The sequence below is a fragment of the Gorilla gorilla genome, chromosome 17, assembly GCF_029281585.2.
Source record: "Gorilla gorilla gorilla isolate KB3781 chromosome 17, NHGRI_mGorGor1-v2.1_pri, whole genome shotgun sequence".
NCBI classification, from domain to species: Eukaryota; Metazoa; Chordata; class Mammalia; order Primates; family Hominidae; genus Gorilla; species Gorilla gorilla.
The window spans coordinates 31,027,978-31,172,156 of record NC_073241.2 but is presented as its reverse complement, the minus strand read 5'-3'; the positions used below and the strand labels follow the sequence as shown (position 1 = coordinate 31,172,156).

The 144,179-nt window shown below is 36.7% G+C and overlaps 2 protein-coding genes and 1 pseudogene across 3 annotated transcripts; all 3 read right to left on the bottom strand.

Annotated features, from left to right (window-relative positions):
• Positions 1 to 34,610: 34,610 nt before the first annotated feature.
• Positions 34,611 to 76,674, bottom strand: LOC129528465 (putative tyrosine-protein phosphatase TPTE). Its single transcript, XM_055368861.1, is given in 16 exon segments — positions 34,611 to 34,657; positions 36,778 to 36,866; positions 36,965 to 37,046; positions 37,863 to 37,923; positions 44,808 to 44,872; positions 45,606 to 45,669; positions 45,816 to 45,915; positions 47,564 to 47,600; positions 47,603 to 47,682; positions 54,177 to 54,338; positions 55,827 to 55,877; positions 62,684 to 62,743; positions 72,215 to 72,268; positions 72,819 to 72,872; positions 74,097 to 74,153; positions 76,532 to 76,674. Coding segments are annotated over 16 exon segments (1,206 nt in total).
• LOC129528479 (uncharacterized) lies at positions 47,135 to 47,246 on the bottom strand (annotated as a pseudogene).
• On the bottom strand, positions 76,527 to 119,836 carry LOC129528163 (histone-lysine N-methyltransferase 2C-like). Of its 2 annotated transcripts, none has more exons than XM_055367976.2 (10): positions 119,678 to 119,836; positions 119,258 to 119,422; positions 117,826 to 117,935; positions 117,257 to 117,322; positions 115,777 to 115,989; positions 102,435 to 102,563; positions 100,240 to 100,359; positions 90,568 to 90,676; positions 87,839 to 87,895; positions 76,527 to 76,585 (listed from the first exon to the last, which is right to left on the bottom strand). In XM_055367976.2, exons 3-8 carry the CDS (start codon positions 117,929 to 117,931, stop codon positions 90,630 to 90,632), a joined length of 681 nt encoding a protein of 226 aa, XP_055223951.1. In that variant the 5' UTR covers positions 117,932 to 117,935; positions 119,258 to 119,422; positions 119,678 to 119,836; the 3' UTR covers positions 76,527 to 76,585; positions 87,839 to 87,895; positions 90,568 to 90,629. The 2 variants fall into 2 exon arrangements, with proteins under 2 accessions (XP_055223951.1, XP_063555412.1); XM_063699342.1 differs by having other exon boundaries at positions 102,435 to 102,560.
• Between the last annotated feature and the right edge of the window lie 24,343 nt (positions 119,837 to 144,179).

Sequence of the window (144,179 nt, the reverse complement as noted above, 5' to 3'; positions counted from 1 at the left end):
ATATATATTTGATGTATTTTGCTATTTTTTGTACAGTACATGATATATATTTTGTGTACTTTGGTATTTTAAGCACAGTATATAATATATATTTGGTGTACTTTGATATTTTATGTACAGTGTATAATATTATGTACAGTAGGAAATATATATTTATAATACTTTGATATTTTATGTATGGGATATAATATACATTTGGAGTTCTTTGAAATTTTAAGTAGAGTATATTATGTATTGGGTGTACTGTTATATTTTATGTACAGTACATAGTACAAATTGTGTGTAATTTGATATTTCATGTACTGTACATATTATACATTTGGAGTACTTTTATATTTTAGGTAAATTATATAATATATATTTGGTGTACCTTGATATTTTATGTACAGTATATGATATATATTTGGTGTACTGTGATATTGTATGTACAGTATATAATATACATATGGTGTGTTTTGATATTTTATATAGAGCATATAATATATTTTTGGTGTACTTTGATATTTTATGTACAGTATAATATATATATTAGGTGTACTTTGATATTTTATAAACAGTATATAGTATTCATTTGGTGTACTGTGATATTTTATGTACAGTCTTTAATATGTATTTGTAGCACTTTGATATTTTTTGTAAGTATATAATATACATTTTGGTAATTTGATATTTTATCTACACTATATAATATATATTTGGTGTACTTTGATATTTTCTATGCAGTATATATTTGTTGTACTCTGATATTTTATGTACAGTGTATAATACATATTTGGTGTACTTTGATATTTTATATAAAGTATATAATATATATTAGGTGTACTTTGATATTTTGTGATCTGTATATAATATTCATTTGGTGAACTTTGATATTTTATGTACCGTTTTTAATACATATTTGGGGTACTTTGATGTTTTATGTAAGAATATAATATAAAATTTGTGTACTTTTACATTTTAATTGCAGTATGTAATATATGATAGTTGTCCTTTGACATTTTCTGGGCAGTATATAATATATATTTGGTGTACTGTGATATTTTATGTACAGTATATATGTTTGGTTAACTTTTATATTTTATGTAGAGTATATAATATTCATTTGGTGTAATTTGATATTTCATGTACAGTATATCATATATATTTGGTGTACTTTGATATTTTATGTACAGTATATAATATATATTTGGTATACTTTGATGTTTTATGTACAGTATAAAACTTTGGTGTACTTTGATATTTTATGTACACTATATAAGATATATTTGGTGTACTTTGATATTCTATGTGTAGTAGATAATATATATTTGGGGTACCTTGGTATTTTATGTGCAGTACGTAAAATATATTTTGTGTACTGTGATATTTTATGTACAGTATATAATATTTATTTGGAGTACTGTGATATTTTATGTACAATATATAATATACATTTGGTGTGCTTTTATATTTTATGTACAGTATGCAATATATATTTGGTGTACTTTGATATTTTAGGTACAGAAAATAATATACATATGGTGTACTTTTATATTTCATATACAGTATATGGTATATATTTTGTGTACTTTCATATTTTATCTACAGTATAAAGCATATTTGGTGTACTTTGATATTTTACGTACCATATATAATATATATTTGATGTACTTTGTATTTTATGTACAGTATATAACATATATTTGCTGTAGTATTTTTTATGCACAGTATATAATATGTATTTATTGCACTTTGCTATTTTATGTACAGTATATAATATATATTCGGTGTACATTGATATTTCATGTACTGTATATTATATATATTTGGTGTACTGTGATATTTTACGTACAGTGTATGATAAATATTTGTTGTACTTTGATATTTCATTTACAGTATATAATATACGTTTGGTGTACCTTTAAATTTTATGTACTGTATATAATATATATTTGGTATAGTTTCATATTTTATGTACAGTATATAATATATATTTGGTGTAATTTGATATTTTATATACATTATATAATATATATTTGGTGTACTTTGTTATTTCATGTACAGTATAAAATATATTGGGTGTATTTTGATATTTTATGTACAGTATATAATTTATACTTTGTGTAATTTGATATTTTATGTACAGTATATAATATATATTTCACAGACTTCTATATTTTATATACAGTATATAATATATATTTGGTGTACTTTGATAGTTTGTGTACAGTTTATAATATATATTTGGCATATATTGATATTTTATATACAGTATATATGTTTGGTGTACTTTGATATTTTTTGTACAGTATACAATACATATTCTGTGTACTTTGATGTTTTATGAACAGTATATAATATTCATTTGGTGTTTGATATTTTATGTACAGTCTTTAATATATATTTGGAGTACTTTCATATTTTATGTAAGTACATAATATACATTTGGTGTACTTTGATATTTTATCTACAGTATAAATTTGGTGTACTTTGGTATTTTATGTGCAGTATAAAAAATATATTTGGTGTACTGTGATATTTTATGTACAGTATATAATATATATTTGGTGAACTTTGATACTTTATGCATGGTATATATTAAATTGGTGTACTTTGATATTTTATGTACAGTAGATAATATATATTAGTTGTATTTTGATGTTTTATGTACATTATATGATATATATTCCGTGAAAATTGATATATGTTCACTATATAATATATATTTAGTGTACTTTGATATTTTAGGTGCAATATATATTTGTTGTAATTTGATATTTTATGTACAGTATATAATACATGTTTGTTGTACTTTAATATTTTATGCACCGTATATAATATATATTTATTGTAGTTTGATATTTTAAGTACAGAATACAATATATATTTGGTGTACTTTGATATTTTATGTACAGTATATTATATATATTTTGTGTACTGTGATATTTTCTGTACAGTATATATGTATTTGATGTACTTTTATATTTTATGTGCAGTATATAATATATATTTGGTGTACTTTGATATTTTATGTTCAGTATGAAATATATATTAATTGTAATTTGATATTTTATCTACTGTATACAATATATATTTGGTGTACTTTGATATTTTACGTACAGTATATTATATATATTTGGTGTACTTTGATATTTTATGTCCAGTATATTATATACATTTGTGGTACTTTCATATTTTAGGTACTGTATATAATATATATTTGGTATACCTTGATATTTTTTGTACAGTATATAATATATATTTGGTGTACTTTTATATTTTATGTAGAGTATAGAAAATATATTTGGTGAAATTTGCTATTTTATGTACAGCATATAATATTTATTTGGTGTACTTTGATATTGTATGTACAGTCTTTAATATATATTTGGAGTACTTTGATATTTTACGTACTGTATAAAATATTCATTTGGTGTAATTTGATATTTTATGTGCAGTATATAATATATATTTCATGTTCTTTGATATTTTATGTACAATATATAATATGTATTTGCTGTATTTTGATATTTTATTTAAAGCATATAACATATATTTGGTGAAATTTGATATTTTATGTGCAGTATATAATATATATTTAGTGTATTTTGATATTTTATGTACAGTATATAATATATTTGGTGTACTTTGTTATTTTTTGTACAGTATAAAATACATGTTTGGTGTACTTAGACATTTTATGTACATTAAATAATATATGTTTGGTGTACTTTGATATTTTATTTACAGTACATACTGTATATTTGCTGTTCTGTGATATATGTACAGTATATAATACATATTTGGTGTCCTTTGATATTTTATATAGAGTATGTAATATATATTTGGTGTACTTTGAAATTTTATGTACAGGATAAAATATATATTATGGGTACTTTGATATTTTATGAACATTAGATTGTATTCATTTGGTGTACTTTGAGATTTTATGTACAGTCTTTAATATATATTTGGAGTACTTTGATATTTTATGTAAGTATATACATTTGGTGTAATTTGATATTTTATCTACAGTATATAATACATATTTGGTGTACTTTGATATATGATGTGCAGTGTATATTATATATTTGGTGTACTGTGATATTATATGTTCAGTATATATCTTTGGTGTAGTCTGATATTTTATGTGCAGTATATTGTATACATTTGGTGTAATTTGATAATTTATGTAAAGTATATAATATATATTTGGTGTACTTTGATATTTTATGTACTGTATATAATATATATTTGGTGTACTTTGTTATTTTATGTACTGTATATTATATATATTTGGTGTACTTTGATATTTCATGTACAGTATATAATATACATTTGGGGTACTTTTTTTTAGGTACTCTATATAATATATATTTGGTATACTTAAATATTTTATGTACAGTATAATATATACATTTGGTGTAATTTGTTATTTTATATACAGTGTATAATATATATTTGGTGTTTGTTATTTTATGTACAGTATATAATATATATTAGTTGTACTTTGATATTTTACAAACAGTGTATAGTATTCATTTGGTGTGCTTTGATATTTCATGTACAGTCTTAAATATATATTTGGAGTACTTTGATATTTTATGTCAGTATATAATATTCATTTGGTGTACTTTGATATTTTATCTACAGTATTTAATATATATTTGGTGTACTGTGATATTTTATGTGCAGTATATAATATATATTTGGTGTACTTTGTTATTTTAAGTACAGTGTATAATACATGTTTTTTGTACTTTCATATTTTATGAACAGTATATAATATATATTTCGTATACTTTGATATTTTATGTACAGTATATAACACATATTTGGTGTACTTTGTTATAAGTTCAGTATATAATATATATTTGTTGTGCTCTCATATTTTATGTACAGTATTTAATATATATTTCGTGTATTTTGATATTTTATGTAGAGTATTTAATATTCATTTGGTGTACTATGACATTTTATGTACAGTATACCATATATATTTGGTGAAGTTTGATATTTTATGTGGAATATTTAATATATATCGTGTATTTTTATATTTTATGCAAAATATATAATATATATTTGTGTACTTTAATATTTTATGAACAATACATAAAATATAATTTGTGTATTTTTAAATTTTAAATACTATATGTAATATATATTTTGTGCAATTTCATATTTTATGTAAAATATATAATATATATTGTGTGTATTTTGATATTTTATGTACAATATATAATATTTTGTGAACTTTTTGATATTTTATGTAAAATACATAATATATATTTTGTGTACTTTGATAGTTTATGTACAATATATAATATATATTTTGGGTAATTTTTGATTCTTTATGTAAACTATATAATATATACTTTGTGTATTTTCATATTTTATGTTCAATATATAATATATATTTTGTGTACTTTCATATTTTATCTACAATATAAAACATAATTTGTGTTCTTTAATATTTTATGTACAATATATAATATATATTTTGTGTACTTTGATATTTTATGTGAAATATATTATACATTTTGTGTGCTTTGATATTTTATGTACAATATATAGTATACATTTTGTGTATTTGATATTTTATGTACAATATATAACATATATTTTTTGTTCTTTGATATTTTATATAGAATACATAATATATATTTTGTGTACTTTGATATTTTATGTATAATATTTAACAAGTATTTCGTGTACTTTGATATTTTATATACAATATACAATATCTCTTTTGTGTACTTTGATATTTTATGTAAAATATAAAATATATATTTTGTCTACTTCGACATTTTATGTACCATATATAATCTATATTTAGTGTACTTTGATATTTTGTGTACAGTATATAAAACATATTTTGTGTACTTTGATATTTTGTGTACAATATATAATATATATTTTGTGTACTTTGATATTTTATGAATATATGTTTTTTGTGTACATTCATATTTTATGTACAATATAAAATATACATATTGAGTAGTCTGATATTTTGTGTACAATATATAATATATATTTTGTGTACTTTGATATTTTATGTACAATATATATGTTTTCTGTACTTTTATATATTATGTACAATATATAAAAATATTGTGTATCTTGATATTTTATGTATGATATACTGTCATATATTACATAATAATATGTATCATATATTACATATATCATACATTTTATGTTATACATATTATATATTATGGGTTATATATCATAAATATATATTATATGTTATATATCATATATATCATATATAGTGTACTTTGATATTTTATGTACAATATATAAGATACATTTTGTGTAGTTTGATATTTTATGTACAATATTTAAGATATAATTTGTGTACTTTGGTATTTTAGGTAGAATATATAAGATATATATTGTGTACTTTGATATTTTATGTACAATATATAAGATGTATTTTGTGTACTTTTTTATTTTATGTACAATATATAAGATATATTTTGTGTACTTTTATATTTTATGTACAGTATATAAAATATAGTTTGTGTACTTTGATGTTTTATGTACAATACATTAGATATAGTTTGTGTACTTTGATATTTTATGTACAATATATAAGATATAGCTTGTGTACTTTGATATTTTATGTACAACTAATTAGATATAGCTTGTGTACTGTCATATTCTATGTACACTATACAAGATATAGTTTCTTTACTTTGATATTTTATGTACAATATAGAAGATATAATTTGTGTACTTTGATATTTTATTTACAATATATAAGATATGGTTTGTGTACTTTCATATTTTACGTACAATATATAAGAAATATTGTGTGTACTTCCGTATTTTATGTACTATATATGAGATATAGTTTGTGTACTTTGATATTTTATGTACAATATATAAGATATAGTTTGTGTACTTTGATATTTTATGTAAAATATTTAACCTATAGTTTGTGTACTTTCATATTTTATGCACAACATATAATATATATTTTTTATTTGATATTTTATGTACAATATAATACCTACTTTGTGTACTTTGATATTTTATGTACACTATATAACATATATTTTGTGTAATTTGATAAGTTATGTACAATATATAATATATGTTTTGTGCACATTGATATTTTATTTATGATATATAAATATCATGTTATATATAATATGTATCATATATTACATATATCTTACATTTTTTGTAATATCTATGATATACTATATATTATATATCATATATTATCAATAATATACATGATATGTTCAAGGTAATATATATCATACATTATATAATATATAACTTATGTTATAAAATATATAATATATAGCATATATTACATAATATATATCATATATCATATTATATACCACATATCATATAATAGACATCATATATTAAATTATATATATCTTATGTAATATATGTCATATATTATATTATAGCCAGTATATATTACCTATAATATATTATTTACTTATCATATAATGTATAATTTAAATATTATATATTATATATTTTGTTTAACATATAATATATAATGAGTATATTTTATTTTTTTATATGATATATTGAATATATCATATATACAATATATGATATATATGTGAAATATATATACTATATATCTTACATAAACAATATATATTATATCATATATAATATAATATATATAAAATATACATGTCATAAAACATATTTTATAGATCATTATATTATACACATTATATATTAGTTAAAATATATAACATATATTCTATATATTATATATAATATAAATAATATATATTATATGTGATATATAATGTCATACAATATATATTATACATTATATGTTATATATAGTATATATAATATATAATATAGATAATATCACATATTTTTTATGTATATTGTGACATATTATATATTATATATTACAGATATATTATATAATATATAATGCATATATATTATATATATTATATATATAACTGTTTTTATAGAGAGTCTTGTTCTGTTGTACAGACTGGGGTGCATTGGCACCATCTTGGCTGACTGCAACCTCTGCCTCATGGGTTCAAGCGATTGTCCTGCCTCAGCCTCCCAGGTAGCTGGGACTACACCATACTGGGACTACTCAAGCTGCCAGGCAGTCAGGAGTGCTTTTACATGTACAGGAAGGTCATTGAAGGCTCAGTGTTTTGTTTAAAAAGTGAATCCCAAGCCCACACATTACTAGGCTGTACTTCTTCAAATAAGTTATGAGGTGGGAAATAGGGCACCCCCAAATGTATATATATATGTGTGTGTATATATATACATTATATACATAATGTAATATATATAACTTATATAATATGTATAACATATATATAATTATATTTTACATCCTGCATCCTTATATATGTGTAATATAATATATAATGACATGTTATTATTATATACTATATAATGCATGTAATAGTACATAATTATTACATATAACATAAAACATAATTATATATAATTTTATAATTATATATATAATTATACATACCATAATAATATGTAATATATAATATATTATATAATGCAGAATATAATATGTATAACATATTATATAATATAAAATCTTTATAATATATATAATGTATTATATATTACATATAATATGTAATATATTATACATAATATATAATATATTATACATTATATAATATATAGTATACTATATATTAGATTTTATACATTATATAACATATTATATGTCATATATCACAGTATTATATATTATAATAATATATATGACATATATTAGATAAAATATTATATAATATAATACATTATGTTTAATAATATAATATAATATATAATACATTCTATGTTATATGTAATATATAATATATATCATTTATTAAGTTATTTTATATATAACATATAATATAATCTTATATAATAGAATATTATATATAATATATAACATATATATTTCATAAATCATATATAATATGTATCATGTATTATGTGTCATATATTATATATAAAAAGTATCATATATTACATATATCTTACATTTCATGTAATATATATCATATATTATGTTATATATCATATATTATATTTTACATATCATTTATTATCAATAATATATATCATATGTTCAATGTAATATATATCATACATTATATAGTATATAGCATATGTTATAAAATATATATAGTATATCATATAATATATTGCATATACTATATAATGTATATCATATATATTATATACCTTGTATCATACAATATACATCATGCATTATATTATATATATAATATGTTATATAATATATGTCATATATTATATTTATTAAAGATGGTATATATTACCTATAATACATTATTTACATATCATATATTTTATAATTTAAATATTATATGACATATCATATATTTTAACATATAATATATACTATGTATATACTGTATATTTTATATATGATAAATTTAATATAATATATATAATCTATTATATATAATATATAATATAGTATATATAATATATACATGTCATAAAATATAATATGTATTATAGATCATTATATAATTCACCTATTATATATTAGATTATATATAATACATATAATATATATCTTATATATAAAACATATATTATATATTATATATAATGTAAATAATATATGTTATGTGTTATATATAAGTCATATAATATATATTATACATTATATGTAATATATAATGTATATAATATATATTATAAATAATATGACATAATATTTTTTATGTATATTATGTGATATTATATATTATATACTATATATTACACTTATAACATATTATATAATATATAATGCATATATATAATACATATTATATATGTAATTGTTTTTAGACAGAGTCTTCTTCTGTTGCACAGACTGGGGTGCAATGGCAGCATGTTGGCTCACTGCAACCTCTGCCCCACGGGTTCAAGTGATTGTCCTGCCTCAGCCTCCAGGTAGCAGGGACTACACCATACTGGGACTTTTCCAGCTGTCACCATGCCTGGCTGAATTTTTTGAGTTTTAGTAGAGACAGGATTTCACTGTACTGGCCAGGAAGGTCTTGATCTCCTCACCTTGTGATCCTCTTGCCTTGGCCTCCCAAAGTGCTGGGATTAGAGGCCTGAGCCAAGATACATATTTTTTCAATGAAGAAAAATTTCAAAGCTACTCTGCTTGGTACGATAATCAAACATCTAAATTGAGGGATAAAACATAACCATGAAACATATTGATAACTGCATATGGAAAATACAGAGGATAATGTTTTAAATAACATATTTGGAAAGCACTAACTAATAATTTGAAGAGTTTGCATTTGACAGGCCAGTATGAACATACCTTGAATGCAGCAACACAGGTTCCACATGAGAAAAATCGAAATCAGGGAAAATGAAACCACAAAGGTTCAATCTGCTCTGAGCTTTGAAAAACTCAGCACAGACAGTGGCACTTAGGACCAAGGGCAGGAGATCCCTAATCCCATCACAATGGCGATAGGGCATAAACATTCCAGGGTGAAGGCACAATCCACATTGTGAGGTCCAACTGCTGCCAGGCAGTCAGGAGTGCTTTCACATGTACAGGACGGTCATTGAAGGCTCAGTGTTTTGTTTCAAAAACTGAATCCCAAGTCCACACATTACCATGCTGTACTTCTTAAAGTAAGTTATGAGATGGGAAATGGGGCACAACCAAATATATATATATGTGTGTATATATATATAATTATATATTATGTAATATATAAAAAATATACAATATGTATAACATATATATAATTTCCTTTTACATCCTGCACACTTATATTATTTATAATATATTATGTATAATATAATATATAATGATACATATTTATTATTCTCATTATAAAACATAAAAATATGTAATTTTTATACATAATATAATATATAATTATATATATTATATAATTATATGTATAAATATATTTAACATAATTATGTATATTATAAATATTATAATTATATGTAATATATATAATATATAATATCTATTATATAACATATTTTATAATGTAGAATATCATATGTATAACATGATAAATTATATGATATTTAATATATAATATAAGATGTATTATATATTACATATAATATGTAATATATTATACATAATATTTAATATATTAGATATTATAAATTATTCAATGTATTACATATTATATATTATGAATGGTATAACATATCATATTATATAATAATATAATATATATTATAATATATACGTGACATATTGGATTAAATATTATATATTACATTATGTACAGTAATCATATAATAAAATATATAATATATTATGATATATTACATATTATATATTAAGTTATATTACATATAATATACAATAAAATCATTTATGATAGAATATTATATAATTATATATAATATATAACATATGTAATATATATCATATATAATACATATTTTATTTACAGTATAGAATATATATTTTCTGTACATTGACATTTTAAGTACAGTATAGAATATGTATTTCCTGTACTTTGATATTTTATGTATAGTATAGAACATATATTTTGGGTACTTTGATATTTTCTGTGCAGTATAGAATATATATTTGGTGTACTTTGATATTTTATGTACAGTGTAGAATATATATTTGACATACATTGATATTTTAAGTACAGTGTAGAATATATATTTGGGGTACTTTGATATTTAATGTACAGAATAAAATATATATTTGGGGTACTGTGACATTTTAGGTACAGGACAGAATACATATTCTGTGAACTTTTATATTTTATGTCCAGTACAAAATATATATTTGGTGTACTTTCATATTTTATGTACAGTATACAATATATATTTGGTGTATTTTGATATATTATGAAGAGTATGGAATATATATTTGGAATACTTTGATATTTTATGTACAGTATAGAATATATATGTGGTGTACTTTGATATTTTATGTACAGTATACAATATATATTTGGTGTACTTTGATATTTTATGTACAGTATTGAATATATATTTGGTGTACTTTGATATTTTATGTACAGTATATTATATATATGGTGTTCTTTGATATTTTACGTACAGTATAGAATATATATTTTGTGTAGTTTGATATTTTATGTACACTGTGGAATGTATATTTGTTATACTATGATATTTTATGTATAGTATATAATATATATTTGGTGCGCTTTGATATTGTATGCACAGTAAAGAATATATATTTTGGGTACTTTGATATTTTATGCACAGTATAGATAACATAATTTGGGTACTTTGAAATTTTATGTCCAGTATAAAATACATATTTTGGGTATTTTGATATTTTCTGTAGAGTATAGAATATAGATTGTGTACTTTGATATTTTATGTACAGTACATAATATATAGTTTGGGTACTTTGATATTTTATGTACAGTATGGAATATATATTTTGGGTAGTTTGTTATTTTATGTACAGTATTGAATATATATTTTGGGTACTTTGATATTTTATTATTATATATATAATTGTTTTTAGACAGGGTCTTGTTCTGTTGCACAGACTGTTGTGCAATGGCACCGTCTTGACTCACTGCAATCTCTGCCTCACGGGTTCAAGCGATTGTCCTGCCTCAGCATCCCAGGCTGGGACTATTAGGACTACTGGGACATACTGGGACTACTCCAGCTGCCACCATGCCTGGCTAAGTTTTTTAGTGTTAGTAGAGACAGGATTTCACTGTATTGGCCAGGATGGTCTTGATCTCCTCACGTTGTGATCCTCTTGCCTTGGCCTTCCAAAGTGCTTGGATTAGAGGCCTGAGCCAAGATACATATTTTTTAAATGAAGAAAAATTTCAAAGCTACTCTGCTTGGTACAATAATCAAATATATAAATTGAGGAATAAAACATAACCATGAAACATATTGATAACTGCATATGGAAAATACAGAGGATAATGTTTTAAAAAACATGTTAGGAAAGCACTAACTAATAATTTGAAGAGTTTGCATTTGACAGGCCAGTATGAACGTACCTTGAATGCAGCAACACAGATTCCACATGAGAAAAATCAAAATCAGGGAAAATGAAACCACAAAGGTTCAATCTGCTCTGAGCTTTGAAAAACTCAGCACAGACAGTGGCACTTAGGACCAAGGGCGGGAGATCCCTAATCCCATCACCACGGCGATAGGGCATAAACATTCCAGGGTGAAGGCACAATCCACATTGTGAGGTCCAACTGCTGCCAGGCAGTCAGGAGTGCTTTTTATATATTATATACAGTATATATAATATATATCTAATATATCATGTTATATAATATAGCATATCATATGTATAACACAGTATATATTTATGATATGATATAGTATATAATGTATTATATATTACATATAATATGTAACTTATTATACATAATATGTAATATATAAGATATTATATAACATATAATGTATTATGTATTAGATGTTATATATTATATAACATATTATATATTATATCGTGGAAATAGGGAACAAATATATATATATGTGTGTGAATATATATAAATATATATAATGTTATATAACTTATATAATATGTATAACATATATATAATTTCTTTTACATCCTGCATCCTTATATTATATACAATATATTACGTATAATATAATCTATAATGAAACATTTTTATTATACACAATATAATTCATGTAAAATATATAATTATTATATAGAACATAATATGTAATTATATATTGCATATAATTATATATATAATTACATAACATATATTTATATATTATATAATGTACATTATATAATATATATTATATAATATACATTATATAATATATATTATATAACATATATAATATAGAATATCATATGTATAACATATGATATATTATGTAATATTGAATATATAATATAATATGTAATGTATTATATATTACATATAATATATAATGTATTATATATTACATATAATATATAATGTATTATATATTACATATAATATATAATATAATAGATACTATATTAGATATAAATTATACAGTATATTGTACATTATATATTATGTGTTATGTAACATATCATATATTATATAGGAATATATTATATATTATATACATGACATATATTACATAAAATATTATATAATATATTACATTATGTACAGTAATATAATAAAATATATAATATATTATGATATGTTATATATAATATATCATGATATATTATAAATATATTATATTATATATTATATATATAATGATATATATTATATATTAAGACATAATATATATAATATACAGTATAATCATATATAATAGAATATTATATAATTATATATAATATATAACATATGTAATATGTCATATAACATATAATATTTTATGTACAGTATAGAATATATATTTTCTCTATATTGATATTTTATGTACAGTGTAGAATATATATTTCGTGTACTTGGATATTTTGTGTACATTATAGAACATATATTTGGTGTACACTTGTATTTTATGTACAGTATAGAATATATATTTGGTGGACTTTGATATTTTCTGTACAGTATAGGATATATATTTGGTGTAATTTGATATTTTATGTACAGCATACAGAATATATTTGTTGTACGTTGATATTTTATATACAGTATAGAATATATATTTGGGGTATTTTAATATTTATTGTACAGTATAAAATACATATTTGGGGTACTGTGATATTTTATGTACAGGATAGAATATATACTTTGTGTGCTTTTATATTTTATGTATAGTATAGAATATATATTTGGTGTAATTTGATATTTTATGTACAGTATACAATATATATTTGGAGTACATTGATATTTTATGTACAGTATAGAATATATACGTGGTGTATATTGATATTTTATGTACAGTATAGAATATATATTTGTTGTACTTTGACATTTTATGTACAGTATAGAATACATATTTGGTGTACTTTGATATTTTATGTACAGTATAAAATATATATTTGGTGTACTTTGATACTTTATGTACAGTATAGAATATATATAAGGTATAGTTTGATATTTTATGTACAGTATAGAATATATATTTGGTGTACTTTGATATTTTATGTGCAGTATTTGATACACATTTGGTGTAGTTTGATATTTTATGTACAGTATATGATACATGTTTGCTGTACTTTGATATTTTATCTACAGTATATGATACATATGTGGTGTATTTTGATATTTTATCTACAGTATGTGATACATATTTGGTGTATTTTGATATTTTACGTACCGTATATAATACATATTTGGTGTAATTTGACATTTTAATTACAGTATATAATATATATTTGGTTTACTTTGATATTTTATATACAGTATATAATATATGCATTGTGTACTTTGATACTTTATGTTCTGTGTATAATATATATACAGTGTAGTTTGATATTTTATGTACGGTATATGGTGCGTGTTGGGTGAAATTTGGTATTTTATGTATAGTATATATGTTTGCTGTACTGTGATATTTTATGTACAGTATACGATACATATTTGGTGTAATTTAACATTTTAGGTACAATATATTGTACGTATTTTGTGTATTTTATTTTCTGTATGGTATATGATACATATTTGGTGTACTTTGATATTTTATGTACAGTATATGAAACATATTTGGCATACTTGGGTATTTTATGTACAGTATATGAAACATATTTTGGGTACTTTGATAGTTTATGTACAGTATATGATACATATTTGGTGTACTTTGACATTTTATGCGCACTCTATGATATTTGATGTACTTTGATATTTTATGTACAGAGTATAATATAAATATTGTGTAGTTTGATATTTTATGTACAGTATATATTAGGAGTACTTTGATATTTTCTGTACATTATATGATATATATTTGGTGTACATTGATATTTTATGTACAGAGTATAATATATATGTGGTGTACTTTGATATTTTATGTACAGTATATAATACATATTTTGTGTACTTTGATATTTTATGTACAGTATATGATACATATTTGGTGTACTTTGATATTTTATATACAATATATGATTCATGTTTGGTGTAGTTTGATATTTTATGTATAATATATGATACAAATTTCGTGTACTTTGATATTTTATGTACAGTATATAAAATATATTTGTTACACTTTGATATTTTATGTTCAGTATAAAATATATGTTTGCTGTTATTTGATATTTTATGTATAGCATATATGTTTGGTGTACTTTGATATTTTATGTACAGTCTATGATACATATTTGGTGTACTGTGATATTTTATGTACAGTATATAAAATGTATTTGGTGTATTTTGATATTTTATGTACAGTATATAACATATATTTTGTTTACTTTGATATTTTATGTACAGTATATAATATATATTTGGTGTTCTTTGATATTTCATGTAAAGTATATAATACATGTTTGTTGTGCTTTGATATTTTATGTATGGTATATTATATATATTTGGTGTGATTTGATATTTCATATACAGTATATAATCTATTTTTGGTGTGCTTTGATATTTTATATTCAGTATATAATATATATTTGCTGTGCTTTGATTTTTTCTACAGTTTATATGTTTGGTGTGCTTTGATATTTTATGTACAGTATATTATATATATTTGGTGTTCCTTGATATTTTAGGAACAGTATATGATAAACATTTGGTGTGCTTTGGTATTTTACATACAGTAAATGATTCATATATGCTGTGCATTGATATTTCATGTACAGAGTATGATACACATTTGGTGTACTTTTATATTTTACATACAGTATATGATACATATTTGGTGTAATTTGATATTCCATATGCAGTTTATAATACATATTTTGCATACTTTGATATTTTATGTACAGTACATGATACATATTTGGTGTAGGTTGATATTACCTGTAAAATATATGATACATATTTGGTGTACTTTGATATTTTATGTATAGTGTATAATATATATTGTGTACTTTTTTATTTTATGTACAGTATATGATACATATTTTGTGTACTTTGATATTTTATGTACATTATATAATATATATTTTATGTACTGTGATATGTGTACAGTATACAATTTATATTTCGTGTACTTTGATATTTTATGTACAGTATATAATATATGTTTGGTGTACTTTGACCTTTTATGTACAGTGTATAATATATATTTGGTGTACTTTGATATTTTATGTACAGTATATCATATATGTTTGGTGTACTTTGATATTTTATGTACAGTATATGATACATATTTGTTGTAATTTGATATTTTATGTACAGTATACGATACATGTTTGTTACACTTTGATATTTTATGTATAGTATATGATACATATTCGGTGTACTCTGATGTGTTTTGTACAGTGTATGATGCATATTTGGTGTACTTTGATATTTTATGTACAGTATGTGATACACATTTTGTGTAATTTGATATTTTATATACAGTGTATGATACATATTTAATGTACTTTGATAGTCTGTGTACAGTATATATCTTTTGTTACTTTGATATTTTATGTACAGTATATAATACATATTTGGAGTACTTTGAGATTTTATGTACACTGTAGAATATATGTTGGGTTTACTTTGTTATTTTATGTACAGTATATAATACATATTTGGTATACTTTGATATTTTATGTACCATATATTATATATGTGGGGTGAATTTTGATATTTTATATACAGTATAGAATACATATCTGGTGTACTTTGATATTTTATGTACAGTATATGATAAATATCTGGTGTAATTTGATATTTTGTGTACAGTGTGTGATACATATTTTGTGCACTTTGATATTTTATGTACAGTACATATTTTGTGTACTTAGATATTTTATGTACATCATATATATTTGGTGTACTATGATATTTTATGTACAGTATATCATATATATTTGGTGTGCTTTGATATTTTATGTGTTGTATATAACATGTATTTGGTGTAATTTGATATTTTATGTAAAGTATATGATACGTATTTGGTGTACTTTGATAATTTATGTACAGTATATGGTACATGTTTGGTGTACTTTGATATTTTATGTACACTATATGACACATATTTGGTGTACTTTGATATTTTATGTACAGTATATGATACATATTTGGTGTATTTTGATATTTTATGTTCAGTGTATGATACATATTTGGTGTACTTTTATAATTTATGTACAGTATATGATACATATTTGGTGTACTTTGTTATTTTATGTATAGTATATGATACATATTTGGTGTAATTTAATATTTTATGTACAGTATATATTTTTGGTGTATTTTAATATTTTATGTACAGCATATGATACAAATTTTGCATACTTTGATATTTTATGTACAATATACAATACATATCTGGTGTATTTTGATATTTTTTGTACAGTATAAGATACATATTTGCTGTAGTTTGATATTTTATATACAGCATATAAATTTGGTGTACTTTGATATTTCATGTACAGTATATAGTATATATTTGGTGTACTTTGATATTTTTGTACAGTATATAATATATATTTGGTGTACTTTGATATTTTATGTACAGTATATAATATATATTTGGTGTACTTTGATATTTTATGTACAGTTTTAATATATGTTTGGTATGCTTTGGTATTTAATGTACAGTATATATTATTGGTGTTATTTGATATTTTATGTACCGTATATGATACATATTTGGTGTACTTTGATGTTTTTCATACTGTATATTTATTTGGTGTAATTTGATATTTTATGTACCGTACATGATACATATTTGGTGTACTTTGACATTTTATGTACAGTATGTGACACATGTTTGTTGTACTTTGATATTTTATGTGCAGTATATGATACATATTTGGTGTGCTTTGATATTTTATGTGCAGTATATGATACATATTTGGTGTACTTTGATATTTTATCTACACTATATGACACATTAGGTGTAGTTTGATATTTTATCTACGGTATGTGATACATATTTGTTGTACTTTGATATATTATGTACAGTATATTTATTTGCTGTACTTTGATATTTTATGTACAGTATATAATACATATTTTGTGTATTTTCACATTTTATGTACAATATATAATATATATTTGGTGTGATTTTATATTTTATGTACAGTATATAATATATATTTGGTGTACTTTGAGATTTTATGTACAGTATATAATATATATGGTGTACTTTCATATTTTATGAACAGTATAAAATGTATATTTGGTGTTCTTTGATATTTTATGTACAGTATATTATACATGTTTTGTGTACTGTGATATCTTATGTACAGTATATTATATAGTTGGTGTAACTTGATATTTTATGTACAGGACATAATATATATTTGTTGTACTTTGATATTTTATGTACAGTATGAAAGATATATTTGTTGTATTTTGATATTTTATATGCGGTATATAATATATATTTCGTGTACTGTGATATTTTATGTACGGTATATAAAATATATTAGTTGTATTTTGATATTTTATGTACAGTTTATAATATTTATTTGTTGTACTTTGATATTTTTTGTACAGTGTATAATATAGATTTGTTGTAGTTTGATATTTTATGTACAGTTTATAATATCTATTATGTATACTTTGATATATTATGTAGAGTATATAATGTGTATTTGGTGTACTTTGATATTTTATGTACAGTATATAATATATATTTGGTGTACCAGATGTTTCATATACAGTGTATAATATGTATTTGGTGTACTTTGATATTTTATGTACATTATATACTATGTATTTGGTGTACCTTGATATTAAATGTAGAGTATATAATATGAATTTGGTGTACTTTGATATTTTATGTACAGTATATAATATATATTTGGTGTACCGGATGTTTCATATACAGTGTATAATATGTATTTGGTGTACTTTGATATTTTATGTACATTATATACTATGTATTTGGTGTACCTTGATATTAAATGTAGAGTATATAATATGAATTTGGTGTACTTTGATATTTTATGTACAGTATATAATATATATTTGGTGTACTTTGACATTTTACGTACAGTGTATAATATATATTTGTTGTACTTTGAAATTTTATGTACAGTATATATTTGCTATACTTTGATATTTTATGTACAATATATATTATATGTGGTGTACTTTGATATTTTATGTACAGTATATAATAGATGTTTGCTGTACTTTGATATTTTATGTACAGTGCATAATATATATTTGGTGTACTTTGATACTTTATGTACACTATATATTATAGATTTGTTGTACTTTGATATTTTATGTACAGTATATAATATATATTGTGTATACTTTGATATTTTATGGACAGTATATAATATATATTTGGTCTACTTTGATATCTTCTATGCAGTATAAAATATACATTATTTTGTATTTTGATATTTTCTGTACACTATATAAGATATATTTGGTGTACACAGACACACACACTCACTCCTTCATTCTGCTGGTTAGGAACTTAGTAGGGGTCTCTGGGAGCTGCAGGTTTCCTAATCATGTCTGCACCTAAGAACATAAGGTCTTGTCTGGCTCTTCTTATGAACGGTCCCCCAGCCCGGACTCCGTAAGATCCATGCTAGCCTCACCCATCTTCTCCCTCTTCCCTCTCAGAAACTCAGACTTAAGTGGAAGCTCCTCACCAGGGATCCGGAGCTACCATTCACCATCCCCTAGGGCTCCACCACACTCATCTCTGTCATCGCCCGTATCCCACAATCTCCCATTTCCCTGTCCTCTCCGTGATGGGCAATCAATGAAGCCATTGGGCTCTCCCGTGTCCTCCTCTGAGGATTCTTCAGAGTCACCACGTTCATCAGTAATATACCACATGTTCCTACTGCCATCACCCAGCAGCTCACCCCCAGCTCTCGGGAAGTCTCCTGGGTCTCCCAGCTACTCTCCAAACAACCCCAGATTTCAGCTGGAGTCAGCCCCCCACACCCAGGAGTCACCTACAAACTCACGAGCCTCACGGTGCTCCTCCCCTGTGTCTTTCATCTCTTCACCCCCAGGCCTCAGGGACTCTCCTGTGGCTCCCAGTTACTCTCAAGCCATCCCCAGGTTCCTGCGGGAATCAGCAACATGCACCCAGGAGTCCCCCAGAGACTCACAGGTTTCGGGAGCATATGAGCGGTCCCCCAGCCCTGACTCCTCAAGATTCATGCCTGCCTCACCCAGCATCTACCTCTCCCCTCCCAGGAACTCAGACCCAAGGGGCAGCTCCTCACAAGGGATGTGGAAGTACTCTACATCATCCCGCAGGGCTTCACCACTCTCACATCCGTCATCGACAGAATTCCACAACTTTACATTTCCCTTTCCTAACCAAGAAGGACAATCACTCATGTCATTGTGTTCTCCCGTGTCCTCCTCGGGAGATTCCTCACAGTCACCCCATTCATCAATAATATACCATATGTTCTTACTGCCATCATCCAGCAGCTCACCCCCAGCCACCAATGACTCTCCTGTCTGTCCCAGCTACTCTCCAACTACGCCCAGATTTCAGCGGGCGTCAGTATCCCACACCCCAGAAACACCTACAAACTCACAGACCTCAGTGAGATCCTCGCCAGTCTCTCTCACGTCTTCACCCCCAGCCCTTACGGACCCTCCAGTCTCTCCCAGCTACTCTCCAACCACCCCCACATTTCAGCTGGAGTCAGTTCCTGGCACCCCGGAGTCACCACCAAACTCACCAGTTTCACTGAGTTACTCCCCGGTCTGTCTCATGTCTTCACCTCCAACCCTCAGGGATTCTCCTGTCTGTCCCAGCTACTCTCCAACCACGCCCACATTTCAGCGGGAGTCCGTTGCAGGCACCCAGAAATCACCACCAAACTCACCAATTTCACTGCGTTACTCCCCAGTCTCTCTCATGTCTTCACCAGCCCTCAGGGACTCTCCTGTCTGTCCCAGCTACTCTCCAACAACGCCCAGATTTCAGCTGGAAGCAGTTCCTTGCACCCCGGAATCAACACCAAACTCACCAATTTCACTCAATTACTCTCCAGTCTCTCTCATGTCTTCACCAGCCCTCTGGGACTCTCCTGTCTGTCCCAGCTACTCTCCAACAACGCCCAGATTTCAGCTGGAAGCAGTTCCTTGCACCCCAGAATCAACACCAAACTCAACAATTTCACTCAATTACTCTCCAGTCTCTCTCATGTCTTCACCAGCCATCAGGGACTCTCCCGTCTGTCCCAGCTACTCTCCAACCACGCCCACATTTCAGCTGGAGTCAGTTCCAGGCACCCCGGAGTCACTACCAAACTCACCAATTTCACTCAATTACTCTCCAGTCTCTCTCATGTCTTCACCAGCCCTCAGGGACTCTACTGTCTGTCGCAGCTACTCTCCAACTACGCCCAGATTTCAGCTCGAAGCAGTTCCTTGCACCCCAGAATCGCCACCAAACTCACCAATTTCACTCAATTACTCTCCAGTCTCTCTCATGTCTTCACCAGCCCTCAGGGACTCTCCTGTCTGTCCCAGCTATTCTCCAACCACCCCCACATTTCAGCTGGAGTCAGTTCCTGGCACCCCGGAGTCACCACCAAACTCACCAGTTTCACTGAGTTACTCCCCGGTCTATCTCATGTCTTCACCTCCAGCCCTCAGGGACTCTCCTGTGTGTCCCAGCTACTCTCCAACCACGCCCACAGTTCAGCAGGAGTCCGTTCCAGGCACCCAGGAATTACATACAAACTCAGCAGTTTCACTGCGTTACTCCCCAGTCTCTCTCATGTCTTCATCCCCAGCCCCCTGGGACTCTCATGTCTGTCCCAGCTACTCTACCACCACGCCCAGATTTCAGAGGGAGTCAGCCTCCCACACTCCGGAATCACCTACAGACTCACAGACTTCACGGAGGTCCTCCCTGGTCTCTCTCAGGTCTTTGCCCTCAGCCCACAGGGACTCTTGTGTCTCTTTCAGCTACTCTCAAAACTTCTCTAGATTCCAGCTTTCCAGCTGGACTCAGTTCCAGGCACCCACGACACACCACTGAACTCACGAATTTCACTGACTTACTCCCCAGTCTCTCTCATGTTCTCACCCCCAGCCCTCAGGGACTCTTCTGTCTCTCTCAGCTACTCTCCAACCATCTCCACATTACACCTGGGGTCAGCTTCCCACACCCAGGTATCACCTACAAACTCACGGACCTTGCTGCAACCCTCCCCCATTTCTTTCACCTCTTCACCCCCTGCCTTCAGGGACTCTCCTGTGTCTCCCAGATTCTCTCCAGCCTTCCCCAGATTTCTGCCACAGTCAGCCCCAGGCACCCAGGGGAACCCTGGACACTCACAGGCCTCGCCAGGCTACCTCCCAATGACCTGTATCTATACAGGGATGGCTCCCACGCTTCCCTCAGGGACCCCAAACCCATCTCCACTTACATTCAGACACTCCCAGGGCCTGACAGCTACTCCCCGTTATTGTCCTTCAGTTCGAAGCCCTGGCCAATCTACTAGCCAACATGATGCAGCTACCTGGCCATGTCTCCACATTTCTGGGGAGGGCCCCACACCCAGCCCCAGAAGAGCCCCTCCTGCATTCCGTCCTCACACACAGGCCTTTCCATCCACTTGCTACTGTCACACTCTTGCCAGCAGAAGAGGCCCCTGTAATGGCCGATATCACCGCCCAGTCTATCCTCACCCCACAGCTGTGCAGCGGGACCCTCCTGCTGGCCCAGGTGGCTGCCAGAGCCCATGCTGGCACGACACTCCAGCATGTCGGCATCCCTGCGGGCCACGCTACCGGTGACATGGCTCCCATGACCCTCCTTCCTGGCAGTGACACTGCTGATGTGAACCCCAGTTTCACAGCTGTCATTTGTAAATAGGACCATTTTCCCTTTTCTCGCTCCCTTCCATTCACAGGGCTTCTCATTCTCTCTGTTTCTGCCTCCGTTTCAGAGATTTACTCACCTTTTTCTCTCTCACTATGTCTGCCGTGGTCTCCAGAAGAGTGTGCCACATAAAATTGCCCCATTAAAAGTCATGAATTGAGTGGATTTTAGTATATTTGTGCTTGTGCACATTCAATTTTAATTCGCAATCCATTTTAGAAGGTTTTACCACCCCCGACCAGAGAAAAACCCTGTGGACATTAGTCACTCCTCATTCTGTCTCAAACCCTCTCCCTGACCCTCAGCCCTAGGTAACAACTGCATAGAGCGATCAACCCCATATGCATAGATTTCCATATTGTGGACATTTCCTATAAACGGAATTGCACAATACGTGAGCTTTTATGACTGACATAACACTTTTAGCACAATATTTTCAAGATTCATCCACATTGCAGCCCTACCCACAGGGGGAAACCGCATTTTGTGGTTTCAATAACACCGGGTGTTTTCTCCTTCCTTCCGTCTTTCCTTCCTTCCTTCCTTCCTTCCTTCCTTCCTTCCTTCCTTCCTTCCTTCCTCCTATTTCTCTCTTATTCCTTCTGCCCTCTCTCTTCCATATGCCTTAGGTGCATCCTACGTCCTGCGTCCTTTTGGGGAATCCTCAACAGGTGCTGGAAAATTGTGTTATTGTGATTATTTACCGCTATCTCTCTTTCATGGTTCTCCATCAGTTGTAAGCATCTATTGGTTTATCCCAGGTCACTAAGTATATTTTAATTAGGTACACCTGTTTTTCTTTATACACCTGTTTCTGGAGTATAGGGTCGCATACTCATAAACCCAGTGTATCTCAGAAACGCATCTAATATTCCAATAAACCCATCATAACGTTGAAAAATCATAAATCAAACCAACATAAGTCACGGTTTGTCAGTGGATATGGGCTCCATCAATTCCATTGTCTTCAATAATGCTGTACACCATTAAGAATGGCAGACTGATTGGGCGTGGATGTGGATAACATTATAAAAATCAGTTATTAGAGGGATACTTTAACCTGACTGAAGAGCTGATCTAATGGTATTAGTACAGCGCATGCTTATGTGAGATGTTTTGAGACAGAGTAGTACATTTGTGTATGAAATTCTGTGGCTTTTTTCACTTAGTAGGAACCTTTGTGTGTGGAAAACTGAGAAAATTGCTTTCTGCTGTAGAGTCTGGCATTCACGGTAGATTAAAGCTTATTTTTCTGGAAGTAAATCTTATTCAATAAGATACTACTCTTTATAATAAAAAACAGAGACACTGGTGATGTGAAGTCATTATCCTCAGCAAACCAATCCAGGAACAGAAAACCAAACGCCACATTCTCACTTATAATGGGAGCCGAAAAATGGGATCACATGGACACAGGAAGGGGAACAACACACACTGGGGCCTTTTGGGAGGCAGAGCGTTAAGAAAAACAGCTACTGCATGCTGGCCTTAATACCTAGGTGATGGGTTGCCAGGTGCAGCAAACCACCATGGCACACGTTTGTTTACCTTAGTAACAAATCTGCACACCCTGCCCATATATCTCAGAACTTAGAAACAAAACGAAAGCAAAGAAAACGAGAAAGCAATAGGAAAACGCTAACGGCAAAACAAAGTTTCAAACTCAGAAAGTGACAGACCAATTTTTGATTCAAATCATGGTTCTCGACCCAGGTGCCTTAAGGTCAGGATAAAGAATTTGATTACGTATTGTAAAGAAGACATGCAGCGGATGACCAGAAAAATTGTTCTCAACATACGTGTGGCTTCGAGTTCAACGGTGACGCTATCTACCGGGACATAGCATTAGATTCCAAAGGGCCGAGTCCCGCAAGACTGGCCTCCCACACTAATAACAATGGGAAGCCCTACGTTGTTTTACCTGTGCTTCTCAGCAACTGGCTGTAAATCAGGTTTCCACCACTCCCAGTTTTACTTGCATTCATTTGCTGGAAGAGCTCACAGCACGCAGGGAAACACTGACATTTCCTATTTTCTGTATTTTAGCGGATATTGCAAAAACTTCAGAAAAAACTTTTGGGCCCGGCATGTGGGGAGGGGCGCACTGCCTTCCAGGAAGTGTTATCCAGAAGCTCTCTAAACCCAGTCCTTTTTGGTTTTTATGGAGACCTCATCTATAGGCATGATGGGTTAAACCATAGGCTATTGGTCATCAACTCAACCTGAGGCTCTCAACCCTCCCTGGAAATTGGGGTTGAGGCTTTGCCATTCTCAGTCTGAGTAAAAGAATTTACACAAACGGAAGTTTAAAACAGATTAGCATAACTGGAAACTTAACTAGATGATGGAATTATCTGGAGCCACACCTTGATATTCCTAACCCGAGCACCCTCATCCAACGAATGCTCCACCCAACTGGCTCCCAAGCCTCTACGGGGTTCCAGAGCAAAAGGATGTTTCTACAACGCCTATCTCCACCTCTTCTTCAAAGTCTTTTCGCTTACACGGGTAATTCTTCAACTGCCATGCATCAGGGTCAGGGGGAGGGCTTGTTACCACACAGATCTGTGGATCTCCGGGGTTTGAGGGTGACAAGGATGCTGCTGGTGTCAAAACCACAACGTGGGAACCACAGAACCCCTAGTTGGTTTTCAGTGTTTCCGTGCATTTAATTCATCATACCTTTGGCCAAGAAAACTTGTAAGTTCTCAGATTGTCCCAAAGGTGGTGCATGAAATCAAATCAGGAGAACAGTTTCCTACGAGGTGTAGCCTGGGAAAGTTGGGGGTGACTGATGGAAAGGAGGAGTGAAGCTCCGCCCTTTCCGCTGCGAGGCTGCGCCCGCGGCTATTTAAACCCACCCTGGCTGGCCTGTACTCAGATCTTCGCAGAGCGAAGCAGCAGCCGGAGCGTTTGGCGGACTCTGCGTGGACTTGGAGCTCACAGCATCTTGGGACTTGGAAGCGGATTCAGAGGACAGGACAGAACACTTGGGCAAGTGAATCTCTGTCTGTCTGTCTGTCTGTCTCATTGGTTGGTTTATTTCCATTTTCTTAAGGACCACATACCTCACACCCCACACACACAAACACACACGCACACACACATGCACACACACACACTCCTTCATTCTGCGGGTTAGGAAATTAGTAGGGGTCTCTGGGAGTTGCAGGTTTCCTAATCATATCTGCACCTAAGAACACTAGGGTCTTGTCTGGCTCTTCTTATGAACGGTCCCCCAGCCCGGACTCCCCAAGATCCATGCTAGCCTCACCCAGCTTCTCCCTCTCCCCTCTCAGAACCTCAGACTTAAGAGGAAGCTCCTCACCAGGGATCCGGAGCTACCATTCACCATCCCCTAGGGCTTCACCACACTCACCTCTGTCATCACCAGTATCCCACAATCTCCCATGTCATGTCCCTGTGGCTCACATCTGTAATCCCAGCAATTTGGGAGGCCAAGGCAGGCAGATCACTTGAGGTCAGCAGTTCAAGACCAGCCTGGCCAACACAGTGAAACTCCGTCTTTACTAAAAATACAAAAATTAGCCGGGCATGGTGGTGCACACCTGTAATCCCAGTGACTCAGAAGGCTGAGGCAGGAGAATCGCTTGAACCCAGGAGGCGGAGGTTGCAGTGACCGAGATTACACCACTGCATTCCAGCCTGGGTGACAGAGCAAGACTCCATCTCAAAAACAAACAAACAAAAAATAGGCTGGGCGCGGTGGCTCATGCCTATAATCCCAGCATTTTGGGAGGCTGAGGTGGGTGGATCACCTGAGGTCAGGAGTTCGAGAGCAGCCTGGCCAACTTGGTGAAACCCTATCTCTACTAAAAATACAAAAATTAGCTGGGTGTGGTGGCAGGCGCTTGTAATCCCAGCTACTTGGGAGGCTGAGCCAGGAGAATCGCTTGAACCTGGGAGGTGGATGTTGCAGTGAGCCAAGACTGCACCAGTGTACTCCAGCATGGGCAACAAGAGCGAAACTCCCTCTCAAAAAAAAAAAAAAGAAAAGAAATCATTTCCTTTGCAGCATCATGGACGCAGCTGGAAGTCATTATCCTGAGCAAATTAATGCAGGAACAAAAAACCAAATACCATATGTTCTCACTCATAAGTGAAAGCTAAACAATGGGTGCTCATGGACATCAAGGTGGCAATAATGGACCCTGGGGAGTTCTAGAAGGGGCACAGCAGAAAAGGGCACAGGTTGAAAAACTAACTATTGGGTCCTGTGCTCAGTACCTGGGTGATGCAATCAATCATACCCCAAACCTCAGCATCACACAATATTACCAATAAACCTGTATATGCACTTCCAAATCTAAAAGTTAATTTATACCAAAAATCTAAGCTCAAAAAGAAAAACAAATTCTTTTGCCCATTAAAAAACAAATAATAACAAATACAATAATCATCCTACATCAGAAATCTATATTAATGCAATTTATCATATTCATTAATTAAAGAAGACACACCTTACGATTATCTCAATTAATGCAGGAAAAAAGCATTCACTAAAATTCAGCCTGCACCTGTGACTTTAAAAATTAACAACTAGGAAACTTCCTTAACTCAGCAAAGAGAATCTACCAAAATACCTACCAGGAACATCACATTAATGGCATAATATTGACAGCATTTTCTTTAAAGCCTGGAATTAAACAAAAATGCCCTCTCTTCACTGCTTCCATTTAACAGTATACTACAGAGCCTAACCAGTGTAGAAAGTCAGTGTAGTAAGTAAATCTTTAGAATAACTCCGTAATCTAATGAGAGAATTCAGGAAGATTTCTAGATGCAGGCTCAACATAAAAATTAATAGCTAAATCAAGGATGCAGGTTGAAATCTTTACAGTAATTACTAAAAACATAGAAAAAGAGTATATGACTTCCAAGGTAATGACAGACGGTGAGAAGGAAAGAATTATATTAAAATTCAATCGAATGGAAACAGAATGTCAGTAGGAAAACAGAAGAGTTAAATAAAATAGATGTACATAGAACACTGTTCTCAACAATGCATAATACATGTTCTTTTCAAATGTACAGAAAACATTTGACAATATCGACCAAATTCTGGGCCATTAAGCAAGTCTAAACAAATTTCAAAGAACTAAAAAAAAAAAAAAAATACATAGTATGTTCTGTGTCCACCACACAATATAATCAGAAATCAAAAATTTAAAGATAAATACAAAATTCTCATATGTTTGGAAATAAGGAAGTATACTTCTACATAACTCATGGGTCAAAAAAAAAACAAGCACAAAGTTGGAACATAGTTTGAACTAAGTAAAATAAAAACACTAAAAATAAAAATTTATGGGACGAAACTAAAGCAATTCTTAGAGGAAAACTTGTAGCCTTAAATGGTAAATAGAAAAGATAGTGGTTGACACTCTAAGAATTATCCATGTCAAGAAGTCAGGAAAAGAACAAATTAACCCAAAGAGTACAGAAGAAAGTACTAAATATAATAGTAATTGATGAAATAAAAAATAAGTAAAAAATAGAGACCACAAATAGGCCAAAAACTTTGTTCGTTTAAAAGACTAGTAAAATTGATAAATCCCTGGTGCGACTACTCAGAAGAAAAAAGGGGAGAAGGCACCAAGAAAGCAAAGTCAGGAATAAAAAAGGGAACATCTCTGCAGACACTAAAATGGTAAAATGATATTGTGAACAATTTGATGTCAAGACAATTTGCAAAGTTAGATTAAATGGACAAATGCTGGGAAAACTATAATCTACCAAAATGGGCAAAAGAAATAAAATTATAAAAACATTCTATATAGGGAATTGAGCCATAATTTAAAGACCTCTCCAGAGAAAACTCTAGGCCAATGTGCGTTCACTGGTGAATTTCACTTTACACTTAAGAAGGAAAAAAATCAGCATACATAAATTTACCCAGAGAATAAAAACAGAGAAAATGAAATTTAACTCACTTTACGAAGCCAAGATTTGAAAAAACTATGAGAAAGGAAAATTATAACCAATCGCTCAGACGACATGAATTTGAAAATCCTAAACAAAATATTAACGGACAGAATCCAGCAATTTAATAATAAAATAATTTAATAAGTATTTAACAAAATAATACAGCACAACTAAATTACATTTATTCCAGAAACATGTTGGTTTACCATTTAATCAATGTAATTAACCACATTTATTTATAGGATAAAGTAGAAAAATTATCATCTCAAAGATTCAGAAAAATCTTTAAGAATTCAACATCCATTCATGATTTAAAAAAACTCTTAGCAAGCTAAACGAATTTCTTTTTTCCTTCTTTCTTTTTTTTTTTTTTGTTTCATTTTTTGAGACAGAGTCTTACTCTGTCATCCAGGCTGGAGAGCAGTGGTGCGATCTTGGCTCACTGGAACCTCTGCCTCCTGGTTTCAAGTGATTCTCGTGCCTCAGCCGGAGTAGCTAGCATTACAGGCATGTGCCACCACACCTGGCAAATTTTTGTATTTTTTAGTAGAGACAGGGTTTCACCATGTTGCCTAGGCTGGTCTTAAACTCCTGGCCTCAAGTGATCTGCCCCCACTGGGCCTCCCAAAGTGCTGGGATTACAGGTGTAAGCCAAGGCGCCCAGCCAAGGAATTTCTTAATCGATAAATGGTCACTAATACACACACACACACACACACACACTCGCAAAGCATTTGGAGAGATGTTGAAAGCTTTTCCTTTGATAATGGAACTGTATGTTGATGGCTGCTATTGCCACTTCTAATTCTACACTGTACTGAATGTTCTAGCCAGTGATAGGGGAGATGAATGACTGAAATGGAAAAAGTATAATTTATTATTTTCATATGATGTAATCATGTACCATAAAATCCAAAAGAATCTATAGATAAATTAGTAGAACTAATAAGTGAGTTTAGGCTGGGCACGGTGGCTCAGGCCTGCAGTCCTAGCACTTTGGGAGGCTGAGGCTGGCAGATCACTTGAGCACAGAAGTTTGAGACCAACCTGGGCAACATAGCGAAACCCCATCTCTACAAAAAAATGAAAAAATTAGCTGGGCATGGTGGCACCTGCCTGCAGTGCTAGCTACTCAAGAGGCTGATATAGGAGGATCACCTGAGCCCAGGGAGGTTGAGGCTGTAGTGAGCCATGATCATGCCACTGCATTCCAGCCTGGGTGACAGAATGAGACTGCTTCAAAAAAAAAAAAAAAAAGTGAGTTTAGGAAAGTTGCTAACTGCAAGATTAATAAATAAAATGAAGTGCATTTAAAACAACAAAAAACATTTAGAAAATAAACATTTTAAAGGGATATCATTTAAATAACCACAAAAAAATCTAAGAATAAATCTCACCAAAAATATGCAAGCTTTCTATACAGAAAATGAGAAAGCATTGTAAAGAGAAATTGAAGAGGACATAATTAAATGAGAGAATACCTCTGTTCATGGGTGGGATGAGTCAATATTGTAAAGATTCAATTCTCCCCAGTCTATAAATTCAATGCAATTCCAAACAAATTTCTACCCAGTGTGTGTAATTTGACTAGTTGATTCCCAAATTTATATGGAGATATAGATGACCTAAAATACCCAAACAATTGTGAAGAATAAGAAGAAGATGATGAGGATATATTAGAAAGCTACAGTAAGATAGTTGTGCTATTGGCACACAGATGAAAAATCAATGAACAGAAGAGAAAGGTCAGAAACAGATTCATGTTCCTCAGGGTAGTAAACAAATGAAAATCTTCTGAACCAGTGTGCTGGAATAACTGGAGAGCCATACACGAAAAAAGATGAAACCTGACGCCTTCCTCACACCACACACATAGATCAATTTTAAAAGGAATGAATCTTCCCGAAGAAAATACAGTAGTAAAATGTCCTTTAAACTCAAGGAAAATTTTCTTAATCAGGACACAAAAACACAAACTTTATAAAGGGAAAGCATGATACCTATGATGGTAATACAACTAAGAACTTCTGTTAACCAAAAGCTACTCCTGAGAGACAGAAAAGGCAAATCACAGAGCAGAAAAGCTTTCTTGAAATACATTTATGACCAATAACAGAATTGAAATCAGAATACACAAAGAACTACAATCAGGAGAAAAAAGATGAATAATCCAGGAGAAAAGTGGTTAAGAAAATTAAAAAGTTACTTTACAAAAAAGGATATCCAGATACTTAATCTTAAAAAAACTTCCTCAATCTTATTAATTACAGAAATGCAAATGATCACCACCACAAGATGCCATCACACAAACACCCAAAGGCTAAAGATAAAAATACTCCGAATTGCAAGTATTGGGGAAGATATGGAATGCTTGAAGTCTACAACACCAGTGGAGTAAAAATTGGTACAACTGTTTTAGAAAACAGGTGACATTATCAAATAAAGTTCAAGATTCATTACCCTAAGACAGAACAATTTTAGTCTGAGGTATACATTCAACAAAAATGTGGCCACATGTGCAACAAGAAACGTGTATTTTTAAAAGCAGTATTATTGGGCTAGGCATGGTGGCTCATGCCTGTAATCCCAGCAATTTGGGAGGCAGAGGCAGGCACATCACTTGAGGTCAGGAATTTGAGACCAGCCTGGACAACATGGCAAAACCCCATCTCTACTAAAAATACAAAATTAGCTGGGTGTGGTGGTGGACGCCTGTAATCCCAGCTACTCTGGAGGCTCAGGCATGAGAATTGCTTGAACCCAGGAGGCGGAGGTTGCAATGAACTGAGATCATGTCACTGCACTCCAGCCTGGGTGACAGAGTGAGACTTAATCTCAAAACAAAAAAACAAAAAACATAATTTATCACAATAAAAATTGGAAACAACCGAAATGTAATAGAAAGAAAGAGATTCCATTTTCAGTCACAATTTGTGCAAGAATGAATATTTGAAAAGATGTGCAAAGACATGATTAAAAAAGTATAAAATATTATTAAAGAATGAACAAGATGACTCACATGTACAACTCAATATCGCAAAGTTGTCACTTCTCTCAAGTTAATCTATAAATTCAATGTAGTTCCAATAAAAATCCTAAAAATGTTTTATTATGGCGCTTCACAAAATGATTTTAAAATTGAATGTAACAATAAAGTTCCAAGAAGAGCAAGACAATTATGCCTTTATCAAACCACATTATAAAGCTACAATAATTACAAAAGTGTGGTAGAGAGAACTTAGGAGCAGTTTTGAATATTTATAGAAACTTGGTATATTACTGAGAGGGATTACAAATTAATGGAGAACAAAACAGCACGCAATTGATGGTGTTAGGACAATTGGCTATCTATATGAAAAAAACACTTCCCCCAACTTCCAATTAGATTAAAGACCCAAATATTGAAAATGGAACTTGAATATTTTTGAAGAAATGTGGAATATCTTTACTACATCAGTATAGGGGGGTGAATTTCATAAACATGACAGAAAAGCGTGAAATATATACACACACATAGAAAAACAAATTTTACTATATTCAAAATTACAAACTTCTCTCCAGGCATGATGGCTCATGCCTGTAATCCCGGCACTTTGGGAAGCTGAGGTGGGTGGGTCACTTGAGTCTAGGAGTTCGAGACCAGTTTGGACAACACAGTGAGACCCTGTCTCTATAAAAAATACAAAAATTAGCCAGGCATGGTGACGCTCACCTGTAGTCCCACTTACTCAGAGCGGCTGAGATGGGAGGATCGCTTGAACCCCGGGAGGTTCAGGCTGCAATGAGCCGAGATCGTGCCACTGCACTCCAGCCTGAGTGACACAGTGAGATCATGTCTCAAAACAAAACAAAAATTTACAAACTTTTGTACAACAAAATAAATCACAATCAAATTTAAAAGGCAACATGTGGGGAGAATATAATTATAATTCTAAGAAAAATTGGCATTCAGATTCTTTAAAGAACTCCTATAAATCAATATAAAATATTTTTACTATCATGATACTACTGGTAACCTGCAGGCAGCAACCAACCAGAAGATAGCAAGACTAATATGAATGAACACATAAAAAAGAGGCTGCTCTCGTACATACCAGCTGAATATTAGCCCTCTAAACAACCTCTAACAAAATCAACAAAATATTATGTGAACACAGAATAATGTAAACCCCCTCTCAGCAAAAAAGAAAAAAAGTCAAATTTGAAATGATTGTTTTCCTTCAAGCAAGGAATTAGCATTAGTTAATAGAAAACTGATGCTGACTTCTTTAATAATAACATTTTAGGTTGGACAATGTGAAATGGCCATTTTTAAAGCAAAAGATGGTTAAAAACTGGCAATTTCAAATGATTCAACCTCTATATTCTTAACTATGGTACTGTAAATTGCCAGTTTATATACAATATTCCAACCTGTAGAGCTAAACCCAGAACCTGTATATTAACTAATATACAGCTAAACACAGAACCTGTATTTTAACTGATGGGCTTGAAACTAGTCAATAAGACTAAAACTTGATTTTACTGAATTATATAAGTCAGTTGATGGTGCTATGTTTTCCTGGAATTTGATATAAAAATTGATTTACAGCCCACTAAAAATGTAATTATTTATGTTTGTCAAAATTTGTGAAATATGCTTAGATGATTATTTAAAGCCTAAACCTGAATGAGAGAAAATCTAACTAAACTTAAATTGGTTGGATTTACAAATGGCTTTTTTTCCCCATTTTCACCCCACCAATGTCAACTTCTTCGTATCATTACACTATAAAAATTCCAGTATAATTTTTGATATAGCATCTCTGTTGGCTCCCTTAATCTAAAATGTTCTCACAAAGTTTAAGAACAACCTTAAATATTACTGGAACAAAAACAGACATATAGACCAATGGAACAGAATACAAAGCCGAGAAAAAATCCATGCATTTATACTCAGCTGATATTCAACAAAGGTGCCAAGAATCCAAGATGGGGAAAGGACAGTCTCTTCAATGAACAATACTGGGGAAACTGAATATCCACTTGCAGAAAAATGAAATTGCAACCTATCTCACCCAATATACAAAAATCATCTCAAAGTAAATGCTTAACTGTGAAACATGAAATTGGAAAACTACTAGAAGAAAAGATAGGTGAAAATCTTCTTGACATTGGTCTGGGCCAAGATGTTTTTGGATATGACTGAAAAGCATAGGCAACGAAAGAAAAAGTAGACAAATGATACTGTATCAAACTAAAACGCTTTTGCACAGCAAAGGAAATATTTATAGAGTAAAGAGACAACCTACAGAATGGGAGAAATATCTACAAAGCATACATTCGATAATAGTTTAACAGATTTTTTAAAAAAGGAATTCAGACAACACAATAGCAAGAGAATAAGTTACTTCTCTAGAAAATGGGCAAAGAACCTGAAAAGATATTTCTCAACAGAAGACACACAAATGGCCAAGAGGTATAATGAGAAAATGCTAAACATCATTAATCATCAGGGAAAAGCAAATTAAAACCACAAAGAGATATCCTCACACCTGTTAGGATGGTCATTAACAAACAGACAAAAGAAGAGTTGGTGAGGATGAAGAGAAAAGGGAAACCCCTTGTACGCTGTTGGTGTGAATGTAAATTAGTAGTTATTGTGGAAAACAGCACTGAGATTCCTCAAAAAACCAAAAATAGAACTACCATATGATTTGGAGATTCCACTTCTGGGTATATATCCAAAGGAAATGAAATCTGCACTCCCATGTTCACTGCAGCATTATTCATAATACCCAAGCTATGGAGTCGATCTAAATGTCATCAGTGGATAAATGGATAAATAATATATGGTACATATAATTAAAGGCACACTATTCAGCCTTAGGGGAGATCCTGTCACTCGAGATAATACGGACGAACCTGGAGAACATTATGCTAAGTGAAATAAGCCAGGCGTAGAAAGACAAATACTGCATGTCTCACTTATTTGTGGAATCTAAAAAAGTCAAATTCATAGAAGCAGAGAGTAGAATGGTGGTTACCAGGGGCTGGGGAGACAAAACTTGGGGGATTGTGAAGATGTTGGTTTTTACTTTATGATTATTGTTATTTTTTTAGATGGAGTTTTGTTCTTGTTGCTTGGGCTGGAGTGCAATGGTGCGATCTCAGCTCACTGCAACCTCTGCCTCCCAGGTTCAAGCGATTCTTCTGCCTCAGCCTCCCGAGTAGCTGGGATTACAGGTGCATGCCACCACACCTGGCTAATGTTTTGTAATTTTTAGTAGAGATGGGGCTTCACCATGTGATCCACCTGCCTCAACCTCCCAAAGTGCTGGGATTACAGGTGTGAGCCACTGTGCCCAGCCTGAGATGTTGATTAAAGGATGCAAAATTTCAGTTAGACAGGAAGAATAAGTTCAGGAAATTTATTGTACAACATAGTGACCACAGTTAATAATCATGTATACTTGAAAATTGCTGAGACAGTAGATTTTAAATGTTCTCACACAAAAATATGTGGAGTAATGCATATGTTAATTAGCTTGATTTAGCCATTTCACAATGTTTACGTATATAAAAACATCATGTTGTACACCATAAATATATTGGTTCTTTATTTGTTAATTTAAAAATAAAAAAGATCAGCCTTAAATAAAAGTACTCTGATATTCTAAAATTAAAGACTGTTTGTATTTTGAGAGATATAAACTGGCAAACCAAAAATAAAGAAATCCAAATACTAGTAAAACAAGGGAAAATATGCTCAACCTTCCTTAGTTCTTTTTTCCTACTTTCTTCCCTTCCTTATCCTCTCCCTATCTCCTACCCTTCCTCCTCTCCTCTTTCCTTTCTCCTTCCCTTCTTTCAGTCTTGGAGCTAATATTTAAAAATGCTAACAATTATTAATACATATAAATAGCAATACGTATCTTGTTCTTGTACTTTATGTATATTTACATATCTTTAGAAATGGAGAAATAAAAAGGAAAATGCTATTACCTGTGCCTCCTTTACAGTGAATCGCTACGATGTTTTCAAGATCTTGAGCCATCCACTCATTTACTTCCTTGGTGAAAACCACCATCTGACTGATTTCAAGTTTAAGATTTTTAGTTAAAATATTTTCAAAAAATCAAACCCAATATATTTAGCCCTCTTCTGATAGTCAATTTAGCATAAAACTTACTGTAGAGTGGGGACATTATGATCATCAATCATGATTCTAACGACCCTATTATGGAAGTGCTTAGGATCATAAGCTCTTTCACCTAAAATAAATAACATGTATGTCATATCTCTATAGGGAATAACATGATAAATGAGGAAGTTATGAATAAGTTAACATATCTTATTAGAATTCCTTATCTATCTTCAAAAAGAGCTTTCCAAGTTGCTCCTGCCACTCTAAAATAAACGCAAGCGTTTCAAAAATGTAAGGATGGTAGTGGTTTATCCATCTCATATAACCTAAACTCAACTTATTTTTGTTTAATAGGTATAATTTTTAACTTTCTAGCAGACTATTCATTATATTATTTCAGGGTAGTTAGAAACCACACGAGGCAAATGTAGCTGACCAGAATGTTTGCCCCCTGAAAATGTCTATTGAGTATACAGGTAGAGGAAAAAATCAAGAGAGACAGGGTATTAAACTGGGTTACAACCTATTTTCTACAGTTTTTTGCTTTTTTCCCATCTAGACCCTTGCTCTCATCACATGCCACTGCTGATGGGTCAGAAGACTCATTTGTTAAATTGTCTATGTCCTCATAATGCAATCTGGCAAGAAAAACAGAAAGATTTTCCTAAACCTAATATCGCTAGAACAGATCTTCCCTAAAATGGTTTGCTTCCACTGCAGCCTCATTGGTCCTGCCAAAGCCACATCCTTCATATGGTACTTTGTGCTGCTGGGCTAACTCCTTCTACTAAATGGGGCCAGTCCAAGATGGGGATTTTTAAATTCATTCCTTGCCACTACCAAATACTTATGATTAAATGCAATCTAAAAAACAAAATCATCTTCTTACGTGCAGTAATCTGTTTTCTATCTACAGTAGCAAAATATAGAGTAATGTACATACTGCATAGATTGTAGACTCGATAGTGGTTTCGGTGTTTCTTATCTAGAAACCGCACAACTTCCTAAAAAAGACAAACACATATCTTACATATTTACATGGCACCAACATAAGCTATTTCCTAGGGGGAACCTAAAATGGTTATTACATTTATCAGTTTGTGTCTCACTAGCATCTTCTAGGGGAGATTCAGGGAATAAGAGGGTATGCAAATTTCAAGTTCTAATCCACTGTGATTTTTCAAATAGTCCACAAGTATGTTTGCCTACTCAGATGAGTCTCTATTGTAAATACACACTGTTTAAAGCTATCAGATAAGTAAATTAGCTGGTTAACTAACTTTAAGTAATTTGTTCTAAATCATTAATTCACAGTTAATATGGTTCTTGTTTAAATCTAATTCATATTCGTTCTTATTTAAATTTAATTCTGAATAGATACATCTTTAGAGAGTGATCTGCATATTACAGTCTACCTAAGCACCATGTAAACAAATAAATGCAAAAAGTATATAGTATGATTGTGTGTATGTGTGATAGAAAAAGATAAACATATCAAATTTTAAATAACTGGTAACAATATGGAGACTTTTTTGGCTCATTTGTTCTCTTTATTTTTTTAAATGAAGATATATGTGTACCTATAAGTGTGTGTGTATATATATATATGTATATATGTATAACCTTTAAAATGAAAAACAAATAGTAGTTATAATTTAAAATACAATCAATACCACTATATGAATCCAACTTTCAGTAAATACATCTTTCTGAAACATACACACACATACGTATATATCTCTGTGCAACAACAAAAATGACACAAAATTTTAAAACTGATTAGTATGGTACCCTCAGAGCAATGTTTACTGGCTTAATATTGAGAAAAATAAAATGAAGGTATCAAAGTCATCCATTTATTAAACTGGCTATCTCTGTTAAGAGGAAATAATAAGTCAAAAAGATGAACACTCTGAATCTGCATAGTGGGGGAGGCAAGGATAAATAGTTTTATATACTTCAGGTGTATCCTCCCCCCAGGTGATGGCTTTGTTCTTATCAATCTCTATGTTAAGATAATCCAATGGCCTGACCTGTCTTCCACCTGAAGAGACCATGGAGATTAGGCTCAGTCTTGTGCTTGCTTCCCTTTTCCACGGTGTGGCACTGGGCACACTTCTGAACAAAAATTTTCTTGCCTTTCTCAGCATCACCCATATTTAATTCTCTCTTTCATCACTGGCACTACAAAGGTTCCCGCTCAGAAGCCAGATGTCCCGCTCTATGTACCATATTTTCTTTATCTAATCTATCATCGACTGGCATTTAGGTTGATTCCATGTCTTTGCTCTTGTGAATACTGCTGCAATGAACATATGTGTGCATGCATGTATTTTTATAAGACAATGATTTATATTCCTTTGGGTATATACCCCATAATGGGATTGCTGGGTCTGATGGTATTTCTGCCTCTAGGTCTTTGAGGAATTGCCACACTGTCTTCCACATGGCTTGAACTAATTTACACACCCACCAACAGCATTTCTTTTTCTCTGCAACCTTCCCAGCATCTGTTATTTTTTGGCTTTTTAATAGTAGCCATTCTGACTGGCATGAGATGGTATCTCATTGTGGTTTTGTTTGCATTTCTTTAATGATCAGTGATGTTGAGTTTTTTTTCATATTTTTGTTGACTGCATGCATGTCTCTTTTGGGAAGTGTCTGTTCAGATCCTCTGTCCACTTTTTAATGGGGTTGTGTTTTTCTTGTAAATGTAGGTTCCTCATAGACTCTGAAGGAGATATTACCAGTGAAGCCTGAGAAACAGCAAAGATGGCAGCCAGCTCCTTCCTTTGGAAGCTCCATCCCAGGGGGATACTGACCTGTAGCCAGCCCGCACATACCTGCAAGAGGTGGCTGGAGACCCCTGTTGGGCATTCTCACCCAGTCAGGAGGCATGGGATCAGGGACCCATCCAAAAAAACAGTCTGGCTGCTTTGGGGTAGAGCAGGTGTGCTGCACTGTGAGGGATCCTTCCTCCTCCGGACCACCTGTATTCTCCAAAGCCAGCAGGTTGGAGTGGCTGAGTTGACCAAACTGCAGAGGTGGCAGCTGCCCCTCCCACCAGGAGCTCCATTTCAGGGAGAGATCAAAGCTCTGTCCATAGAACCGTTGCTGGAGTGGTTAAAGCCCCTACAGGGATTCCTGCCCAGTGAAGAGGAATGGATTGGGGTCCTGCTTAAAGAGGTAGTCTGGTCATGATCTGGCAAGCCAGCTGTGCTGTGTCATGGGGAACTCTTCCTTGTCCAGACTGTCTGTATTCTCCATAGCTGGCAGGCTGGAGTGGCTGAGTCTATGAACCACAGTGATGCTGGCTGCCTCTCCCCACCTCCCCGGGAACTCAGACCCATCTGAGGTGGATTCCAACCTGCTGCTGTTGGCAGGCTAGGATTCCAAGCCAGTGGGTCTTAACTTGTGAGGTGTCAAGGAAATGGGGCCTGCAGAATGATGCTGCCTGGCTCCCTGGATTCAGCCCCCTTCCCAGAGATACGTATGGACAGATTTCCCACTGTGCTGAAGATCCCCGGGGCTAGAGTGTGTAAAACTCCTGGGTTTCTGTGTGTGCCTGAGCAGCTGATGTGCCCAGACTCCATCCAGGTCTGTGTATCAGACCCACAGCCCTGGTGGCATGGGCTCACAAGGGGATCTCTTGATCCACGGCTTGCAAAGATCCATGAGAGAAACACGGTTTCCCGGGCAGGACTGCACACTCACTCACAGCTTCCCTTGGCTGGGAGTGGGGGTTCCTTTGGCTCCATGCCGCCCCCGGCTGGGCCATCGCACTCCCTGCCTGCTTGTCTTCATTCTCCATTGGTCAACCTGTTCATCCAGTCAGTCCCAATGTGAGAACCTGGTTATCTCAGTTGAAGGTGCTGAATTCCCTCGCCCCTTTTCATTCTTCGTGAGCACTGCAGACTGCAGCTGCTTCTAATTGGCCATCTTGCATCACTCTAAACATTTCTTTTTTAGCCCTAGTTCTTAATTCCTATAGCCCTTGGTTTATCACTAGTTTCTTGATAAAACAATCCGTCCACGTTCTCTAGTCATGGGATGATGACTCAGGCCAGGTATCCAGGACATTTTCTGGGAAGTAGCTGAACTTGCAGCCCTGTCCTGTTCAGAACTGAGCTAACACACTGCAGAGAGGTACTCCTTCCACCTCTCGGCAACTGATAGGAGCCCTAGATAGTTAGACTTTTATTGAGGTATAATAAGTATTGTAAATTACATAAAATTAAACAATGATCCTTTCAAGCTGGCATTTCACAGTAAACAGCATTATATGTTTGAAATTAATTTAGTCATCCACAGAGCCTAAAGCAATATGCCCCGACTATAATTTAGGATCTCAACCTAAGAAAACACATTTTGGGTTACGGCATCCCCATCTTTCTTCCCTATGGTAGACGATCAAAAACGGCCACAATTCTTTATAATTCCTTCCATCAAGAGTTGGAGTTTATTTTCTATTCCTTGAATCCAGACTGGTAGTGTAACTTGCATTGTCCAATAAAATGGGGTAGAATTAATATACAATTTTGAGCCTGGGCCTGAAGAGGATTTGCATTGTTTTGTTGCCGCTCCTCAGACTCTTGCCTCTGCCATCATGTGAACAGGCCTGAAGTAGCCTACTGGAGAACGAGAGACCACATGGGACCATTCAGCCAAGTCAGGTAATATTCTTTCCTTTCATTTAAAAAATCTGTTTCCTTCATTCTTTAAAAATATTTTTAATTGACACATAATACTTGTTCATATTTATAAGGTAGAGACGGATATCTCAATACTTGTATACAATGTGTAATGATCAAATCAGGATAATCAGCATATCTATCACCTCAAATATTTATCATTCTTTGTGTGGGAACACAACATCCTCTCTATTTAAAAATATACTATAAATTATTGTTAACTGTAGTCACCCTACAGCACTACAGAACACCAGAACTTATTCCTATCTGTAAGCTTAAATCTGATATTTCTTTGTTGATTTTCTGTCTAGATGATCTGTCCAGTGGTTAAGAGTGGGGTGCTAAAGGCCCCAACTGTTACTGCATTGGAGTCTATCTTTCCCTTTAGACCTAAAAATATTTGCTTTGTTTATCTGAGTGCTCTAGTGTAGGGTACATACATATTTACAATTATTCTATCTTATTGCTAAGTTGATGTCTTTATTATTATACAATGACCTTCTTTGTCTCTTCATACAGTTTGACTTAAAGTCTGTTTTTATCTGATAAGTATGGCTACCTCTGCTCGCTTTTGTTTTCTGTTTGCCTGGAATATATTCTTCTATCCCTTCACTTCCAGTCTGTATGATCCTTTACAGGTGAAGTTAGTTTCTTGTAGGCAGCATACAGTTTGGTCTTTTTTTTTTTTTTTTTAAATCTTGGCAGCCAACTCTGTATCTTTTAATTGGGAATTTGATCTGTTTACATTACATTCAAGGTTACTATTAATAGATTAGGTTTTATCCTGTCATTTTGTTCATTTTTTTCTGGTTGTTTTGTATACCCTTTGTTCTTTTCTTCACCTTTTTTTTTTTTAATCTTTGTGGTTTGGTCACTTTCTGTAGTGACAAAGTTTGATTCCTTTCTCTTTTTCATGTGTATATCTGCACTACAGGTGAGTTTTACACGTTTGTGTGTTTTGACAATGGTAATCATCCTCTTACTTCCAGATGTAGAACCACCTTAAGCAGTCCTTGTAAGTTCAGTCTAGTGGGAATGAATTCCTTCAGTTTTTGCTTGTATAGGAAATACTTTATTTCTCCCTCATTTCTAGGGGATAGCTCTACTAGGTATAGTATTCTTGGTTGACAGTTGTTTTTTCTTTTTTTCCTTCAGTACTTTGAATATATCATCCCATCTTATTGTCTACTGACCTGTAAAGTTTCCACTGGGAAATCCACTGCTAATCAAATGGAGTTTCCCTTATATGTGACTTGATGCTTTTTTCTTGCTGTTTTTAACATTTCCTTTTTTTTTTTTTTTGGATACAGTGTTGCTCTGTCATCCAGGCAGTAGTGCAGTGGTGTGATCTTGGCCCACTGTAACCTCCACCTCTTGGGTTTAAGCAATTCTCATGATTCAGCCTCCCAAGTAACTGGAACTACAGGTTCACACCACCACACCCAGGTAATTTTTTGTATTATTAGTAGAAATGCAGTTTCTTCATGTTGGCCATGCTCACCTTGAACTCCTGGCCTCAAGTGATCCACCGGCCTCAGCCTCCCAAAGTGCTGGGATTACAGGTGTGAGACACCGCACCTGATGAATATTCCCTCTTTTTGACTTTTGACTACTATGCATCTCAGAGAAGACCTTTTTGGGTTGAATCTATTTGAGAACCTTTGAGCTTCCTAGATTTTGGCCATATCTCTCCCATGTCTGTTTTTAAAGCTCTTTATTGTTTTTTTTTTTTGTTTTTTTTTTTGAGACAGGGTATCACTCTGCCACCCAGGCTGGAGTGCAGTGGCACAATCTTGGCTCACTGCAACCTCCACCTCCTGGATTCAAGCAATTCTTGTGTCTCAGCCTCCCAAGTAGCTTGGATGGCAGGCATGCACCACCAAACCCAACTAATTTTTGTATTTTTTAGAGACAGGATTTCGCCATGTTAATCAGGCTTGTCTTGAACTGCTGGCCTCAAGTGATCCACTGCCTTGGCCTCCCAAAGTGCTGGGATAACAGGTGTGAACCACTTCACCTGGACTCTTGATTGTATTTTTATTTTATTCCTTAAATTCTTCAGCTCCACAATCTCTGTCTGGTTTTTAATGATATATATATCCTTGTTGAATTTCTCATAAGATCATAAATTGTTTTTCTAATTTCATTGATTTGTCTATCTGTATTCTCTGTATCTCATAGTTTCCTTAAGATCATTATTTTGAATTCCTTCTTAGCCATTTGATATACTCTTTAAATTTAGGGTCTGTTAATGGGGAATTATGGTGTTTCTTTGGAGGTGTGATGTTTCCTTGCTTTTCACGTTTCTTGTGGCCCTAAACTGATTTTTGGCACATCTGGGGGAACAGTTGCCTCTTCCAATGTTAGGGAGTTTTCACAGAGAAATACTTTTTCCAATAGTTGTCTCCTATAGTGTTCATTGAGTAGGGTGCTTTGACTTTGGATCTGGGTGGGTGCAGTAATATAGTCTTCAGGTGACTTTTTTGGCTGTAATCAGCATTCAGTGGTGTCTGTGAGTCCCTCAGTGGCCTGATGGTGAGTGTTTGTGGAGACAGTGGTATGGCTTTTCTTGGTGTGAGAGCCATCATTCAGATTAGTTCTCAGGCCTTAGGCATATGCATGCTAGCTTCAGTGGCTTTGCTAGTTGTGGGGTACTGCCAACAGCAGGGCAGGCACCAGGCAGGCCAGTCCTCAGTGCCTTAGAAGTGCATGCGGCAAATGGGGGCTCTGCTGGTGAAGGGGGTGGGGCTGTTGGCAGCAGTGGGTGCCAGATGGGATGGGCCTTGGGCCCTGGGGGTGCATTTAGCATGCAGTGGCTCTGTCAGTCGAGGGTAGCCAAGTCATTTTAGACTAGCCAGTCCTCAGATGACCCAGTAGCTGCCCACAGATACATGAATGAGCTTAGTTGAGACAGGAAATCCTTTCTGCAAGCACCTAAATTGGACAGTTAAGCCCATACCAAATTCACAAACCACAGTATCATGAGCCAAATAAATAGTTGCTGTTATAAGCCAGTAAGTTTTGGGGTGGTTTGTAACCACTGGCACAATTGTAACTGGTATCAATCCATTATGATTTTTTTCCTTGAAAGAGTACATTTTTAAAAGAATACTGCCATATCTGGGTCAGTATTAAACTTATGACTACACAGTCTACATTCACCAAGAAATGAGTATTTGTCAGATAAAGACCCTTACCTCGATTGGATTTCTATAGAAAGACTGCCTTCCAGAAAATGGAAATGACATAGCAATAATACGTTCTAAAAGTCAAAATCATCACTATTACAAACATTATTATAGATTTCATATAACATACAAAAAAATTAACTTATACATGATCAGACTCCATTTTCACAGAAAAAAACCTTTTAAGATTGAGGTTGACAGAAAAGAGCTAATACTCAGGATAATCAAGTAACAAATTATACAACACAATGACCATTAAACTGCCATGGAGTTCTTAAGTCTCCACTAGTTCTAACTGTATGCCATGTATTTATGATGGCCTCAGTCTGAAGTTCCCCCTGTTCTTCGAATTTATTTCTTATCTTAAATACCACAGAAAATCCAAGATTTCTGGGCACCAGTGATGGTGGGAACTCCCAAGGTGCTTTGCAGCCCTCTGACGCAGAAAACCTGAGATCTACAAAGCACTGACCTCATTCTCTGGGATTCTAGGATAAGAAGAGGTCTCTGTGGGATCCTTGGGACTCAGAAATAACTACTAGAGGTTAATAAATTGAAACTCAAATGGAGTCAGCTGAAAATCCATTCAAGTTCCTATGCTGCAACTGAGTAGTCCTGAATTGAGAAGACATGCAGATCTTCCATTGCCAGGGCTAAACCACAAATATGTCACACTATCACAGTAGCATATATCCTCATGAATAAAGAATATTTTGAATGAATGTGTCTTAGATGAGGCAAAAAAAAAATACAATTACAAGAAAAAGTGAAGTAATACAAGTAAATCAACGGTTAAGTGTCACAAACCTGTAACGTAAGTGAGGTCTAGGTCAAATCCATCCCTTGTGTATCGCCTTTTGTTTTCTGAAACCTGACAGTTTAAAATCATCATTAGTTTGTGAAACACTCATCAACATAAAAATAAAAAACATTATATAGTATAGATATCAACCCTTGTCAATGGGTCCCAAAACACAAAATATTTTTGCGAATCATAAGCATGTTTTGCCCACTTACCCGCCTTCTTAACAGCTTTTCAAGTTGTCTTTTTTGATGAAACAGATGAAAAATTCTTAACAGAATAATAAGTCGTAGAAGTCGAAGTAAATGTGTCCATCTAAGAATAAATTTAAAAGATCCATTTTTGCTTCAGAAACAGAATTTTATCAATATAAACTATGTCTAGAGCAGCAGTTGTTAACCAGAGGCAATTTTCCCTCCTCTCCCCAGTTACATACCTAGGGGATATTTGGCAATGTCTGGAGGCATTTAGGTTTTCACCACTGGCGTGCGTGCGTGTGTGTGTCTGTGTGTTACTTACATCTAGTGAATAGAGGCCAGGAATTTTGCTAAACACCCTACAATTAATATAACTGCTCACCACCCTCTTATGACAATGATCTGGCCCAAAATGTCAGTAATGCTGAGGCTGAGAAATTCTGGTCTAGAGAAACAGTGATACAATAGACTCTTAGCATCTGTAAATTTAATTTTGGGATTTAAGTCTAGCATTTTCAATTTTTCCACATCAAAACAAATCGATTATTCTTGTTCATCTTTGTTATTCCCATGAGTAACAGATGTTCACTACAGCTGCTACTACACATCAGGGAGGCAACAGATTGAGATACTTCTGAAGTGTGCTAGCTGGAATCTCCCCTACCATCAGAACCACCAAAGCAGAGAACTGATGGTCTGGACTGGTGCTTCTCTGATTTGGGCACACATCAATAAGAGCCACCTGGAAAAGCTTGTTAAGCTGCAGATTGCTGGGTCCCAGACATACTGATTCAGTGGGTCCAGGGTGGGGCCTAAGGTATTTTTCTTCTTATATTTCTAGCAAGCTGTCAAGTGATGCTGACGTTTCTAGTCAGAGGACCACATTGGCTGAGGTTATTTTCAAATAACTCCAAAAGCCTATCACTTAACATGCTTTTAGTTAGGGCCTGAGCTGTAGTCCAGGGAAGCTAGGGTACAAAAAGAAACCAGCTATTTGACCCATGAACAAGCTTAGGAAGCCACCATCTACATCCCAGTATTCATTTGCTCTTTCATTTTCCTCATTGTCACAGTAAAAAAAGAGTCACCAGGGCTTCATATACTCTTTAGTTTCCCAATCCCTAACACTTCTAACTTTGCCTAAGCTTTCTTTGTTTCTACCACAACTATACTGCAAAACTCTACTATTGTGTTGCCACGTATCATCTCCTAGTTTCTGTTCTGTTTGCTATTTTTTAGAAACTCATGATTGAAGTCACTCTAATTTTGCGTATGCTCAAATAAATTCCCTCTTGGCTGTAGGAAAAATCCAGACAGAACATTATGTGTAAGGGATTTGTAGTTGAAGCACAGAGGGGAATTGTTTTCAATATAAATTTTTTTGATATAGCAGATATTAAACTGATAATAATATTATACTTGATCTTAGCCAAAAGGCCAAAAAATGATACAAATGGGAATTTGATGAGAACTTCAAAATGTAGAGAAGTTAAAGTTAGTACAAGAGTAAAAGTCCTTCTTTGGGGTACTGCATCTTCTTTATTCCATTAATGGTACTTAGCCTGTATACTCTTCACCGGTCCCTAAATATCACAATCTTTTAGTTTCAAAGTATGTGGGAATTTACCTAAACATTTCATTTTAAAGCAATGTATTTGGTATAGAATGAGAACATTTGAAGTTGAAAAGATTATATAGAATAAAAGGCACAGAAAATGCTAAAATTAATGAAAAACTTTAAGAGAGGTAAGTCTTATGTTTCATACCTGGGAATATTCCTAAGCAACTTAATGTCAAAAAAAAGTAAACGACATCAACCAGCAGAAGAATCACAATAATGGCAGTATCTAAAATGTTAAATAAGTCAGAAAAACACTGCTGTCTTCTGTAATATAAAACAAAAAAATAAGTTCATTCCCCCCTGCAAGAAGAGATAGGAATATTTAAAGACCACAAACTATTGACTCATCCCCATTAAGAATTCTACTATCAAGGATTATTTAAAATGTATTTTCTAGAGTAGACTAAGGGAAAAATATAACATTCATGGGAAGTTTTCAAACAATAAAATTATATTCATCATTTGACACTTATATGTGACTAAAACACCAACATGGCAATTCAAACATAATAAGAGATATAACTAAATGCGTAATAATCACCCTCATTGTGGACAATGGGGTATCTATCCCCTCAAGCATTTATCATTCATGTTACAAACAATCCAATTACACTCTTTCAGTCATTTAAAAATATACAATCAAGTTATTGTTGACTATGGTCAATCTGTTGTGCTATCAAATAGTAGGCGTTACTCATTCTATTTTTTTGTACCCATTAACCATCCCCACCTCCCCACCCCCAAGCCCCTACTACCATTCCCAGCCTCTGATGACCATCCGTCTACTCTCTAGGTCTATGAGTTCAATTTTTTTTTTTTTTTTTTTTTTTTTTTAGAGCCCCATAATAAGTGAGAACATGTGATGTTTATCCTTCTGTGCCTGGCTTATTTCACTTAACGAACATAGTGATCTCCAGTTCCATCATCCATGTTGATCCAAATGACAGGATCTCTTTTTTTTTTTTTTTTTTTTTTTTTTTTGAGATGGAGTTTCACTCTTGTTGCCCAGGCTGGAGTGCAATGGCATGATTTCGGCTCACTGCAACCTCCACCTCCTGGGTTCAAGCGATTCTCCTGACTCAGCCTCACGAGTAGCTGGGATTACAGGCGCCCGGCACCATACCCAGCTAATTTTTGTATTTTTAGTAGAGATGGGGTTTCTCCATGTTGGTCAGGCTGGTCTCGAACTCCCGACTTCAGGTGATCTGCCCACCTCAGCCTCCCAAAGTGCTGGGATTAGAGGCATGAGCCAGTGCACTTGGCCAGGATCTTATTGTTTTTTATGGCTAAATAATACTCTCTTGTGTATATGTACTATATTTTCTTTACCCCTTCATCTGTTGATGGGCACTTAGGTTGCTTCCAAATCTTAGCCATTATGAACAGTGCTGCAACAAACAGGGAATGCAGATATCTCTTCTATATACTGATTTCCTTTTTTGTGGGTATCTACCCAGCAGTGGGATTGCTGGATCATATGGTAGTTCTATTTTTAGTTTTTTGAGTAACCTCCAAACTGTTCTCCAATTGGTTCCACTAATTTACATTTCCATGAACAGTGTATGAGGGTTCTCTTATCTTCACATCTTTGTCAGGATTTGTTATTGCCTGACTTTTGGATATAAACCATTTTAGCTGGGGTGAGATGATATCTCATGGTAGTTTTCTACACTGAGAATTTCTCTAATGATCAATCATGTCAAGCATCTCTTGATATGCCTGTTTACCATCTGTATGTTTTGAGAAATGCCTATTCAAATCTTATCCTCATTTAAAAAATTAGATTATTAGATTTTTTCCTAGAGAGTTGTTTGAGCTCCTTACATATTCTGGTTATTAATCCCTTTTCAGGTGGGTAGTTTGCAAGTATTTTCTCCCATTCTGTGGGCTGTCTCTTCACTTTGCTAATTGTTTCCTCTGCTATGAAGCAGTTTTTTAACTTGATGTGATCCCATTTGCCCATTTTTGCTTTGGTTGCCTGTGCTTGTCAGGTATAGCCCAAGTAATTTTTGCTCAGACCAATGTCCTGGAGATTCTTCCCAATGTTCTCTTGTAGTATAGTAGTTTCATTGAGGTCTTAGATTTAAGTCTTTAATTCATGTTGATTTGATTTTTGTATATGGTGAGAGGTAGGGGTCTAGGTGCATTCTTCTGTATGTGTATATCCAGTTTTCCCAGAACCATTTGTTGAAGAGATGTCTTTTGTTCAATGTATGTTCTTGGCACATTTATGAAAAATGAGTTCACTGTAAGTGTGTGTGGATTTGTTTCTGGGTTCTCTATTCTATTCCAGTGGTCTGTGTGTCTGTTTTTATGCCAGTGCCATGGTGTTTTCGTTATATAGTTCTGTAGTATAATTTGAAGTCAGGTAATGTGATTCCTCCAGCTTTGTTCTTTTTGCTTAGAATAGCTTTGGCTATTCTGGGTCTTTTGTGGCTCCATATAAATTTTAAGATTGTTTCTTCTATTTCTGTGAAGAATGTCATTCATATTTTGACAGGGAGTGCATTGAATCTGTAAATTGCTTTGGATAGTATGGACATTTTAACAATATTGATTCTTCCAATCCATGAACATGGAATCTCTTTCCATTTTTTGGTGTCCTCTTCAATTTCTTTCATCAGTGTTTTATCATTTTCATTATAAAGATCTTACACTTCTTTGGTTAGGTTAATTTCTAGGTATTTAATTTTATTTGTGGCTATTGTATATAGGACCACTTTTTAAATGTCCTTTCCAAATGGTTCACTGTTGACATATAGAAATGCTACTGATTTTTGTATATTGATTTTGTATCCTGCAACTTTACTGAATTTATCAATTCTAATAGTTTTTTTGGTGGAGTCTTTAGTATTTTCCAAATAAAATGTATCATCTGCAAACACAAGGATAATTTTACTTCTTCCATCCCAATTTGGATTTCTTTTTTTATTCCCTTTCTTTCTCTTCTATAATGGCTCTAGCTAGGACTTCCGGTACTATGTTGAACAACGGTGGTAAAAGTGGGCATCCTCATTGTGTTCTAGATCGCAGAGAAAAGCTTTTCATTTTTTCCCCATTCAGTACGGTAATGACTGTGGGTCTGTCATATACGGTTTTTATTAAGTTGAGGTATGTTACTTCTATACCCAGTTTTTTTAGGGTGTTTACCATGAAGGGATGTTGAATTTTATCAAATGTTTTTTCAGCATCAACTGAAATGATCTTATGGTTTTTATCCTTTACTGTGTGGATATAATGTATCGCATTGATTGATTTACAAATGTTGAACCATCCTTGCATCCCAGAGACACATCCCACTTGTCATGATGAATGATCTTTCCCATATATTGTTGAATTCAGTTTTCTAGTATCTTGTTGAGGATTTTCGCATCAATATTTATCAGATATATTAGCATGTTTTTGGTTTTGGTTTTGGTTTTTGGGTTTTTTTGTTTTTATTTTTATTCTTTTTGAGACTGAATCTCACTCTGTCACCCAGGCTAGAGTGCAGTGGTGTGATCTCAGCTCACTGCAACCTCTGCCTCCCAGGTTCAAGTGATTCTCTGGCCTCGGCCTCATGAGTAGCTGAAATTACAGGTGCCTGGCACCACACCCAGCTAATTTTTGTATTTTTAGTAGAGACGGGGTTTCACCATATTAGCCAGGCTGGTCTCGAACTCCTGACCTCCAGTAAACCACCCACCTCTGCCTCCCAAAGTGCTGGGATTATGGGAGTGAGCCACCACTTCCAGCCTACATGTGTCTTTATGGGAGAAGAGTGTTTCCTGTAGGCAACAGAGCAATGGGTTTTTTTATTTTATTTATTTTTGAGCTGGAGTCTTGCTCTGTCACCAGACTGGAGTGCAGTGGCACCATCTCGGCTCACTGCAACCTCTGCCTCCCGGGTTCAAGTGATTCTCCTGCCTCAGCCTCCTGAGTAGCTGGGACTACAGGTGCGCCCCACCACACCCTGCTAATTTTTGTATTTTTAGTAGAGACAGGGTTTCACCATGTTTGCCAGGATGGTCTGTAGCTCTTGACCTCATGATCTGCCTGCCTTGGCCTCCCAAACTGCTGGGATTACAGGCGTGAGCCACCACACCTGGATGGGTCTTGTTCTTTCATCCATTCATCCACTCTATCTTTTGATTGAAAAGTTTAGTCCACTGACATTCAATGTTATTATTGATAAGTAAGGACTTACTCCTGCCATTTTGTTATTTGTTTTCTGGTTGTTTTGGGGTCTTCTCTTCCTTCTTTCCTTCCTGTCTTTCATTAGTGAAGGTAATTTTCTCTGGTGATATGATTTAGTTTCTTGTTTTTTATTTTTCGTGTATCCATTGTTATATTTTTTGGTTTGAGGTTACCATGAGGCTTGTAAATACTATCTTATAATCCATTATTTTAATCTTATAAGTTTTCATAAACAAGTAAAAAGAAAACTAATAAAAACTCTACAACTTAGTCTCCCTATTTTTTAACTTTTTGTTATTTCTATTTATATCTTATTATACCATCTATGTCTTGAAAAGTTGTAGTTAATATTTTTGATTGGCTCATAGTTTAGTCTCTCTACTTAGAGTAAGAGTAGTTTATACATCATAGTTACAGTGTTATAACATTCTGCATTTTTCCGTATACCTACTATTACCAGTGAGTTTTATACCTTCAGGTTGTTACTTATTGCTCATTAATGTCCTTATCTTTCTGATTGAAATACTCCCTTTAGCATTTCTTCTAGGACAGGTCTGGTGTTGACAAAATCCCTCAGCTTTTGTGTGGAAAAGTCTTTATTTCCCCTTCACTTTGAAGGATATTTTCACTGGATACACTGTTCTAGGGTAAATGTTTTTTTCCTTCAGCACTTTCAATATGTCATGCCACTCTCTCCTGGCCTGAAACGTTTCTACTAAAGAGTCTGCTGCCAGATATATTGTAGCGCCATTGTATATTATTGGTTTCTTTTCTCTTGCTGCTTTTAAGATCCTCTTTTTATCCTTGATCTTTGGGACTGTGATTATTAAATGCCTTGAGGTAGTCTTCTTTGAGTTACATCTGCTTCGTGTTTTATAGCTTTCTTGTACTTGGATATTGATATCTTTCTGTAGGTTTGGGACGTTCTGTTACCATCCCTTTGAATAAACTTTCTACACTCCCCACCTCCTCTTTAAGGCCAATACCACTTATATTTGTCCTTTTGAGGCTATTTTCTAGATCCTGTAGGCAGGCGTCATTGTTTTATATTCTTTCCTTTGTCTCCTCTATGTATTTTGAAATAGCCTGTCTTCAAGCTCATTAATTCTTTCTTCTGGTTTATCAATTCTGCTATTAAAAGACTAATGCATTCTTCGGCATGCCAATTACATTTTTTGGCTCCAGAATTTCTGCTTAATTCTTTTAAATGATTTCAATCTCTTTGTTAAACTTATCTAATAGAATTATGAATTCCTTCTCTGTGTTATCTTGAATTTCTTTGAGTTTCCTTCCTCAACACAGCTATTTTGATTTCTTTGTCTGAAAGGTCACATATCTCTGTTTCTACAGGATTGGCCCCTGGTGTCTTATTTAGTTCATTTGGTGAGGTCATGTTTTCCTGGATAGTGTTGATGCTAGCAGATATTCTTTGGTGTCTGGGCATTGAAGAGTTAGGTATTGATTGTAGTTTTCACTGTATTTATTGTAGTTTTCACTGTCAGGGCTTGTTTGTACCCGTCTTTCTTGGGAAGGCTTTCCAGATATTTGAAAGAACCTGGATACTGTGATCTAATCTCTATCTGCTTTAGGGGGCACCCCAAGCCTCCTAAACTCTGGTTCTTGCAGACTCATAGTGGTACTGCCTTAATGGTCTTGGACAAGATCCAGGATAATTCTCTGCATTACCAAAAAGAGACTCTTGTTTTCTTCCCTTACTTTCTCCCAAACAAACAGAGTCTCTCTCTCTGTTCTGAGGCACCTAAAGCTTGGGGTTGAGTGACATAAGCACATCTGTGGCCACCACTACTGTGACTGCATTGGGTCAGACCTGAGGCCAGCACAGCACGGGGTCTTGCCCAAGACCTGCTGTAACCACTCCTTAGGTATTGCAGGAGTTTACTGAAGGCCCTGGGGCTCTATAGTCATCACATGGTAAAAACAGCCAGGCCTGCGTCCTTGCCTTCAGGATGGCAAGTTCTCCTAGCCTCCAGGTGGATCCACAGGTGCTGTCTGGGAATCAGGGCCTAGATCAAAAACTGTAAAAGTCTACCTAGTGTTTTATTGTGCTATGGCTGAGCTGTCACTCAAACCACAAGATGCAGTCCCTCCCACTCTTTCCACCCCGTCCAAAGGCAGAGGAACATCAATCCATGGCCACCTCAAACACAGGACATGGGGGGGTACTGCCAGACTACCACCAATGTTCTCATAAGGCCCAAAGGCTCTTAAGTCAGTTTGTAGTGAATGCTCCTGTTAATTATTTTAAAATGTTTTTTTTTTTTTTGAGATGGAGTCACCCTGTCACCCAGGCTAGAGTGCAATGGCATGATCTCAGCTCAGTGCAACTTCTGCCTCCCAGGTTCAAACGATTCTCCTGCCTCAGCCTCCCAAGCAGCTGGGATTACAGGCAACCACCACCACATCCAGCTAATTTTTGTACTTTTAGTAGAGACGGGGTTTCACCATGTTGGCCAGGATTGTCTCGAACTCCTGACCTTGGGATCCTCCCACCTCAGCCTCCGAAAGTGCTTCTTATAAAACTACAAAGTAGCTTAATGCATTATAAAAATAATCAAACTTACCCTTCTACAAATACTCGAAGAAGAACATCCATGAGAAAAAATAAGGCAATAGCTAGAGAAATAGAACGATACTCCAAAGGAATATAAAGTTTGCTGTCAGTGAAAATTAGGTCAGCAAGGACGAGAGTGACATCCAGTAAGACCAGGAAAACTCCAAATAGTCTAAAATAAACAAATAAATAAATAAATAAATGCAAAGATAAAGGGGCATTTGTCCCTGTAGCTATACTATATTTAAGCCACTGATCAGGTACCAAAATGTTATTATTTAGTATTAAGCTGCCCAGTGGCAGGAAAAACTGTAATGCCTTAGAATCTCAGAAAAATCACTGTTTTCACCCAATAGAAGAAGTTCTTAATAAACAAAATTCTCACCAAACCACTTCACAAGATATTATTGTGGCCTTTTACAGTAAACACACCAGGCCAACACCTCAAGAGAGAAAAGTAAAAGTGAATTGAAATCACCTGTCTGTTTACAAACTCTTCTTAAAATTTGCGAATTTCATAAGAAGTTTATACCAATTTCTCATAAAAAATAAACCCTCATTAATCTGGATAATTCTAAAGAATTTATTAATAAAAACCAAATGAAAGCATGAGTAACATAAGCTCTTAAAAGACCAAGATTTTTCATCAGTGACATTTTCAACAAGCACATGATTTCATATTTATGGGTGCTTCTAGCAGAGTGATGGGCACATGAGTCTTGAACTCTAAAGTACCTCCTGCCACTTGCTGTTACATATTCTAAATACATTCTCCATAAATTGATTAGACTATTTGCCTAGTCTATGAAGGTGAATTCGTCTTTGAAGTACTTTTTTAAAAACTTGCAGCTCAAATTCAAATATTATTAATTCAAAAGGAAACAATTATATTGCATAAATCTATATCATAGTATGAAATCTTACTCTTATGTAGAGAAGAGTCTAAGTAAATTGTTTCCAAAATTGAAGAGTAATTCCTGATGTATACGGTACTAATAAAACACTTTATTAATAATTATAGAATTTTAACATTTGATTTTCATTAATGTTACTTTTGCAGATGGAAGAAAAACAATATTAATATATTACTATTAATCTTAGGCAAAAGCCATTTATTTTCAATTCTTAATGTTCAGCTTAAACCAAAATTCCATGATAAATTAGATTACATTAGATGGGGCACATGGCTACTTAGCAACTGATGGACAGTGGAAATGCTTTTTTGTTATTTCAGTGTTTCTCATTGAAGTATTAAGTCTCATATATATATATGTATGTATAGATATATATGAGACTCATATATTTTCTTTTCTTTTCCTTTTTTTTTTTTTTACATGGAGTCTTGCTGTGTCACCAAGGCTGCGGTGCAATGGTGCAATTTCAGCTCATTGCAACCTATGCCTCCTCGGTTCAAGCGATTCTTCTGCCTCAGCCTCCTGAGTAGCTGGGATTATAGGCACCCACCATTATGCTTAGCTAACTTTTGTATTTTTAGTAGAGATGGGGTTTCACCATGTTAGCCAGGCTGGTCTTGAACTCCTGACTTCATGTGATCCGCCCACCTCGGCCTCCCAGAGTGCTGGGATTACAGGCGTGAGCCACCGTGCCCAGCCAAGTCTCAGATATATTTAATACATGGTGTTTTCTATGTCTCACATACCCAAATGCAAAGGATGATACAATTGAATGCACAATTTTCTTAATCTTGCTGCTGCAAAAAGAAGTAAAAATAAAATTAATCAGATTTCTTCTAACATATATTGTAAATTTAACCAAAAAACAAAGGGCCTTATAAATATAATTTCAAAAGAAAATTATTCAGAAGTTGTATAACAAAATGCTTTTTACTAATAGCTAAAATTTTATTCTTCCTGCTCCATGAGTATTTTACTTGTTTACTATGCTATCCAGAATATATGCACATAAGACAGTAAACTTTGGATGTTTAGTAACATTTCCATTGCATGCAAAGCTCCAACCCCAACTTTATGGCAATACTAAACTTAAACTTGTGGTCATCATCTCAAGGAGTATAGCATGAAGACAGAAAAGGGTGGTAGAAGAGAACTGTATTTTAATGCCAGCCTGGGCAAATCATCAAACTTTGGCCAGATCTCAGTTTCCACTGCAATAAAATAAGGTGTTTCAGGAATGAGCATAGGGAGTAAATGGTGCTCTTGTCATCTCCTCAAACTAGACACCTAGTGAACAGATACACATTAGCAAGAGTCGCATATGAGGTTGCAAACGAACTTCAGAGGTAAGACATTTTAGTAAGATATACTTCAAAGGAGAAACACCCGAAAGACTGGGCTCCTTCCATTAATCAAAGGAAGGAGAACCTGTTTGATGGAGCCTCCAATAATGCCTCATTTTACCTTATGGCTGGAGACAAGGTAGCTCATGAGGAACAATTTTTTTTGTCCTACTGAAGCCTCCTGTGTTGGAGGCTCTTCAGGAGAAGAAGCCTCCAACACAGGAAGCTTCAGTAGGAGAAGACTTCAGGAAGTTTCTGTCATACTGAAGCCTCCAACACAGGACTCAAATTCCACCCCAAGAGCCATGAATCCTAAGACAATGCTCACAGCCTGTGCCTAAGACGGGAGAACAAAGAGGGCAGATACTGAGCAGAACTGGAGCACTGACAATTGGCCTTTGACATGAACAGACATTTCTCAAAAGAAGACATGCATGTGGCCAACAAACATATGAAGAAAAGCTCAATATCACAGATTAGAGAAATGCAAATCAAAACCACAATGAGATACCATTTCACACCAGTCAGAATGGCTATTACTAAAAAGTCAAAAAATAACAGATGCGGGCAAGGTTGCAGAGAAAAAGGAACACATATACATTGTTGGTGGGAGTGTAAATTAGTTCAATCACTGTAAAAAGCACTATGGCAATACCTTGAAGAGCTAAAAGCAGAACTATTTGACTGAGCAATCCCAATACTGAGTAGATACCCAGAGGAATATAAATCATTCTACTATAAAGACACATGCATATGAATGTTCACTGCAGCACTATTTACAATAGCAAAGACATGGAATCAACCTAGGTACCCATCAATGACAGATTGGATAAAGAAAATGTGGTACATATATACCATGGAATACTATGCAGCCATAAAAAAGAATGAGATCATGTATTTTGTGGGAACATCGATGGAGCTGGAGGCTCTTATCCTTAGCAAACTAGTGCAGAAACAGAAAACCAAATACTGAATGTTCTCACCTATCAGTGGTAGCTAAATCATAAGGACTTATAAACACAAAGAAGGAAATAGACACTGGGGTCTACTTAAGTGGGGAGGGCAGGAGGAGAGAGAGGAGCAGAAAAGATAACTATTTGGGTACTGAGCTTAATACCTGGATGATGAAATAATATGTAAAAAATAAAAAAAAACCTCCCTGACACAAGTTTACCTATGTAGCAAACCTCACGTGTACCTCCAAACCTAAAATAAAAGTTAAAAAAAAAAACATTGGCCTTTGATGAATGATGTTAGGTTAACCTGAGATAAAGGAAATCCCCAATCCTTCTAATCTTCCCCTCTCCACCTGGACCCACCACCTCCACCCAGGCTTGGAGAGTTAAGGCTGATGTAGATGGAGGATCAATTGGCCAAAAGAGGTGAATTCTCTCCTCAAGTTGCCATTCCCTTACTACAAGAACCTCTGATCCCACACAGTCTACTAGATCTCTGGGTATCAAGGAAATGTCATAAATCTGAACTCACTTGACAATGTCACCATACAGAACCAAGTCTAACAGATTACGAAGGCATGAAGAAGTGGCTTGGGTGGCTTTAGCCCCTTAATCTGTTTCAGTGTACCCTGAAACTATACCAAGTAAATACACAATTGAGACTTTTTTGCTTAAAAAAAGAGTACTATGTAAATGAAGCTTCAAGCAGTTATGTGCAGAGTTTGCAGGGAAATAACTATGACTCAGTAAATCCATATCCAGGAAAAGTACTGTTCACACTCGGGAGCAACAGACAGACACTCCAACATGAAGCAACACAAAGCATAGCCTCCATGTACCTTTCCTAAAAACAATTACTCAAAGTGCTTGAGTCAGCTGAGCAATGAATCAAAATGAAGAACAAAAATGTAGCAGGTGACCAAAAGCAATGGCAACAAAAGCCAAAATTGACAAACAGGATCTAATTAAACTAAAGAGCTTCTGCACAGCAAAAGAAACTACCATCAGAGTGAACAGGCAACCTACGGAATGGGAGAAAATTTTTGGAATCTACTCATCTGACAAAGGGCTAATATCCAGAATCTACAAAGAACTCACACAAATTTACAAGAAAAAAATCAAACAACCCCATCAAAAAGTGGGCAAAGGATATGAACAGACACTTCTCAAAAGAAGACATTTATGCAGCCAACAGACACATGAAAAAATGCTCATCATCACTGGCCATCAGAGAAATGCAAATCAAAACCACAATGACATACCATCTCACACCAGTTAGAATGGTGATTATTAAAAAGTCAAGAAACAACAGGTGCTGGAGAGGATGTGGAGAAACTGAACACTTTTACACTGTTGGTGGGACTGTAAACTAGTTCAACCATTGTGGAAGACAGTGTGGCGATTCCTCAAGAATCTAAAACTAGAAATACCATTTGACCCAGCCATGCCATTACTGGGTATATACCCAAAGGATTATAAATCATGCTGCTATAAAGACACATGCACACGTATGTTTATTGCGACACTATTCACAATAGCAAAGACTTGGAACCAACCCAAATGTCCAACAATGATAGACTGGATTAAGAAAATGTGGCACATATACACCATGGAATACTAAGCAGCCATAAAAAAGGATGAGTTCATGTCCTTTGTAGGGACATGGATGAAGCTGGAAACCATCATTCTCAGCAAACTATCGCAAGGTCAGAAAACCAAACACTGCATGTTCTCACTCATAGGTGGGAATTGAACAATGAGAACCCTTGGACACAGGAAGGGGAACATCACACACCAGGGCCTGTCATGGGGTGGGGGGATGGGGGAGGGATAGCATTAGGAGATACACCTAATGTAAATGATGAATTAATGGGTACAGCACACCAACATGGCACATGCATGAATATGTAACAAACCTGCACATCGTGCACATGTACCCTAGAACTTACAGTATAATAATAAAAAAAAAGTAGCAGGTGAAAATGTAAATAAATGATTCTAAAAGTAAAGATAAATGATATAAAATCATTAATAATAGTATTGATTTGAATTTTTAGGCATTCTTACACTAGGATTCAAGGTGTGGAAGAAGATAGAAGTAAAGGCAGGTTGCATTTCTTATCTTTCACAGGTACAAGTCCAGTTTTATTCTCGATATTGATGGAAAAAATGGTATAATTATGTTTTCTAAACATTTAAATATAAACATTGATAGACTAGAAAAGGGCTTCTGACTTGCATATCAGCAAAAAATGCAAGGGATAAAAATAAATCAATTAATAGCAAAACATAGACAAATTTACAAAGAAAATATCAAAGTATTTTTAATAAAGAAAAAGATGATAAATAAAACCAAACGTACCAGAAATCATAAATACAAACATATTACTCTCATATTGCATATTGAGAAATACTCTCAGATAACTTTGAAATTAAAGGCATTACATGCTATACACGAGAGACAAAAACTAAATTTAAATGACAATTCAAAAATAAAGAGATAGAGGCCAGGCGCGGTGGCTCACGCCTGTAATCCCAGCACTTTGGGTGGCCAAGGTGGGTGGATCATGAGGTCAAGAGATCGAGACCATCCTGGCCAACATGGTGAAACTCCATCTCTACTAAAAATACAAAAAATTAGCTGGGCGTGGTGGTGCATGCCTGTAGTCCCAGCTACTCGGGAGGCTGAGGCAGGAGAATCGCTTGAACCTGGGAAGCGGAGGTTGCAGTGAGCTGAGTGGAGCCACTGCACTCCAGCCTGGTGACAGAGCAAGACTCCGGCTCAAAAAAAAAAAAAAAGAGAGAAGAAAAGATATGAGATACTAAACCTTAATACACTGAAAGTTCCAATAATATCAAAGTTGAATTAAAAGCACAAATATTAACTATGAACCTGACTCATTTTTTATCAATAGAAGGTGGAAGCTACATGACACTAACAAGACCGTGTTTAATGAAATGGGATTTGTATTGAAGGCAGGTGCTATCTCCCCCACTGGACACATTTTTCTCTTGTGCAGACTCTGGGGGTAGGGAGGTGGCCATGATGCAAAGCACGAAAAACACTGTAGTGACTCTGGTCTTCCTGCTCACTCTAGATCACTAAAACAGTGTAAGGACAATACAGAGGGATAACATGTTCATGCTGAAAAAACTATGAGTCACTTAGGAGACAAGTAAATTTCTACACTTTATACCTTAAGACAAAGTAAATTCAGGGCAGATATTTTATTTAAATGAAGAAAATAAATTCAAAACAGAAATTTTGGTGGATATATTTAAAATCTTGGGGTGAGAAGGACTTTCTGAGAATAACATTAAAGGCAAAATCACAAAGAAAAGTACAGATACATTTGATTACATGAGGATTAAATGCTTTTATGTAGTGAAAAGCAAGACAACCTGGGAGAAATTGCTTATATTACATAAAATAGGAAAAGGATCAATAGATTTAACTTTTCAGTCCAAAGACAGAAAAGGATAAATGAAGGTGTGTCAAAGAACGTGCATTAGAACAAATATATTTACTAATATCAGAGAAATCAATGATGGCTAGTGTTAAGTGTGGGAGGGGAGAAATGTACACTTTGCATCTTGATGTTAAAGCACATATCAATATCAATAGCGTCACAATCATTCCCTTTGACACAGAATTTCCACTTCTGAGAATTTATAACAAGCAAATAACCAACAATATACGGAGATTTAGCCTCAAATATATTCATTTTTGTAAGTTAAAAACTTGTAAAAAACTGAATTGTTCAGCAATATCTGACTATTAAATGAATTATAGCACATCTACACCATGAAATATCACACAACTGTTACAAATAATGTTGTAAGTGCACATGAATATATATTAACAAAAAATATAGCCATGATGTCATTAATAAGGTTATTTGCAAAAGAATAAGTATGGTCTCATATCTGTAAACAAAAAAAGTGTATGCTTAAAGAACTTAGAAGTGCATGCATCAAAGTTTAAGAATGACTAAATGTGGGTAGATTTGTTGATTGTATTTTCAGATTTTCCTTAATGAACTCTTACATTATTTTTAGCTTTTAGAATAAAACCTATTTACAGAACTACAGAGTTTTCAAAGTATTTTCGCATGTTATTTTCATTTTATTACTAATTTTTTAAATACAATATCCAGTACATGGATTGCATAATAGCCAGTTCACATTTGAAGAATCTGAAAGTTAAAGAGGGTTAGTGACTTGCCGAGTATCAGGTGAATGAATATATGATGCCAAAGCCAAGCATGATTCCAGCTTTTACTATAAATCCAATATCATTCCCCTGTTATGAAACACCAGCATTTCTCACAGGGACTACTGCAAATTCCTCCTATATCTATGTAATGAGACTTTGTAATTTAAAAATAAAATAAAATGAAAACCTGCTTTATTTTGTTTGGAGTGGGGAAAGAAGGAAATGCTTGCCGTGCTTAATCGGTCTAATTTTGTTTCAGCCCTGGGCAGCTCCATTACAGAAAACGTATAGCTAATCTGCAGACACACAGTTTAATTCAGTGGCAAATTCAGGGTAATTTGAAGAACTATTTTTATTTGCCGTCTTTGTTTCCAATCTTTGTTTAGTCACCAACAGCTTACAACCATGGTGAGTTAACTTCCTCTATGGCAGTACTTCCTCTCCAGCATTGACACAAGCTGGTGAATGGTTATACAACTGGGCAAGAAAGAAGCAGAAGAAAAATCTCCTGAATATGTCTGCAGTTATGACACAAGCCAGTCTAAGAATGTATTGTTTCATTACAGTGAGTACATGATAAAATGCCTTCAGGTCAGTGCAACAGGAAGTACTCTAGTGAGATTAGAAACAAATAAGAATAAAATCCCAATGAGCATAAAGAGGTCTTTAGTCAGCAAAATATGTTTGCTTTTGCTATCAATACTATTTGCTCATAGGCAAAATGTACAAAATTGGGAATCACACCATATCCAGTAAAAATGAGAAACGTTCACTATTGATGAGTTAAGTAGCATTCTGCATTCCCGTTTTTTTTAAAAAAACTTTTAATGGAATTAATTTCCTCTAAGAATACTTTTTACATTTTCAAGCTAGAAGAACATTTATTTCTGAATGGATGGAATTTTTTTTTCAAAATAATACTTGTCTAAGAATTCAACTGGAGTAAATACGGTGTACCCTCCCACCCATACATTTTGATATCTTTCCATAGTTTCCCTTTTTCCTTCTTGCCTCAGCGGAAGCCCTGTTTAACTAAAGGTAAGAGATCCATCAATGGCTCCCTCCTTTCAAACTTCAAACTGACCTACTCATATGAAGCAACATTTTCAGCATCTTCAACTTCAAACTTGGAAAGTCGTGCTAACACACTTTAGCCACCAAGAAAAAAAAGCAAAAATATATCATTAGATATTTGCTACACAAAATAGTGATGAAAAATATATTTGAATAACAAGAATCCCATGAATCTAAAGGATGTAGTAAACATGACTTAGCTCACTGGAAGACCTAATATTTAAGAAAGAAAATTACAATCATTAACCAGAAACTCTTTCCTCATGGATACTCCCAACACTGAATTTTGCATATTTTTATCTTCTTTTCTCTCTCTGTCTCTTTCTATATATATGTATATAAAGATATATAAAAGAATATGTATATGGATATATAATATATAAATAATATGTGTATAGACATATCTCAAAGACATTGTGGGTTTCATTCCAGACCACTGCAATAAAGCAAAAACTGCATTAAGCAACTCACACAAATGTTTTGGGTTCCCTGTGCATATAAAAGTTATGTTTACCCTACACTGTAGCCTGTTAAGTTTGCAATGGCATTATGTTCAAAAAACTTATGTGTATACCTTAATTAAAAACTACTTTATTGGTTAAAAAATGCTAATGATCACCTTTTGCTGGTGGAGGGCGTTGCCTCCATGTTCATGGCTGCTGACTGATCAGAGTGGTGGTTGCCAATGGTCGGAGTGGCTGAGACAATTTCTTAAAATAGGACAACAATGAAGTTTGCTGTAGCAAATGGTTCTTCCTTTCACAAGTGAGGATTAAGTGGTGAAGCCATCAGGTCCTGGACTTTGTTGAAAGCCTTTTTATTACTGATTTAATCTCATTACTTGTTTTTGATCTGTTCAGGTTTTCTGTTTCTTCTTGGTTTAGTCTTGGTAGGTCGTATGGGTCAAGGATTTTGTCCACCTCCTCTAGGTTTTCAAATTTATTGTAGAGTTGCTCATAATAGTCTCTAATAATTATTTTTATTTCTGTCATTATCTGTTATGCAGTCTCTTTTTTTGTTTCTGATTTTACTTATTTGGGTCTTCCCTTTTTCTTAATTAGTCTAGATAATGGTTTGTTGATATTTTTTAAAACTTTTTGTTGTTAACCTTTTGTAATTTTTGCCTCAAATTTGTTTATTTCTGTTTGGTCTTCATTATTTATTTCCTTTTAATAATTTGGGGTTTGGTTTGTTCTTACTATTCTAGTTTCTTGAGGTAGAATTGTTCAGTGGTTTATTTGAAAGTTTTCTAGTTTTTTTGATCCAGGCATTTATTGCTAAAAATATACTTTTTTTTTATACTTTAAGTTCTAGGGTACATGTGCACAATGTGCAGGTTTGTTACACATGTATACATGTGCCATGTTGGTGTGCTGCGCCCATTAACTCGTCATTTACATTAGGTATATCTCCTAATGCTATCCCTCCCCCCTCCCCCTACCCAACAACAGACCCCAATGTGTGATGTCCCCCTTCCTGTGTCCGAGTGTTCTCATTGTTCAATTCCCACCTATGAGTGAGAACATGTGATGTTTGGTGTTTTGTCCTTGCGACAGTTTGCTGAAAAAATGATGAGTTCATGTCCTTTGTAGGGACACGGATGAAGCTAAAAACATATTTCTTAATAACTGCTTTTGTTGCGTCCCCTGTTTTGGTATACTGTGTTTCTAGTTACATTTGTTTCAAGGAATTCTTAAATTTCATTCTTAATTTCTTTCTTCACTCACTGTAACTCAAGGGCATGTTGTTTAATTTCCATATGTCTGTATAGTTTTGAATGTTCCTCTTGTTATGAATGTCTAGTTTTATTCCATTGTGGTAAGATAAGATACCTGATAGAATTTCAATTTTTAAAAATTTGTTGAGACTTGTTTTGTAGCCTAACATACAGTCTATCTTGGATATTGTTTCATGTGCTGATGAAAAGAATGTGTATTCTGGAGCTGTTAGGTGAGATGTTCTGTATATGTTTGTTATTTATGTCCATTTGGTCTATGGTGGAGTTTAAGTCTGATGTTTCTTTGTTGATTTTCTGTCTAGATGATTTGTCCAATGCTGAGAGTGGGATACGGAAGTGCCCAACTCTTATTGTAATGGGGTCTATCTCCCTCTTTAGATCTAGTAATATTCGCTTTATATATCTAGGTGCTCTGGTGTTTGAGTGCATACATATTTACAATTATACACATATTACAATTATATTTCTTGCTGAATTGCACCCTTTATTATTACATAATACTCTTGTTTGTCAATTTTTATGGTTTTTAACTTGAACTCTGTTTTGTCTGATACAAGTATAGCTATCCCTGCTCACTTTGGGCTTCCATTTGCATAGGATATCTTTTTCCATCCCTTTATTATCAGTCTATGTGTTTCTATACCAGTAAAGTGAGTTTCTTTTAGATAAAATATAGTTGGGTCTTATTTTTTAATCCACTCAGTAAGTCTATATCCTTCATGGGGTATTTAATCTATTAACATTCAAAGTTATTATTGGTAGGTGAGGAGTTACTTCCAACGTTTTATTGTTTTCTGGTTGTTTTGTATATATTTTATTCCTTTCTTCCTGTTTACTTTTGAAGTTGGGTAGTTTTCTGTAGTGATAAGGTTTCATTCCTTTCTCTTTCTCCTTTATGTATTGACTCTAACAGTGACTTTTAAAGTTTTGCATGTTTTCATGATGGTGGTTATCATCTTTTTACTTCCAGATGTAAGACTCCCTTGGACATTTCTTGTAATGTTGGTCTAGTGGTGATGAATTATCTTGGTTTTTGTTTATCTATGACAGATTTTATGTCTTCTTCATTTGTAAAGGATAGCTGTGCTGGCTATAATATTCTTGGCTGAAAGATTTTTTTCTTTCAGAACTTTGAATGTATCATCCCATTCTCTTCTAGCCTAAGGTTTTCCACTGGGAAATCAGCTGTTAGTCTAATGGGGATTCCATTATAAGTGTGTTACTTTCCTTTTGCTATTTTAAAAAATCTTTGTCTTTTGATTTTTCACAATTTGCCTATAATGTCTGGGTTGAATGTATTTGGGGTTCTTTGATCTTCCTGGAAATAGATGTCTAGCTCTCTCTCAAGAGTTAGGAAGTTTTATGCTATTTTATTAAATATGTTTTCCTCATATTTTCTCTACACTTTTCCTTCTGGAATGCCCATAATATGAATATTTGATCAAATTAATGGTGTCCCATAAATCCTGTAGGCTTTTTTCGTTCTTTTTTATCCTTTTTTGCCTGTCTGTGTTATTTCAAAAGACTTGTCTTCAAGTTCAGAAATTATTTCTTCTGCTTGTTCTTGTCTGTAAAGCCATTGATTGTATTTTTTCATTTCATCCATTGAACTGTTTAGCTTTTAGGGCTTCTGTTTGGTTATTTTTATGATATCTGTATCTTTACTGAATTTCTCTTTCACCTGATTTCATTGACTTGTCTATCTGTATTACCTTACATCTCACTGAGTTTCCTTAAGATTATTCTTTTTTCTGTCACATCATATGTTTATGATTGGGTTCTATTACTGGATAATTATTATTTCCCTTTGTAGGTGACATGTTTTCTTGCATTTTCATGGTTGCTGTGTTTCTAAATTGATTTCTATGCATCTGGTGAAAAAGTCACCTTTTCCAATTTTATGGAGTAGGTTTACTTGTATGAATTAATTTGTATGAATGGGTCTTGGATGTCAGTTCATTGGGGTATACCGGCCTTGGTTCTACATGGATGCAGTAAGTGTAGTCTCCATGTAGTTTATTCAGCTGTGATCCACACTAGTAACATTTGCAAGTTACTCAGTGGCCTAGGTTAAGGAAGTTTGTAGTGATGGTGGTGCAGCCTTGCCAGGGGTGGGCTCACTGGGCTGTTTCTCAGGGTAAGGGTGTGTGCAGGCATACAGTGGGTCAGAAAACTTGGAGTATGGCTTTATGCCGCTGGCCATGGTGCCATCACTCTAGCCAGGAGCATGGGGATGCAGTTGCTCAACCAGGACATGACTTCCAGATGTGCTTTGCAGGACAGTTTCTCAGGCCCAGGATGCAGGCACACAGCTGTTTGCCTGGCCTGGAAGCATGCACTCCAGGAGTGGCCTGAAGGGCTGTTTCCCATAACTGGTATGTGGGTACACAGCTGCTCATCTGGCCTGGGGGCAGTCTGCTGGGGGAAACTCATGGGCCAAATATATAGGTGCATAGCTGCTAAGCTGGACTGAAGGTATCTTTGCCAGGGCTGGCCAAGAGGGGTGTTTCTCAGGCCTGGGATACAGTCAAATGACTTCTCAGCTGTCCTAGATGTGTGTCTGCTGGGGGTAGTCCATAGAGCTATTCTAGCTCAGGAAGTGGGCACACTGCTGCTCAGCTGGCCTGGGTGGTGCCTGCCAGGGGAAGCCCTGGGGACTGCTTCTATGAGCCAGGATGTGGACACGAGGCTGCTCAGCTGGCGTAAGGGCATGTCTTCTGGGAGTAGCCCATGGAGCTCTTTCTTAGGTCCAGGACATGGGCATTCATGGCTGATTGGCTGGTCTGGAGGTGCATCTGCTGGGAATGGATACAGGAGTATTTCTCAGGCTCATCCAAGGTTGCACAGCTGCTTAGTTGGCCTGGGAGTGTTTCTGTGGGGGGTGGCCTAAAGGGCTCTTCCTCAAGCTGGGACATAGGTATGTGGCTGCTTAGTTGGCCTGAGTAAGCTCCCAGGGTTGTTTCTCGGCCCTGAGACTTGGGCATACACAGTTGCTTGTCTCTCAGGTCTGAGACACAGGTGCAAGGCCCACTTGGTGGTGTGCCTGCTGGGGCAGCCCGTGGGACTGTTTCTCAGGCCCTTATTAAAAGCAGAGGACTACTGGGCACGCCAGGAGCATGTCTGTGGTTGATGGGGCCCACAAGGCTGTTTCTCAGGTCCTGAGCATGGGCTCATAGTCACTCTGTTGACCTGCGGGTGTATCAGCTGCTCAGAGGCTTAGGGGCCTCTCCCACTTGGGAGAGGGCATGTAGTGGTTTGGCTGTCTTAAGAGTGAATTTACCCTGGATGGGACTGCAGATTATTCCTCTGTCTGGAAGTGTGGTGGTGGGGGTTGATTTCCCTACTCTGCATTACTTGAGTTACAGCCAGTCCTGGGACCAACCTCCACACAGCTGGGATTGTGGCTTTAACCCACCCATGTGGGCTTGGTGTACTGAAGATAAAGCTCCAGTGCTGGAGAGGCACAGTGGCTACTGGCCCCCAGAGGAGGGCACACTCAAGAGATGACTCTGTTCTCAAGATGGTGCTGTGTTGCTGCAGCTTAAGTCTCTGGGGGTGGGAAGTCTTCACCTTGTACTCCTAGTCCAGGACATGCAGCTGTGTCAATTCTTGGCAATACTCCAAACTGGCCTGAGGGCTTACAAAGACTGTGAGATTCTCTTGTTGTAAAGACTTTGTGTTTGTGATGGCAGTGGGGCTGGTGGGGATCTTCTGCCTACCTTCACCCTGCAATGAGAAGTCCCTCCTGTCTCTGGGCCAATTCAATCCAGATGGGGCAGAAGGGGCTGCACAGGCTGAGTGCTTCCGTACTATGGCAACTTTCAGTCACCACAGATGTGTCTCCACTCCTTTGCTGCACTCCAGGACTATCCCTTTGACACTCTAATCAAATCTTAGATGTTTATTTCTTGCCTCGGTTCTTTCTTGTAGGGGAGATGAGCACCAGACATCTCTAGTCACCCATCTTGCTTGATTTAGCATAATTCGTAAGGGCCCCAGGATTTTCAGAATAGTCAATGATTGTTGGCTTCAACTTAAAGTCACCAGCTTCATTAGCCCCTAACAAGAGAATTGGCCTGTGCTTTGAAGATTTGAAACCATGCATTGACTTCTCCTCTCTAAATATAAAAGTCCTAGATGGCATCTTCTTCCAATAAAAGGCTATCTTGTCTACATTGAAAATGTGTTGTTTAGTTTGGCCACATTCATCAGTTATCTCACCTAGATCTTCTGGATAACTTGCTGCTGCTTCTGCATCGGCACTGGCTGTTTACCTTGCACTTCTATGTGATGGAGATGGCTTCTTTCCTTAAACCTCATGAACAAACCTTTTAGTGTCAAGCTTTTCTTCTGCAGCTTCCTTACCTCTCCCAGGCTTCACTGAATCAAAGAAAGTGAGGGCCTTGTCCTGGATTACGCTTTGGCTTAAGGGAATGCTGTGGCTGGTTTGATCCTTTATCCAGACCACTACAACATTCTCCATATTAGCAATCAGACTGTTTTTCTTTCTCAACATTTGTATGTTCACTGGAGTAGCAGTCTTAATTTTCTTCAAGAAGTTTTTTGGCTTTTCTGTTTTGTTTTGTTTTTGTTTTTGTTTTACATTCACAACTTGGCTGAAGTGGTGCAAGAAGTCTAGCCTTCCTCACAATCATTTCTAGCTTTTGGTTTAAAGTGAGAGACATGTGACTCTTCCCTTCACTAGGACACTCAGAGACCATCATAGGCTTATTAAATGGCCTACTTTCAATATTGTTGTGTCTCAGGGAATAGGGAGGCCCAAGGAGAAGGAGAGAGATGGGGGAATGGCTAGTCAGTGGAGCAGTCACAACAAACATGTCATTGATTAGGCTTGTCATCTTAATATGGACATGGTTCGTGTTGCCCCAAAACAATTACAATAGTAACATCAAAGATCACTGATCACAGATCACCATAACAGATATGATAATAAAAAGTTTGGAATATTGCAAGAATTATTAAAATGTGACAAGAGACACAAAGTGAGAACACGCTGTTGGAAAAATAAAACCAGGAGACTTGCTCAATGTAGGGTTGCTACAAACCTTCAGTTTACAAAAAAGTAATATCTGAGGGGCAATAAAATAAAGCACAATAAAACAAGATATACCTGCATATACACACACATATATGTATATATAAACTATATATGTATATATATACATATATATGCTAAAGGATATATACATATATGTTTACATATATATACACACACATGCTCATATATATATTAAAGGATATATATATGACTACTGATGTTATTAATTTGGGTCAGTGCTAAAGAATATATCTATATATAGATATGTATATATAGATATATATACACACATTTAAATATGCACATATGTAGACATGTATATAGATATGTGTATCTATATACATATGTAGACATATGTATATAGATATATGTATATCTATATACACACATATGTATTTATATATCTATATATATTACATATATAGCTAAAAGATATATCTGTATATATACACACACACACATATACATGTGTGTTATGTGTGTGTGTGTGTAGATAGATTCTTTAGCACTGACCCAAATTAATAATGTCAGTAGTTTTCAATGACACCACCATTGAAAAGTGAGTTATATCAAATATATATCAAATTAGTGAAAGACTACTGATGTCATTTTATCCGGGCCAGTGCTAATGATTAAAAATGTACACTTCAGGTCAAGTGACTTCAGAGACATACTTTTCTGGTTGAAATTATGTACAATTGCTCTACATTTATAAACTGGCTGAACTCTGAAAATGTATATGTCAATGATTTGGAATCTACTATTAATATATCATTTTTTCCTAGAGGAAAACCTTATATTATGTAAAGGTGCTCTTGGGCCTTAAAAAACAAACTAATGAATCACAATTTAAGCGCAGTTCTTTATTACTTCATTTGTGAGTGAATTTTACCAATCTTAATATATGCCTCTCTTCTTTCTCTCCGTATTTTGAAATCTCACCCATCATTGATGACTCTACCACACATTACTCTTTTTAATTCAATGAGGTAATAGCTAAAGGATTAAAAATGAACATAGCAAGACTCCACATGTTATCCTAGACTTAATTTTCTGATACAAATTAGTAATAATTATTCTCCAATTTATAATCTAGTTCCCCTGAAAAATGGACATTAATCAGTTATTTATTTGAAACATGGTATTTAATTTTTCTCTGGAAATGAGGTTTTAGATGTTTGTAATGAAATTTTTTGGCCTGTGAAAAAAACTTAATGAATCAAGTTTATATACATTTCTTTACTCCTAAACCTAATCCCCAAGTTACTGTTTCTGGCAAAATTTACATAAAATCATCTTTAGTTTGTAAACACCCACCTTGCTCGCCCTTGTAATTTTCTGCCTTCTCACGTTCAAATACCACCAGTAACTCTTCACCAATCATGGATGTCTTTCCTGCCCCTCAGATAGGGTTAAGTAACTACAGACCCAAGGCAGGGCCTCCATACAATCTGATGGCTCATGACTGTAAACCCAGCAGTTTGGGAGGCTGAGGCAGGTGGATCACGAGGGCAGGAGTTCAAGACCAGCCTGGCCAATATAGTGAAAACCTGCCCCTACCAAAAATACAAAAAATTTGTCTGGCATGGTAGCACATGACTGCAGTTCCAGCTACTCAGGAGGCTGAGGCAGGAAAATCGCTTGAACCCAGGAGATGGAGGTTACAGTGAGCCGAGATCACGCCACTGCATGCCAGCTTGGGCAACAGCGAGACTTCATCTCAAAAAATAATAATAATAATAGAAATACGTTTTAATTTGCCCATGCCTCCAACGTCCTATAAAATAAATTCTTTTAAAAATTTATTTATTGGCTTAAAAATCAATACTACATACAAAACTCGCATACTATTGCTTAATGAGCAACTAAGAATTCTCACCTAGATGTTTCCTTAATCAGCCACTGATTAAACACAATCCTTTTATTCCTTCTGTAAAATCTCATTCATTTTGCAAGGTTTCTTGAGCATTACACTATAATTAACTTGAATCAGGTTTTCCATATTACTTACACCTTTATGATTTATTTCCAGGAGAGGTTTTCACATGATTGGGAAAACCCTCCACCACCTCCTTCCTTTCACTGATCATGCTAGTCTCTCCTGCCCATGAGACACAGTGAAGTACCCGCACACCTGAGGAAAGCGGCATCCAATGAGGTGGTGGGTTTGGGTTGGGTCTAGGCACCAACCTCACATGTGGACAGAGCTCTCGAGTGTGTGGGACAAGTCCACGTTCCATTAGCTCCGTTCTTTTTTTCCCAGGGCTTCACTACTCCTTATTGGCTGCTATCTCCTCCATGTTGCAAATAGGATTCTCTCCTTTCTTGGAACACTGTGGTGGGGTCTCAAACTCAGGAAACCTGAATCCCTTAAAAAATTGCCTACCAGAAATTGAGGGTGACAAAGACACTAACAGGAAGAAGCAGCTCTCCTACGAACTGACCTCCTTATACAACTCCATCAAAAAAAGGTGCAAAGTTATCTACAAATGCTACAATGAGAAGAATTGGAAACCCTGTTAAAAAACACTCTGTATGGCCATGCAGGCTCCTGAGAGTAAATTCCACAAATGTCCATCTGTCTCCGTGTTTTGTGTTTCCATTTTGTGCATGGGTTTGTTTGTGTAAATGTGTTGACAAAAGTGTGTATGGATGAAGGTGGATGGATATATTTGTGTATGTGCTTGGTGTGTGTATAGCTCTATGCACTCTTATGCATACGTGTGTCTTCATGTATTTATAACTCACCTTTCACTGATAGGTGACACCAGGGCTGCTCCTTTAAATTCACTTGTGTGTGGGCTAGAGGATGATAAAAGAATACAGTCAGATAGGAGACGCAATTCTAAATTTACTTTTTTGGAAAATTAGCTTTTATTACTCTAGACAGAAACCAATGAATTCCTGTCAGAAATCTGAGTCCCATAAAAAAACTGCTTAGTAGGAACTAAGGGTGGCAAATACACTACTGGAAGAAGCAAATCTCCTATGACCTGCTCCTTTTTATAGAACTCCACCAAAGAAGGATGCAAAGTTACTAACAAATGCTACAATGAGACGAATTGGAAACTCTGTTAAAAAAAAAAAAAAAATCTCTATGGCCATGCAGGCTCCTGAGAGTAAATTCCACAAATGTCCACCAGTCTCCTTTCTCTTTGGTCTATGTTTCCATCATGTGCATGGATTAGTTTGTGTAAGTGTGTTGAAGAGGCGTGTGGATGGATGGATGAATGGATGGATGGATGGATGGATGGATGGATGGATGGATGGGGTATACTTGCTCATGTGCCTGTGTGTGTATAGTTCTATGCACACTTATGCTGACGGGTGACTTTAACTATTTATTACTCACCTTTCTTTCGCAGGTGCCTCCTCGGTTGCTCCTTTAAATTCACTTGTCTGTGGACTAGTGGATGATAAGAGAAAACAGTCAGAGAGGAGACATAATTCTGAATTTATATTTTGGAAAAATTACCTTTCATTACTCTAGACAGAAACCAATTAATTTCTGACTATTCATGTGTATAGCACTACTGGAACCTGGAATGTCTTTTCCTCTTTATTAGAAATGAAGATTTATATGGCGACAACCGAAATCTTAGGCGGGGGAAAATAGTAATGCTTCCCGATTTAAGTAAACCTCTTTATTATGACCTCAGTCCCAATGTGTGACAGCTTTGTGGTGGCAGTTATTTCAAACTCAACTCCAATTTGTAGGTAGTCAGCCCTCTTATTCCATTCAATGTCCTGCTTAAAAGGCCCTCCATTAGCTCCTTATGTTCACCCAGCATGGTGGTTTCTCATGTCCCACAAAAAGGGTCAGGTAACTAGAGGTCTGACACAGGGGCACAATCCAATAGGATGGTGATTTGAGGTTTGGAGCACCAGCCTCTGTGGTGGCAGGGTTCTGGAGGGTGGAGAACACCTCTAAGGCTCATACCTCTGTTGCTTTCTGCTGAAGGCTTCACAGTTCCCCAAGTACTCCTACCTCCTCCTCACTCCAAACAGGATTCTCTCTTCCCTGGGCCTACTCTGGTATGTCTGGTACACAAAAAATCTGCTTTTCCAAAGCATTTGCCTGCTACTTACTAAGGGTGACAAGACAGTAACAGATGGAAGCCTCTCTCTATAGTCAGTTTCTTTTTTTCTAAACAATGTAAAAATGTGGAAGTTATCTATACATGATACAGTGAGATGATAACCTGTGTGAAAGAAACACTGTATTATCATGAACATATCTGAGAGTTAATCCCACTAATCTCGGTCTCTTTCTCTGTCACTGTTTTGTGTGTGTGTGTACAACTTTTTTTTTTCTTTTTTTCTTTTTTGCAACAGTTTCGCTCCTGCTGCCCAGGGTGGAATGCAGCGGCATGTTCTCAGCTCACTGCAAACTCCACTTCCCCAGGTTCAATCGATTCTCCTGCCTCAGCCTCCTGAGTAGCTGGGATTAGAGGCACCTGCCACCACACCTGGCTAGTTCTTGTAGTTTTAGTAGAGACAGGGTTTCACGATGTTTGCCAGCCTGGTCTCAAACACCCGACCTCAGGGTATCTGCCTGCTTCAGCCTCTCAAAGTGCTCAGATTACAGGTGTAAACCATTGCACCTGGTCATGCGTACATCTTTTATAACTCACCTGTTATTGGGGCCGAGCCAATGATGACTCCCGCCAGGTCAGTCGGATCGGGACTAAAGGACAAATATGGTCAGAGTCAGACACAATGCGTAATTCTAATGTTTTGCAACAAATAGCTACAGTTAGTCTATGTGTCATTCCCCAGTTACACTTTTATTATTCACATGTATGTATATCACTAAATTGACCTGGGATGGCATTTGTCTTTTTATTAGAAATGAGGTTTCATATGCCAACAGTGAGCATTTTAGGCTGTGACCATAGCGATGCATGCAGATTAAGTAAGGGTATCTACACCTCAAGGTATAACAGCATTTTTGGAGAGCATTTAATTCTAGTTCAAATTTAGTTCCTGAGTCTCCCTTCTTATAATCCCATTTGAGTCCCTCATTCTCTATCACCTCCAATCACCTCCTCACTTTTCACCCATCCTAGTTTTCTTTGCTGCCCAAGAGTTGTGGCCAAGTAGCTGGAGGCCTCAAGCAAGGGCTCCATCCCATGTGAGAGTGGGTATGGGCAAAGGCAGTCAGCCTCACATAACGGTAGAGCTCTGGAGGGGGTGAAATAATTCCAGGGTTATTAGCTCTGTTCTTTGTTTTGGCTGGGATTTCTCTGATCTTTGTCCACTCCTATCTCCTTCTCCCTGTAAGCAGGATTCGCTTCTCCCTTGGTTCATGCTACTAGGAAAGTCTCATTCTCACAGAAAGGTAATGTGACAAACACTAACATAAAAAGTCTCCCTCTATGAGTTCCTCCCCATTTTCCTACCTCCATCCAAAAAACAAAACAATATTGCATACAAAGCTCATTCTGAGAGGACTCTAGAAATAGTTTCAAGGGAACTCCTTGTTCCCATGGATGCTTGTCACACTCAATAGCCCTACTCAGTCTCTCTTGTGTGTATGAATGCATGTATGTATGTGTTTGTATATGCATAGATACATGTATAACTGTATTCCTTGATATCACATGGTGCATTGGCCAGCCTACTAGAAGGTACTCTCAATTCACACACAGGGCCATGCTAAAGAAGTTAACATGTACATACTAAGACAACATGTAACTTCCTAGACTTAAGCTTTTCAGTTCAAAATAATTCCAACTGCTTTTGTTTTGGTTTTCTGTTTTTGTTTGTTGTTGTTGTTTTTGGTTTTTTTGAGACAGAGTCTCACTCAGTCACCCAAGCTGGAGTGCAGTGGCATGATCTCGGTTCACTGCAACATCTGCCTCCCGGGTTCAAGCAATTCTCCTGCCTCAGCCTCCCGAGTAGCAGGGACTACAGGTGCCCGCCACCACACCCGGCTAATTCTGTATTTTTAGTAGAGATGGGGTTTCACCATGTTGGCCAGGCTGGCCTTGAACTACTGATCTCGTTATCCACCCGCCCTGGCCTCCCAAAGTGCTAGGACTACAGGCCTGAGCCACCGCACCCGACCTTCCAACTACTTTTCAACCTGTAAATTGCCTTACCCTTACAGAAGTCATGTGTGTATTTGGTTCTTTGGAATCTACCATGCCATTTACCCTACACATCATACTTTATATGATTGCAGCACATCTATCTAAGACTCACTGACTCAAGAGTTCACCAAAACTCTGTACCACTGGAGCTGGCCAATGCACGACAGACAGCCTTTTGTGGGTGAATTTCTTTTAAATTCAACTCCACTGTGTAGGCATTCCTCCTCCTAATCCCATCTATGGCCCACTTCCTGGATCTCTCCATCACGTCTTTCCTTTCACCCATCATGCTAGTCTTTCCTGTCCATGGGACACAGGCAAGTAGCTGTGGGCCTAAGGAAGGGCTGCATCCAATGAGGTGGTGTGCTTGTGTTTATGTTTTAGCACCAACCTCATATGTTGACAGAGCTCTGGAGTGTGAGGGACAAGTCCATGTTCCATTAGCTCTGTTCTTTTCTGCCCAGGGCTTCACTGCTCCTTGTCAGCTGCTATCTCCTCCATGTTGCAAACAGGATTTTCTCCTCCTTTCTGTCAATCTGGTGGGCTCTCAAACTCAGGAAATCTGAGTCCTTTAAGAAGCTGCTTACTAGGAACTAACAGTGACAAATACACTAACATAGGAAGCAGCAGCTCTCCTATGACCTGCTCCTTTTTATATCACTCCGTTAGAAAAGGAAGCAATGTTACCTACAAAGGCTACGAGGAGAAGAATTGGAAATCCTGTTAAAAACCACTCTCTATGGCCACGCAGGCTTCCCAGAATAAACTCCACAAATGTCCGGCCGTCTGTCTCCTTGTTGTATGTTTCCACTGTATGCATGGATTTGTTAGTGGATGTGTTTGAGAGAAGTGTGTACGGATGGATGCATGGATAGATGGATGGATATATTTGTTTATGTGCCTGTGTGTGTGAATACTTCTATGCTCAGTTATAATTCGATAAATAAAGACACACATATGCATAACTCACCTTTCATTCATACGTGCCTCTGGGTTCACTCCTGATAATTCATTTGTGGGTGGACTAGAGGATGACAAAAGAATACAGTCAGACAGGAGACACAATTCAAAATTTACTTTTCTGGTAAAACTAGCTTTCATTACTCTGCACATAAACCAGTTAAGTTCTGACTATTCATGTGTATAGCACTATTTGGTTCTAAAATGTCATTTTTTTTATTAAAAAGGAGGATTTATATGATGGCAACCAACATCTTAGGCTGGGGAAAATAGTAATGCTTTCAGATTTAAATAAACCTCTTTATTATGACCTCAGTCCCAATGCGTGATAGCCTTTGTGGTGGCAGTTATTTCAAACTAAACTTTTGCGTGGAGGTAGTCAGCCCTCTTATTCCACTAAATGTGCTGCCTCGAAAGCCCTCCATTACTTCTTCACTTGATTGTCTCTCTTGGTACACAAGTACGGTAAAGTAACTGCAGGTCTGAGTCAAGGACACAATCCAATATGATGGTATTTGGGGTTTTGAGTACCACCCTGTATTGTGGCAGAGTTCTGCAGGGTCGAAAACATTTCTAGGGTTGTTAGCTTTTTTCTCTTCTCCTGAGGTCTTCACTACTCTCCGTCCCTGCTGTGCTTTCCTGTTTCCAAAGAGGATTCTCTGCTGTCCTCAGCCATTATAGTAAGGTCTCACATACAGGCAGTCTGAAAATTATTTTTTATTTTTACTCAAGAGTATCAAACAGACTAGTAAGAAAAATCATTCTTCTTTTTATGTGGCCATGTTTTATCTAAATTCATTCAAGACATAAAGTCACCTTCATATCCTATAGTGAGATCACGCAGACACATGTGTCAAAAGTTTTTTGTTTTTCCATTAATGCCCTTGAATGGGAACTTCCTTAATCTCAACCTTTATATTTCTCTGCAGTACCTGTGGGTGCATGCCTTGATTTAATATGAATGCATATAGGTATATATAAATGGTATATAATCGTTTCCTCCCTTGTTCATACATCCTTATATCTATATTGATTTTTTTCTTTTTCTTTTTCTTTTTTTCTTTTTTTGAGGGGGAGTCTCCCTCTGTTGCCCAGGCTGGAGTGCAGTGGCAGGATCTCGGCTCACTGCAAGCTCCGCCTCCCGGGTTCATGCCATTCTCCTGCCTCAGCCTCCTGAGTAGCTGGGACTACAGGCACCCGCCACCACACCCAGCTAATTTTTTGTATTTTTAGTAGAGATGGGGTTTCACTGTGTTAGCCAGGATGGTCTCGATCTCCTGACCTCGTGATCCACCCACCTCGGCCTCCCAAAGTGCTGGGATTACAGGCGTGAGCCACCGCGCCCAGCCTCTATATTATTTCTGTCTCACAGTTCACTGACAGCTCCACTCCAGGGTACTGATTTGAATTTAGACTTGGCAGTGCTACAGAATTTAAATATATATATGTATCGTCCAACACCAATATGACATCCTGGACTTCACTTTCTGGTTTGAATTACTCACAAGCGATGTTTAGTTCTTTACAATTGAATACAGCACAAACTAAGAATTTGGTGGTTTACTTTATTTCAAATTCAGCTGCAGTTTCTATATACAAATCTCCTTGACCCCATCTCATTTCCTGACACTAAAATCCCTTCATGAGTGCCTTGTTTTTGTCATTATAGGTGTCTTCTCTGCTCTCACACAGGGTCAAGAAACTGCCCCATACAATGTGATGATGGGTGTGGGCTTGCAGTGTTAGCCTCACATGGTGGTAGAGCTCTGGGTGTGAGGAACCCTGCCAGGGCCATTAGCTCTGTTTTTTTCCCTAAGGGCTCCACTGCTCCCTGTCCACTGTTACTCGCTTGTTGCTCTGCATAGGATTTTCTTCCCTTGGTCCACTCTAGTATGTCTCATACACAGAAAATCTGACTTTCCTAAGTATGTGCCTGCTACTAAGGGTGACAAGACAATAACAAGAAGTTTCCCTTTTTTGCCCTGTTCCTTTTTTATCCAATTTAATCAAAAAGTTGGATAAGGAGCCCGCAGGGCCTATAGTGAGGAGGTTTATAAACAGTGTAAAAGACATTCTGTATGGCCATAGATGATCCTGAGTGTAAGCACATAATCTTCGTCTTTCTCTCTGTCGATTCTCTCTCTCTTTTCTCTTTCTCTCCCTTTCTCTCTCTCCCTGTGTGTCTAGATAGACAGAAGTATGTATATCTACATATATATTTCTTTAAATATTTGTGTATATATATTTTATAATTCACATTTCATTGGTGGTTCTATCATAGGTCATTGATGTCAATTCTGTATGCAGGCTAAAGGAATATAAAAGTAGATAGTTGGACACACATGTAATTCTAAACTTACTTTTTGAATCAAACAGCTACAGTTACTCTACGATGTACTATCTGGTTGACATTTAAATATTCATGTGTATATCACTAATTCGAACTAGGTGTATCCTTTTTTTTAGGTGGAGTCTCACTCTCACTGAGGCTGGAGTGAAGTGGTGCCATCTTGGCTCACTGCAACCTCTGCCTCCCAGGTTCAAGCAATTCTCCTTCCTCAGCCTCCTGAGTAGATGGGATTACAGGCATGCACCACCACACCTGGCTAATTTTTGTATTTTTAGTAGAGACAGGGTTTTGCCATGTTGGTCAGGCTTGTCTCAAATTCCTGGCCTCCAGTGATCTAGCTGTCTTGGCCTCCCAAAGTGCTGGGATTACAGATATGAGCCACCATGCCTGGCCAGTGGCATTTATTTCTAATGTAACTGCAGTCTGTAAGGAAACATGCCTCTTACCCCATCTAAATTCTTGATTCCTAAGTCCTTCTGTCACTTCTTTACTTTCACCCATCATGGCTGTCTTTCCTGCCCAGAAGATATGACCATGTAGCTGTAGGCCTGAGTCAGGAACTCCCTACAAAATGATTGTGGGTTTGGGTTTGGAGCACCAGCCTCACATGGTGGTAGAACTCTAGAAGGTGAGGAACCCATTACGGTTTCATGAACTCTGTTCTTTTTGCTGAGTGCTTCACTCCTCCCTGCCACCTGTTACCTCCCCATTGCTCCATATAGGATTCTCTCTCCCTTTGGCCCACTCTAGTAGTAGGAGAGTCTCATAAATGGAAAACCTCAGAGGTTCCTAAGGGATTGGATACTACTAACTTAGAGTGACAAATATACTAAGAGGAAGAAGCATCCCTTTCATGACTTCATCCTCTTTTATCCAATTTGGTCTGAAAAAAAAATAGAAGGTTATCTATAGATCCTACAGTGAGAAGATTTAGAGATACTGTCAAAGATACTCTGTATTTCCAAGGATATGCCTGACAGTGAATTTTACAAATATCAACTTCTCTTTCTCTTTCATTGTTTTATGTTTCTGTGTGTGTATGTGTATGCATGCGTGTATGTTATGTGTATATATGTATATATACACTTACTTGTATATAAATCTTTGTTTCTCATTCACATTTCATGGGTGGCTCTATCATAGGTTACTACCATCAACTCAATTGGCTGTGGGCTGGGGAATTATAAAAGCATATTACTCAGATACAAACACAATTTGGACTTACACTTTTGGTCAAATAGCTGCAGTTACTCTAGACAAGAGTCTACCTGCCAAGGAATGCCAAAGATTGCCAGTAACCAGAAAAAGCTAGCAAAGAGGTATCAAACAGATTCTTCCTTATAGCCTTCATAAAAAGCCAACCCTACTGACAACCTCAGTTTCAGATTTCTAGTCCCTAGGACTATGAGATCATTAATTTTTGTTTAAGCCACTTGGTTTGTGATACTTTGTTAAAGCAGCCCTAGAAACTAATATAGCCTAACCTGCTAGAATCTCATACACAGGCAATCCAACAGTTTTCTAAAAGTTTTAGCTACAAGTCAATTCAGCTAGGAAGAAGAAGTAGACTTCTTGTGATCTACTTATCTTGTATCCAACTAGACCCAAAAAGAAAAGGATGTTACATACAGAAGCTGAAACTACCAGTACTTTAGAAACAGTGTCCAAGAAACTCTATAGTTAACATTTGTGTGTATCTTTATGAACATACACACACATAACACCTTTCACTGATGGCTCCATTATAGGCTAGTGATATCCTTTCACTTTCACTGAGGACTCCATCATGGGTTAGTGATATCACTTCATTTGGGTCAGAGCTAAAGAATTAAACTAAATTGTACATAATCAAATACCATGTGAATTTGTAGGCTTAATTTTTATTCAAATTAGCTACAATAACCCTACAACTAATAAACTAGCTGTTCTAGAAACACAAAACAAAACAAAACACATGCAATTTAGCCATTTGGAAACAATAGTGACCATCCCTGCCTGTCTCCATAGACAACAACAGCAACTACCCAGGAGTAGTTACAGTAAAATTAGGAGAGCATTAGGCTGGCTGATGAAAACAGGGAAGGGCTGAAGAGCCATCCTTGGGCCTTCACTCCTCCACCTGCCTCCATCTCCAAAGCCCAGGTTACAAACCAGAGAGATTGTCTCCTCCAATGCTGCTTTGTTCAGGAGCTTCAAGGTGATATAGTTGTTTAATTAAACAAAATTTTCCCTGTGGTTGCCTCTGTACTTGAGTCCTTATGCAACAAACTGCAAGCTAACCTAGTGTGTAAACTAACAGCATAATTATGAATAGAATATACACTTGTAACAGATAGCTGTGTCTCAGTCAATTGCAGCAGCTGAGCTTCAGTCAATTGCGGGTGGCTGACTGATTCAAATAAGACAAAACATCCAGCTGTAACCAGTTGTAAACAACAAAGCTGTTTCTGGACCTCACTTCCATTTTCTGTCCATAATGCTGTCTGGCCACGTTGCCAGCTTGCAGTTCTCAGAACTTGTTCTCGTTCTAAAAGCTTCCCAACTCACGAATCATTCTTGCACTATTAAACTCTTAAATTTACCTTGTCTAAAGTTTTTCCTTTTCACAACCCAGAGGAGTTGCCTGGTCAGTGTTTCATGGTTCCTGAGACTCTCTACCCTGGGGCACATCACTTCTCTTCATTTTAAACTTACTGACAATGACACAGCTTACATCCTAGATTTCAGTGAGACTGACTATATAATTCCTGCCCAAACCAGGACACTTTTGAAAGGAAAAAGTGGGTGCTATTAATAATTATGTTGCAAGAACAGCAGCAGACCGAGATTATCCTTCAGTCCTTCCCCAATACAAATGACCAGAGTAGCCAACAGCCACAAAAAATCTGAGTTCACAAACCAACATGATTAGATATCTGAGGAATACAACTACTGAAAAAGAAATACAACAAGCTGAACAACAGCATACCGACTGTAGCAAAACTACTGGAACACACTGACCAAGATTTTAAAGTAAGCATGACAAATATTCTCAAGGATAAGAGGACACAAAGGAAGATGTTGAAACATGAAATGAGAATGGGAGTCATAAGAAAAAATAAAAGAGAAAGCCTTAACTGTAAAAGTATGACTGTCAAAAAAATATAACTTGTTGAGGGATAAATAGTAGTTTGGATACATGTGAAAAGCTAATTAATTTAGAGTTAGAAGATTAGATTGAGAAACTTACCCAGAAAATAGTAGAAAAGAATAAAGAGAACATACTAAAGAAGAATGTTATGGAGGATAAAAACAGCTATCTAACATCTAGAATATGAAAATCTAAGAAGAAATGAAAACTAAAAATGCAAAATAAAATGAGAAAATTTATGATGATAAATTTCCCAAAATTCAAGAAAGAAGAAATATATCAGCTTTAAGTATCTAATGGAGACAAAGAGAAAATTCTAACACCTTCTAGAAACAGCAAAAGACCTATGAGGGCACAAGGACAGACCAACATCATAGCTCTCTGTACCATAAAGAAAGCTTCCACAGGATAAAGTCCACAGGATCAATATCATATTGCTGTTCTCTGAATATATTGTAATGTGATTAGCTTTTTTAAAAAAACCCACATTTGAAACTAAATTACACATTACTGAATGCCTCTTATGTTAAAAGGGAAATCATGAAATATTTTAAATACTAAGAACTGATTGATAATAACATGACAAAGTTTGTAGGATACAATGAAGCAATATTTAGAAGAAAATTTACCAATATATAAGCATTAATAAGAAGTCAAGATGGTTAAAAGCAAAGAGTACACATTTAAGTAGAGAGGTTGGAAAAGGAGCACAAGGCAAAGTCTATGGAGTAATAAGGAAGCAAAACATAAGGAGGTAAGCATAAGTCACTGAACTGGAGAAGAAAAAACCGTGGAGAAGATTAACAAAACAAAAGTGTGTCTCTTTGAAAAGATTACTACAATAGACCTGTGGCAATAATAATCAAGAACAAACAGAGTGAATATCCAAATAAAATGTACAAGAAGGGAGCATAACTAGAACACAACTAAAATTTTTTAAAATAAGATTATTCAATTATATGCTAATAAATGTGAAAACTTAGATGGAATGGAAAAATTCCTAGACGAATATAAAACACTAACATTAGTGCAAGAAAATATATTTATATAGAAATAGAATACTCAAGTAACAAAGAAATCAACCTAGTATTTAAAGCCCTTCCCTCTCCCAAACACCACAGGGCCCACATAGGTATTTTTCAAAATTTTTTAGAATATTGACATACTTACTACAAAATCTATGTCAACATATAAAGGCTCCATTAATAACTTAACTAATCATGCTAATAAAAAAAGGTGTAGGGATGCCATAAGTATCAATGGAGCAAAATATTGAGCTCAGAGATAAACCTATGTAGATATATGTCACTGACGATGATTACATAAACAAGGAAAAAGGATGAATTGTTTCATAGATGGTATTTGGAAAATCAGCCTGCCATTGGGAGAAAAATGAAACCAAATCCCTACCTAACACCATATTGAAGGGTAGACTCTAAGTAGATTAAAGCATTAAATGTGTAAATTAAAACTATGAGGATTAGAAATTACCTTTGTAGACTGAAAGTGGGAAAGTTTCAAACTTCACAAGTAAAATAATAAGGCAAAAAGTTCTGTCATGAAGAGAATGAAGAACAACAATGCCAAAGCTAACAGGCAGATGATGGATTAGAGAACATAACTTCAATGTCTCAAACTGACATGAAGGATGATTTGAATACATAAAGCGATAGTCCAAACTTTTGAATGGGATTCCATGCATCTGAGTCTGTTTAATAAGGGATACCTGAGGCTGGGTAATTTATAAAGAAAAGAGGTTTATTTGGCTCACAGTTGTGTGCTGCACAAGAAGCCTGATGCCAACATCTGCTTCTGAGGCTGCTCCCATTTATGGTGGAAGATGAAGGGGAACTGACACGTGCAGAGATCAAATGGCAAGATGGGAATCAAGGTGCGGGAAGCTGCTGGTCTCTTTTTAAACCACCAGCTCTTGCAAGAACTAATAGAGTGAGTACTCACTCACCCTCACTCCAAGGGAGGGAATTAATCCATTCATCTTCCAAACACCTTCCATTAGGCCCCACCTCCGACATTGGGGATCAAATTTCAACATGCAGTTTGGGGGTACAAACCTCCAAACAATAGCATCATGTTATTAATGTTACTAAAAAGAGTGAATCATTGCTATATTGTTTACAAATGTAACATAATCACTTTGAAAATTAAACATAATTTTAAAAGAAATTTGATTAACTTATTCTAAAATATAAAATATTCAAAAACAGCACAAGTAAATTAACAAGACAAAGATAGGAACACTAGTGGAAAAACGGGCTAAGTTCATGAATGGACCATTACAGAAGAAATCCCAAATGCTATAAGAACATAAAATGATGCTCAAATTCATAAGTTATCACATAAATTCAAAGTAAAACATAATGCAATATGTTATGACCTATTAGATTGATTATATAAATTAGAAAGTTTGATAATGTCAAGTGTTGTTGTGAATGTGTATGTGTAGGAACCATCATGCACTGTTCATGAGATGCAGACTGGTATAACCATTGTGAGGGCAATAGGCAGTATTCGGTAAAATTCAAAATATGCAATCCCATGGCCCATCAAGTCCTGTTTCATATTCCTACAGAAATACTCAAACAGGTCTATAGGGGTCTGGCATAAGGATAATCATTTAGTGGCACTCTTTGTGAAGGCAAATGGTAGGAAGCAATATATGTGTTCCTCACTAGGGGATGCATGCATGCTGTGCAATTTTTCATACCAGTTAAAAGCAACAACAAAAGGTATGCACAAGAAGAATAATCTTATGTTACTAAGCAAAAAACTAACAAAATGAGATACAACTTAATACCATTTAAGTAAATTTAAAAACATATAGGCAAAACAATAATACGTAGTTTACAGAACACATATAAATGTATATACTGTGTATTAAACATATTAAAATTGTTGCATATGTGCATGTATCTGTATATGTCAATATGTATAACTGTACTCTCATCTATATATTAAAAGGCCTACAAGTAGCAATGAGCCAATGGCAATCAGCATACCAAATGCAAAATATTGATTGGTTTCTAAAGGGCATGAGGTTCTTTGGGTAAATGGCTGATTCCAGGGCTGGGGAAATGCTCAAAAAGTGATGGGAACATGTCAAGTCAAAAGGACACAGGGGCTAGCTTTTAGGGAGTCCCACTGGCCAAATATGGGACCATTTAAAGATCAAAATAAATAATGACAGAAAGGATTGTAATTCATTGAAATAATGTAAGAATTTATAAGTTCATAGTAATAGTGAACAAATAGGGGTAGGAATAGCTCTCCTTATAATAGAATGATACTTATTAAACACAGAAAAACTACTTTTTTAAAAAAATATCACCATTTTGTAATGATCACAGTTACAACTGATTCACATAAAAATCAATGAATGCTAAAACTAGTGCATGAAAGTTTTATGTGGAACAGGATACTGAACATTGAAGATAGTTTTAACATAGACTGAAAGTATCTCCCCCCAAGGTGGATATTAATTATAAACTGAATAATATTTACTTGTCAGCGAATAAATCTGGCAATACCTCTCAACCACAATAGAGATATGAACCATAAAACAGTGTAATATTCAATAGAGGAGTTACTTAATCTGAAAGTGGTATTCAAATCCCTCATCTATCCTTTAAAAGGCCATGAAATTATTTCCTGTCATCTCATATAAAAGATGTTGTAATATTCTAAGAGCTTGCATTTAGGTTGTCTCTGAAAAGAGTCTGATGAATAACTTGACAATAAGAAAGTGAATGCTGAGATTTTAGAGTGAACAGACATTTTAATCTCACAGTCTACTTTGTGTTAACTCACCCCCTCACATTTCAAAAATATCTAAAAGTAGCTGTTAGACATTCTATTAAGTCCTCCTGGTGAAAATGGAAATGTTTGGATATTCGATCTTTGCATCATCTTCCTATATCCCACATTTAAACATTTTTGGCATTGAAACTTATTCTTCAAATGAACTTTTAGATATCACACATGCTTAGCAAACTTCAAATCTGCAAGTGGTGAATAGATAATCTGCACAGGAAACACTTTTTTTTTTTTTGAGACAGAGTTTTGCTCTGTCATCGAGGCTGCAGTTCAGCGGTGCTGTCTCAGCTCACTGCAACCTCTGCTTCCCGGATTCAAGTGATCCTTCTGCCTCAGCCTCCTGAGTAGCTGGGACTACAGGCATGCACCACCATGCCCAGCTAATTTTTGTATTTTTAGTAGAGACGCGGTTCTACCATATTGGCCAGGCTGGTCTTGAACTCCTGACCTCGTGGTCCACCTGCCTCAGCCTCCCAAAGTGCTGGGATTACAGGCTTGAGCCACCATGCCCAGCCAGAAAACACTTTTGACAAACACACCAGCATTTCCTTTTGTAGAATCCTTGGGCCATATTAAGGGTATTGTTAAGCTGCCATCTCATAAAGTGTACAGAATAAAACATTAATTTGGGGAGACGTTAAAAGGGAATAGTAACAACAGCAGCAGCGCTTGTTTTATTTAAATGTGGAAAATTAATTCAAAATATAAAAAAATATTTTGGTGACTATATTGGTAATCTTACGATAAGAAATAACTTTCTGAGTATAACAAACAGCATCGGTTATAAAAGTACCAATTATATTTGAACACATGAAGCTTATTATAAAGCTCTATGCAAGGTTGCTGCATTTTACTTCAAACATCAAATGCAAAAATATATTAGAGATTTGCCACATGGAGCGGTGATATGACCAATTTATTTGAACAAAATTCCTTGAATCTAAAAGATATGATAAATATGACTTAGCTTACTTAAGACCCAACTTTTTAGAAAGAATTTTAGAATCAGTGTCCAGAAAACTATTTTCCCATGAATAATTCTGAGACTGAATTTCACAAACCTGAATTCCTCCCATCTCCAATATATATTATGACATCACCTTTCATTGTTGACTCCAGCACAGATTTCTGATGTCAATTCATTGGAGTCAGTTCAAAGGATTGAAAGGTAAATAGTAAGAAACAACATAAATGCATACACGACTTTTTTTTTTTGGTTCAAATTGGCTATGATTGCGCTACAAATTACAATGTGTTGTCCCTAAAAATTCTCATGTAAATCTGTTATTTGGCACCTGGTACTTGATTTTTCTCTAGAAACAAGTCTCTATGTGTTGGTAATAAAAATTGTTTAGGACTCTCAAAAAAGTTTAATGAATCAAGATTTAAATACAATTCTTTATTACTGAACCTGATCATCATGTGTGGCAGCAAATTTAACTTAAATTTCCTTCAAATTCATGTCCCATTTGTAGTCACACATTATTCTTGCCCATTTTGATTTCCTAATTATCAAGTCCCTCCACCACCTTCATGCTCTTCATGAGTCACAGATATCTTTGCTTCTCCTCAAATAGGATCAAGTGACTAAACCTGAGGCAGGGGCTCCATCCAATGTGATGATGGCTTTGAGTTTGGGGCACCAGCTCTGAAGGGTGAGGGACAGATACAGGGTCTCTTAGCTCCTTTCTTTATGCTGAGGGCTCCTCTGCTGCCTGTCCAATGCTACCACCTTCTTTCTCCAAGTAGGATTCTCTACTCTCTTGCATCACTCTTGAGAGAGTCTCATACACAGGCATTCTGATAGTTTCCTAAGGTTTTGTTTGCTAATTACTTAGAGTCACAAACAATCTTTGAGTACCAAGCATCCCTCTTCTGACCTGATCTTATTTTTTCCACTCTGGTTCAAAAACAATGTTACCAAAGATGCTTAAAGTCTCTGATAGAAAGCTGTTATTGCCATTGATGCTCCCAGTGTTTTTCACCACTTAGATCAGTCAACTCACCCATTGTGGTCATAGTTGTCAGAGCATACAGTAGAATCTGGTAGTGAATCCATAACTCTACCAAAGAGTAAAAAGCACATACAAAAAATAAAGTCAGATATTTTGGAGGGCAATGAGGATGTTAATGTCAACAGTATTTCAGGACACAAAAAATAAAATCGGAGGAATTTTGACAAGAACTAAAGAAACAATTTCAGGATACAGCACTAGTACTTCTGAGACTGTGTGTGTGTGTGTGTGTGTGTCTGTGTGTGTGTGTGTGTGTGAGAGAGAGAGAGAGGGCACAGAAAAAAGAAAGAAAATGTAAGAATAATGAATGTTTCTATATCAATGGCTAGTTCCCGGTCATCCTTGGTAGGAAATAAACAAGTAGATAAGTCAAGCATAGCCTTAATTATGTTTAAAACATTTTGTGAACTTAAAGTGGATTATGTGTTTACAATGATTTTGTTTTCTTTTTGTCTGGATTCATTTTCTTAAAGTTATATGGCTATGTTTTACAATATCAAGACTTCCTAGCACCGAAACCCCTGGCTTGGCTAATTTAATCTCTCTGCTACTTCATTTCCTCATCTGTAAGTTAAGACACATGCAAAATACACTCCACATCTGTCAACTTCATAAAACCATGCTGAATATTCAGCATTTTGCCAATATTGGTTTTTAGACAACCTGCTCTCTACACCATATATTATGCCATAAAAATCAGTATGTGGCAATATAAACTGATACACATTTTTAGTTTCAAATACACAAACATTCTCATCAAGGTAATACACTCCCAAGACTCAAGAATTAATGCTCTTTGCCACAATTTTCTAATTTTTCAAACATTTAAATAGGTTTAAGAAACTGATCACATACATTTTTTTGCTGCTGATAACAACTGGGATTCTCTAAGAGTGTGCTGAGGTTTCTTAACCTATTTGACCACAGAACCTCTTTCTCACAGTGGAAATGTGTGAGAAACACATTTTGGAAACAATATATTAAATGGTATCTTTTTATGTCTTTAAGAAAAGTTCCCCTACACAAACTAATTTTGGACTCTGATCAATAGCTCCAACCTTTAAGCACAGATAGACACTAATATTGTGCTAGTCTTTCAGCCTGTGAGGAAAGGAGTGCCAGAGTTCAAATTATCGCATCTCATTAGCCTGGTCTGAGGGCCATGAGGGGAACCTTTCAAGTTCTAAGTGGGTGTTCTCATGTCCTTGAATGGCTCCTGGAAATTCATCCAGGTCTCAGGAAAAACAATACCTTTTACAAAAAGAAAGGCATCTATAGGCATCCGCTACTTTTCAGCAGGATGAATAATTGGATTGTCTATGCAGAATACACTAATAAATCATAACAGGGGAAAATGTTCAAAACACCAAAAAGGTAAGAATTTGAGTTTCCGACATAAGCAGACTTATTAAATGATTACTGGATTTTTCAGACATCCTCTACTGAGGAAGAGAACTGGAAGACACTCAAATTACTCCAGATTCAGGTGACAAGCCAGGATTGCTAAGCAAGTTCCTTGGGAAACTAATCTCCAAAAAGGGCACGAGACATCCATAGATGTTACCTGAACTCCTTTCAGGGAGAGTACTGCATGAAGTCTGAAATAATACTTTGATAAGCTGCTTTGGGGCACAGAATGACTTCCCTCATGGGACATGAATAAGTAATAGCTAAATTGCCCTCTAAGGAAGGTGAGAATTGCAAACTGTCCTAAACTGAAGTGGTCATGCAGAATTCTTAAATGCTTTTTGGCAGATATGAGCAACCACAGAAGTTTGAGTTAGCTGAAGGTTAGCTACACCTTTATAATCATGCTACCAGGTTATAATGAAAAGTAGGTCTCCGACCAAATCTGCCACACATACAGATATTCATTTAACAAAACATTCAGTAGCAAGCAGACACAGTACACAAGCTTCTGTAAGCTTTCCGCACTTTAGGTGCTCCAAGCATGAAAGCTTCATTCTCAACAGATTCCTAATGTTTCAGAGGCCAAAATCTTCCTAAACCTTCCTGGAGATAGGACCATATGAGGATCAAGCCTTGGGTGTCGTCTCTAAATATACACTACAGGCCACCCTCATACACCTTTATCCTGTTTATGCAAGGGTGGGCTGTCTCCAAAACACATTAGTTAATTAACAGATCTTAAAATGTCATATAATTGTAACATCCATCATGCTTCTTTGTAAGCCATCAATTTCACTATAAAAACCCGTTTGTGACCTTTACTGTAATTATTAACAGTGTTTCAGGTGTTAATTGAGATGGAACCACTGAAGCCCTTTTGGTGGCCATCTCTGTGGAGTGGCTTCCTGAGCTGAACACTAGCTCACCATCCTTGAACAGAGCATCCAACATTAGGGCAACCAGCTGCCCCTGTAGGAAAGATTAAAGTGACCAGTATATGCATATTATCACACTGCCTAAAATGTCATAGAATGAGGCTTGGTTTGTTTTTTAAATTTTTTCTATTTCTATTATTTTTCTATCGAATTATTTTTCTATTTTTATTTGCTGGGTCACAGACAACAGCAAATTCCATACCTTTGGAGTTATACCAGCTCATCTGCCGTAGGAGTAGAAATATCAAAGCTCTCAGTCTACCACCTTGTGCTCCAGAGATGTGGCCCAAGCACATCTTTGGATGTGAACCAGGGCAACCCAAGGCAGAGCTGGATTTCTGGGAGTTTCTACCTGTAAGCCCTGGACATGCTTACCTATAGACCAGACTGCTTCCAGAGCCACTGCCGGTCAGAAGAGCCTGGGGTGTGTTCAGCTGCTAGAATAACACAAGTCTGAGGTCTTGTGTCGTCGGTCCAACATTCTCTAAGAGGGAGAAATTTAATCAAGATCCTGTTAGCAGTTTTCTCTCTTGTTGCCTTTCAAGATTATGGCTTTTCCTTTTTTCATTTTTTAGTTCCCAAAACCAAGCTTGTTAAATCAAATCTTGACCCAATTCCTGGCAAGTAACAAGGTTATTGCTATTTGGCCTTACACCCACGGGTTGTCCCCCAGTACCGTGAGGGTAAGGGGACTCTGTAAGGTCCCTGGGAGGGGAAAGGAATGTCAATTAGTGGTCCCCCCAGCTGGGTATAAGCAAACTTTCCTGTCTATGGGCCGCAGAGACCACCATCTAGTCCCCCTGCCAAAACTTTACATGATTTTAATTCTCCTGATGAAGATGAGAGGACAACAGCCAACAGAGAGGGCAGAGGATGGGATGGGACTCCCTTGCTCAGAGACCTCACCTCTAGGTCTTTACCTCCTATTGAGAATAAGTCAGTTCTATAATAAGAACTCTGTGTCCACAGCAACCCCAAACAGAATCCTAGCGCTCTTGTGATTCTTGTAGAGTGGGGAATAGAACGAGCTTGGCCCAAGACTGCAGACACTTAAAAACATACTGTTCTTTGAGAATGGCAATCATTAAAAAGTCAGGAAACAACAGGTGCTGGAGAGGATGTGGAGAAATAGGAACACTTTTACACTGTTGGTGGGACTGTAAACTAGTTCAACCATGGTGGATGTCAGTGTGGCGATTCCTCAGAGATCTAGAACTAGAAATACCATTTGACCCAGCCATCCCATTACTGGGTATATACCCAAAGGACTATAAATCATGCTGCTATACAGACACATGCACACGTATGTTTACTGCGGCACTATTCACAATAGCAAAGACTTGGAACCAACCCAAATGTCCAACAATGATAGACTGGATAAAGAAAATGTGGCACATATACACCATGGAATACTATGCAGCCATAAAAAATGATGAGTTCATGTCCTTTGTAGGGACATGGATGAAATTGGAAATCATTCTCAGTAAACTATCGCAAGAACAAAAAACCAAACACAGCATATTCTCACTCATAGGTGGGAACTGAACAATGAGAACACATGGACCCAGGAAGGGGAACATCACACTCTGGGGACTGTTGTGGGTGGGGGGAGGGGGGAGGGATAGCATTGGGAGATATACCTAATGCTAGATGAGGAGTTAGTGGGTGCAGCGCACCAGCATGTCACATGTATACATATGTAACTAACCTGCACATTGTGCACATGTACCCTAAAACTTAAAGTATAATAAAAAAAATACTGTTCTGCCATACATACAGATACTCATTAAAGATGAGGGAGAAGGGCATGGGGTGGGGGAGAATGTACCAAAACCAAAGACCACAGGATAATAACCTCAGAGCAGAGACTATCTCTCCAGTTATTTTTTCTTTTGTATGTAATGGAGAGGATTCTTATTATTTACTCTGATGAAGAAGTTTACATCAAGTGTTCAGCTTCCTTTGTGGGTTACAGAGAATAACCAGAGGGCTCAGATGTGCTCTCTGAATAACTATGTTTGGTTAGTGTTTTCTAGACAATATTAAATTTCACTAAAATAGACAAGGTTGATAGGACTTGGGGGGATAACTCATTGACTCAAGCTATCATTTTATAGGATTGTGAGAAAACAAATAGATGTACATTTAAAATACACTCATATTCTCGCTAGAAGAGAGGATTTTGAATATTCTTACATCAAAGACATGGTAAATGTTTAAGGCAATGGATATGCTAATTACCATGATTTGATCATTATGCAATGTAAAATGTACTGAAACATCACATTGTACCTCATAAATATGTCCAATTTATTATGTGTGAATTAAAATTTTGAGTATAAGAAAAAATAAACTTCAATTATAAGAAAACAAGCCAACTTTTAAAAAATGGGCAAAATATGTGAACAGATACTTCACTAATAGAGATTTGCAACTGGAAAATAAGCAAATGAAAAACTGGTCATCATCACTAGCTATTAGAGAAATGCAGATTAAAACTACAATAAGAAGCAATGCTGCCCTTCCAGACGCATTGTTTTGACCATTTCCAACTTGCCCCGGCCCTTCCCGGGGTATCGCTGGGGACCCTACGCTGACGTCCCCCCTCCACCCGCGCCCCAAGGGCCGACTGGGCAAATTGGGAGACCCGCCCCACGGGGCGACCCAACTTTTCGGAACAGACCCCCACCGCCCACCCCCGCAGACCCCCGGACCCCCGCTCCCGGCGGAGATTCAGGGAACCCCGCACCCCAAGCCCTTCTAAATCGTGCAGTGTGAGTGTGACGGCCAAGAGCGGATGCAGCCCGGGATCGCCCGCACCTTCCCGTGGGCGGAAGCGCAGGAGCCGGCTGGGGAGGTGGCGCCCTAGAGGAGCGGCTAGAAAGCTGACACGGGGAACTGAGGTCAGCCTGGGGAGGGGACAAGACAACGAGAGCCGGGCGCCTCGGGGGCGGCGCGGGAGCCTCCACAGGACCGGGCGGGCGCCCCGGCTGGCGCGGGCGGGGGGCGCGCCCCCTTTACCTGCGGCTCCGGCTCCTCGGCCATTTCCTCATGCGGCGGCGGCCAGGACTGAGCTGACACCACTCAGGCCGGCCGGGTTTGAATGAGGAGGAGCGGGCGCGGAGAGGAGGGGGCGGGGAGGGCGGAGGGAGGGAGGGAGGCGTCGCGGAGTTTTTCTCGACCTTTTGTGTGGACACCTCCCGGATTCCGCGCCCGCACCCGTGTCCCCCCAAAAGACACGGGGAGCCGCGGGCGAGGGGTGCAGCCATCCGCCGAGGCGCCTAGTGCCTTCGCGTCTCCAAGACCCCCGCCCCAACAAAAAAGGAGCGTCCCTCACCCCTACCCCCGCCCGGAGGATTTAGGGCCTGGGCTCACCTCTGGCGCGGAGCTAAGTGTAGGCGCCAGGGGTCCCTAGAGCCTCCGGGGCGCAGCGAGTCCGGCGCTGGGTGACCGTTGGGTCAGAAAGTGTTGAGGTAGCAGCTGTTGCGCCCTCCCTTGGCCCCGCCGCTCGGAGACGCCCCGCCCCCTGCCTTGAACGGCCGCGCCGGCCCCGCCCCCTGCCTTGAACGGCCGCGCCGGCCCCGCCCCCTGCCTTGAACGGCCGCCCGGCCCCGCCCCAGCGCCCACGTGACTAGCATAGGCGCGCCCCCGCTCCGCCCGCCCCCGCAGACTCCGCCTCCGGGACGCGAGCGAGCGGCGAGCGCGCGCACTACCAGTTCTTGCTCGGCGACTCCTGCGCACGCGCGCGCCGTGCCACCCTCCCCGCACCCCATGCCCCGCACCCCTCCTCCCGCCATCCGGCTTAACCTGGCGGGCGCGCGCCGCGGCAGTAGCCATGACAGGTACCCAGCGGGGGGGTGGGGTTGGCCCGCGAGGGTTTGCGCAGGCACAGACCCGGGTCCTGTCCCCGCCGCCCCCTCCTCTGCAAGGTGTGCCTGGGCGAGAGGAGGGGCCCGCGGCCCGAACCCCTGGGTCACCCCCGAATTACAAACAAAAACCTTAAAGCCATTGCTCGCGGGTTAGAAGACAGCTGTGCGTGCTCAGGAAAAGAAGCCACGCACAAGAGACCGCACGTGGCGTGGATACAGTGACACGAAACACCCAAAATCTCTTTTGAAAGGGAAACCAGGCACAGTGGCTCATGCTTATAATCCCAGCACTTTCGGGGGCCAAGGCGCTCACCTAAACCCGAGAGTTCAAGACCAGCCTGGGCAATACGGTGAAACCCTGTCTCTAAGAAAAATATAAAAATTAGCTAGGCATAGGGCTGGGCACGGTGGCTCACGCCTGTAATCCCAGCACTTTGGAGGCCGAGGCGGGCGGATCACGAGGTCAGGAGTTCCAGACCATCCTGGCTAACACGGTGAAACCTTGTCTCTACTAAAAATACAAAAAAAAATTAGCCGAGCGTGGTGGCAGGTGCCTGTAGTCCTAGCTACTTGGGAGGTTGAGGCAGGAGAATGGCATGAATCAGGGAGCGGAGGCTGCAGTGAGTCGAGATTGCGCCACTGCACTCCAGCCTGGGGGACAGAGTGAGACTCCGTCTCAAAAAAAAAAAAAAAAATTAGCTGGGCATGGTGGCTGGCACCCATGGTCCCAGCTACTCAGGAGGCTGAGGTGGAAGGATCTCTTGGTCCCGAGGAGGTCAAGGCTGCAGTGAGCCCAGATGGCATCACCGCACTCCAGCCTGGGCCACAGACCTTGTCTCAAAAAAAAAAATAGAAAGTGGGGAAGAAAATGTAATACAAATTAATATACCAACAGCAATTAGTGAGTACTTTTTCCATGGAGCTGGGAGAGAGAATAAATGTTTGTAAAATTAAAATGTTCTACGCTAGAAATCAACTTTCCTTCTATGCTTTCTTTACTTCACCCCTTATAGCTACTTAGTAAATCTCACAAATCCTATCCTTCTAATCTCTCTGAAATGTATGTACCCTTTCCTTTCTATTCTCACCACCCATGTTTCTTTGTTTCCTTCTGGCCTGTGTAATAATCTCATAATCGCACCTCCTGTACCTGCCTTCTTTCTAGTCCAGAATACGTTTTCCTAAATTCCACCAATAACCATCCTGCTACTGCTTTGTGCGAAATTCTCCAAAAAAAATTTTACTTTTCCAAAATAAGTCAGGCTCCCTCTCTTAGGATACAAAACCACACCATGGTCCCAGCCAATCTTTCAGCCTGATTCACTCAGTATATATTTATTGACCTCTCCTTTCTCCCAAGCACTTGGCTAGATAGTAATTAAAGAGTGTGGCGCAAAACAAATTGGATTCCTCCCCTCATGGAGCTTGTATTTTAACAAGAAGCACAGACATTAAATAAATTAAAACACACAAAAAAAGACAAGCATATAATTACAGTATGTATCCTAGAGAAATATCACTCATGCAGAAAGCATACACAAGGATGCAGCACTGTTTCCAATAGCGAAAAGCTAGAAACAACCTACATGTTCTCCAAAAGAAAATTGCCACATAAACTATACCATATCCAAATTATCCAAATTTTAGAATATAGACAACAGGTTGGGTGCGGTGGCTCACACCTGTAATCCCAGCACTTTGGGAAGCCGAGGCAGGTGGATCACGAGGTCAGGAGTTCAAGACCAGCCTAGCCAACATGGTGAAACCCCGTCTCCTCTAAAAATACAACAAAATCAGCTGGGCGCTGTGGCAGGCGCCTGTAATCCCAGCTACTGAGGAGACTGAGGCAGGAGAATCGCTTGAACCCTGGAGGCAGAGGTTGCAGTGAGCCAAGATCGTGCCACTGCACTCTAGCCTGGGTGACAGAGCAAGATTCCATCTCAGAAAAAAAAAAAAAAAATAGAATATAGACAACAGGCCAGGTGCAGTGGCTCATGCCTGTAATCTCAGTACTTTGGGAGGCAGAGGTGGTCTGATCACCTGAGGTCAGGCGTTTGAGACCAGCCTGGCCAACATGGCGAAACCCCGTCTCTACTAAAAATACAAAAATTAGCCGCGCGTAGTGGCGTGCACCTGTAATCCCAGCTACTTGGCAGGCTGAGGCAGGAGAATCACTTGAACCCAGCAGGCAGAGGTTGCAGTGAGCCGAGATCATGCCACTGGGCAACAGAGCGAGACTCCCTCTCAAAAAAAAATACACACTGTGAATAAAATGTTTACTAGTTCCATATCCTGCTTTTGGATAAACATTTGATACACCATTCTATACTTACTCCTCTCTTTGCTCTATTCTGAATGCCTGCACCCCTCCCCGCCACCCAATCCCCCAACGTATATGCCATATATATAAGCATCAACCTGTAACCACCCTAATCGGCCCCAAGGTCACTCAAAATGCCACCTCCTTCAGTTACTCTCTCCTTTATTCAATGCCTCCTTTATAACACTGTCTGCATTATGCCTAGCCCTGGGTACGTTATTTCTCTTACCACCTGAATAGTGGGGAGGTTCTTCCAAGGGAAGACCAGTTTCCTCCATGCTGTGGAACGGTCAACACACAGTAGGTGCTTCAATATTTAGCTGTTCCAATATGTAGCTGTTCTGTGCTCCTTGGGTTTTTGTTTGTTTGTTTGTTTGAGACAATGTCTCACTCTGTCGCCCAGGCTGGAGTGCAGTGGCGTGATCTCAGCTCACTGCAACCTCTGGGGTTCAAGTGATTCTCCTGCCTGAGCCTCCTGAGTAGCTGGGATTACAGGCGTGCACCAGCACACCTGGCTGATATTTGAATTTTTAGTAGAGATGGGGTTTCACCATTTTGGTCTCCAACTCCTGACCTCAAGTGATCTGCCCGCCTCCCAAAGTGCTGAGATTGATTACAGGTGTGAGCCACTGCTCCTGGCCTCCCTGGATTCTTTTTTTTCTTTTTTTTGAGACAGTGTTTCACTCTTGTTGCCCAGGCTGGAGTGCAATGGCGCAATCTTGGCTCACTGCGACGTCTGCCTCCCCGGTTCAAGCGATTCTCCTGCCTCAGCCTCCCTAGTAGCTAGGATTACAGGCACCTGCCACCACACCCAGCTGAATTTTTGTATTTTTAGTAGAGATGGGGTTTCACTATGTTGGCCAGGCTGGGCTCAAACTCAGGTGATGCACCCGCCTCAGCCTCCCAAAGTGCTAGGATTACTGGCATAACACACCTCACCTGGCTCCTGGATTCTTTAATACACTCGTTTTTTTCCTCTTTCATGTGACATGTACCTAATAAGCACCCACTATGTACACCAGGCATTGTTCTATGTGCTGAAGATGCCGCAGGGAACCAAATAGATCAAAATGCCTATCCTCATGGAGTTAACATTTGATATTATAGTGTGTTAGATATTATAATAAGTACTATGGAGAGAAATACAAGGGGCAAAGGGGCTACAGAGTGGAGGGGTGGTGAGGGAAATGTTAAATAGATTGGCCCTGAAAGGCTTCATCATAGACACATCTAAATAAAGATCTGAAGGGGGTGACAGTGGCAGCCACATGGAGTTCTAGGGGAAGAGCATTCCAGGTTCAGGGACAGGCAAGCGAAGTCCTTGAAGCAAAGTGCACCCAGTGTTTCAAAGAACAGCAAGGAGGCCAGCATGGCATTGTGGCTGGCGTGGAGACAAGCCAGGAAATTAGGATAGGGATGGTGCATCTCGACTGCACGGATCTTTCTGGCCATGTTAAAGATTTTGAATTTCATTCTGAATGGTCCTGAGAGCTCTGAATAATCTGAGCAAAATGGCTGGGCTCGGTTAGTAAGTGGTGTATTCAATGGGTTCACACAATCAAGAGCACTCCTAAAATAGTAACACAGGGTCTCTCTCCTTTGCTGAAATCACTCAGATATTTAAATGTATCTCTATTTCAGGTTACTTCTACAACCATAACAGTAATAATAATAATAGTAAGAAGAGGGCTGAGCACAGTGGCTGGCTCATGCTTGTAATCCAAGCACCTTGGGAGGCCAAGGCCAGCAGATTGCTTGAGTCCAAGAGTTCGAGACCAGCCTGGACAACATGGCAAAACCCTGCCTCTACAAAATACAAAAATAATTACAAAATTAGTCAGGAGTGGTGGCAGGCACCTGTAATCCCAGCTACTCAAGAGTCTGAGGCAGGGGATCACTTGAACCCAGGAGGCGGAGGTTACAGTGAGCCAAGATCATGCCATTGCACTCCAGCCTGGGCAAAAAGAGTGAAACTGTCTTAAATAAAATGAAATGAAATGAAATGAAATGAAATGAAATGAAATGAAATGAAATAAAATAAAATAAAAATTTGGCGGGCTTGGTGGCACGCGCCTTTAATCCCAGCTACGCAGGAGGCTGAGATGGGAAGATAATTTGAGCCCAAGGGGTCGAGGCTGCAGTGAGCAGTGTTCGTGCCACTGCACTCCAGCCTGGCTGACAGTCTCAAAAAATAAAATAAATAAAATAAGAAGAACAGGGAGGAGAAGAGGAGGGATAAGAAGGGGAAAAACAGGCCAGGCTCGGTGGGAAGCCAGCTCTTTGGGAGGCAGAGGCAGGAGGATCACATGAGGTCAGGAATTCCAGACTAGCCTGGCCAACATGGTGAAACCCTGTCTCTACTAAAAGTACAAAAATTAGCCGGGCATGGTGGTACGTGTCTGTAATCCCAGCTACTTGGGAGACTGAGGCAGGAGAATCGCTTGAACCCCGGAGGCAGAAGTTGCAGTAAGCAGAGATGGAGCCACTGCACTTCAGCCTGGGCAACAGAGACTCTGCCTCAAAATAATAATAATAATAAAAGGGGAAAAACAAAATGATTTACTGCACCCCCACTATGTACCACTCTCAGCTCCAAAGCTGATTTATATTATGGTGTTACTTAGTTCTCCTGATAACCTTCATGCTTAAATCCATTTGCAGATGAGGAAACTGGGGCCTGATGTTAACTTTCTGACTTAATTCTCTTACTTGAAGATCTACAACTAGAAGAAAGTGGGATTCTAGCCCAGATCCAATGCCAAAAGCCATGCTGACTCATACCATTCTTTTCTGTCTTAAGTGGTTGACCTTGGCCTTAGGAAAACAGAATAATAACAATCACTGATTGGGCATTGACTCTGGGGCAAGCACGCCATCCTCCATTTTGAGATCCCCCGGCAGAGTTGGAATCCAAGTCTCCCAGAATACAAAGTGGCACCTAGGAGCGGTGACCCCCACAGCAGGTCAGGGCTGAGCTCTTGAAAATGGCTCTCTGGGTTCAAATCAAAACTCGATTCCCCAGCTGTGCCACCTTGGGGCTTCCTTTGAACTCTCTTTGACTCCATTTTCCCCATTTTACAGATGGGGATAACAGAACTCCCTAACGGCCGGGCGCAGTGGCTCCCGTTTGTAATCCCAGCACTTTGGGAGGCTGAGGCAGGAGGATCGCTTGAGCACAGGAGTTGTAGGCCAGTCTGGGCAACAAAGTGAGACCCTGTCTTTGCAAAAAGCCTAAAAATTAGCTAGGCATGGTGGTTGTGTGCCTGTGGTCTCCAGCTACGTCAGAGGCTGAGGACAGGAGAATTGCCTGAGCTCAGGAGTGCAAGGCTGCAGTGCAGGCCAACCTGGGTGACATAGTGAGACCCTAAGATAGACAGATAGATAGATAGATACATACATACATACATACATAGATAAAAATTGAGATGCACTGTCACTTGAGAATTTCAAATTATGTGATAAGTATCTAAGGCAGTCAAAGAAAGGCTTTGGAGATGACCAGAAACTACCTTATGTAATTAACTTATTAAGTCCCTAAACCATTTATATTTAAATATAGAAAATATATTTAATAACTTGATACAGGAAAAAAGAGCTTGTCAAAAAATCTCAAAAGAATAAAGTCTATTGGATTTAAACCATTTCCTTATAGAACCTGATTGCTGTATTACAGATATGAACTCTATATGCACTCAAATCCTTTCATCAATAAAAGGCAATAAGACTCTTATTGAGTAACAATAAGAGGCAATAAGGTTCTTATTGACTGTAACATTATTTAGGATAGTTCTTTCCAATAGAAATATCAGGATCAAGGGGTTACATAAAAAAAAAAATTTTTTTAAGTCAGTACTATACCATCATCTCTGCAAGGTAACTGCTCAGAAACAGAGCCTGAGGAATCTTTTCTGATCACAGATCTTTTGGTTTTCCCTTGCCCAGTTCGACTTCTTTGCCGCACCATAAATCCACCAATACCTATCCAAAAAAGAAATTGGGTAAACTGATAAATAATTTCTCCCTACGTTTCCACAGTACACAGGATAAAAATGCTTTATCTTGAATAGTAAGTCATTTTCCAAAATTAAATCTGTGCTAGTCTAAATAAATAACCCGAGTTTTAGGTAAAATAGAAGTTAAAAGCAACCAAAAAAAAAAAAAAAAAAGGCAAAGCCACTGTTATCACTTATCAAACAGAATACAAAAAGACCTGTGTGCACTTCCTCTTCTAAACAGTATCAGTGTAAATATCAAACACTAAATTACGCTGGCTTATCTATTTGACAAATATTAGTGTCTCATACATCACATAACAGTCATGCACTGCATAATGATGTTGGTAAACAAAGGGCTGCATGTTAAGGCAGTGGTCCCATAAGATTATAATGGAGCTGAAAAATTCCCACCACATACAGACATCACCATAGTTATAACACCGTAGCACAATGACTTTATTTTTTAAAATGAATTTAGCGTACCATACAGCCTAAGTGTGTAGTAAGCTATACCATCTAGGTTTGTGGAAGTGCACTCTATGATGTTCACACAAGGATGAAAATGCCTAATGATGTATTTCTCTGAACCTAAGTGATGGATGACTGTGTCTGTATATTAACCGGCTAACTGGTACATTAGCTGGAGGACAGAAGACACGAACTACCTAGATGACACAAATATTCTTTGACTGATATGATTTCAGGGGGACGGTGTCTGGTACTCCAACGTATGAGGGCATTTATACATGGGACACATAGAGCCCTGTGGTTAAGAGCATGGAATCTGGAGTCAGACTATGTAATTCTGCTTACTCACTAAATACTTCTCAATGCCTCAATTCTTTCACTGGTTAAAAATGGGGGTAAGGCAAAGCAGCTTCTCATACATATGTTAAAAGGACAAATAACATAAGTGAAGTGCTTAGAATAGAGGTCTGGTACACAGTCAACACTATAAGCTTTTGTGAAATGATATCGCTGTCTAGCAATATACTCTGTGACCTAATGGGTCCCTCAATTAGAGGGTTGACTTCCATGTGAGGCAGAGGAAAAGAAAACAGTAAATGCAAGTTCCTGAAAGAAATCTGCAATGTCTAAAAAAGTACACTTATAAGCCTCATGATTAGGAAGAAATGAAATCATTTTCATAAAACGATTTAGAAGCAACTCATCTTAGGTCCTTATTATAGATATGACCTATTTAAAAGACAGGTTATCTTTTAAGGTCTCATGGAATAAGAACGAAGTAAGAAAGTTCTTCCTTACATATCCAAAGGGATTTAGATCACTCTTACCAATAAAATATAAGCAATAAGAAGCATAAAGATTGTACGAATCCAATTTAAAACCTCATTGGTAAACAAGATATTAATAAACTGGCTAAGGAAAGCCTACTCAACACGTGTGAAAAGCGGAAAATAATTTTTCTTAAATAAATACATAAAAGTCTACAACTTCCGTATTGTGACAATTTTAATAATTTTTTCCAATAAGGCAAATAAAACTGACAAGCAAGACCGCTTTTCTCTCCACTCCTGAGGCAGATAAGAAATGAGTGTTTAATCAGTCATGGTTTTTAACTAGACTATAAATTCTAGGAGCCATAATAACTCTGTCTTATTCCCCTTCACACTGTATACTTACTGGCACTCCTGCATAAACACTGAAGTAAGTTTTTTCAAAAAAAGATATTAGAAAGTGAATACTGAAAATTAAAAGCGTTACAGAAGTACACATCCAGAGGAACTATATAAATGGCCTTCAAAGTCCAAGTATTAAGAAAAGCCAATCTAGTAAAGCATTTAATAAAATGGTTAACATTTGGGATAAGGCATTCAATAATGGTTCATTGTGAAGTATTCACATATTCAAAATAAAGAACTCTGGAGCTAAAAAGTCGTATTCAAATAGTTTAGTTCTTTAATTTATGTGCACATATTTTTGTTTAGACAGTTCTTAATCCTGAATATTTAATTTTAATTGAAGTCTTCAGTATTGCATTTTTCTTTAATTAACCAAGTGTTGATGATATTGAAATGTCTACCTCAGGCACTATACCTGGTCTGTATGGTTTCCTTTTTCTCTTTTTGACACCATCTGTTCCTTCCACTCCCTTAGTTTCATCATCCACAGCTTCCCGCTCAGGACTAGATTCTGATTTTCCATCACAATCCATAAGTTCTCCTTCTGGAAAAAAGTAAATATATACACAAAACTGGAAAAACCTATCAAATATATAATCCCTACACAATGGGGAATAAAAAGTAGGGTTGTTGCTGAGCCATTTTAATTGTACATCCCTGTTGGTAGGGAAAGTATGAAAGGAGATAGAAGCAGCCCCAAATGGCTGTAGAAATTGTGCTGCTTAGTGCAGTGTTCCCATGAAATAAAACATAATCAGAGAAGGGGAACACAGAACTCAGAGTTCTGTTAAGTGCAATCCATTTGCACTTAACAAATTCACTTGCTTTTAATTATGTCTTCAGGTCCAGGTCTCTAGACTAGAACTCTCTTCTGAGCTTCAACCACAGCTATAATTGAATATTACCTAGTTACTGAAAACTGTATATCCAAAATGAACTATTAATTTAAAATAAACTTTCTCCTTTTTCCCATGTTACCTATCATCATTAAAAGGCATGGAAATGTAACCTGGAGAAGACAGAGGCCTGGAAGACCACCTTAATCATTCCTAATCTCTTTCCTCCTACAACCAAGACTCCTCAATACCTCTGAAATGCATTTTATCACTCTCTACTACCATCTTAGTCCAACCTCAGATGACTCACTATTAATACAATATGCTCCTATCTAGTTCCCCACCTCAAAGCTTACCTCTCTCCAATCAATTCTTTAAATTACTGCATAAATGATCTTTCTATAAATATGTATCAATTTTCTGCTTAAAATCCTTTCATGTCTTCCCAAATGCCCTCAAAATAAACTTCAAATTGCAAGGCCCATTACAACAGTCTCTTGTAAACTTTCCAGCTTCATCTCACTCCCTCCAGTGAACTATACTCAGTTCTTTGAATGTATCAAGCTCTTTCTTCCACTATCTTCCCCAATTTCTGCCTTCTACCTAACTTATCTTTCAGGATTTATTCTAAACTTCACTGTATTAAAGAATTCCTGATATTTAGATAAGATTATGTCAAACAGTTTTATGCTTGCATGTATGAACGTCATGCTTCATTTTTATTGGTTCTTTAAAATCTGTGTCCCTGCTAGATTATATTCTCCATGAGAACAGGTACACAGATTTTCTTAGTAACAGATGTATTGTTAGTAGGATACCTAATACATGTTCAATAAATACTTCACTGAATGAGGTAAATGGAATGCTTAGAGAATGCTATTTTAGAGAATGCTATTTTAACACTGTGGTAATCAAACTTTTCCAAGTTATATATGCTTTACATTGTATTACAGGAAAAAGACATGTTTATCAAATACATTTTAAAATCAAGTTGGTAACTCCTTCAATATTCTCAGTATTAGAGATAACGTATTTCTGTAATGGCATGAACAGGGTATTTGTCTTTTCTTTTTTATTATATTTGGTCTATATTTGAGGCCAATTCCATAACAATCTGATAATGGCTATGGACTTATGACTAAACCGTGAAAAGAAAAGTTTATAGACCAGGCACGGTGGCTCATGCCCATAATCCCAGCACTTTGAGAGGTCAAAGCAGGTGGATCACTTGAGGTCAGAAGTTCCGTACCAGCTTGACCAACATAGTGAGTCTCTACTAAAAATACAAAATTATCTGGGCATGGTGGTACACGCCTAAAATCCCAGCTATTCAGGAGGCTGAGGCAGGAGAATTGCTTGAACCCGGGAGGCGGAGGTTTCAGTGAACCGAGATCGTGCCATTGCACTCCAGCCTGAGCAACAAGAGTGAAATTTCATCTCTCAAAAAAAAAAAAAAAAGCCGGGCGCGGTGGCTCATGCCTGTAATCCCAGCACTTTGGGAGGCCAAGGTGGGCGGATCACGAGGTCAGATCGAGACCATCCTGGCTAACGGGGTGAAACCCCGTCTCTACCAAAAATACAAAAAATTAGCCAGGTGAGGTGTCTGGTGCCTGTAGTCCCAGCCACGTGGGAGGCTGAGGCAGGAGCATGGCGTGAACCCGGGAGGCAGAGCTTACAGTGAGCCGAGTTGGCACCATTGCACTCCAGCCTGGGTGACAGCGAGACTCTTTCTCAAAAAAAAAAAAAAGAAAGAAAGAAAAGAAAAGAAAAGAAAAGAAAAGAAAAAAGAAAATTACTGAAAAAAACAAACACCAAAGATGACAATACCAATTGTTTACCTTCAAATAAACCCACCTAAAAGTTAATGACAGGGAATTTTGGGTTAAGGTGGCAGACTAAATTCATACATTAAAATTACATTCTCCTGAAACCCTACTAAAAACACACTGAAATAATCTATTTTTAAAAGATAAAATCAAGCTGTGGCATGGTGGCATGCCTGTAATCCCAGCTATTTGGGAGGCTGAGGTGGAAGAAGAGAATTGCTTGAGCCCAGAAGGTTGAGGCTACAGTGAGTTATGATCACACTACTGCATTCCAGCCTGGACAACAGAGAAAGACCCAATCTCAAAAAAAAAAAAAAAAAAGACAATAGGAAAGGAGAAAAACAACTTAACAAAGGCAAATTCTCAGTTGAGAGCAGAAAGAACTGAAAAAAAGAATCCAGTTTATAACAATCCTCAGAAGGCTGAGAAACTAGGAAAACTGGCCACCTTTGGAAATAAGTGGGAGAAAACTGAAGCAACAAGAGATTTAATTATCTGCAGAAGTTATACTCCCTACACCTGCTTCCTAGGTTTACACACTGAGAAGCTGCTACTCTCATTTGTGGGATGCAGGATTCCTGGGTGACCTTAAACGGAACAATGGGATGAAGATCGAAAATAGGACCAAGAAAATATGGGCATACTAAGTGTGGACAACCCCATTCTGCTCCCGCTGCCGGACCCCACATTTCCCCACTGAATTCTCAGAAAGCTAGCAGCCAGATCTCTAGCCTCCAAGTATGAGGTTTGAAAAGACTGTTGTGGGGAACCTGATCAGTTCAAGAAGAACATCTAAAGATACTGAAACCAGAGGGTTCACCAAATGGTCAGCACAAATCACCCCACTAAACTTACAAATCGACAAGCACCACCACATACTCAAAGCTTTCTAATCAACTACTTAATTCCTTTTTAAAAAATAAAAATACTATCTATCCAGTCTCCATCTTTAGTTCTTCACTTTTAATCATGCATGTATCATAAAGATTATCTGACAATGGTCTATAACAAGCTTGTCCAACCTGCAGCCAAGATGCTTTAAATGCAGCCCAACACAAATTCATAAACTTTCATAAAACATTATGAGACTTTTTATGAGGTTTTTTTTTTTAAAAAAAGCTCATCAGCTATCATTAGTGTATTTTACGTGTGGCCCAAGACAACGCTTCTTCCAATGTGGGCCATGGAAGCCAGAAGATCTGCAACACCCTTGATCTGTAACATAAAAGACAGAGACCTGAGAACATAAAAGACAATTTGGAATTAACAGACTAAGTAGGAAGTAAAGAAAATCTTCAAAAAGATTAAAATCCTCTGAGGGATAATATAAGATACCCTTGAGGCAAGAATAGGATGCTACAAAAGAAACATTCAAAGGGAGGAAAGAAAGCTCTTGAAATAACTGAAATAAAAACAAAACTCAGTAGAGGAAGATAAAATAAGGACATGATTGGAAAGAAGCAGAGAAAAACTGAGTATGTTTCACATCTGAAAAGCAGAATTCTGGAAAAAGAGAGGGAATTGTTATCAATAATATAGTTCAAGAACATTTCCTACCACTGAAGGATATAAGACAGCAGACTGAAAGAGACCACTCAGTGCCTAACAAAACAGATTTTAAATGTCAAAAATAGACAAAAACAGACGTTATCCTCATGAAATTTTAGAACACTGAGGACAAAGAATTTCCTAAAATCTTAAGAGCTTCCAAGAAAACACAGGTCACATAGAAAAAACCGAGTTCTTCATATACTAGAAACTAAAAGACGGTGGATCAATTGACTAAAAATGATAAATGAAAATGTATTTCCAACCTGGAAAAGATGAGTCAGGTAGGAAGGTAAAATAAAGACATTTTCAGAAGTATATAATGCTCAAAACTTACCTTCCACACATTCTCTGTCAGGGAGCTGCGGAAGATACGTTCCACCCAAATTGAGGGAAGAAATAAAGGGAAATTCATGAAATTGCAGAAAACACATGTAACACAGGAGAAAACAGAAGATGATCTCCAGGATGATAAAGAGGAAATCCCCAAACTAATCATATGCAATGGTTTGTGGCCAAGGATAGCACTGGATCTAGTACAAAGACCACCTTTCACCTGAAACAATGCACACAAGGACAGTAAAAACCAAGAGAGCACTTTTATTGATGAGGTTCATAGTGACACCAGTAAGCATACATGTTGAGACAAATGGCATAAAGTAGCACATACAGTGCCCTAACACAAGTGGTATCACTGTAGCTAAAGTCTCTTCTAACCAACATCTTCACAAGGGCCTTCTGATTCCCACAGGCTGAAATAAAGAAAAAGACCGTTATCGGCCAGGCACGGAGGCTCATGCCTGTAATCCCAGCACTTTGGGAGGCTGAGGTGGGTGGATCACGAGGTCAGGAGATAGAGACCATCCTGGCTAACACGGTGAAAACCCGTCTCTACTAAAAATACAAAAAATTAGCCAGGCGTGGTGGCGGGTGCCTGTAGTCCCAGCTACTCCAGAGGCTGAGGCAAGAGAATGGCATGAACTTGGGAGGCAGAGCTTGCAGTGAGCCGAGATTGTGCCACTACACTCCAGCCTGGGCGACAAAGCAAGACTCCGTCAAAAGAAACGAAGAAAAGAGAAGAGAAGAGACGAGAAGAGGACAGAAAGAAAGACAGAAAGAAAAGAAAAGAAAAGAGAAAAAGACTGTTATCACCCAAATATGAGAAATTCTCCCATATATACATACTTGTATCTAGATGACTAATCTCTGGAAAGTTATAAGAAAACACTGGTTCTTTCCAAGGAAGGGATGGCCAAAAGGTAGGCTAACTTAACATTGTTCACTCTTTTTAAGACTTTTGTATTTCTTGTATCATGCACAGGTATTGCCTATTCAAAAACAAACCTACCACAGGGAAAGACTGAAAGCTTTTCTTCAATATCTGCTACAAGACAAGGATGCCTACTCTTAACACTTATATTCAACATAGTCCTAGCCAGAGCAATCACATAAGAAAAGGAAATAAAAGGCATCAGCAGAAAAAAGGGGGTAAAATTATCCCTGTGTGCAGATGACATGATCTTGTATGTAGAAACCCCTAAAAATTCCACAGTTACTAGAATAAATGAATTCAGTCAAGTAGCAGGATACAAAATCAATATACAAAAATCAGATGTATTTCTTTATACAAATAATGATCTGAAAAAAAATCAAGAAAACATTTCCACTTAAAATAACATCAAAAAAATAAAACACTGAGGAACAAATTTAATGAAGGAAGTGAAAGCTTTATATACTAAACACTATAAAATACAGACAAAGTAAACTGAAGACACACAGCCGGGCATGGTGGCTCACGCCTGTAATCCCAGCACTTTGGGAGGCCAAGGCGGGTAGATCACCTAAAGTCAGGAGTCCAAGACCAGCCTGGCCAACATGGCGAAACCCTGTCTCTACTAAAAATACAAAAATTGGCCAGGCGGGCGTGGTGGCAGGCACCTGTAATCCCAGCTACTTGGGGGGCTGAGGCAGCAGAATTGCTTGAACCCAGGAGGAGGCGGAGGTTGCAGTGAGCTGAGATCACACCACTGCACTTCTGCCTGGGCAACAGAGTGTGACTCTGTCTCAAAAAACAGAAAAAAACTAAAGACACAAATAAATATAACGATATCCCCAAGTTTGTGGATTGGAAGAATATTGTTAAAATGTCCATACTATCCAAAGTGATCTACAGATTCAATGCAATCCCTATCAAATTTCCAAAGGCATTTTTCATAAAAATAGAAAACACAATTCTAAAATTTGTATTAAATCATAAAAGATGCTGAATAGCCAAAAGAATCTTGAGAAAGAAAAACAAAGTAGGAGGTATTACACTACCTGATTTCAACTTATATTACAAAGTGATAGTTATCAAAACAGTATGGTACTGGCATAAAAACAGACACATGGATCAATGGAACTGAATACAGAGCCCAAAAATAAACCCAAGCATATATTATGAGCTAATTTTTGAAAAGTCCAACAAGATACAATAGGGAAAAGATGGTGTCTTCAATAAGTAGTGGTAAGAAAACTAGATATCTATATGCAAAAGAATGAAACTGGACCTGATGCCTATCTTACACATCATACATAAAAAGCAACTCAAAATAGATTAAATACCTAACACCTGAAACCATAAACCTCCTTGAAGGAAATTTAGGAGAAAAATTTCTTAATATCCTCCTTGACAATGATTTTTTGGATATCCCATCAAAAGCTCAGGTAGCAAAAGCAAAAATAAGCAAGTGGGACTACATCAAGCAAATAAGCTTCTGCATAGCAGTAAAAAAAAAAAAAAAAACAAAACAGGGGTAAAAAGGTAGCACAGGGATTAGGGGAAAATATTGGCAAATCACACATCTGATAAGGGGTTAAAATCCAAAACATATAAAGAACTCACACAACTCAGTAGCAAAAAAAAAAAAAAAAAAAAAAAAAAAAAAAAAAAAAACCCAAATAACTGGATTTTAAAATAGGCAAGGACCTGAATAGCCATTTTTCCAAAGTCACACTAATGGTCAAATGGTATATGAAAAGATGCTCAACATCATAATCATGAGGAAAATGAAAATTAAAACCACAATAGATATCATCTCATGTCTCTTAGAATGACTATTATCAAAAAGGCAAAGACATAAGTGTTGGTGAGGATGTGTAGAAAATGAAACCTTTGTACATGGTTGATAGGAATGTAAATTAGTATAGCCATTATTGAAAACAGTATAGAGTTTCCTTAAAAAAAATACAACTACCATAAGATCCAACAATGCCTCTGTTGGGCATATATTCAAAGGTAATAAAATCAGCATCTGAGAGAGACATCTGCACTCCCACGTTCATGGCGGCATTACTTCCAATAGCCAAGATATGGAAACAAACTAAGTGTCCTGATGCACAATTTACTTACCCATTCAAGGACAGATGAATGGATAAAGAAATTGTGACGTTTGTATATACATATATTAAGTCCTCCCTTAATGTCATCAATAGGTTCTTGGGAACTGAGACGTTAAGCTAAATGAACATACAGCAGGTCCTCAAGTAACACTGTTTCCTTCAATCTAATTTTGGCATAATGCAAAATGAAAAAAAAAATCAGTTTTGTCATACTTTTTTTCCCCTCTTAACCACAGTTTCTAAGAACTTACTGATGACAATGAGGACTTTATACAATGGAATAGTTAGCTTTAAGAAAGGAGATACTGCCATTTGTGACAACATGGATGAACCGGGAGGAAAGTATACTAAATAAAGTAAGCCAGACACAGAAAAATACTGTATGATCTCATTTAATAAGCAGAATGGGAGGCAGCGGGGTGAGAAGCTGAACGTATAGAGAGTAGAATGGTGGTTTTCAAGGGTCTGGAGGTAGGGGATGGGTGGGATGGGCAGAAGTAGGTCGGAGGGTACAAATCTGCAGTTAGGTAAGATGAATAATTCTAGAGATCAAATTAATACACAGCATGAGAACCATAGTTAATAATATTGTGTACAGAAAATTCGCTGAAAGAGATTTTAGGTGTACACACACAGAAACTATGGAAGGTGAAGGATACAGACATTTGTTTGACCATAGTAATCATTTCACTATGTATACAAAGCATATTGTATGCCTCAGATATGTATAATAAAAAAATGAAAAAAAAAAACAAAAAACTGTATCCTACCTTCCAAAAACAGTTTCAAATGCATTATGTCTTTGGATTTAGCAAGGAATTCACCTTTGCAGGCCCACTTACATACAACATTATAAATATACCAGGTGATACATTGTACTATTCACAGCAAAAGATTGAAAGAAAGCCGGGCACGGTGGCTCACGCCTGTAATCCCAGCACTTTGGGAGGCCGAAGCAGGCAGATCACGAGGTCAGGAGATCGAGACCATCCTGACTAACATGGTGAAACCCCGTCTCTACTAAAAGTACAAAAAAATTAGGCGGGCATGGTGGCGGGCGCCTGTAGTCCCAGCTACTCAGGAGGCTGAGGCAGGAGAATGGCGTGAACCCAGGAGGCGGAGCTTGCAGTGAGCGAAGATCGTGCCACTGCACTCCAGCCTGGGTGGAGTCCACTCTGTCTCAAAAAAAAAAAAAAAAAAAAGATTGAAAGACACCCAAAGGTCTATCAACAGGGGAAAGAACAGGTAAATTAAATTGCTTATATTTCCATACAAAGGAATATTTGCAGCCATAAAAAAATGAAGGACAGCAAAAAGTAGTAAGACAAAAGGAATAAAATATATATATACACACACACACAAATATATATATATATATACACACACATTTCCTTGTACATGCATAAAACACATCTGGAAGGTTACACGAGAAACCTCTGAGGTTTCTGGAGATGTAAACTGGGGGCATGAAGGCATGGGAAAGGGAGAGAGTTCACTGTTTACCTTTTTATTATTTTCCAATTTTAAATCATTTGAATGTATAACTTGTCTAAAAATCAAATTTTAAAAGTTGAGGGAATTAACATTACAGAAAGTAACAAACCTCAAGGAAGCAGCCACCTTCACCAGATGGACAGTCTACCTCACTCTTCCCACGCTCCAGTAGTTACTGAATGCCACTCCCCTCCCTCCATTCAGTCTGCCCCACCTGCTGGCCTTCTAGAGCCTCAGTGCAGTCCTATTCCCACACCTCCAAACACATCCATACACTGTGATGGTCGATCTGGGACCACCAGTTGAGAGGAAATGTGTTGTGTTTCCACTCTTGAGACAGAGTGTTATTTTATTGAGGTTTGGGATTTTTTTCTTGCATTAACAGGGTTTCTAGATCCCAGTAGGTGAATGAGAAAGAAGTATGCTTTTATTGCATAAGGAATTTGTTTCTGATACACCAAAGTGATGATGTATGACTTTTCTTAAAGAAGTGGTTATTAGAAGAGTTAAAAATCAATAGAAACAAAAAGTCATAGGTATTGTTCCAATACTCCAGGAACATCACAATTTGGATTCTGTAGATGTGTGTAATATAATGTGTAATATTACATTCTGACAACCTCAAGTTGAAAACTGCACAGCCGAAGATCACTTATAGTCAGTAACACTTTTCAAACTTTAATTTTAAATTCATCAAGTCTCTCCCTAATATATCATACTTTTTAATAAAGGAAATTGTCAGATACGCTATAATACAGAGGAAAACGTTTATATACTCTTTCATTATAATTTTTCCACAACTTCCAAAATGAAGAAAAAGACATGGAAACATTAAGTTCAGAGAATAATTGTGGCAGACAATTCCCTCCTCCTGAAAGTTCAATTACCCCAACACAGGCATAATTTCTTACTAACTCAAAAGGAACTGAATTCACATATAAAGACAAACGTGGGATTCTGTTGAGTTCTGTTGGACAGAGAACACAATTGCTCAAGCACTGGTTGGGCACTTGTATTCTAATAGCTCACGGTTACTGAGCACTCCATGTCTGGGAAGAGCCAGTGCTGGGTGCCTGGCATGCATCCTTGCACCTCATCAGCACAACTATCCTATGGGCTCATCCTGGTTAACCTATTTTATAAATGAGAACACTAGCATCAGAGAAGTTAAAAAATTTGCCTAAAAACATCCAGAGTAGGTTTCATCGTTGCCCACTACTTTATAATGCTTTCCCAAGGGTACTGAGACGTTATCAAAACATGTTAGTGAAACAGTCTAAAACATCACAAATTTTAGGTTAATAAAAAATACCCAGAAAAGGGCAGCGTTATTAGAAATCTCAGCATAACGTAATAATAAGAACTTATGATGATTGTATTCTTTTCGTATTTTTTCTCCCATACAGGCATATGAAATACCATAAAACTTATTTTAGGGGTGTGTGTGTACATGTAGTTTCAGGATAATATAGTAATCTAAAACATTTTTAATATGGCAAAGTGTGGCAATACTAAATTTTTAAAAAGGATTTTTATTTAGCAAACAGAAAGCAAAAATGTTGTCCAAGTAACATGCATTTATTTTATCCCTAGGAATGTACCTTTCCTTCTGCAAAGGATGTGAGATCCTGGCATGTAAATGAACATGAGGGACTAGTCATGAAAATACTGTATATTCAATTCCTTAAATTCTAAAATTGTCGTAGCATTTAACATCCAACACACTAAACAATCTTTTTTCATATTCAATAAAAATAAGGACAAATTCAGTAAACTCAGATGGGCTATTTTATCACGTAAATTTTAAAAAAGCAAGGGCAATTTTTCAACTGATTTTCTTTTACCCTGATACGAGTCAATGAGAAAATATGAAATTGAAACATATCACCATTTCTCAGTGTTTACAAGTGGTAAGTCACAAGGAAAACCTTCCAAGGTCTTCTGTGTTGTTTTAAAAAGGTATTATAATCACATAATTTGGGAAACAATGTGTACTATTATCAAGAAACCTTTCATATTTTGTGAAATGGAGCACTTCCCAAATTTAAGAGACTATGGAAACCTTTTTCAGACATTTTTTAACATCCTCAGAAATGGAAATTCTTGTTAATGCTGATCTGATCAATTCCTCCAAGTATATGGACTACTTCTTTGCAAACTCCAAGCCCCCAAATCAAATTACCTGTTCAACTGTATCTGAAAATCAGTTACATACAAGCATCAGAAAGTGTTTCTCCCAGCAACATAGACCCAAAACACACTAAAAAACAAAAATTATCAAGAACATACAAAAGACATATCTTTTCATGTATTTATTTATTTTTTGAGATGGAGTCTCACTCTGTCACCAGGCTGGAGTGCAGTGGCTCGATCTTGGCTCACTGCAACCTCTGCCTCCTGGGTTCAAGCAATCCTCTGCCTCTGCCTCCCAAATAGCTGGGATTACAGGTGCCTGCCACCACGCCCAGCTAATTTTTGTATTTTTAGTAAAGACAAGGTTTCACCATGTTGGCCAGGATGGTCTTGATCTCCTGACCTCAGGTGATCCACCCACCTTGGCCTCCCAAAGTGCTGGGATTACAGGCATGAGCCACCGAGCCCGGCCACAAAAGACATACCTTTTCAAAGCCACAATTACCTCTCACCTGGACCATTGTTTCTCACTGATCTACCTGTCATAACTCTTGCACCTAATCATCTACTTATATCATAGGAGAGTGTTCCTCTTAAAATATAAATAAGATCATGGTGTTCTTCTTTTCAGGAACATTCAATGGCCTCCTATTCCATTGCTATTAAGCACAAACTACTGACACATCACCTTATGGTTGTGTGAGATATACTGAGCCGTCCTTCTTGTCCTCACATCTCTAATCTTCTCACCTTCTGACTGTCCCCTCTGCTCACTCTGTTGGTCTCCACAACACTCTTCAAACATGCTCAGCACACTCTCACCCAGAGCCTTTACACTGGCTTCCTCACTGTCTGGGATGCTCTTCTCTCAGGTAATCAAGTGGCTCACTCACTCACCTCTTTAAAATCTGTGCTCAAATACTGCTTTCTCTTCATATGGACCCTAAACACCTGTCTGTACTTCCAATTCCTTTTTTTTTTTTTTTTTTTGGAGACGGAGTCTTGCTCTGTTACCCACGCTGGAGTGCAGTGGTGCAATCTCGGCTCACTGTAACCTCCGCCTCCCAGGTTCAAGCAATTCTCCTGCCTTGGCCTCCCAAGTAGCTGTGATTACAGGTGCATGCCACTGAGCCTGGCTAATTTTTGTATTTTTAGCAGAGAACGGGTTTCACCATGTTGGCCAGTCTGGTCTCGAACTCCTGACCTCAAGTGATCTACCTACCTTGGCCTCCCAAAGTGCTGAGATTACAGGCATAAGCCACTGTGCCTGGCCAGGCAATTCCTCTTTATCAAACTTAATTTTTACCATGGGACTTGCCAAACACATTATAATTAACTGATTTTTTTTAAGAGTTGAGTTACCTAACATTAAAATATAAACTCTATGCAGAGAATTCTACCTGTTTTGTACACTGATATGATTTCCAACATCTGACATACAGTAGGTATTCAATAAATTCTATTGTCTCAAAGCCGGCTGCAGTGGCACATGCCTATAGTACCTCCTAATTGAGAGGCTGAGGCAGGAGGATCACTTGAGCCCAGGAGTTGGAAACCAGCCTGGGCAATGTAACAAGACACTGCCCCTTAAAAAAAAAAAAAAAAAAAAAAACTATGAAATAAAATGTAATGGAACAGAAATAATTATCGCTTCAATTCTGAATCAGTTGAAAATAAATAACCACCCCAAAAATGAGGAAACCTACAGTAATCCTCTTTAATTCATATTGGATTTTACGTTACTATTAAAATATTTTGCTATCTCAAGAATTCAGCAGGCTGAGCAGAGCAGATGGCTTGAGCCCAGGAGTTCAAGATCAGTCTTGGCAAAATGGCAAAACCCCATCTCTACAAAAAAATACAAAAATTAGCCAGGCATGGTGGCCCGCATCCATGGTCCCAGCTACTCAGGAGGCTGAGGTAGGAGGGTCGCATGAACCCAGTAGGCAGAGGTTGTAGTAAGCCAAGATCATGCCACTGCACTCTAACCTGGGCAACAGAGCAAGACCCTGTCTCCCAACCAAAAAAAAAAAAAAAAAAAAAAGAATTCAGCTAGAAAAACCTTATATTTACTTTGATTAAGAAAATGTTTATAAACCAATACTTTATGATGCACACTGGTGAATATGAAGTTATACCTGAAGTAATATTAAATGACAGCTTTTCCATTTCTAGAATGTATGCATCAACTACCTTCACTTAAACATGGTATTATCCAAGCTCACAGTATCTGAGAAGGTTTGTGTCGTTATCTAGCAAACTAAAGTCAAGCCCTCTGTATTTCCCCACCTGTGATCTTCAAAGATATGGTGCTCCTTGAGATTTCTGTAAGGTAGGTCTGTTCTAAAACGTGTGAAAGGAAGAGAACCTGAAAAGGCAAGGTCTAAGAAGATCACTCATTTGGAGATGGCAAGGGTCACATCGGGGTTATCTAAGTCAGTGTGATTTACCCTTTGGTAAATCATACACATATTTCAAAAGTTACTTTATATGCTGTAATTCTTGCACACATATTTCATGGAAAATAAATTAGTATTACCTCGACTATCATCCATATCACCATCCCTTGAATGTTCTGATTGGATGTCTGGAGGGGTCTGAAGGATGGCCACGCTCTTCTGATTTATAATCTTCAATTTCAGTTTTGGTTTTGACAGTTTTCTTCTTGGAACTGCAACTGTGAGGCTCTGTAACTGAGTCATCCCTGATTCAGTCAAACACACACCATCCTGGGTATAAGTCTTGGGTGGGTCTAAAATTACAAAATCCCAAGAATACAAATTTAAACTTTCATTTTAAATTTGACTGATTACTGTTCCAAAATACCCATGTCAAGGGAATGTGACTGTAGTTCTAGAAAGCAATTACGTATCTATGAAATGCATGAATAATTAACTTCAAGAAACCCAATAAAAACTAGGAAAAATAGGTCAAACTTCCTTGGATTATAGGCAGAAATGTTACATGTTTCTAAAAAAATGGTCTTCCTGGGCCGGGTGCGGGGGCTCATGCCTGTAATCCCAGCACTCTGGGAGGCCGAGGCGGCAGGCAGATCACGAGGTCAGGAGATCGAGACCATCCTGGCTAACACAGTGAAACCCTGTCTCTTCTAAAAATACAAAAAATTAGCCGGGCGTGGTGGCGGGCACCTGTAATCCAAGCTATGCGGGAGGCTGAGGCAGGAGAATCGCTTGAACCCGGGTGGCGGAGGTTGCAGTGAGCCGAGATCATGCCACTGCACTCCAGCCTGGGTGACAGGGCGAGACTCCGTCTCAAAAAAGTCTTCCTGGCATTTCTATTTTCATGTCCCAATAAAAAGAGTTAGAAGCACTGCAAAGAAATGCAATGCTCAGCTAATCCACTATGAGCTTTTTCCTGGAAAAGATCAAAAGGCAGGGATCTATTTACACAAGAAAAGAGAGAATACTCCAGAAGCTCATCTGGAAAAATCAGAGTATCAACATAGTTACTAATAGGGAGAAGTAATAAATAAGTACAAATCCTGCAGATTTAATTTTAAATGTACAAAACTGTTGTTCCTTAGAACAATTCCTGTACTATCCAAATGTTTTTGTATCAGGTGCTATTAAATACAAGTATTCAAAAGAATGACTGTTTAATAAGAATATCATATTAATCACCATACTAGGCTTATTAATTATTTTAAAAAATTAAGAGATTGAATTAATTCTAAAAGAAATCTGCTTGCTAACTAGGCCGTATTTTCTGCTAACTGATAATTAAGCACAGTAATATATCAATGAAACCAAAGTAAGTATGGCATTAATGGTTATTCTAAGAGCTGTTATTTTTGTTGCCAACTTGCTGAAATTTGTAGGAATACTGCCCCAGTAAAGCTGGATGACATTTTATATATCATTGTGGAAATGATTACCAACATTATGGAATTTGGATAGAACACCCATATGATTGAAGCAGATTTTACAAGTGGTAAGCCAATTATGTAAAAATTAAGCAAAGTAAATTAATTAAATTAAGTAAAGCATTTCAAATTTTACCTAGCTCTTTTACTTTTGTGACAATTTGTGCTACAAGTGAAGATCCACAGCAGTCTGAGGAAGGCACTGAAATGAAAAAAAAAATCCAGGTAATTCTTTTCAGAAAAGGTAAAGTGTATTTACATACTTATGTATGATTAAATTTTCTGTTTCTATACTCATTTTATTAAAATAAATGTTTGAACACTAAAGTTAAAAGCACTTTTTAAAGCAACAACAAAACAAGAAGTGATGAAGGAAATACTCAAGTCATGGAGGAAAACCTGGCTAAGAAAGAATCAACACATTGGATTTTGACATATTGTCAATAACTACAAGATCATGTTCCTTGGAAGCAAAATTATAGTTTACATCTAAAGTATGTGCTTTTTATTGTTTCATGTAAATTGTTTTATAACAAGTTGTGATAAGTCATGTATAACCAACAATAATATTTTTCATAAAATACTTGTCAAAGTAAGTTTCACAAAGATAAAATAGAGTAGAGCTAAGCAAATTCATTGGTTATGGACAGTAAGGTGCAAATGAGTGGTACAGAAATGCAGACTCAGTTTAAATTATTCTCTTACCATTAGACGCAGGCATATAGGGTCTGCACATGTTACAATCAAAACCAATGTCTGCTACATTTTCCACTTCTTCCTCAGTATTTAAGTTCTGACGAACTGCATGCATCCATCTAAAAAGACCATATTTGTACATTTTTTTTAAAAAATGGAATATACTGAGAACTGCTACCTTTTAAACCTGTAACACTGAGTCTTCAAACTTAAAAGCCCTAAGCCTCACATGCTCCTCCTACCTTGCCCTTTTCTCCTAACTATCCCTATTAACAGAAAAACTTTCATAGAGCTAAGGAGGAAATAAAAAGGAATGAGAACAACTATTAGAGAGGAAGCAAAGCACATTACATAAGGAAGCTAATTATTTTATAATCATATATTAAATATTTCAAAGACAGCAAGGAAGCTAGTTAGGGCAAACACAAAGGTATTCAGAAAACTGCAAATGGCAGTGCTAGCATATATGGGCTCCAGGCAATGCATCTAACTTGAAGTAGACATATCTCATGGAAAGCGATGTTGAATGGTAATTGGGAAATAAAGTAAAAAGTTGTCTTGCAATGGAACAGATAATTAGTAGCCAGAGTCCCAAGAATACTGTACTACTGATAAAATAATACTATCAATATATGTTCACTGCTTAACTTCTGAAGAGTACAACAATATACCAATGAAAGCAAGGAAACATTCTTGATTTTGAAATTCCACATAATTATGTAGGGAGGGCAGAAGGTGCTATCTAATACCTAGATATCTAGTATCTAGAGCTTTAAGAGAAAGTGGTTTAAGGAGAACAGAAAGTGTTAGATATTTTTTATAATCTATTAAAAGATTCAGAAACCCTTCATAAGAAACGGCATAGATGAAGGCAATAATTCTCCATCTAATTTCAAGGGATTCCTAAACCCTCAAAAAGGCCTAAATTAAAAATCTTTAGTCTTGGGTGGACACAGTGGCTCACGCCTATAATCATAAAACTTTGGGAGGCTGAGGTGGGCAGATCACAACGTCAAAAGATGGAGACCATCCTGGCCAACATGGTGAAACCGTCTCTACTAAAAATACAAAAATTAGCTGGGCGTGGTGGCATGCACCTGTAGTCCCAGCTACTCCGGAGGCTGGGGCAGGAGAATCGCTTGAACCCAGGAGGCGGAGGTGGAGTTTGCAGTGAGCCAAGATAGCGCCCCTGCACTCCAGCCTGGCGACAGAGCAAGACTCTGTCTCTAAATTTAAAAACAAAACAAAACAAAACTTTAGTCTGGAGTTGAGAATTCAAAACAGGAAATCAATTCTGTAAGTTTCTAGGTGACTAAAAATCTACAAGGCAAAAAGCTCTGTACCTAAAACTTGTGATTAAGGAAAAGCTATTTTCCATTTTTTTTTTTTTGCTACATTTCAAAGAGAAAAGCTTTAAAAAGATGAAAAAATAGCACAATACCTATCACATTGTCTACATTGCAGAATAAGATCTTCTTCTCTATAGTTTCAATAGCAGACTGGACAGGAAGATAAGCTTGCACAAGGAGCGCACTGTGTGTAATTGTTCTGCCATTCACATCTTAGACCTGCAGATGTTGCTCCACAGTGTCTGCACCAAACACACCTGAAATCCAAATCCCCCCGAAAAGTCTCAATTTTATTTTCTTAGTTATTCAGTTACTGTAATTCAGGAAGCTACATACGAACATAATGGGGCTAACGATTTAATGTGTATGTGAAAATTTTTCTGATTAGTGGTATCTATCATAGAATATGTGTATTATTCAATTAAATAGGTATGGCTAATTTTTAAAAACTAAAGTGGTATGAGAAAGCTCTGAACTTGAAAGACTAACAAGGCAAACAAACCCTAGAGAACCATTTGCACTTCCAGCCTCCTTTGGGAACTGTCTGCAATGGAGGGTCTAGGCACTAGGTGTGATAACTTATGTCACAATCATCACACAGCAGGAGTCTTCCTGGGTCAGTTGCCTTCCCACAGGCCTCACACACAGTGCACTCAAGACACCTCCAACCTTTGCTAAGAACTACTTTAGTGATCTGTAAAAGAAACAACCAATCCATGTGATTTATGCATTAACCTAACATAATCAAATATACTATATAAATTAATATGGTGCTTATGTACCTAGAAGCAGAAAGGGGCAATCAACTAACATTTATTAAGCACCTACGGAGGCCCAATACTGGGTTGGGCATGTTCATACACGCTTTTAGGAGCCTACTGAGCAGAATAATAGAAAATGGCACATATTTTAATGCCTTTTTAAAGTCCACATAATTACCTTATGCTGTACATTTAATGTCCACTATATTTATAGATATAGTGACCAGATTTTAAAGAAATCAAGTAAGCTTCACTATTATTGATACATAATTTGAAAATACATCAACAAAATCTCCATCTACATTTCCATGCTTAGAATCAATAGAAAAAATACCAAAAAAATTAACGTAAAGCATGAGTTCTTAGGGACATTTTACGATCTTAGAGGATTTCTATTTAGACTATGAAGCTAGGAATTCTGAAGTTCACATTCACTCCTCTGTTTATTCTCCCCTCTCTCAAGGGTATAAGTTAGCAGAATATTTGGGAATCTCCAAATCCCTAACAAACTACTGAAGGAAACCACACCATGTAATATTAAGATTGTGGAACTTCTTTAACATCTCAAAAGACTAGGATCGTCAGACAGAACCAATCAAGTGCCCACATTATAATGAAACAGCAAGTAATGAGGGTACAGAATAAAAATTCAGATCATGAGGTACATGAAAGCCTAAAAGCTACCAGAGAAGAAAATAAAAGAGTTAAATTCAAAGGAACACCCATCAGAATGGCACAAAACTTCCCAACTCCAGATGCTAGAAGAGTATAAGTTTCCAATTCTACAGGAAAATACTTTTCAAAGTACAATTCTCAACCTAGCTACACAAGCAACTATGTGTGAAGACAGAATACGTTGTAGACACAGGAAGACTCAAAATTCAGCTCCTTCATTCTCCTTCTAATAAAGTTACTTAGAGATATGCGGAACAGAATGAGGATGTATTACAAAGAAAAGGAAGACTTAGGATCTATAAATCAACAGATCCAACAAAGAACATCAGGCCAGGGAAGTTTAAGGATGAGAACAACACACCCAGAAGCCACTGGCACATATCAGAGCAGGAGAAGGGAATGTCTAGAAGGAGGGTAGGACTTCTCCCAGAAAAAAACAGTACTTTAAAAAATAATCTTATATGATAGTTCTATAGTAGGCAAAAACAAAGAACGAATGGAGAGTCACTATTACTTTCTTGTTATTAAAAACTCCATGAAAGACAAAAGAAACTCATAGTATACTGTTTAGATCTGCAGTGAACATTTACTGAGTCATAACCAACACCTTATTAATTGAACTAAACATAGTAATACAACTATATTGGGAGAAGGAAGGAGGTGTATTTTAAGACCTAAATCAGAATTTATTTATTCATAGCAGAAAGTCAACAAAATCTAGCATTGATAAAGCAGCAAACCAGTTGATTATTTAGAGCTGTAACATTAACCACAAGAAAAAAGACCTGAAAAGATTAAAAGTGATTGCCTCAGATGTGGAGGTAGAGTAAGACAAGAGTTGGTTGTTCATTACAAGGCCTTTTCTTTTTTTGAGATGGAGTCTTGCTCTGTTGCCTGGGCTGGAGTTCAGTGGTGTGATCTCAGCTCACTGCAACCTCCGGCTCCCATGTTCAAATAATTCTCATGGCTCAGCCTCCTGAGTAGCTAGGACTAGAGGAATGAGCCACCACACTCGGCTAATTTTTGTATTTTTAGTAGAGATGGGGTTTTACTGTGTTGGCCAGGCTGGCTTGAACTCCTGCCCTCAAGTGATCCACCCACCTCGGCCTCCCAAAGTGCTGGGATGACAGGTGTGAGGCACCACACCCGGCCCATTACAAGGCTTTTAATGTCATTTGATTTTTAAACATGTATATTTATTATTTTGATTAGCTTATTGATTTTTAAGAATTTGTCTTAGATTACGAAGTTAGTATATTATTTGCCCAAATGAAGGAAATGGCCTGGGGTAAGATCAGGGTGGCTTAGAGCAGTAGCCAGCAAACATTTCCAGTAAAGGGCCAGAGAGTAAACACAAAGTTTTGAGGGCCATATGATCTGTTGCAACTCTATAAAAACTCTGCCAGTGTAATGCAAAAACCGCTACAAATATATGTAAACAAAAGAACATGGCCATATTTCAATAAAAGTTTATTTGCAAACACAGGAAATGGGCCAGATTTAGTCTATGGGCCAGTCTGCCTGACCCTGGCTTAAACAATGACCTGAAGACAAAGTGGCAGACAGATCTGTGGTGTTTAGTGGCAGAAGTTTTAAAATATTTATCTTCATTCCTATTAAGTTTTCTTCACAGATACCTGTGGTCCCTTTTACAACCAAACTCTCAAGTTTCTCCGCTTATATTCACTCTTCAAAACACTACAGTCTGGTCTCTACACCCACATCCACTCATAACTGCTTAAGCCAGGCTTGTCAAGACCTTCTTATTCTCAAATCTAATGGAAACATTAGTGTTTGTGTTTCTTGACTTCTAGTACTTCAACACTTCAACAATTTCTCCCTCTTTGAAATTTCCTTTTAACTTAGGTACTGGGGTTGTACTATCATTTTTTTTCTTCTGTTGAACCAGTTTAGCCTTAGTTTTAAAAGTTTTTTCAAATAAGATGTCATTCAGGATTCCATCCATGGTACCATGTCCAAAGTTGTTACAGATATGTTTTATAATCTAATACGGATACATGCTTCAACGATAATGGAGTAGATGGGACCATCCTGTTCTCCCATAGGATAGTAGAAAATTGGACAAAGTGTATGAAACAACTGTTTTCAGATATTGGACAACACATAGTAAAGGAGACAGTGGTCTCTGAGAGGAAGGAAACACTCAGGGAGTCCTATGATATTCTGCCTAGAAACATTTTCCAGAACGCTGCCCAGGGAGGGAGAACCTCAGCAGAGTACAATCAATGGCCTCGCTGAGGTTAGGGAAGGTGAGGCAGTGGAATTTGCAGGACACAGTACTCAAAATGAAGAAGCAATAAGGACTAAGAGCTCCAGAAATCTACAAAGGATCCCCTGAAGTCTTTGGTGGAACACCAAGCCGTACTTCTAGAAGCCCAAAGACCCACAACCAGGGAAAAGTACATCTACTGGGAATTTGTAAGCTGCACAATTACCAGAGCTTGCAAAAGTCTCAAAGACAAGTGAAGCACAACCAGTCAGAGTACAAAGACACTGGTGAACAGGGGGTAGAATTCAGTAGTGATCCCAGAAAGGCCAAGTCTTAAGTATAGGGTTAAACTAATGCTAGGACTGCAGCTACCAAAATGTGGACTAGGGAACCCCAGTGGGTCTGTAAAGTTAAAACAAGTTTAAATAATACTAAGATTTAATTTGCCTTTTTTCACTTTAATTTATTCACAATTATACAGTGGTGTTTATAGAAGCTACATGTTGTATCATAATATTACACTGACATTGTACAGGTTGTGCTTCCGTAGTCTTGTGTTACAAAATGTTCCTAGTTTTAATTTCTAAAATGCTGATTAGTCCATAGTTAAAATCCTCATGAACAAAAACTATGGCATCCCCAGTAATTTTAAACAGTGTTAAGGTTCTAAAACCATAAAGTTTGAAAATATCCACCTTAGAGTGAAGGCTTTCTAGACTTGCCCCAGCAAGCTTAAAAAGAAGCTTCAAAGGTATCAAACTTATCCACAAACAATTGCCTCCTGCAATAAAAATGCAAGCTGAGCCAATTCACATATCCCTAGTATATTTCTAGATACTGCTGTATTTCTCAATGAGACTGCAGTATTCTATACTGTCCAAAACAGTGTTGCGTAAAAGGAACCACACATAATTTTTAAAAACAGGAATAACTAGGTGTCTGATAGTGCACTAATTGTCCAATCTTAACTTATGTAAGTCGTACTCATCTGTAAAATGGGAATTCGGTAATTGTTGGATGGGTTAAAAGAAATATATTACTATCTTGAAAGGGATCTTGTTCAATTTCCTTAGGTCCAAAACATTAAGTATTCTAAAAAACAAAATCTAATGATAGCAGCTACTTTTATACAGAATATAAAGCACAAAGAAGAAAAGAAACATATTTTATGCATATATAACTCCATTTTTAATTGGCTTTATATACTCTGTGTTTTTCAGTCACATACCATGAGCAACTAATTTTTAAAAACTACATAAATTAACCGTACTAGTCTTCTATTTTGGATAGTATTAATTACAATCTTTCATTTTGATTCCTAAATTCACAAAAACCTGTATTACCCTATAAAATAAATACTAGTGTAGTTATCAACAAAGAATTCTGAAGGAGATAATGTTGATTTGCTTACTATACTGACATTTTACTGACAATGATATAACACAGTGATGTCTGAAGGGCAGGGAGAATGGTATAAAAATCACTCATGATTCACAACCTATTATTGAAACTGAGGTTAGTATTTATATTACAAGGTATGGCAATACTAGAAAAGATTTCCTTGTGGAGTATACAGTTTAAGACCTCTGCTGTACAGCTATACCTCCATGCTTGCTTCCAGTGGCCATGACACTTTATTCAAATATGTAAGTTTTATTAAGACTGAGTTCTTAAAAAGAAAAAACCAAGAACCTTAGATACAACTAGTGAAGTATTGAGACCTGTCCATATTTAAAACCAAGCACACGATACCACTTAAAAGGTTCCCCAGAAAGCCTCTATCCTGAAATGCTTGAAAGTGAGCAGTGCTGACTTTCGATTATTACCAATTGCATTAAATATGACACTTGTTTTGTTTCTTTTGGCTGTAAGGAGAAAATGTCATTTTGTGTATGAGTGAGCACAGAGGAGAGAGAATGTGGGAAAGAACAGAATGGGCTAATAATTTTTTACTAAATACTCCAGTTCTCAGCTTTATAAATCAACAGACAAAATGAATCAGCTAAACCTAAAATCTTTGTGAATAGTATAAATTGTCTTTTAAATTAAATGCATATATTTTTATGTTTTACTTTTTCAAGACAAAAGCAGGATATTAGTACAATATAAGATTTATAGAGAAGCAAATTTCTTGAGATAGGAAACCCTTAAAAGCAGTATTTAAAGTACTTAAATACTGTCACATATGTTTAATAATCATAATACTTAATTGTGAGAACTGGGAGCTCATGTTACTACTAAAACCAAATAAAAATTCAATACATATTTGTTAACTCAATTTAAGGATGTTTACCTTAATACTGACACAGTATGGATGGTAACACTGACCACACTGAGAACAGGCAAGTAATCTTCCTTCTGCTCCTTGGCCAAAACTGCCACAAACTACAGACATATCCTGAAGTTAAGAAAACAGAACATATTTTAAATGGAGACTAAGCTAAAAACCTACAAATTTTACTTTAAAAATACCTTCTTAACTAATACAGCTCTATAGCTAAATATTGGATCACTTCTGTGTATATGAGATAAAGCAGAAATGTACAAGGAGGAATTCAATGAGGAAGACAGTAAATTGTCAAGTTCAAACCTGATTCAAAGTGAATTTGTCACTGCTGGAAAACAACACAACCGTAGTGTGCATAGAGTTTTCTTCACCATCCTTATTTGATGAAATATCTGCAGTAGACACCTATAAAAAGCAAAATACACAAAATACAAAGTTATATTTTTCACTTGTTTTACACTTAACTGGAAAGCTTCAGAAAATTCATAATCAAAACATATATTTTTGCTAAGGTCTAGAATAACAATTCCAAATATTAATGCTAAGATACTACAGTAAAATGGAGTCATGACATTTTATTATTCAACTCATTCTCTCTTTAGAGGTAGAATTCCTTTAGACCAAGAAGTAATGAGAAAATATAATAAACCTGCCTTAGTAAGACTTGATTATGCAGAATTCTAATCAAGAAACTATAAATGATAATATTATAAGTATGTACACACACAAATCTATCACTATTTTAATGACACACACTTGGGATCTGCAATGTAGTTAGTCTGAACTGAGATGTCCTGCAAACATAAAATACAGCACGTAATTACATATTACATGTTGAAATGGTAACATTTTAGATATATCGGTCAAAATGGAAGGCATTAAAATTAATTTCGCCTGTTCACTATAACCTTTATTTTGTTTCGAGATGAGTTTCACTCTTGTTGCCCAGGCTGGAGTGTAATGGCGCGATCTCGGCTCGTTGCAACCTCTGCCTCCTGGTTCAAGCTGTTCTCCCTGCCTCAGCCTCCCAAGTAGCTGGGATTACAGTTGTCCACCACCATGCCCAGCTAATTTCTGTATTTTTAGTAGAGACGGGGTTTCACCATATTGGTCAGGCTGGTCTCTTAACTCCTGACCTCAAATGATCCACTGCACCCAGCTCACTGTAACTTTTTAATGTGGCTACTAGGAAGTTTTAAATTGCATATGTGGTTCTCATTATATTTCTATTGGCACCGCTTTAGAATATTATTTTTAATAACATCCAAATTTCAGTATCAGCCAAATGATTATCAACCAATATTGTCAGTCTGGACTTAGTTCTATGTGACTAAATCAACTAAGTACCCACTGGTTTGTTAATAATTTCTAGAGTGATTATGAAACAAAATAAAGCTCTGAACTAGAAGTTGTAGAAAGAAGACAAGAAGGGCACTGCCAAAATCATAAAATACAATCCTGTTTCTTTAAAAAGCTTATAACCTAAGCCTGGAAAGACAGAGTTGAAACACAACAGGTTATGTTCAAGGTCAAAACATAAAACAACTGAATTACTTTTCTTGAGGAACAACTGAAAGAAGATTAACCAGCTGGGTGTGGTGGCTCATGCCTATAATCTTAGCACTGTGGGAGGCTGAAGTGGGTGGATTGCTTGAGCTCAGGAGTTGGAGACCAGCCTGGGCAACATGGTGAAATACTGTCTCTACCAAAAATACAAAAAACAGCCGAGCGTGGTGGCACATGCCTGTAGTCTCAGCTACTCAGGAGGCTGAGGCAGGAGAATCACTTGAACCCAGGAGGCAGAGGTTACAGTGAGCCAAGATTACGCCACTGCACTCCAGCCTGGGTGACAGAGTGAGACCGTGTCTCCAAAAAAAAAAAAAAAAGAGGAAGGAAGGAAGGTTGGTTGGTTAACTAAATAGAAGGACTACATCTCAGTATTTTTCAATACAAATACATTTAAAAGCAGTTTTTTTTTGTTTTTTTGTTTGTTTGTTTTTGAGATGGAGTCTTGCTATGTCACCCAGGCTGGAGTGCAGTGGCACAATCTCAGCTCACTGAAAGCTCTGTCTCCCAGGTTCACGGCATTCTCCTGCCTCAGCCTCCCAAGTAGCTGGGACTACAGGTGCCTGCCACCATGCCCGGCTAATTTTTTGTATTTTTAGTAGAGATGGGGTTTCACCATGTTATCCAGGATGGTCTCGATCTCCAGACCTCATGATCCACCTACCTCAGCCTCCCAAAGTGCTGGGATTACAGGCATGAGCCACCGTGTCCAGCCTAAAAGCAGTTTTAATGGATAGTACTAATGCTTTATAAGAGCAATTTATAGTCATATGAACCCTAATGACTACAAGTGTTAATAATGCCAATATTCATCATTAGGGAGTAAGTAAAGCCATGACAAATCCAAACATTAGAAAATTATGCAACATTTTAAAAGTAGGGAGGTAGAAACTTGTATAGACTGCCATGAAAGAAATTACAAAAGACGTTGTTGAGTGAAATAATAAATTGCAGAACAGTATTTGAGGTATAGCACTATAATATAAAAACCTGCAAAGTAATTACATGTAGTCTATGGGCACATATAAGAGGTTGAATCATAAGAAATTGCTGCTTTTCATCAGTTCAGAAATAATATTGGCAATTTCATATGGATCAACCTAATATATAAATATACCAAACTGGTAACAGGGAAATAAGGAGGACTGAGGAGTTAGTAATGGTAAATTCTGATCTACCTATAGCGCTTTAATTTTTTTAATAGAGAACATGTATTGATGTGTTATATGCATAGCATTAACAAAATTAGCTTTCTAAGATTTTAGAGAATCATCCAAGATGATTCACAGAAGTAGAATCATCATCATCAGTAAGAAATTAAGTGACTACTAAAAGTAATCATTAATTCAGTCATACGACTAATGATGCATTGACAAGACTATTGAGATATATAATTAGGGAAATGGCTAAAATAGAGATAAAGTATCTATTTCTACCTCCCAACTACTAACAGAAAATTCAACACATTATACACACTGAGCAGCTCAAAGAAATTGTAAAGATCCATTATTATTTTTAAAAGGAAATTTAACCAGTGGATGCTTTCACTGAAAATGATAAACAATATATTCCCAGTATAAACCAGAAACAAAGTCTGCAGTAGAAAACTACAATGTCCCTAGATTCAAGTGGGGGTGGGGAGTCATATTTAAATAATAAGTGCAGAAAAACCAAAATATTTTAAAATAATTGTCCATGCAAGAAAGAAAACAGTATCATCTAGCTTGAAGACCCACTGTTTTTATTTTATAATTTATTTCATGACCTTTAGACTGCTAGAAAAATAAAACCTAACTTGAGGGCAAAGGTAATCTTTGAGAAAATATGTGCTATTGTTGCCTGCATAGATAATAGTGTGATTTATCCAGAAGGTGATAGAAATTTCATTTTCCTAGACCACAGATATAAGCCAAGGAGAATAGAAAGCTCTGACCTAAACTTCACAAGTGTCCCTTCCAAGCAGGGACACGTAAGAGTAAACAAAAAAAGAAGATCAAATTAAACTCAAAGTGAGAAGATAGGAAAAAATAAAGATGAGAATATAAATCAATAAAACAGAAAGAGGAAAGAAAACAGAGAAAAGTCCATGAAAACAAAGGCTGACTCAAGAAGATCAATAAGATTGATAAATCTCTAGCCAGACTGATCACGAAAAAAATAAGACAAGATACAAATTATTAGTATCAAGAATGAGGAAGGTGAAATCACTACAGATTCTACAGGTATTAAAATAATAAGAAACATTATGATCAACTCCATTCCTTTAATTTGTCAAGATAGACAAAATGAACAAACTTCTTGAAAGGTGCAAATTTATGCAAGGAGAGACAGATAACCTAAATAGGTACCTATTAAAGAAATACAATTTGTTGTTAAAAACTGTCCCACAGGCTGGGCACCGGTGGCTCATCCAGTAATCCCAGCACTTTGGGAGATGGATCACCTGAGGTCAGGAGTTCGAGAGCAGCCTGGCCAACATGGCGAAACCCATCTCTACCCAAAACACAAAAATTAGCTAGGCATGTTGGTGCATGCCAGTAATCCCAGCTACTCAGAAGGCTGAGGCAGGAGAATTGCTTGAACCTGGGAGGTGGAGTCTGTAGTGAGCAGAGATCACGCCACTGCACTCCAGCCTGGGCATGGTGGCTCACGCCTGTAATCCCAACACTTTGGGAGGTCAAGGCAGGTGGATCACCTGAGGTCAGGAGTTCGAGACCAGCCTGGCCAACATGGTGAACCAGGGGGCTGAGGCAGGGGAATCACTTGAACCTGGGAGGCAGTGGTTGCATGAGCTGAGATTGTGCCATTGCACTCCAGCCTAGGCAACAAGAGCGAAACTCCATCTCAAAAGAAAGAAAGAAAAAAAAAGAAAACACAACAAAAACCCCCCACAAAGAAATTTTCAGGCCAAGATGCTTTCACTAATAAATTCATGTATAATATAAGAAGATACATTTCCACTACTACACAACTTTTCCAGAAAACTGAAGATGAGAATATACTTTCTGATTCATTCTATGAAGCTGGAGTTATGCTGATACCAAAACCAGATGAAGACATTACAAGAATGTAAGACTACAGGCTGGGGCATGGTGACTCACGCCTGTAATCCCAGCATTTTGGGAAGCCAAGGTGGGAAAATTGCTCGAGCTCAGAAGTTCGAGACCAGCCTGGACAACATAGTGAGATGCTGTCTCTATTAAAAATTTTTAAAAAGTAGTTGGGTGTGTTGGCACACAGCTATGGTCCCAGCTACTTGGGAGACAGAGGTGGGAGGTCAAAGCTGGAGTTAGCTATGATCGCACCACTGCACTCCAGCCAGGAATTAGAAAGAGAACCTGTCTCAGAAAAAAAAAAAAAAAAAAGAAGAAGAAAAAAAGTGCACAGGTCTACAACTGTGGTGCATCCACAGTTTTATTAATACTCAGCAAGAAAGGGGAGTACACTGTTAACAAGTACAACAGCATAGATGAATCTCCAAATAATTGTGCTGAAATAAATCAGTCCAAAAAGCATACAGTTCTGTATGATTCCACTTATATACAACTCTAGAAAATGCAAACTAATCTTGGGGACAAGAACGGATGGCAGGGGGAATGCAGAAAATTACAGAGGGACATGAAGAAATGTTGGGAGATGAATATATTCACTATCATGATTGTGGTGTCGTTTTCAAGGTTGTATATGTATATATCAAAGCTTATGGAATTGTACATGTCAAATATAGCTTATATCAACTATACCTCAATAAGCCTGGTTTGAAAATTTTTCTTTTTGAAAAAAGGACGAGAATCCAAGCTTCCTTATTCCTGGTTTAGTAGTAAACTTGAACAATTTCACCTGTCTCCTATACTTAAAATGACATTTCAGAATTTTAAAAACAGGATTTTAATAAATAGCAAAGTTATTACATAAAATATTTGCTAGTAGTTTGCAAATATATTTGTAATACACATATAAATAAAGCCTCATAACATGATAGTAAGCAAATATCAATCTTAAATTTTTTTAAATTAAAGAGCAACTATATTACATACTGACTTTTTAGAGAGGGTTGGCATAGAAAGATAAGGAGTCAAAGAGGAAGGTAAGAAAAGAGAAAGGATGAGAAAGTAAATATACAAGAAAACGTAACCAGAGGCTCAAAAAAAAAAAGCAAAGTAGGACAGTAAAATAAACATTTTGACCTATTTATATGACTCTTAAGTTCAAAATAACTTGCTATGAGATTTTCATCATTAACTGACATTTAGATTAGAGAAAATATACATGAAGCAAGCCTCACCCCAGGCAATACAACAGCTCCGATTCCACTTTTCAGCTTTGACCTGCCTCGGCCACCTCGCCCCGACAGTCCTGCACCTCGAGGTCTCCGCTTTCCTGGAAATCCAGACCCACGGCCCTATGTAATAGATTAGGAAAAGTCAACATTCTGTGACAGCCCAAAATAATTTTTAAATCCAAATGCCACTGAGATAAAACATTTTATTAAATGTTATACAAACACTTCTTTAGATAAGTATTAAGAGACCTGGCTTATTATTTTTATCTTTAAAAGTATACTCCACAACTTAAAAATCTAAATATAAAATGCTTACAACCTTAGAATCATACTTTCGGGCTGTCACTGTGAACGCTATCAGCAAGCCTTTGCATGATTTTTCTCTTTCCCACTCCTACATTCTCGGTGACGACAACAACTATAGCCTTATCCAGATATTTCGAAGTGCAACAAATTGTATTCAATATAGAGTAAGGATAAGGAAGAACTCTCTCATTAACTGGTCTCGCGGTGATTACAGTAATAGCTAACATCTGTTGAGTACTTACTATGTACTAATCTAAGTATTTTTTACTCTCAACAATCCCATATAGTAGGTTTTATTATCCTCATTTGAGATGAGTGTGCTGAGGAATAAAAGGGTTAAGTAACTTGTCCAAGGTCGCTTAGCTAGCAAGTCTGGCTCCAGCGTCCCTGGGTTGGAAGCATATTCTGTACTGCTACATCAGCATGAAAGTTCATTTTTGCTAGTGTGTAACAGTATTCTTCCTGTCACTAAAATTAAGTCAGTTTCCTTCACTATTCAACAGTTCTCTTATGAACTCAACATTTCTACCTCATTCACCATTGTATTTAGAGGAAAATTTATTATTATTGTTATTACTTTTATTTTTGAGACAAGAACTTTCTTCGTCACTCAGGTTGGAGTGCAGTGGTGTGATCACAGCTCACTGCAGCCTAGAACTCTTGGGCTTAAGTGATCCTCCTGCTTCTGCCTCCCAAAGTGCCAGGATTACAGGAGTAAGCCAAAGCGTCCAGCCAGGAAAAATTATTTGAGGATTACAGGAAAGCTGACAAAAGGCTTTGTGAAAGCTTTGCTTTAAATAATCTGAATAATAAATACTTGAAATGGAAATAATTTATCTGACTTCTTACACAAGAAATAAACCTATTGGAAAATGTGTTAAATTCCCTGATAATTTCAGACATTAAGTACCAGAGTATGGTGTTCCCTGCCCCCTCACCCTTGTTTGTACTAATTAATTACTCCTTGAAAAAACCTGGCACCTACCTAAGTAGATGAATTATGTATATTTAAAATTATCCAGATGCTCAGGAAAATACTTAGGTGTTTCCCTCACCATAAGTTAAATAATATGTCATATCTTCAACTGATGTCCCTATCATAGTTTGAAATGAACTTATTCCCTGTTAAGCAGAATGGTTTCCAAGTCAAAAATTGATGGTGATACTGTAAGCATAAAATAGAAACACATGGACAAAAGGAATGGGAGGAATGGCTTTTTTCCCTTTGGATGTAATAAATACAGCCAGCTCCCAGCTTCAAACTGCCACTCCTGTCTTCTCTTACCCTGCTCTCCTTGAGATCCCTTTTGAGAAGTGCATCAGCTTCTTTGCACAACAGATGGATGGGGTCAGGTTAGTTTTTTGGGTTTTTTGTTTGTTTGTTTGTTTTTGAGATGGAGTCTCGCTTCTTTGCCCAGGCTGGAGTGCAATGGTGTGATCTTGGCTCACTGCAACCTCCGTCTCCTGGGTTCAAGCTATTCTCCTGCCTCAGCCTCCCTAGCAGCTGAGATTACAGGCACATGCCACCACGCACAGCTAAATCTCTTTGTATTTTTAGTAGAGACGGGGTTTCACCACGTTGGCCAGGTTGGCCTCGAACTCCTGACCTCCAGTGATCTGCCCCCTCAGCCTCTCAAAGTGCTGGGATTACAGGCGTGAGCCACTGTGCCAGGCCGAGTTTGTTTTGTTATTAAATTGGTATAAAAGATTTTTGAAAAATTAAGTCAGCGATTAAAAATCAAGACTACAGTAGTCTCTCAATTTATTTTCTCAAACATGAAATGCTGACCCAGAAAAAAAGTAAGTAAAAATTGGTGGTCTATATTATCAAACTATCAAATGAGGTATATTTATACCTCAATATCTTGGATGATATCAGGGTGAGGTAGGGAGGTTAAAAAAAATAGTTCTTCCAGTCATGAAAGAAAATAAAGTATAATCTAGAATTCCTTAAAATCCTTGATTAGTCTGAATTAAACAGCCATATTCCAGAATATTAAATATAGAATATGAAGAAAAACTGTCATCTCCAGTCAATGAAGTATTTTAACTTTTGAGTTAATACTTTTTCAAATTAATTTTTTTCTCTTCAAAATGCATCACACTACTTAACTCACTTCAAGGACTGGCAGAGCCATCAACCAATGTCATGGGGGAAAAAGCCTTGTCATTTTAAGGTATTAAACAGACAATGAAATCTGCCACAATTTTGGTATTTCTTCTCCATGAGAACATAATAAATTAATGGAGTTTTTTCTTCTGCTTTTTTCTAAGCAACAAAGTTTTATGATATCATGAATGAAAAGGTCCTTAATTACCTTTTGGTCTACATGTCAAGGACTTCTCCCTCATAAAACCAGTAGTAATCACAACAAAAGGAATTAACCATAAAAAGAGGTATTAAAAATGTATACTTGATTTTTAAATGCAAGCATATTATTTCTTTACATTACAATTTTTAGATTTAAATAGTGTTTCTGGAAGCTCAATCTAGAAAAGAAAGATTTAATTCTTAACACCCAGTAGGGCAAAACAAATCAGACAGAAATGATATATGAATGTAAATGCAATTTTATTTACCACTTTGATGCTCCAAATGGCACTGCCAGGAAGCTGCCTGGGTTTAAAAATTTCCCGACCTTCTGAAATGTCTGGGGACCAGGAAGGTGGGCTCACTGTATTATGGGTACTCCAAGCCTCCTAGGATATGGCAGTTGAGAAAATAGATGTGTAAAACTCAGCAACATAAAAGGTCAAAGCCAGCAACTAAGGAATTTTAGAACAGCAAAAACAAATGCAAACGTATGGAAATTTAGGACAAATTGCTTCAAGGAAGGCAAAATAAGCTAATCACTAACAGTGATTTAAACATTTAAGTATAACTTAAATAACTTAAATGTTTGCTGCTACAGAGACATCACTACAATGAAACTTTAAAAATTAAGGTTTATATGATATCAACATTGACTCATGAACTGCAATTACTGCACCAAAAAGTAAATAAAAGTCAATCACACTTTAAGAATTAACACTAGAAGAAAGTATTGGGGGGTTATTTTTCTTCTAACAACTATCACTCTACTTAAAAGGAGAAATGGATAACCATAAGGAATTCTATATTCTATAGCTATAAACAACCAAAACCAGTAGGCCAAAGAATGCAATGAGAAACATAAGCAATCGATAAATGCATAAACTTTACACTGTAGAGAGCTGGTAACATTCAAATGCAAATACCATTATAACCTTAGCATTTAATCACTCTTTCTTCAGTGACCATTAGTTGTCGGTTTGGTTTCGGTTTTTACTTAGAGAAATGAATACTTTATGGAAATTACATCCAATGGACAAAAGTGAAGAAACGTTAAAGCAAATTGTCCTAAATTTGCAAATTAAAATGCCTAAAGTACCTGATAAATTATATAGAAAGTATTATCTTATTAAAATCTATATAACTAAAACTAAAGCATTTTACTTCCAAACAACCACATTCAGCAATACCCTGAACTAATCTGAAGATGCTAAACAGCATAAAGAAAAATGTTTACTCCACAAAGATAACATTTTAAAGAAAAACAAGACAAATGTCAAACAATAAATGAATATATTTTGAATTAGGTAATTCAATGGTGCATGCATAATTTTACCAATCAAGTAACCAAAACTTAAGACAAGGTACATAGTACTTACCAGGTTTCTAGAATATCATCAAATTAACAAGTACTATCTCATTAATCACATACAAATACCAGGAATTAAAATAACCAGAAATAAGAATGTGACTACTCTTGGGGTAAGAGATAGGTAGCGGAATAACAGTATTTTGGAAAAGCCACACAAGCAATAGACTGGTTTCATTTTTAAGTCACAAACTCAACCCACACACATTGAAGTCCAGCAATCCAACTCATTCTCTCCAGCAAACACTTTATTTTTTTCCCCTCCAGGATTACCCTCAGGTGTTCTTTCTTACCCATCAAATCTCTAACCTAGCTCAGGTAATCACTATGCTGATTTCACTGAGCAGCAACCACTGCAGGTCAATTACCTCACTTTCATAATTTGAAATCAACTTGAATCTGTACCTATGTCTTCTTCCCTACTATTAGTAGGGAAGTGTTGTCAAAAGCCATTTCTCTTTTCTCATTTTACTCATGCTCCTAACATCTGGCATACTGTTCTGCTGGATTTGGCAGCAGCCCACCTGTGGATATTTCACTGACTTCCTCGCTAATCTTTCTTCATCTCCTGTACGTGTTCTTCCTCTATTTGATTTCCAAAGCCCTGGAGTTTCCCAGGGCTTGAGCCTAGATCCTAAATGGTGTTATCTACAATGAGGGCATCTTGGAAGTTGATGCTTCCCACATTCTTATTTCTAGTTTTAATCAAAGATCTCCAAATTAGCAGGATTTTCAACTTCCTTCTTAGCATTTCCATTTTCTCACATAAAACCCCTCTTAATTTTGCCATGTTTAAAATTTCTCCCTTAACCGGTTTCATCCCAGTCTTCCCCATCCTTATAAATGACATCCAGTCCCTTGTCACTCTCCTCTGCTCCTTCAGTCCTCTCCCCCAACACTTCGTCAATGCAAATCATCAGCAAATTCAAGACTTTCTATCTTCAAGTTTTGTCTCCGATCCTTCTACTTCTTGTCACTTCCACCACTAGCAGCCCAGTCGTGGCCACCACCATCTCTCACCTAACCTGCCACAAGAGTCTACTGCTGGTTATGCTTCTCCCACCCTGCATCTACTCAAGCCTTTCCCCACAGCAGCCAGAGGAACTTTTCAAAAGTACAAATGTGATCAAGCAAGTCACTATTCTATTTCAAATCTTCAATTGCTTCTCAGAGCACTTAAAAGACAAACCTTTCCCCAACTCATCTTGTGGCACTTGTCTCCCTGCTGCTATGCTCCAGCTATTCTGGCTTCCTTGCTGTCCTTCAAACATGCCAAGCTCTTTATCAGTCAGAGCCCAACTGACTCAGAACACTTCACTATACCATTCCAGCCCTTCAATAAATGTCTGGCATTTTCTTTCTTTCTTTTTTTTCGAGATGGAGTCTCGCACTGTCACCCAGGCTAGAGTGCGGTGGTGCGATCTCGGCTCACTGCAACCTCTACCTCCCAGGTTGAAGCAATTCTCCTGCCTCAAGCCTCCTGAGTAGCTGGGATTACAGGCATGCACCACCAAGCCCGGCCACTTTTTGTATTTTTAGTAGAGAAAGGTTGTCTCCAAGTTGCTCAGGCTGGTCTCCAACTCCCGACCTCAAGTGATCTGCCCACCTTAGCCTCCCAAAGTGCTGGGATTACAGGTGTGAACCACTGCGCCGGGCCAATATTATTTTTTAAGAAAATAATAATAAAAAGAAACAATTGATATTAAATAAAATTTAACTATTGACTATAAATATATGTTTCAAGAGATTTGAGTGAAAATACCATTCTATGTTAAAATAAAAAATATGACATTCGATAAATATAGTAATAACATGTTCTCAAAGGTTCAAGGGGCTAAAGCTAATGAGAAAAAGTTAAATATAAACACCTTACAATTTACCTAATTACTTGAAAAAGAAACTTATGTTCATTCCTGTATTTCTCCATTTTTCCAATTTCTAATGTCTACTTCTTTCCATTTTGTATTTTCTTGTATTGAGGCAATTTAAAGAGGATATGCCAGGTCTTCAGAAAGCCAAGAAATGAACATAAGCACTCTGGAACCTATCTGAACTTAATTTTTCCAAGATTTTTTTAATGGTTAAAAATTGGCTCAACTGGGGATACTAAGAGGAAACATCAGGGGCAAAGGGGATTTGGGTTAAACAGATCGAACAGGATTCTTACTGAAGGCAGGCCAGACTGATCAGAAATCATCTGGAGGGTGGTGGGAGATAACAAATTTGATCAGATATCAAAGGCGATCAGTACTGAGAGTGGGGGATTCTTTGCAAGTTTCTTCCTAAACCTGAGAGATGTGGGCCAGACTAGGATGAACACTGAAGGCTGAGGCTGAGAGGAGGCTTAGAGGATCCTGACTAGAGTTTGGGCAAGGGGAGAGGCTTTGTCAATAAAACATGCATTCAGCAATATTACCAAGTACAGATGCATGCACATAAAAATACTGAAAGGAAATATAAGAAAACGTTTAAAAATTTTTAGTGGCTTATTTATTTTATGTAATTTAAATATATGTATATATAAAATTAAGGTGTACTTTGAACACATACTAACACATTCAAAGAATTAAGTATACGTTTGATAATACATAATAGTTACAAAATAAGCAAGGTCTTCATGCAAATGAGTTTAGAATTTCCAGGGTTTATTACTTAGCATTTGATTAGCCGGCCTGTAAATTCTTCTGCTGCCCATTCATTGCCCACTTTATTAAAAATTCCTCAAGTGGATGCATTGGAATGGAAGAAACACTGACTCTTTCCTTCAAAGAAGGAAACAACAAACCTTGTTTGACAACCCTGTCAAACAAGACAAGGACCAAGTGGCCAGTGGTAAGGCAAGTTGGTCAAACTAATGAATGACATTTTAGATTAAAAGTGAATTTTATTTAACCCAATTATTCTTATCCTATGCACACAAATTTGAATTTAAGTTAGCTTGATGCAGATGGTCACCCCATTCCAAAGCATGGGTCCAAATACCCTAAGGTTCCAGGAGGAGCCAGCTTTCTTCAGAAGGTGGCAAGTGCATTGCAAAGTACTGAGGAAAACTTTCTTTAAAGTATCTTTTTTCATCATTCCATATTTTGCTCCTTATAATTGCAACTGCTCTCCTTATACATGTCTCTTTTGAAACTTCTCACTTGTCTAAGATGCTATTGTTCCTGCTCATCTTTTTTTTTTTTTTTTTTTTTTTAATAGCATAGTCTCTCTCCCTCGTTGCCATGCTGAAAAGGCTTCTGACTTGCTGTTCTTGCCAGGAAACATTTCTGCAGGGCGTATTGGAGTGGAACTACTTACAGAGTGTCAGGGCAAGTCCTTACATTTGTTTATGCTTAGGACACAACACAGAAGATAATTTTCTAAGTTAAAGATTGTATGATTTTATCTTGACTTCAGAAACTGGTCATACTTTTTTACTTTAGTTTCTAAGAACCTCAGAGCTGAACTTGAAACAACTTTAATAATTCCAATGAGACATTTGTTATTTATGCTTTTTAAAAAAGACTTTTCTAATTTAAATCATTTTATTATTGCTCTAAATTTGCCAGGTTCATTTTAGAATTTTATAAACTGTTTTAAAACTAATTTACATTAAGTTGGAATAAAGTTAACCAAATTAATACAAACATATTTTATTGCACTTCTCTTTATTGTGCTTCACAGATAGGAACATTTTTTCTTTTATTTACAAATGAGATGTTTGTGACAACCCTGGTGAAGCAAGTCTATTGGTGCCATTTAACAAACAGCCTGTGCTCACTTTGTGTCTTGGTTTCACACTTTGGTAATCTTCACAATTTTTAAAATATTTCCTTATTTTTATATTCATCACAGTGATCTGTGATCAGTGATCATTAATGTTATGGGAGGCGGAGTTTGCAGTGAGCAGAGATCATGCCAGTGCAATCCAACCTGGGCAACAGAGTGAGACTCCATCTCAAAAAAAAAAAAAGGAGTTTTTTTATGTAGGGTACAAAATGCTATCTGACCTTAAGGTGTGTGCAAATTTTTCTGAATTAATTAAGACTTAAATATCAACAGGAGTGATTGTTTTTGTTACAATCACCAGGTGGGTGATCTGATACTTTCCCCTGAAAAATGCATATACAAAATTTTCACATAATTTAAAAACATCCACAGATACATAGCTATGGATTCAGTTTATGGATCAATAATTCAACTCCTCAGAAGTAAAAGATTACATGAGAAAGTATCTGATATTGAGGTGACAAGGAATAATGTTGAAATGTATCTCATTAAAAAGTGCAGACAGTTGTGGCTAAGACATTGGGTATTACAGAAGTGCATCCATGTGTCCAGTGAGAAGACTTTAAGAATCTGTTTGGGAATAATGAGAACATGAGCATTCCCCTCCCTACCTCTAGCACTCCCCTCCTGCTATTTGCATATTGTGAATTTACCAAACACAGTGATTTAGGTCACTTTTATTATTTCAGAAATTCCACATACCTTACTACTTATATAAAATAGCCCTTGAAAGGATGCTTACCATTAAATAATGTCTAATACAAAGAAAAGACAAATGTATGTGATCTGTAGTGCATAGTTATAATACAATCTGAATACTACATTTAAATTTTTTACTCCACTTTCCAAGAAATAAAGCATTGATTCTAAATATATTCTCTATTTGTCAAAACAAATAGAAACTATCTAGTGTTTCATTTATAAAAGAAATTAATTAATGGTGTCTCTAAGTTAATTTTTTACTTCTTTTCCCCATATCATTTTTATATTATATAAGAGAGCATATTTTTCTACTCTACCCTGGGATTAATAAACAAAAAATAAGGTATGATATTTAACCCAGGGCTACCACATTTTTTTCAGTGTATTTAGTAGGTTCTCCTAAATCTGGAAAAGAAAACTTCAAATATAAACATAACCAAATTAAAATAACACCTTTTTTCTTCTATTTACTTTATTTCTTGAACTCAGTGATGTAATATGTCTTCATCTGCCTCTGAGAATACACTTAAAACTACAGAAGCAAATTAACATTTTCCCAATTCACATGTAGTGCAATATTTAAGATTTCATCTAATTGAACACGTGTTGGATCAAATTTATAATACTAAAAGCACTCTTCTACATACTGCAATGTCTAGATGGAAGACAAGCTAGTCAGGTGGCAGAGTGAACATCATTCTGGTAGGCTTTTTCAAGCTGTCACTTGCAAGATGTTTGGACTGCTGAGAATGTTAGCCATAATTAATTGCAGAGATAGGAGGCTGCAAATGGGTGAGGTAATGTTCAAATGCATGGAATGATGACTAGTCATAGTAAAAGATAATAGATGTGGCCACATTGCTTTGAGAAAATTTAGGGAATATTTTCGGTCACAATGATACATTTCTGCGTTATTTGTGGAATGTTTTCAATGTAATTACATCACGCAGGTAGACTTCCAGATCCTGTGTCTAAGTTACTTTCCTTGGCTCTGTGGGAGAAAACATATTCTAATGAAGTTCATTTTAAGGCAAATATTTCTTTAAAATACAAAACTGATAGATATATGTATGCAGGTTTCCTTCTTATACGTCTTTTATAAACAATGAAGTTGTATTTCTCCTTTAGTGTTTAATGTGTTTCATCAGATAATGCCCTAGAAGTTTTATCAAATTTTTCTGTCCACCATTTGAAGGTGTATGAGAGGGAAAAATGCAGTCTGCCTGCTTCACTAACAAAAGTAGGACAAAGGCCATCACAACTGAAATATGTGAAACACTTGGTTTTATGAATTTCAAGCATTTTATATCTCCACATTTGGACTCGAGTAAAGACATTTCATAGAAAAACAGAAATATTTTTATTTGTTTATTTTTTAATCTTGATAACCTGCAATAGTTTACAGCCAGAATGGCAGCTTTTATATATGTACACTCATTTAAATACAGTTTCATACCGTAAATAGCCATGGGGCAAAATATCTGCCTCTAGGCACAAAAAAAAATCTTTGCCGCTAAATAAACACCTTTAAGTGATACTGCAAAGAATAGATGTGAGGTAATTTTTTACCTAAATGACTCTGGCCTGTATTAAGACATATTCACTGTAACAATTCAAGTTTTAAAATCCTTGTTTTGTAACTCAAAAATATATCTTTTTTTACAAAACACATCTTTACATTTATTGCTATTGTACATTTATTTGGCGGGAAACAGGGATGTTTGATGTCTTGCAATGTTAAAGCAATCGTATTCAATAGAAAATTGTCTCACATTCTGCATGACTTTTGAACATTCTATAAGACAATTACATAAGTGAAAAACAAATTTGTAGATATTTGAGTACAACCATTTAATATATGAATAAAAGCAGTTCAGAACATTTTAATGTACACTGCATTTTCTGATAGTAAGATTTTAGGTTAAAATAAGATTACACTTCAAAAAGCGTACCATTTTGAAAAAAAATCATATCACTGCTGCCAATGCCGTTTTCATACTAGTCCAACATATTGCTTATCCATCTGTGTTTGTTTGATTTTACTGTTATTACATTCATGGTAATGCTAAAGTACATACATACATACACACACACACACACACACACACACACCCCTAAGGTGTGCAGGCTTTCATCCAAGCTTACTGGTATTAATTAAAAATCAACCAGAAGTAGGGAAAAATAAAACTTATTCAAAAATACTATTGCAATAGGGAGAATATTCCAAACTCAATCTACAGGTGTCTCAGGATCAAACAGGAAAAGGCTTTCCTTTTCTAGGGAAGGACAAGCAGGGCTGGCAGAAGCCTCCTTGGAGAGAAGGACAGGCAGCGGGGTGAGCAGGTGGCAAGACCAGGATGCTCCAATAAAAATAGTTTCTCTGGGAGTCCCGCTCATTTTTGGAGTGAGCTGTTAGCGGGCTGGTCTGTCCTTTAGTGCTTGTTCAGTCTTAGGTGGTGAGCCAAGGTCCAGGGGCCTGAGGAGAGGAGACAAGACTGTCTGAAGTTTGATAAAATCAAGTCAATGGGTAGTTATGAGTAATTGTGAGCAATCGGTCAGCTTTGGGCTCAGCACACACCCCACCTTATGTTGTTTACCACAAACAAAACTTGTCCCTAAAAATTTTTAGGAATGGCATCAGACATAGCGAAGGTTTGCAAACTGATTTTCAGTGTTGGGCTGGTCTTCATGTGTTTGTTAACCTTGAGGACTAGGTATATCATTTGTTAAGTGTGTTATTGGACTGACAGCTGCTCTCTATGAAAAGTAGATAATCATTGAATATAATAAAAAGAATAATTATTGAAGGTTGGATAAAGAGGTCCGCGATGGGCGAGTATGCGGGTGCCACTCGCTCCTCGCCTTCTGCTGCCTGCAACTGGTGGCAGCGCTGGAGCAGCAGATCTTTGACTTCCAGGGCCACCTACCAGTGAGCTCCCACCGTAGCCAATTTCCTGCGCCTCGTGGCGCTCACCCTGGGCATCTTGGGCACCGCAGTGTGGCTGACGCTCCGGGCTGGCCTGACTGCGTTTATCACCTGCTTCTACCCGAAGGCTGGACCCAATATCCCCAGACCGCGACTTCCCCACAGCGTCCAAATGCCCCTGTACCGATCCAGGGATGGAGAATCGCCGGGCGGCGGGCGACTCCAGTTCTGAACTTCCCCTGGCCATGGGGGGCTGCCGTGCAGTCTTGTCCCTGGCTGCCTGCTGCACTGTCCCTGCAAAGAAGCCCTCAGCAGCGCCCGCAGATCCTCCTGGCGCTGCTCCGCTTCCTGTTCGCCAGCTGTGGGAGCAAAGTCTTCCTGAAGGAGGAGGCAGCTTTGACTTCATCAGCGGCTTCCACTCCTAGGGATGCCAGGCGCCCCAGAAGACGTCACGTTGACACCAGCAGCCTCTATGCGCTTCGGGTAGCCCTGCCCTGCCTGCCCTGGCCCTGTGCCCTTGGCGCTGGACTGACCTCGGCAGCCGCGATCTTGGTCAGGACCAGTGGGCACAGCCCTGGGGGCTCGGGACCCACTGCAGCCTGTGAAGGCCCCATGGCTCTGCACACAGAGAGGCGGAGCAGCAGACTTTGGGACTTGGCCCTTCACAACCAGGACTTCAGAGAGGAATGGGGCGGGTAAGGGAGGGGCCACGGAGTCCGCATTTTTAAAAAGTTCAGACTTAGTGTGAGCTGGAACTTTTCTCCCTTCTCCAGCCTCTTCCTTTCATCCTTCACCCAGCATCCCGCCCCTGTCCAGAGAGAAACAGCAGGAGGGCTTGCCCTTTCTATTCACCGCACTCACTCCCCAGCCTGAGGAAAGCCGGGGGAACTAGGGGCAGGAGTTCTGGTTTCTCATCGCAGGTCCATCAGACTCTGGGTGACAGCTAGAAAAGCCCTAGCCCTCTCGGTGCCTCAGTTTCCCCACCTTGCCATTAAAAGAGTCCCTTGGTAGGTGAGCTCTTCTAGCCTTCTCATATAACTCTGAATTCTGTGGGCTGGGGTAGGATTATAAATCCCATTTTGCAGATGTAGAAACTGAGGCCAAGAGAAGTGAAATGGTTTGCTTGAGGCCACACTGCTAGATTTTGGTGGAAGCAGGCCTTGAACGCAGCGGACTTTCTGTAGTTTCAGCCTCTAAAACCCAGTGTCCTCTCTGAGTTCCGTTTTCAGGCCCCTCACTACATTCACACATCACCGCTTGCCAAGACCTCTCCTCAACAACCATCTTATCAAAGGTGACAAGAGTCACCTTTGCTCCAGTTCTCAGCAAGTTCCTCATCTCCATCAGAGACTGCCTCAGCATGGATTTCATTGTCCATATCATTATCAGCATTTTGGTCAAAGCCATTCAACAAGTCTCTTGGAATTTCAAACTTTCCCACATTTTCCTGTCTTCTGAGACCTGCAAATTGTTCAACCTCTGCCAGTTACCCAGCTCCAAAGTAGCTGGGATTACAGGCACACACCACCACACCCGGCTGATTTTTGTATTTTTAGTTTCATCATATTGGCCAGGCTGGTCTTGAACTCTCGACCTCAGGTGATCCTCCCCCCTTGGCCTCTCAAAGTGCTGGGATTACAGGTGTGAGCCACTGGGCCTGGCTGCTGCTCCTCTTTTTGTAATGGACCTGGGAGATCTTTAGGAATGAGGGAAATGATCATTTCTTTGAATAAGGCAGAATACTAAAGACTAGCCAGCCGTCAGGCTCATGGTGGTTGCTGCTATTCTGTTGAACGTGAACCATAACCTTCAGAAAGGAGCAAGTCTT

What these genes read in the sequence shown, in the direction of transcription:
- LOC129528163 (XM_055367976.2), bottom strand. Translation starts at nt 117,931, where the DNA reads ATGCATGCAGTTCGTCAGAACTTAAATACTGAGGAAGAAGTGGAAAAT. An exon ending in CACAAAAGTAAAAGAGCTAG is followed by an intron (nt 115,990 to 117,256) that starts GTAAAATTTGAA and finishes TTGTAATTTTAG; the next exon opens with ACCCACCCAAGACTTATACC. An exon ending in AAGGAAACCATACAGACCAG is followed by an intron (nt 100,360 to 102,434) that starts GTATAGTGCCTG and finishes TTTTTTGGATAG; the next exon opens with GTATTGGTGGATTTATGGTG.